Here is a 144,179-nt window from a genome sequence, read left to right as displayed (position 1 = left end):
CCCATCTGTATCCCATGAGAGTCTCTCCATATACCCACTAAATCTAATTTAACTAGCTTCCTCTTAAGTAGTCTTAATACCCTGACATGAGGTTCTCTTCTACCAAAAAAATCTATACTTTCTTGTGTCTGTAGTCATGTTAAAATCTCCGCCTATTATTTTAAGTAAATAGACACTATATTGCTGGTCCAATTATGAAAAAAAAAATGTCTCAAAGAAACTGCATCAGCTGTGTTGGATGCGTATACATTCACAATAGCTACCTCCTGCTCTTCAATTAGGCCTGTTTTGATGATCCACCTTCTGTTGTTGCCCTCATCCTGTCAGTGGATAGAATGGGCAATCCTTGTTTACCTCCCCTTGTTTATTGTCTGAATAACAGTTTGGGTGTGTTTTATTGCTCAGTTTATATGTGTCCTTAACTTTCAGTTTGTTTTCTGTAATGATATTGTATATCCATTTTTCCTAATCAACCTCTAAAAATCCTCCTTCTTTTTACTTTTTATTGAATTACAAGTTCTTCCAGTTATCTAGTAATTACTTTCAGTCTAGCTGTTGTGTTCCATATCCTAGTTTGCATTTTCTGTCCTTCCATATTCCTCATTTCTCCATCTCCAAATGTTGTTTGTTCCTTTCATCCCTCCCCCTCTCTTGTGTTGAGTTTAGGCTGTCTGACGTAAGGTGACGACATTGACCCTTGGACACTGCACTGCCTATGCTTAGGACTTGCTGAGCCAAGTGGCTAATTTAAAGCTGATGGTGTAGCACTCCTGCTCCCCCTGATGGCCAGTGTTCCTTGGATTCCTATTGTAGCTCCTTATTATTTATAACCACTTGTGACTAGTGTTATGTCTCTTACTGAATGCTCCTGACCTTTGATGTAAATACATGTACTACATTTAATGAGTTAACCTTTCTCCACCACCCATATGACACTACACGATCACCAACAGCGCTGTTCTGTGGGAGTCTTACTACTCTGTACTCATCTAGTTGGGGGTCTGTTATACAGTACAAAAGATCCATTTAGCCTGTCATATAAACCTCAGGGAGCAAAACTACATATGAAGAAGACAGTGGCATTCTTAAGATACCTATGATTTTTCATTACAGTTATTTTTGTAACTGCAGTTTCTTCTATGCAACAATATAAATATTAATTTTGGTTTCCTTCATGTATACATTGGTGTTAGATGTTACCAAGTATCTGGAGTCCAAAGAACTTCAACACAGTTATAGTTCCTGTACATGCACGTTCTCATTCAGATTTTCACATCTTATTTCAAGCCTTCCCTCCATCCATGATGTCAAACATGATCCCACTTACATTAATACAATCTATCAGCGGCATTATTTTGCAAATTCAACAAGATCCTGCAAAGGGAGAGCCAATATAAAGGGCTCTGGTTGATTATGTTTTCAGATAACTGCAATGTAGGAGCAGCCATTAAATCTCCAAATGATTTAGCATCCTGCAGGAAAGTTTGTCTTAATAAATAACTGCTGCCAAAATCATTGACTGCAACTAAATGCTAAAACAAAATGCATTATTGTATCCTTTGGGAGGTCATGTACTGCAGCAAACTACCACACTGACAATTTATTTTACCTTCTTCTTCTTCTGGTTCAATATGCATAATTCTTATTGGGAAATATGAAGTATTAGAAAAACTTTGAGCTGCCCAGTCTTTCAGTAGTAATTTTGACCAGCAGTATTCATCCTGTGAATCTGATCCCCTTCACTTCTGCTTGATTCCAACAGTTGTGTCTCCCTCCAGAATAGCCACACAGTGGTGATAAGTTCTACCTGCACCTTTGGTAGTGTGGTTGCTCTTTTTAGGGGTTCTGGGGCCTCCCTCAACATTAAAAGCAGTTTTAAATTTCATGCCTACTTTCAAGCTTGATTGTTCATCTATTGTATATCAGTCCACTGTAGCTGACTACCAGTCTGCTCTAAATTCTGGCTTCCAGTTCCATGATTTCTAGCCCACCCTAAAGGGTGGCTGAGATCTATGTTGCTGGCTTCCCTTTTCAACTTTTATATCTCCCATTCAGTTTCTTTAATGGAGATTATAAAACAAATCAATGAAATACGAAAAAACAAAAATATCTTTAATGCCCATGTGGGTGGTTAATGACAATACTCATTAAATTTTTGATGTACAGACAAGGCATCCAGAACTTTTGGGGTGAAGTATTATATTTACATAATATATATTTTTATGTATTTTTAAACATTCATTTAGTACAACCATTTGTATATATTCTTTTTCTGTATTAATATGAGATTTATATGTGATGGGGTTAGTTGTTTTGTCGTGCTGTTGTTAACACGAGAACTGTGTGTGTGTGTGTGTGTGTGTGTGTGTGTGTGTGTGTGTGTGTGTATGTGTGTGTGTGTGTGTGTGTGTGTGTGTGTGTGTGTGTGTGTGTATGTGTGGTGGGGGTTACTGTGTAGCAATACAACTGTATATTTAAATGATTTTAATTGGTGCGGACCATGTGATTACTTTTTTGTATAAAGGGAAGTTGCAATACAAAGTCTTGTTATTATCCTGAGGAAGTCAAGGTTGTATCACTGATGAAAGCGCTAAATAAATTATTGAAGTCTACACTGGCTGTGGGTCTTTTTCATTTATTTGTCTTATTAAGTTTGTCTTTTTGGTATATTTAAAGTTTGTTTCATGGAAGAAGGGACTCGGGTTGATGTTTTGACTTCGGGTTCCACACAAGAATTAGTTACTTCTATTGGGAACCTTTCAGCACTTATCAAAGTGCTGACCAAACAACTGTTTTGATTTGGAAGAAATCTGAACCCACTCCCTATGAATTTTGGAAGTACTCGTGGATCGACTTCACAACCTTCACAAGAAATGTGATTGTCTTTGATTACTCCGGGACAGAGGAGCCAAGTTCATGGGGACTACAGACAGGTAAGTTCACCGATTGGGCAAATACAGGAAGGGGAGATAACAGCACTTGCACCAGTCAGGCAGTTTCTCAGCCCTCCTTTTCACTTATGGATTGGATTCGGGAGGGTTGCTAGTGTGAATTCAGGGATTTCAATAATCACACTCAGTATGGTACCTTGGATGAACAGTTAAAAACATTGGAAAATGAAACTTAAATTTCTGAAACTTCAGGTTGAGAATTCTTATTTAAGGGGATGCCTCAGGAGAGAGCAAGTCGTAAAGGGCTTGCGTACTTGGAAGTTCCCCACCGGCCTTGAAAATGGATCTGATTTACACAATGAATTATTTATCATGTTCAACCGTCACAGATATGAACTAATGGAAGTGTTGGTAAGGGACAACAATAAGAAACTTAATGTTTTAAAAGATAAAATTGACTTACTCAATGAGCATATTAGGAATGACTTATTCTATGATTCTAAAATTAAGGAGTACAGAGCTGTGTTTGTCAATGGTGATAAAATTATAATTAACATCAGGAATAAAAGGGGTAAAAAAGTGGAAAGAGGCAGGTTGGACTATGAAGCAGGTAACGCATACCCTTTACCAAAGACTAACAACTCCAATAGACTGAATGAAGGGGTAAATCTAAGTTATGATATGGGGGATTTGGAGGCCAACGATGTTATTGTGGACCATTATAATAACAATGATGGCCAGGCTGCCCCTTTAAAAATACCCCTGAGATGATCAGAGTGAATTCAAAACCAGAGGCAACAGAATTTAAACATGGGTCAAACGTATATCAACCCTTGCTCCATTCGAGGGAGGACATTTCAGGGGCATGGGAAAGGTTCAGGATGTTGAATAAGGACACTTCTGATACATGTAATATCGTTATTAATGAATTTGGTGACTATAAAATTTACAACTTAAGTTTTGAAGTTGTTCTCAGCTGGGGTGCCTTCTGTGCGGAGTCTGCATGTCCTCCTTGGGATCGTGTGGGTTTCCTCTGGGTGCTCTGGTTTCCTCCCACATCCCAAAGACATGCAGTAGATGGATTGAATACTCTAAATTGGCCTTAGGTGAGAGTGCTTGTGTGTGTGTGCCTTCTGTGGAAGGTTGGGCGCTGGGCTGGCAACTCGACACTGTAAAACACCACTGCCAATCATGAGCAGACAGGTGATCCACTGTGGCAACCCCTAACCGGGAAAAGCCGAAAAGAAGAAGAAGAAGAAGAAGAAGTGGTAAAGTTGTTACCTCACAATGGGCTAATTTATTTCAGAAGGGCCTTAATTTTGTACCAACATGTAAAGGTAACGTTGAGAGGGCTTTGCTTGACCTTAAAGTGTATGTTAGAAAATTTAATTTTTGTTTTTACTTTGATGGAGACCAACAAGTGAACCAGGTGGTAGGATGTAAATAAGCTAGTGTGCTTAATCGACCCCTATACCCCATTTTATATCTATTTGAAACACTATGCATGAACAGAATTAAACAGATTTTTTAATAAGAAGGGTGAATGTATATCAAATTTGATGGGGGAAGAAACTAGAGTGCTATCTGAAATTGTTAACAACAAATCCATCAGGGTTATGAAACCCGATAAGAGTGGGGGGTGGACTTGTTGTTATGGACCAAAATATTACTTTCTTTATTTAGTGACACATATGAGGAGGTGTCCATTAATGAGTTAAACATTGCTTATAGACATATCGACATCATTCTAAATAACCTGTTACTTGATAATCAGATTACCATGAATTAGTTAATTTCAGTTTCTTAGGCAGGTGTGTCCTCGGATTACCACAGTTTTTGGTATACCGAAAATTCATAAAAATGTTATAGAACCCCCCCCCCCCAGACCTATCGTCGATGCTAAGGCTTCAAAAACTTTTACAATGGCAAAATGTATTGATTACCATCTTAAAACTTTCCTGATAGAATTTAAACATTTATTAAAAGATTCATGGGACTGTTTGAAGAAAATTAAGAATGAACTTTATTCAGATCGATTAATTTTTGCCACTATTGATGTTAAAGATCTTTTTATAGTGATCCCCCATGACAAAGGTATTGAAATATTTTATGATTTTCTTTGTCAAAACACCAGCTTAGATAATGCAAGAATTTTAATGTTCAGGGTATTGATGGAGTTGATCCTTAAAAATAATTTTATAACTTTTGACAACCAGTTGTTTAGGCAAAAAACGGTGTTGCAATGGGGGTAGCTTGTGCACCCCCCTTTGCAAATATTGTATTGAAGCAGTGGGAAATCACCACAGTCTTTCATTCCGAATTATTTCACATTTGTAGACTTTATGAGTGTTACCTAGAGGATATCCTGATTTTTAGGAAGGCATCAGTGAACAGCTCAATGAATTTTTTATTTTCTTAAATTCAAGTACTCAATTTCTCAAATTTACTATGGAGCTTAATCCAGATGTAGTACATTTTTTGGCTATCTCTAAATATAAAGACAGAACCAATCAGTCTTTTACTTCCTCTCTATATAGAACACCAACATATTCCAACGCATTGTTACACTTTGAGAGTTGCCACCCAATACATCAAAAAAGATCCCTAGTTAAGGGCCAGTGTGTTTGGTTGGCAAGTATGGTTAGTGATATTAATGTATTTTTAAAAGAAAGGAACATTTTGAAGGGTATGCTGGTTAGAAGAGATTATCTGGCCACTTTTATTGACCCAATATTTGAGGAAGTAACTAGAAAGAGGCATGAAGGGTATTTTCCCCTTATTGGGAACACCTGAGCAGGGGTATAGATAGGCAAACATTACAACTACTTCAGTGGACAACATGGAAAAAACATTTGTTAGTGCAATGGTGTTATCTTATAACCCCCCAGTTCTATGACATCAAGGAAATTATTAGTAAGAACTGGGTTATATTTGAGATTGATAACGACCATTTGAAGAAGATGGGGGGAAAACCCATAGTGGTTTACAAAAAAAGATCTAAGTTTTAAAAATTTTTTAGAAAGAAATATTGTAACAAATATGAAAGGTCAGATGACCATGTGTGGGCATGGCCCACAATGTCATTACATTATTGAGGATGTTTGTTTACATTAAGGGTTTTGGTAAAGTTTTTTTCAAACATAGACTTACTTAATTGTCAAAGTAAAAGTATTGTGTATGTAGTTATTTGCCAATGCTGTGGTCATTTTTATATAGGTAAGACCATTCATTGTTTTAGAAAAAAATATTTACCAACACCTTTATGACAAAACATATTCATGACTTTCCCAACCATCAGTTTAAATTTTCTGCCATAGAACATGTTGAGAACAAAGTAAGGGGTGGAACAATTGAGTTATTTCTGGAATATAGGGAACTAATGTGGCAAATGAGATGTAATGCTACCCACCAACCAGAAATGAATGACATGCTATCTATCTCCAGTTTCCTGAACTTAATGACATATTTCCATCTTTAACACCCATGTGGGCAGTTAATGACAATACTCATTAAATAATAGATGTACAGACAAGGCATCCAGAACTTATGGGTTGAAGCAGTATATTTACACAATATATATTTTTATGTATTTTTAAACATTTATTTAGTACAACCATTTGTCTATATATTTTTCTTTTTCTATAGTAATATGAGATTTATATGTGATGTGGTTAGTTGTTTTATCATGCTGTTGTTAATACAAGAAATGTGCGTGTGTGTGTGTGTGTGTGGGGGGGGGGATTTAATGTGTAGCAATACAATTGTAAATTTAAATTACTTTAATTGGTGCGGACCATGAGACTACTTTTTTGTATAAAGGGAAGTTACAATACAACGTCTTGTTATTATTCTGAGAAAGTCAAGGGTTTACCACCGACAAAAGCTCTAAATTTTGTTGAAGTCTACACTGGCCGTGGGCCTCTTTCATTTATTTGTTTTAATGGAGATTATGTTTACAAGCCATGCACCTATGCCCTCGTCACATTACTGTAACACCTTTCTCAGACCTCTATTTTTTTTTAAAGCCTCCATACTTTTCAATGCTACTGACACCAAGAAAGTAATAAGAAAGACTATAGGTGCTAAATACCCTTGTACCTAGAACTGCCTTTTTACTAATTCAAGATCTTTTCACCATCTATGACAAGCTGGCAAGAAGTCCTCCATGAATCTTTTCTGCCCATAACTCTGTTGTACTCCCTTATGTTTATGGCTGTAATTAATCAGCCATTTCTTAGAACTGCATTATTCTAATGCTATCGCTACTTGTCCTAGACCGAGGCCTGCATGGGCTGTTCACTTCCCTACTCTGTGTATGTATACTGTAGTTAGTAATTACGCTGTAGTAGGGTTAGCACTTGTTTTAAATAAATTGCTTATCCAGTTTCTGGGATCTTCCATTGGCATGGCTTCAGGTATCCTTATAATTTGCACATTTTGGCATCATGACCTGTTCTTTGAGTCATACACTTTATCCCAAAGGTACACCCAGTGCCGTTCTAAATTTTCTGTCTTATCTGTAAGTAATTTGAGCTGTTCTTGTTGCCTTTAGGCATTTTCCTTTTGTTTCAAAAGTCACTTTTCAAAGTTTGCCAGCATCACTTGCACTTACAAGACCATTTGATGAACAGCTGTTATGTCTGCAAAGAAAAATGTGAGCTTCTCAAACAAACTTCTCTTCTTGATCCACTTTAAAGAAAGTGAGCAGTGAGGTATCTAAACTATTGTTAGCAGATATTTCTCTGTTCCATTGACCATGTTTGGGACCATTAAATTACCCTCAGAAGTGACTTGGCTAAGCTACTTAGGGGATCTTCAATGCTACAAGTCCATCTTATGCTTGGGCTGGCCATACCCTCCATAACCTAGTAAACTGTAACTGCCCAAAAACAGATAAATATGTCAGAAAATAATATATGCATTATCTTATTTCATTGTTTGCTTAATGCTGGCCAACTTTCTCTTTTTTCTCAAGCAGTGGCAATTCCCTAATTAGGAAATGGGTGATACATCTCCCTACATCTGTCTTAATGTAGAAAGGGTACAGGACATACATGTTAGAATATCAATGCACAATCTACCCTACTTGAGTTTCAGGCACAATGTACACTATTTCTGTAATATAGAAATATTGGGCGGGATTCAGAAATAGGAATACTTTAGCCTCAGTGAAGAAAGATCTCATTATCACTAATGCACATTTCTCTAATTTGCTCAATGACTACTGTACTTAATGAAAGGCACCACTGATAGCCCATGCATCCATTGGTGCAGTTCCCCCATCATGCACTTCATCATAGTAGAAAAGCTCTACCAGTAGCCCAGTCATCCCATTGGCACAGCTTTGCCATCATGCACCTTGTCATAGTAATAAAAAGCGCCACTGGCTGTCCATGGTCCCCTTTGGTACACCTCCCCAATCATTACACATAAACACAATCAAACACATACATAGTCTCATGCATAGACATGTCCTCATACCATTCAACTGCCCCAGATTGACCAGACCATCCATGACATTGCCTTTTATAATTGTTACTGATGAAACCATTAAGTCTGTAGATTCAGAGGAACTCACTAGGCTGTTAATCTGTGAGGATCTTAAGAATCCTAGTCTTAAATTCCAGTGAAACTTTTAACCCTTCTACTTTGCAAATGTATAACCCAGAGGCAGGCAGAATAAGGATACATTAGGGCATTTACTTGTTTATATGAGGGACATGGGTGCTAAACAGGGGTGAATTTGCAGTTTCCAATACATTTATTCAAAATGAGTTTACATAGATGAAGAGAAGTACTTTCCTTTATGTGGAGTGGAAGTGGAGAGGAAGGTATATTCTCTGTGATACATAACCATCCCTCCAGCATGTTCTACATATGTTCCAAAACAGACTGAAATCCCTTGGGCTTGGAAATGTGCAATATGTCTTATAGGATAGGGTCTGTTAAGACACTCTACATGAGGCATAGGCCATCTCTTACCAGCTTGTGTGATACTAAGAAGAGGGATAAAGCTTTGAAGTGGTCTGCATAGTTTCTGTGATTTAGACCCTTAATTTCTTTAGTGAGAAAGCAGTGTAATCACTCCAGTTGTGACAAGTATTTGGACAGGTACATACCAAATGGACGATTACATTCAAGGAGAGCCAAGTATACTGGGATGATTACATCCCTGGACCTGGACACCATACCTTTAGATGTAAGCTGTTGGATAAAAAAAAATACACTAAGAAACTAATCCTAAGTAGGAATAAAGCCTGGGCTAAATGGCGAACCACAAAAAGCTTAACTGATAATGTCACTTTTAGACAACAGAGAATATGACAAAAAAAGCCATCATACAAGATAAAAAGAACTTCTGTACTCAGCTTCAGCAATCTTCACTTCACCATCCACATAAATTTTGGACCTCTATCAATAAACTGTTATCCCCTGGTAAAGTTGCCACACCAAACCCGTCTGGCTCTAACCCCGACTGCCCCTTACAAACAGCTAATGCCTTTAACACTTTCTTCACTTCAGCCATACTAAAGCTAGCTAATCAACAAAGCCCAGATACCTCCAAACTATTTGCCCCTAGCTCTATTCCCCCCCTCCATTTCACCTTAAACCCATACCTACTTCTCATATACTGTCCTTACTTCATAAACTAAAACCTACGACCCCCTCTGCCGACAGATTACCAGCAGAATACCTCCAACTAGGTGCAAAAGCCTTAGCATACCCCATCTCTATACTGATTAACATGACCATAGAAGAAAGTACAATTCCATCAGTCTGGAAAATTTCTTACATTATCCCTCTTTTCAAAGGAGGCAACTCTACTGAGTATTCTAACTTCCGCCCTATAGCGTTACTATCTCCTCTTGCAAAAATAATGGAGAAATGTATCCACAAACAGTTACTAAATCACCTACTAAACTATAATCTCCTAGCTAATTGCCAACATGGGTTTCGACCATACCATAGTACTAGCACAGCCTTACTATCCTTCATCGACTCAATTAACAAAAACCGCAAGAATAATACTCCTTCTTCGGCATTCTTCATAGACCTGTCCAAAGCCTTTGACATGGTCAATCACAAACTTTTCCTCCATCGTTTAAAGTCCCTCTCTCTAGATAATCCTTCCTTAAGCTGGTTCATATCCTATCTAGACAACCGAAAACAGGCAGTTATGTGGGACAACCAACTCTCTGATCTCCACCCCACCTCTATAGGTGTCCCTCAGGGCTCTATTTTAGGTCCTCTATTGTTCTCCATTTTTATAAATGAACTTCATCTAGCTACTCCACTAACAACTTGCATTCAATATGCAGACGACACTACTATCATTTGCTCAGCCTCAACGCAGACAGAACTTCACTCTCTCACACAAAAAACCTTCACAACTATAGAGCAATGGTTCTCTAATCATTGTCTTCTCCACAACCCCAAGAAAACCAAACTCTTGCTCTTTCCACCCACCCACTTGTCTTCCTCTATCCATTTTACACTTACATCCAATAATGGGGCCATTATCTCTCCTGACCAAACAACAAAACTCTTGGGTATTACTATTGACAATCAATTAAGATTTGACAACCATATTAACTTTACAATAAAATCTACCAACAGAAAACTAGGCTCTCTCTACAGAATCAAATCTTTTCTTACTCCTGAAGCCAGAACTACAATAGCTAGAACCCACTTAATCTCAACCCTACTATACGCTTCCTCCACATACACAAATCTTTCTAAGCATAATCTTAACAAACTAGCTACATCATATAATAACATTGCCAGATTTGCAACTGCCTCTCCATATAGAACTCATCATTGTTTAAATCTTAAAAAACTAAGGTGGCTGGAATTACCCCACCTTATACAATACTATCAACTCACTATTGCCCATAATGCCCTTCATCACCCCGACAACACTCCAATTCTCTCCACCCTCATAACACCCTATAACAATCAGAGGTACTTACGCTCCACTAACAAAATACTGATCCAAACTTCCCTATCTAAAAACTCAGCAGGTGACTCCACATTTTCCAACTCAATTGGCAAAATATGGAACCAGCTACCACAAGGCCTCACAAGCCTAACTTCACTGCCCCTATTTCAAACTAAACTAAAATTCTTCCTAAACAACCATTGGCTATGCTCATGCAATAACCCTGGTTAGCCATTTTTTTTTTCTATTTTATCTGATTCCTTAACTCCCTTTCTCTTTCTTCTTTACTACAAACTCCAACAGAGTATTTAATGTTCATCATCTTTACTTTTTTTTTTACCATCCTAAGACTCAGACTGTACTCAAAAGTCTATACAACCTGTCGTAGGTTTAAAGCATATGTTTTTCCTATTATTGTATATTCATGTATATCTTTATATTGCTATGTAGTATGTAGTGGAGCTTTTTTCCCCGGGCCTCCACTGAAAATGGACATGTATCCAGTTGGACTAGCCCGGTAAACAAATGTAAAATAAATAAATAAATAAAATTTGTGGATACATGGTGATCAAAGGGCATTTCATTGTTGACATAGGTTCACAGGTCCCCTGACTATGTGATCAGCTTTCAGGGGCATGCTGTAAATGTGACAGTTACAAGGGAAGCTATGTTTGACAAAGGATATGATTATAAGCTTTTTGGCATTTAGTTTTATTTCATGATTCTGACACCAGCTGTTTAACAGACAAAGGCTGTCTTGGTGGATTTCAGTTTCCTCTTGGGAGTTTAAACCATTGATATTTGGTTTGATTTCCAGGAAATAAGTGCCAACGTGGAGTAGCCCAAGGACTGAACCTTGAGATGCACTGCTAGTAACACATATTTTGAAGGATGTATTGCTACCTACCCTAATTTCCTATTCAATGAGTTACATATACATTTAGTTGATGGAGTTTACCTATGATTCCTGAGTGTGGGATGGTTTTGAATGCTTTTGCCAGGTCTAGATATGCAGTGTGCACTGATTTGACCTCATCTATTGCTTCTGTAAACTTCGCAAATAAGTCATCCAGGCTAGTAGACAGGCTCTGCCCTTGATTAATCCAAACTGCCTTGGGTCAAGAGGTTGTAGGTTATTCATGTGCTTATTTATTATTCTTTAATGATCCTTTTCATAGTGTTACAGATGTGGCTGGTCAGACTTATTGCTCTATAATTACCTGGGTACATTGATGCTGTACATTTTGTTCAAAGGGACTACTGTTGCTTCATTCACCTGGCACAAAGCTTGTTTGGAGGATGACATTGAATAACCCTGTAGGTTCTAACAAGTCATGTCTCAGACTGACCAGAAGACAGCCCATTATGTTATCTGGCCCCACAGAAGTAGTGTTCTTGGCCTTGGATAGTGCCTTGAGGATTTGTTATTCAGAGATTTGAGTGGAGGTGCAGGTATGTGATCTAGGAATATAAAAAGGGAGAATGGGGTGAAGTTTGAATAAAATTTGTCTGCTAGTGGACTGGCTATGTCCTTTGCATTTGAGTATGTGATGTCCTTTGCAATTAGCTCTCTACAGTGCTGGCCATTATTTCTGACATTTCTAACTTGCAAGAGTTTCTCAGTTATAATCCTTTAGTTGCATCTTCTTGCTGCAAAATCAGTTGTTGTAGTAATGTATCAGGTAAGTTAAAGTAATAAATAATGTGTCCTTGGTGGCTAGTGTTCCCCTCACTTTGCAACCAGTGTACACACAAATACACACACACATACACACCCTGACACTACTTTTGCAATAAACTCCCTGACACTTAGCTAGAACATGACATGCTTAATTTTTGGTCATGTTAATGAATGCAATTAGTGGTGGTAATTTATGCAGCCAAACAGTTCTGTGAATCATTTGGGTAACAAAAGGAAGACAATCATGGTAAAATTTAAGAGGTGCAGCACTCAGCAGGATAAAAGCACTCTCATCAAACTACACAAACAACTCAGAGGACAAATAAACTCTACCAAAGCCATATTTGAGTTTTTGGCCTCCCAGGCCAGGAACAACCACAAAGCATTCTTTAGCTATGTCCACAACCTCAAAGGCAATACACAATTGTGTGCAAAGCTCATTGTAACTGGAGCCACTTATACTTAGCCAGAAGATATAGCAAACCTACTGGCTGATAAATTCAGCTCCAACCTTTCTCCTCTCTCCCCCTCAACCTTCCCTCAGGAAATATCAAATATACCTCCCCCTACTATCACTAGGGAACAGGTCGTTAATGCTCACTCTAAGACAAAGAACACTACATCAGTGAGCCCAAACAATATCCTAGGATGCCTTCTAAATAGCATGAAACATGACTTATCAGGGCCTCTGGAATTACTATTTAACTGTAGCCTCCAAACAGGTTTCATGCCAAATGAATGGAGAAAGTAACAGTCATCCCTCTGCACAAAGGTGGGACATCTACAGACCCTGGAAACTACATACCCATAAGTCTCACTAGTCTTGTATGTAAAGCTATAGAAAGAATTATCATGGAGATGATCAACAGAGATATAGTAAACCTCCAGACACTGGACCCAACCCAGTTTGGTTACATCAAGGGCAGATCATGCCTACTCAGCGTAGTGGACTGCTTTGAGAAGGTCAACAAAGCAATGGAAGAGGGCAGAATTGTTAAGACTGCCTACCTTGACCTGACTATGGCATTTGACATAAAACCCCACTATGGCATTGACAAATTGAAGAGGTTAGGTACAAACCCATATGTCACCCGGTGGATAGTCAACTGGCTCACAGACAGGACCCAGGAAGTTAGAATTGGGAGACCACCTCTACAAAGGGGACAGTCAAGTATAGTCCCTTAAGGATCAGTCCTTGGACTGCTCCTTTTTGGCATTTACTTTTCAGAAGTCAAGGCCAATGTCAGTGGTCTCTGACTGACAATTTGCAGATGTTTGCAAATTAGGAGCTGTCATTGAATCTCACACTGACACAAATGTTCTCCAGGAGGGGCTGGCACAGACAGACAACTGGTGTCAGAACCATGGACTAAATCTAAATGTCAAGAAATGCATAATAGTATCCTTTGGGAAGCCATCCATCCCTGGTAACTATCATATTAACAACACATCCCTTAGAGTTGACCCAGTAGTCAGGGATTTAGGGACACACACAGATAGTAATATAGACTTTGATTATCACGTGTTTACAGTGGTGAGGAAATCATTCTTTGTTGTGCAACTTATAAACAAAGGCATGGCATCTAAGTCCAAGGAAGTCATTGTTCCACTGTATTTGGCATTCATAAGGCCTATCATTGAGTGCAGTGCCCCCTTTGGTATGTACCTAACCAAGCATATCCAACAACTGGAACGTCCACAGACGTTCCTCACTAAAAGAATACAAGGTGTAAGTAATATGTCCTGTGCAGATTGCCTCAATACCCTATCCCTGTATTCTGTCTCCTACAGGCTTTTGAGGGAAGATCTATGCCTGTCATACAGGGCATTGTCAGACCCCACTCTGAAGAACATCCTGCATATCCACAAAACAACAGCACCAGAAATACCAATTCTAAAGACTTAAGCCTTGCCTGTGATAAAAACAGAACTGCTGGAGTGGTAACTATGTATCCCAGAGACTACCCCATCCATGCAATGGGCTCCCCATCCATGTGAAGCAGAGTTCCTCCCTAACCCAATTCAAGTGCAACTTCAACTATTGGATGGGAAAAATGGAAATTCCATCCCTGGTTTGGCACCTATGTCTCTTATGCAAACAGGTAACCTGTAAATAATTAATTTCCCAGGCCCATGTTTACAATTTTCAAGGGTATCAGAACTTGTCAGAGATTTGGGATGCATGGCTAGGCTTAAAAAGGCCCTTGTGGTTGTTAGCCTAGTAAACACTTATGAACCTATGAACCTATGGCTGAGGAAATACTGTAGGCATTTCCTGGGGAAAGCATATGACTGGCTATCATATACCTCTGCCCATGAATGCCTTATTTAAATTTACAGCAGGCCAGAAAGACAGATTACCCCCCCCCCCCCACACACACACACACACATGCACTCATATACCAATACATTTTTTTTTGGAAATAATGGCATTCTTCCAAATGGTTGAACATCTACATCATTTGTACCTGGATAAATGCATGATACTTTACTAAAAGCAGCTTAATTTCTAGCTTTCATAAACAGGAAAGGGTTTAGGTCATCATACTTTTAAAAGTATGATTAAACAGAATGCACTTTAATTCTGTTAATCAAAAGATTTTAAATTGTACTTTTATGATTGTCAAACTATATGAGTGAGTTAATAATATAGGATAATTTTATTGTAGTCAGGTATCAACATATTTATGCCTCTTTCTTCATACAGCTACATTATCATGGTAATTCTTTGAAAAGAAGAACCACAACTATCATTATTAACTTTGTACTTTCATGTGGGTCACTGTACTGAAATTTACATCTTGATTGATAAGTCTTAGATTACCCATCATAAAGTATTGTTTTTGCAGGGATGAACTATCGTTATTAACTTTGTACTTTCATGTGGGTCACTGTACTGAAATTTACATCTTGATTGATAAGTCTTAGATTACCCATCATAAAGTATTCTTTCTGCAGGGATGAACGGAGAATCAATTTGCATTTCCATTAAAGGCATTACAGATGTCTGTCATAGCTTTCTCTACATATTCTAGGTCATACATTGAAAATTAAATAGTCACCATAAGGCTTGTCCTTAATCACAAACTAAGTGATTACCAGTAACTGAACAAAATATATTTTTGGGGGAATTCAGTAAAGCCTACACAGAGTGATTTTTCCATGTAGGCATAGTGGCATGGCCCCAATATGGAAACTGGCAGCTGTGCGATCCAGTAAATAGAGCAGAGGAGCGTGCATGAGCATGCAGACATGGAAGTGTCTGCATAATGCAAATCACCACAATAAGGAAGTGAATTTCATCCAAATGAGGTCAAATGAGGGTGCTGGAGTGATCCAGCAAGCAGATAGGTAGTCGTGCAGAAACCGTGTAGGTGTCTGAAGTGTACACAGAAAATAACCATGTACAAGAAATCAAAAATTGAACAGGGGCTGTAAAAGCCCTTTTAGAAGGTCAGGGATTGCATATTAGGGACAGATATGTTCAAAACTATGCCCTGTATGTGTAAAAAATAATGCAAAATAATAAAAAATATATATTTTAATAGTCATATCGCGTTTGCATGCCACGCAGCGGTGCGCAAACATGCCATTATGCAAAAAAAAAAAAAAAGAAAAAATTGTAAAATCCAAAAACAAGACGTAAGAATAATGCATTATTGAGCCCTGCAAGCAGTATGCACAGTGATAGATTCAATTGGTTGCTAACGAGGCAGGTCCTGGAATAGTGAAATATCCAGGCTGTGTGCACTGATCAGTATGCAAATGAGTTGGGGATACTGAACAGCAAAAATGAGCTACTGTGTCCACAGATAAAACTATGGCAGCCCCTGAACCATGTCGGTGTCCACAGAAGAGGTAGCTGACATTAAAATGGTGTGTGTCACATTATGTTTAAGTGGATTGGAGCACAACTGTGCCCATTTGCGTGCCACACAGCTCAGCTAAGCAAGGGGGAGTGGCTGGTATTGCTAAGCTTTGTTTAGCTTTGGGGTGTGTGTTTTAGCTGGTTTAAGCTATGCTGAGCATACCCATGCATTGGGGGTGTGTGTCCATAATGGTGATCAGTGTTTACATCAGCCCCGTGGATTTGAGCACCATGCCTCAGTGTTTAGCAGGAAAGCTATTTAAAAAAATGATAATAGCCTGGGAAAGCCAATCATATATAATGGATTGTTAAGCCCTGTTCCACAGACACTGGGCCATTCAACCCCCTTAATGATATACCTGACAGGTGGAATGCATCATAGTTAGCCAATCATACAGGGTGCATCTGTGGCACACCACTATAAAGTATGCATACATCCTACAATCTGATTTTTCCCACCTACTCTGCACCAATGGAGTACACATTTGGGAATTTTAACTGACAGAATGCTAGGGCCTGCTGCTGCTCTGGTACATCTGTATGTGCTAGAGGCTGAAGGCAGTGTTGATGGTGTTGCTGACAACAGGCCCCTAGACTGAGAAGTAGAAGAATGGTCAGGCCCAGTGTAACCTTCCAGGGGCTACATGAGCTGGAGATTGTAGAGCACTACAGGGTGGACAAGGACATACCACAAGAACTCAACAAGCTTTGCCGCCCACAACTCAGACCCAGAGCCAACAAGGGGGAACCCATCCCAGTGGAAACAAAGGTATGTGTAGCCCTTAGAATATTAGCTACAAGTGGTTTTCAAAGACCAAATTGGGACATAATAGGGGTCTTACAGGTATCTGCATCAGGGTACTCCACCAGTTCTTGGAGGCCATGCAAACACATGCCAGTGAGCACATTTATTTACCTTGCACCTCTGAGGAGAGGGCCAGCAGTATGCGTCTCTTCCACCATGAAGCGCACTATCCTGAGGTGCTGGGTACCATAAACTGCACTCATGTACACATCAAAGCACCACCCAGTGAGGAGGGTAGAGTCTATATCAACCACTAGGGGTATCACTCCATCAATTGTGAGGTTGTGTGCAATGCCCAGGGCATTATCATGCATGTGTGTGTCAGAAGTACTGGCAGCTATCACTACTCCCATATCTGGCACGATCACAACTGAACCAGATGTTTGCCAAGGGGGGACATCCCATGCGGCCATCTACTGGGGATGCTGGCTATGCACTGGAACCGTGGATGATGATACCCATCAGAAATACACACACACCTACCAACGAACACCATAATGAGGCACATACACAAACTAGGAAGATCATAGACAGTGTGTTTGGGCTGCTCAAGTCACAGTTCCAATACCCTGATACATCAGGTAGAGTCTTGCAGTACTCTCCAGCAACATGTGCACAGATGTTCACAGTATGTGCCATGCTACACAATATGATCCTGCAGAAACAGCTGTGGCAGGACCATCACAGGGAAGGGACACACAGACCCCCACCAGAGCTTAGGTCCCCAAAGGCACAGGGGGACTCAGAGGTGGAACCCCGTGAGCCTGTCCCTGTAGGCAGATGTAGGCATGCCCAGTATGCCCTGGTCTTGGCAAAGAGGCAATGCATAGCACATTCACTGACAGTGTAGGGTCCTAGGGACTGACACCTTACTCAGACTTGCATACAGAGTAAAAAGGATGCCAGCCACATGACATAACCTCTACCTTACCATGTATTTACTGTGTGCATCAGACAGAGTCAGCCCTGAAACATAGGTCTCCCAACTACTGCATCCACAAGGTAAGTCACTCTCCTTTACTACAAATGTACAGGGTACTAGACTATGGTAGCATATGTATGGACCTGCTGCATGTATGTAAGGGAATAGAGTGGGCTACTGGGCTACTAGCATTAAACTAATAGCTACTTGCTTGGGACAACAGGTACTATGTCCAATACTGGGTACCCCATAATATGCATGAGGTCACAGGGCTGGAAAACCTACAGCAATATGCAAGGGGAATGCCAAATTGTGGGGCATAGGAAAGATGCAACACTATCAATGCCAGAGTCCGCTACCCCCAAAACACCAGTGTGCTCACACAACTTTAGTAACAGTTATATGTTTGCAAGGATATATCTGCAGATCACACAATCTCAGGGTGGTCACAAAGAACCTGGCGAAATGTTCTGTTTTACACAAAACACAGGGGATACAGTAGGGCTCACACAGTGTATGTCTGTCTGTCTGCTGTTGATAGTGTGTGGAATTAAACCTCACCTTCAGGTGGCTCACTTGGCTAAATACATTAGCATGGTTAACGGTGTTGATAGTTCAAACCAGGCTGCACCTACAACATTTGCATGTGAGGTACTCCTATGGTAGGAGACCTACAAACAATCTATTCATGCCAGAAAGCTGGAAAAGGCAGAGAAAATGGGTGGCAGAGGACCAAATAAACAGACATTATACCTAGTAAGTGGCTAGTATAACAGCAGGTTGCAACAGGTCAGATTAGCAGAATGATGTAAAGGCCATCATTTAACTGTGTCAGTACTTACAACAATTCGGTGGACTGCATTTAGTAGTATATTACTGGATAAACACAACTGTATGAGGAACAGAGCAGACATATATGGGATGGAATGATGGACATTCTGCAAAAATATGTACAGTGAGAGGTGGGAAGACTGTCACCCTCTGTGTTGTGTTACATCATTTACCTCAGTCACATCATACCTCTCAACGAGTTAGAGCAGGAAATATGGACAAAGCCTTGAACAGTTGGTGGGACAAAGGCCCAAATACAAGGGGAAAGATTAATTGTTGGCCAGACAAATGTATAAAGTTCAGAGAATAACAGGCTGTGCATTAGCATGGGTTTGCTGATGGGTATGGAGTCAGTAACTCAAATGTCTGTCAGCATGTCGTAATGTCAACCTATAACAATTTGCCAATAGTGTACCAGAAATCAGCAATGCTATGTACAATGTAACATACATATGCAGAACTCCTTACATTTTGTTTACAATTGTCACACTTGATAGGTATGAGACATATATTATGTTCAGCATACAGCCAGGGAATGCCTTAGACAAAATTTCAAGAAGGTGACTGTTGAATCAGATGCAGCAGCCATTTGGCTGGAAGACACAAAATCTCAGACTGGAGTACAGGTAGGTCTGGCCTAGAGTCATCTTGCAAGTAATGACAGTCTAACTGGGCATGCTCCTACACTTGGCTAACTTGACCTCATGTCTGATGCCTCATTTGAGTGAGGAACTGATATATGAAAATATGTGTGTGCATATAGGCAGCTATGTATATGTATCTGTCTCTCCCTATCCCCCTCACATATGATTACTCAATCTATCAGTTTGTGGCACAGATATTATATATATATATATATATATATATATATATATATATATATATATATATATATATATATAAATAGAGCTACATAAAGGTGTAGAGTGATATAGACCCTCCACATATATCTATATCACACACAGCTACAGTTACATCATATATATATATATATATATATATATATATATATATATATATATATATGAATAGAGCTACATAAAGGTGTAGAGTGATATAGACCCTCCACATATATCAATATCACACACAGCTACAGTTGCATCATTTATATATATATATATATATATATATATATATATATATATATATATATATATATATATATATATATATCTGGGTTCTGGACATTTGCTCGAATGAACAAATGACTGAAACAGGAACGGCCGGGCATACTTACGCGAAAGTGCTTTTCATGGAAAAAGCACTTTCGCGTAAGTATGCCTGTTGCTGAGGCTGTACTACAATGCGGATAAGGGAATTTTCCCTTTTCCCCACTGTAGTGCAGTCTCGGAGGGTGAATATTAAAGTAGGGGGGTGTGGGGTGCACAGCCCCCCACATGGGGGGGGGTGCATGTGGGCAAAGCCCCCCTGCTAAAATGTAAATGTAGTGTTTTATTTTTTTTGTAACACACTTTAAGGAAAGCGCTTTTTTGATAAAAGCGCTTTTGTTAAAGTGTGTTCGGTTATTATGGATTCATACGTTTGCTCATTCGAGCAAATGTCCTAGATCCATACACAATCACACCCACACACACCCACACTCACACACACACACACACACACACACACACACACACACACACACACATACGGTTTACTATTGAAAAGTCGACGCTCACCTTAATGCCTATCATCTGCTTGACTTACAGACTTCCGAACGATGAAAATCTTGACAGATTTAAATTGTGAGCTTCATAATCTCGAATAATAGCTGGATTTGCACATATGAATGTCGTAGAAATTAATTCACTTTTGAAGATGATGAAATCACCTGATTTTCGCGATTACCATTGATGTTAACACATACTCACAATTAGCATGCATGGAAAATGTGCATACTGCATGAATGGCTCAGTAATAGATGTAAACACAGCATTGTACTGTATTAACAGGTGAATCAGTGGAAGACTACGTTCAGAAGTGGTCCTTTGGATGTATTAAAAAATAAAAGTAAGTTTATCACAGTCAGATGCCATTGACATTTTTATTATAGAAGAATGTATCTGTGGGAAAAAATGTCGACATATACAAAAAATAATGTGCAGTAGTATTGCTGTGAATACAGTTATTTAGGCATATGTGCGAGTGCAGTAGATAGACATGTATATGTAAAAAACGTTTATATCTGTTGAACTTGGCCCATAGAAAGTGGCAATTATGTTGTGATAGTGACATTTTTATATACTGTTATATACTGTGGATACTTGTTGCATGTATAGTTAATATTTTTATTAAATCCATTCAATTAAGTAGCAGAGATGTGACAGATGCTTGTGATGTTGTCTACATTTTGTCCTTGAAGTGATGGTATTACTTAGGTGTGTCATTGCAGTTTTACTATGTATAGTTATTGAATATTGTTATATTACAAACTATATGGTTAGCTGCCAGAAAATCTTTAATGAGCCTTCAGTATAAGATGTTTATTTTTGTAATGTTGTATATGTGGTTTAATTTTAGGTTTAATTTAATAATACGGTTTAGCAACATGCAGTGAATTCTCCTGGAGTAGTTAGCAATAGTTATTCAACTGTAATATCACAGAAGGGATGGTCAATACTGTGTATTGATGGCTACCAGTATTATTTGGAGAGAAGAAAGGAAATATTGGTGTGGTACAATGAAAAGTAAACAAAAATGTAAGGGTTGTTGCATTATAGATACAATAGATAGTGGTGAGAAATTATTGAAAAGTGTAGAACATTTTCATGCACCAGATGTTATCAGAGTAGAACAAACCAAGGTTCATGATAAAATTAAAAGGAGAGCTGAACAGATATTAGAGGACCCATGTAGAATCGTCCCTAATGTTCTAGTGAGCACATCTATCGATGTTGTAACTACTATGTCCAATACTGATGCATTGAAACAATGTATACGTAGGCTTAGAAGGAGGAATCGTACCCTACCTAAAGTGAACTTGACTACATTAAAGGATCTCAATATGGTACCTTTAAAACAGGAGGAGTTTATAATTAAACATAGTGCATTAAGGAGTCATACTTATGATGTTGTTATCATGACTATTGAAAGTAATTTAAATGTACTATGTAAATCAGTATTTATATTGATGGATGGGACTATTCCTATTAGTACTCAAGAATGTAAGCAGGTGTACTCAGTGCATTGCAATTTGGAAGGTAATGGACCCAGTAAGGTTGTGCCTGTCATTTATGGTATACTTCCTTCAAAATGTGAGGAGTGTTATGATCAGTTTTGGTCTGCATTACTGTCCATTTGTGAAGAATTTCAACAGCAGTTAAATTCTAAAATGGTACTCAGTGATTTCAAAAAAGGGGCTGTGAATAGTATAATGAAGCACCTTCCTAACAGTACATCTAAAGGTTGCTTGTTTCATCTTTGCAAGATTTCATGCAGGTAAACACAGAAGCTTAATCTTACAACAGTGTATGATAATGACACTCACTTTGCATTGCTCTGTAAACATATTCCTGCTTTGGCATTCATATGAATTGAACATGTAATGAAAACATTAACTTCAATTGAAGAGGCTTTGGGTGAAAGAGGTGCAGGTTTATGTGATTTCTTTAAGAATAACTCCATTTTAGGTCATCCTCGAAGGTATGGCATGCATGGTAATACTTCTGCGAGGCAACCCCCACTATTTGAAATGTCTTTTTGGAACCAGTCAGATACTTGTAATATGGGCTACCCTAGGAGTCAGAATCCATTGGAAGGCTGGCATTGCAGGTGAAGGAGTTTACTAGGAAAAAAAAGAATTGTATATTATGGATGTTTTATGTGCAATTTGCCTAGAACAGAATCACTTGGAAGACCTTAAACAAAGTGTTATGCTGTGTTCCTTCCTCTCCTAAAAATGTAGACTCACTGATAAAGAATAAATGCTACAGTGTGTACTAGCTAAACGTGGTGAATTTACACCACTGGGATTTGTGCAACTAAAGGCACATCATCACTCATTTTAACACTATCAGTGGAAATTCCTACTGAAATTGTTGATTAATACAGTTACGGTTTATGAGTATATGTTACTGTAATTTAAGAAAATGGGACTTAAGTGACCTCAACACAATGGATTATTATGGTTTGTTGACACATTTGTTTGATATATATTTTTTTGAAACGGTAAAATGCATTAAGTTGATCGTGCAATGATGTACTTGTTTCACTTGGATGGCACTGAAGCATGATTCACTGTGGAGAGAACAAAATGGATGGCATTTCCGAAAACTGCCGTAACATGTCGAATTTGGCATTTTTAACATCAACACATGTTTTTTGACATTTTCTAATTCTGATTATTCCATTTTTCTGCTTTCTTTTTCGATTTTAAGTTACATTTTTTTTATTTCAACTTTTCAATAGTAAACCATATATACACACATATACATGTGTATATGTCTATGGAGATGTATGAATATCCACACATACATGCAGGATGCTGTGGTTATCTGGACCTACACACACAGCAGTTGTGTAATGGTAACTGTGAAGGCTGCCAGCCCAGCTAGAAAGAATTTTGTAAATACGTTTATGTCATTGTAAATATTAATATGATCCATAGGCTTGTCCACAAATGTAAGTGACCTGTATGTTATGTGCTGAGGTTCAAAAATGTAACCACAGTACACCTTGCTGGAAAAGAACACAAATGCACTATATGCCTGTGCAAATGTATGTTTTTATAGCAAAAATGGGACATGCAGAGTTAACTTGCAAACTGTGAAAAAATAAGCAGAGTTTTATGATTGTATTTACCACAGGTAAAAAACAGAATGTTTACAGCTAGAGTTTCTTTCTGTTAATAAATACTAGGCTTAAAATGTAAAAGTGTTAATTGTTTTATGACTTCCAGTTTCAGGCAAGCTTCTAAGAGATAAGTGTCAGCTTCTAATAGATGAGTATTTTTCATAGAGACATGTTAAATTCTGTTGGTATCTGTTTAGCCTGGGAACTAAGGCAGAAGTAACAAGAATGATGTAATCTGAGATGACTAAGCAGAAATTTTTGATAGTAACTTAAGAACTATCTCAGAGAGAAACTGTGCATTTTGTATTTGTCTCAGGATCTGTACACATCCATCTTCAGCGCTTCTCATTTGCATTTGCTTTGCTCTGCAAGTAAGACTTAGATCATAGTATTTCTCTTACAGATAGATAGAAAAATAGTAAGATCAGTCTAGATGTTTTCTGTATTTATGTGAGACTGTCCTGCAATGTTGTTTTGAAGTATTTCCTGTGATTCTGAACACTGTTGTCACTGTACTGGGTTATTGAGTATTGTCTTGTTCTGTTATTATTCATTATTAAATATATTTAAACCTTTTAATTGTGGCCAGTTTGTGTAGAGACTCTTAAGCTCTGAGAGTACTTGCACGTATTTGGTAACACTGTACGGTCCTAAATAGCCTTCATGTCTTAGACACACTTACCATTTGGATAATAGTAACATTGCACAATAGAATTGGTCACCCTTTAGGAAGGGCCTTATGGTAGCTGATAAGAGTGGTTGGTGGCAGCTGGTACTACATTATTGTCTGGCAGAAGGGGGCATAGCTACTGAACCTGTGCCAGCCTTCCCCAGGAGTGTCTATATGTTTGTATATAAATCAAATCTCAAAGTGTGTGTGTGCGTCAGCTATTTGGGCAGGGTCATGAAACACTAGTTGGACAGAGAGGGTGCTGGAGGTTTTGGCTTGACCACTCAGCTCAGGCCTGAACCCTATAGCTTTGCCAGTAGGGAGTCTTATTGGGGATCTGGAAAGAGAGGGACAAACCAGCTCCAGACTGACTGTGATCTTTGTGTGTTCTTAAGAGAAATTGTACATTACTGTGTGTGTACTTGTCATCCTCCCAATGTGCATGTCCCTCACTGGTGTTAGTGGTGAGGACTGAGGCTCCTTGATTACTGGGCCAGGGCAGGGGCATCACAGTAACAGACCAAGGCCACATAATGACATTACTGCTCAAACTCAGAACCCTCTGCCTCTGGAATGGTACCCTGTAGACAGACAATTATGAGCAAGTTTTGTAATATGCAATGGCATCAATGCAAGGCTTGGACAGGCCATATTTTCAATGGCCAATTGTCCACCTAGCAAACTGCAACTAGGCAGATATGGTGGAACTGGTACCTGTACACACATAGCAGGGGTATTAACATGTACCCCACTGCTAGGACACTAGATACACTAACAGAAAAAGCAGATTCACTCTGCAGGCCACACATGCTGTGTAATACAATGCCACTTTGCATAGTCCACAAGTACTGTGGTTGCAGCCATGTGCACAACAGATTTAACCAGTGGTGTATGCAATATGTACTGCAAGATATAGTGTGTAACAGTAGGTAGGTAGGGGTTGTAATCTCACTGCAACCACCTTGTGGGTGTGGGTGGGTGTCTGTGTGTAAATATTTCCCTAACATGTACAGACATAGCCATCTGGCATTTTTCAGTGCCATGATGAATCATTTTATAGCCCTGTGAGTTATGTATTCCTGAACGTTGTCCTTCCTATCATCACCTGCTGATGTCACCCACCTTAAAATCACTGCTTGACATTGTAATAGTAGATGACATTCTAACTGATAAATAACAGATAAACTCTGTGGTACATGTGATAAGTATATAATACTGTTGTATGTACTACTAGATATGTAGGCATTGCAATCTCACAACAGGCAACTGTGTGTGTGTGTGTGTGTGTGTGTGTGTGTGTGTGTGTGTGTGTGTGTGTGTGTGTGTGTGTGTGTGTGTGTGCATGCATGTAAATATACCCTCTTGTAGCAGTGTGCCAGTCTTGCCTATGGTTAAACATTTTAAGGCCATGTGAGTACCTGCTGCCCCTAAATAGCCCACATCTACATAAGCATAAATGCTATGTGCCACCATCTACATTTGTAGGTACACAACACTCAATTGACACATATCAAGGGTGGCATGCCTTGCCATGGGGCATGCATGCAGGACTATGCTGTCCACCCCATTGGCCCTGGCAGACTGCTCTACACAGATCACCTAGGTAACCATGCATATGTAAAGCCTTATCTTGCTGATATCATATGTCTGCTTAGCTACCATGCCATCCTGAGCTGCTGTATCGCCACAAAGTCTCCACAGCTTAGTCACTCAGACCCCTGCAACAGAAACATACAAAGTTCTGAGAGACACCTGCCATTCTGTGACACCACCACCAATCTAACATTATGCAACAAAGGAACCAACACGTTAATGTGTACTCATGACAGATACCAGCAGACAGCACCTGTCATGGCATAAGAGAACCACAGTAAACAATGTAATGTAATGTACTATAGTCACAATGTGCATCAGACTCGTATTTGAATATCCCTGCATCAATGTTATGGATGGCAGGGATGGTGCACATGTATCATCACATGCACAGAGTGTGGTGTGGGGGTTCCAGAGGCCTAGGCTGTGGCAAACAGTTGACATCAAGTGTGGGGGTCAGGAAAGGGTGGTGGTCAGCTGGCCTATTGAGAGATGCTGTGTGTGTCTGTCAGTGACCTGCATATGACACTGATGTATGACTGTGTGTGTGTACACAGTCAAGCCATGTGCTAGCCCTACATGTGGGTATGTTGGGCAGCAGTGGATCGTATATGGCAGATTGGACAGTTCACCATCTCTGGACATAAACATGGGAACTGGCTCTGCCAGAGTGGCACTGGCACCACCATACCCAGGGTCAGATGTGGTACTAGTCGCTGGTGGTGACTGGTGTTTGCTGGGACAGTGTCTCTCATGGGACCGGCCAGGACCATGTGCCCATGGCCTGCCTCATCATGGTGTGGACAGTACCCCCCTTCTGTAGTGCTGAAGGTACACCACTACGGGAGCATGAGTGTGCATTGCCACATAGACTCTCAGCATGATGTTGCTGACCTACAGTCACGTGTCTGACGCTGTACTTCCACCACATGTTCTATCATAGACAATGAGTGGTCAAGGTCTGACAATGTCTCAACCCACCATCTGTCCACTACATCAGTGAAGCAATGCATGGCATCACCAATTTTGTGGATGGAGTCAAGGATGCCAGACAGTGATGCATCCATAATCCTGAGCATGCATCTGGTGTTGTGTTCAGAATGTGCCTGTGCATCTTTGATGGCCTAAAACATGCATTGAGTGACAGGTGGTGGATGGGCAATAGTCCACCTTCGAGCACCCCTGTCAATCTGCCTGTGTGGGACCTCACCAGCTGTATGGCTATGGCTACTATAGACAGTCAATGATGCCATAGTCATCACACTCGCCTGTCTGATGCCACCAAACTCTGACTGTCCAATATCTGTGGCCGCAGGGGACTGGGTATGTGTGGTCATACTGACTGTGTGTAGGGACATTTGGGGGTTGAAGTGGGATGTCAACCCACAGGACAGATTCAGACCCCCAACAACCCCACCTGTGCTTCACTATGGCCACCATCATCATCATCAAAGTCCGATGAGACACTGACATCAGGTTGTCAGGGGAAACAATCCAACCACCACGGTCACCTGTGAGGAGGAAGACAACATACCTACATTAATACCTGCACTATTTTGTCTGCTGATCCACACACACACACACACACACACACACACACACACACACACACACACACACACACACACACACACACACACAGGTGAGACCCACAACTGCCTTATACATACCATGTCTTATTTCTGAACCCATGCACAACACACAAGCAGACTACAACATACACAGACAAGACAGGCCCTTCATAACATGCACTGCAGCTATACCCAGTTAATGTTGCCAGAACTATACATCTGTGAGATAAGTGATATGTCAGTGTATGTGATGGACCTACCCCTACAACACACTGCATCCATCTTCACCATATTACTGCCCCCGGTATAGCAGACTGCATAGATCTTCACAACAATAAGTGCAAATATGTAACAGCTCCTGCAAATGCACTACTGTGATTACCAATTCAGTGCACTGCAGTGAACCCCTCCAAAACTGAACATACAAGTATTGTACTCTGGCTAAGCATAACAGTTGTGTTTATGGCAAACTGGCTGCCTTTAACATGCTTAGGGTATATGTGAGCCATAGCAAAACAGTTTCACACTCAGTGGCTACAGGATGTTGGACTCTGGCCACACTAGATGTATCTATGGAAATGTGAGGCAGAGATATTGTCAGCAAACACAAATGTGGCATTATTAGAGGATAATATGTGCATATATCAACATGTACTGTAGCAATTCTGATATGGCCCACATTGCTGACATTCTGAGTATGTGTGCACAAGTGTGCATTACAAACAACCCCCCCCCAGTGTAGATTGACCTGACATCTGTGTACTGGTATTCAGAGGCTGCCAAAGTGACTACTACAGTATTACTGTGATGAACACATGAGGCTTACCTGGACACTCTTCTGCTGTGAAAGCTGTACTTCCACTTCCACGACATATGGGGTGATGGATGCTTGCAAGCTGGTGGTTGATGCCAGGTTTGCCAAAAGCTCCTCTATGGATGAGAGTAGTTGTGTGCTGCAGGCCCTCCACCAGGGATAGCACAGTCCCTGGCCACAGCAGTGGCCCTTTACCATAAGGCATTTATCATGCCAGTCATCCAGTGTTGGACCTGCTCATAGCTTCTTTCCTGTAGCCCTACTTGGTTCACAGATTTGATGAGGTCATCCCACAGGGCAGCACATTGCTCCCAATTCTAGTGACTGTTAGAAAGCAATATGTTGTGTTGGCGTCTGAGCCCATCCATGATTATTTCATTTTTGGCATCAGAAAAAGTTTGGTGCCTCCATCTGTACATGGTTTCTGAAAGACAAGAAGAGGGGAACATGTCACAGGACCACATACATTGCTCTGCACTATGTACACACCCTGCATATCCAAAGTGTGCAGCACTATCCTCCATTAACTACCACATGATACCCCACCATCTATCAACACAGTATGTATGTGGCTATCAGCCACATAGTGACAATACATCTTGAGTTTTCCTGATCATCTTGCTCTTTCCTTCTACTTGCTGCTTGTTCTCTAAAGTGTTCAACTGCTTCTTTTCTGTTGCATTTATTATTGCTTATTTATACCCCATCTAAATTGTAAGTGTTATTGTAAGCCTCATACTTTTGGTTTAAGCACTTGGGCTTTAGCCCCACCCCTTAAGTCTCCCTGGCCTTTCTCCCTCAGATTCTGATAAATACAGATGGACAATATCCTACAGTTTCTCCAGCCAGTCTGGTTGATATGGGCATCCTGACACAGTGTAGCAACTGCCTCATGTACATGGATAACCATCTACTATCACCACCTAGGAACACAATTTGTGCAAGATGCAATTAAATTAGGAACTTAGAGTCCATGCTCTCTCTTTCTCAAGCCAGTATATCTGGCACCAAAAAGGTTGTCAACATAATCAGTAAATCTCACACACCACCCACACCTACACAACACACACCCACATATGCGGTGGTCTGCAACATAAACATCCTCAAACAAAGGACACCTCCGAGGCAAAAACACATGTGATCTCCACAGCCTTCCAAACCACATACCATGGAAAGTCCACGTCTCACAGCCGCTAAGGCTTCACCATAAACACAGCATATTAGTCATAGGAGACACCTGGGCTACAAGCTGATGGCAAAGGTTCTTGCCTCCCCCACAGTGCCATTTTTAGGAGAATTGATGAGGCTAAGACTGCCAACATAAATATGTCAACAAAACGCAACGTAAAGGTCATGCTGCTAAATGGTGGGAGTCTGAAAATGAAACTGCACTCGTTGCAAGCATTCTTAACCCTGGAAAATGACATCTGTGCAGTCACAGAAATCTGAATCACAGCTACAGAGAACACCCCAGTCTTACCGTGTTACCCATCCTATCATAGATTCAGACCTGAAACTGTGGCCAGTAAAGCTGAAGGTGATGAAGTTTCAATATACTGTATATCAAAGACATGCACACCTCCAGGCTGGTTCAAATAGTATGACGCATGGGAGATGCTCAAGGTGCAGTTAACCATTGACAAGACCCCTATTGAAATCATAGCTAGCTACTGGCCCCCAAACCTGACTCAAGATGGCCATTCCACCTATATGGACCTGTTTGATGTTATCAGAATGCAACCCTTCACCCTTATCCTGGGTGATTTTAACTACCCAAACATAGATTGGAAGAACTACTTGTGCCAGAACAGAAATGCCCAGAGATTCATAGAATTTTGTAAATGCAAACATCTTTGAACAGCTAGATGACACCCCACAAGAGGTGTATATATCTTGGACATGGTATTAACATGAGTAACCACTGCAGCATCCCTATAGTATCATCCTCCCTGGTAAGATTCAACCATAAAGTGGTCAATTTTTAACTGACCATCTCCCACAATACCCATCTAGCTAGTGTCAGACATAGCAATGTCTCCAAAGTTTATTACAGGCTCCTGAGGGATGCCATAAACAAATACAGAGCCCCCTACCCCTCTGTAGGTACTGCCATCAATATCCAAAACTGCACTAAAGCAGTATATGAACAGTTTTATATATATAGATGCAAGGGATCAGGAATACCCGACAGGACTACACCATCCTCTGCAAGGATAAGTAAACCTGCCTGGTGGACATCTGCAATAAATAAACTGTATAACAACAGGAAAATATCACTGTCCAAGAGCAGGAAGGAGCAGGTGCCCAATTGGAAGCAATGTCACCTTAGCCTGAACAAGCAAATAAGAGCAACATTGACATCCTCCAAAGCATACATCAAGTCTAAATTGGCAACATCTACTACCAACAATCATAAGTCCTTCTGCACACCTGTCCACAACCTCAAAGGAAGCACCCAGACCTGCTCAGAAGTGTTGGTTAAGGACACCACGTATACAAATGCCATAGGTATAGCACACATGTGGGCTGACAGATTTGTGGAAAATGTCACCTCTCTGCCCCATCCAACAGTAAATCAGAACATCCCCAGTACCTGCCCCCTTCACCTAATATCTAGAGAACAGATCATCACTGCTATCTCAAACGCAAAACATATAGCCTCCATGGGACCCGATAACATCCCAGGCTGCATTCTATATGAACTCAGGCAAGAACTTGCCATACCATTAGGTACTCTATTCAACCAAAAGATGAGTACTGGCTTTGTCCCAGCTGAGTGGAGGATAGCCATTGTCATCCCTTTCCACAAAGGTGGAGCCTCCACTGATCCAGAAAATTATAGACCCATCAGCCTGATCTGCAAGGCCATGGAATGATTTATCATGGACCTCATTAACAAGGACATAATCAACGTTCGCACATGGGTGGCCTAATGGTTGAGGTGTTTGCCTTACAAACACAAGGTGCAGGGTTTGAGTCTCACAAAGAATAATTGGCTTGGCTTAAAATGGCTCACAAGGGCAGTTAGCCTAGTACTAATCTATAAACCTATGATCCCACACAGTTTGGCCTTGTCAAGGGGAGAACATGTATGTTAAATTTGGTCAGTTTCTTTGAGACAGTCATCAAAGCCATGGACAAGGGGAAGACAGTGCACACCACCTACCTTGACCTGGCCAAAGCCTTAGACACTATTCCACAATTTGCCATAATAGATAAACTTTCTGAACTAGGCAGTAATCCATTGCTAGCAAACTGGTGCATTGATAGACCCCATCTAGTCCAAATAGGGGAAGCCACCTCATTCAGTAGATCCATAACAAGTGATGTACCCCAGGGTTCTATCTTGGGGCCTCTGCCATTTGGAATATACTTTTTCTGAGGTGCAGGGCAACAACAGTGGGCTACGGCTGACCAGGTTTGCAGATGACTGCATGCTGGATGCTGTCACCAAATCCACTAGTGATGTGGGCATCCTCTATGAGGGTCTTACTCAGACAAATGACTGGTGCCAGAAACTTGGCCTTAAGCTGAATACAACAGAATGCATCATCATCTCCTCTGGGGAGAGTGATGTCCCCACAAATTATCACATTAATAACAATGTCCTAGGCACCCAAGCAGTTGTGAGGGATTTGGGCACACAGGTTGATAGCAACCTGACATTTGACCACCATGTTGCCCTTGTTGTACAGAAAGTCTTCTACATGCCCCACCTCATAAGTAAGGGTATCTCATCCAGGGACAAGGAGGTCATAATTTCCCTGTATTCTTCCCTTATAAGGCCCATTATTGAGTACAATGCCCCTTTCAGCATGTACCTTGCAAAGCACATGCAGTAGCTGGAGAGACCAAAGAGGTTCCTCACCAGGTGAATCCAGTGCCTCAATCATCTACCATACAGTGATAGGCTAAAAGCCTTATCCCATTACTCAGTTTCAAACAGACTCCTCAGAGGTGATGTTTGCTTGTCATACAAGGTAATCATGGACTCCACCTTCATGGGACCGTTGCATATCTGCAAGTGAAGCCCCCACATGTTCACCCTCAACCTGGTCTGCGACATCAAAAGGACTTGTTTGCAGGACAGATTTGTGTCTCAGAGACTCCCCCATCTGTGGAATAGACTCCCTCTCCACATCAAGCAGAGTACCTCTTTGCCCCTTTTCAAATGCTACCTGGATAACTGGATGTGAAAAAGGAAATACACCCTTGCGATTCCACCAGTGTCCCTGTTGGACTGGGACATCAGGTGCTGACTTCTATAAACATGGGCTAAACACTTGGCTAGGCTTATAAGGGACTCAGGGCCAGTAGGAACGTAACCTCCTATGATACTATGAATACCAGTTAAGACCCTATGTGCTGTGATGGAGTGTGTTGTTATGTCTCAACTCCCATCAATGCCATCTACTGTGGTGTGTCTCCCATGGACAACATCCCAGTACATTGTTATGCAGCCACCATCTATCAAATAGGTGAGTGTTATTACAAGTATAAGGGGACAGTCAAGCAACATCCATGTGATGTAATGATAGACAGCACTGCAAATGTACTGTAGGTTATCTTCCCTGTAGGTGTCTGATGTCTGCAGTACACAGATGTTTGCAGAATGTGTACATGGGCCTGATATATATAGACCCTCTGCCAGAAAAAATGTAGATGTCTGGCAAACATTTGGACAATATGTAATGGTTGTTCTCAGACAGTGGGTAATCTGGCTGTCACATGTCAGAACCATCAGAAAACAGTTATGGTACTATAATATCTGCTACTGTATGAAATTGCTTACTTTGGAAGCTCAATATGTACACTCTATTACTGAGGTCAGGCCTGTGTACCACCATTACAACTGTCTATGACCTGAAGTCCTGCTGTAGGGGGTCATCAGGTATGCTAGCCACAGCTCTCAAGTGATGAAATACAGATGTTGAGTATACAGTGACCTAACCAGAGTATCTCAAGGACAGTCAGGGACACCTGTACAATGTTTGAACTATTCCTGTGTCACATTCACAGACTGAGAGGAGCTGAATGACAGTACATCATGTGATAAGCCAGCTGTGTACACCATTACTTACTGTCACTGTTGTGTAACACACAATCCAGTAACATTCATACAGCAGTCAAGCATTGTAGGAGAGACTCAGAGGACCAGAGCTGTGATCTATGTTACAGCAGGCAGAGTAGACAGGGAGGCCTGTAGGTGCTGGACAGCTGACTCTCAGCAACATGTCATTCCAAGATATGTACTACTGGCCTACTGTTGTAATCCCTATTCCCCATAACTGCATCTTCCCATCTGTGTGACATTACCTGGGGACTTTATATTATATACCTGGTAGAGTGCTGTACTCCTTTTTGTGCAGAAATCTAGAAGAGTATTGTTTGTGATATCCAGTCTGTCTGTAAAGAAAGTCACAGACCTGTTTATCATAGGTAGCTGCTTGTCTTTTGTAGGTAATGCTCATGGACAGGTGATTTTCTGTGCACCAATCTGTTTCAGACTTGCTAATTGCATCCAGAACAGCTAGGTTGCACTTTTGTTAACCAATGGCATGGCACAACAGTGCTATATTTAAGGCTTTCATGTAGGCTTTGGCCTCGTTCCTAGTCTTTGAGATGAACATTACAGAGGGGTGGAGACTATAGCATTGCACAGGGTAGGTAGAAATACTGTCCACTGTTGGATTTATGTGGTATGTCCAAAGTTTGGCATGCTATGTTTGGTCATTGTGAACAGACTTTCTGATTATGTGGCAGGTTAGTGTTAAATAATGTGGGTTGAGCTCAGTAAGGGGGAAACAAATGCAAGTATCATACCTTATAGGCATCAGAAAATGCATGCTGCTGCTGGTCTATTAGCTGTGTATGTTTGTAGGGAAAGACTGTGACACATGTACCTGTCTGTTGACCTTTGCCCCCCCACCCCTTTTTGTATGGGTGCTGAGTGGATCCATTGCTCTATGTGGTTGTGAGGTATGGTCGGTTTGTAGCAGATAGCTGAAAATACTGCCACATATGTTGTAGGCTACAGCTGCTGCATTTTGCCCAGGGGTTGTACTGAGGAGTGTGAACACATTGCAGGACAGTGAGGGAGCAGTGTCAGCTCTGTTGTTACAGCATAGCCAGGGTGAGGGTACCCATAACAGTCCAGGTGAGGGAAGTGCTTCAGGTACATATGTCATGTAACACTGCCAGTCGGACAGTGGTAGGCGACATATAGGTAGTTGATACATATTTGTGCAGTGTGTCCCTACCTACAGGCCTTTGACATGCTAAGATGGGTAGCAGTGAATGCAGTAGCAGCAACCTGTTTAAGTTAAAATTGCTGGACTCAATCATTATTTGTTGCATCCACAAGCATGTAATTGAAGTGCAACACACTGGATTTTAACCCAGGACTGTAGGTGGCAAAATGTACAGCATACTAGGAATTTAACAGAGTGAGCTACTTAGATAGCACTGCAGCAGGTGTATTTGCAAGATATATGTGCATGCATACAGTCTGTTACACAGGACTGGCATTAGCATGTGTGTTCGGATGGGTATGATGTGCAGCACTGAACTGTCTATCAAGATATCGTAACCTCACTCTGTACAGACTTGCCAGTACTTCAGCACACAGAATAGGTTTTGTGACAACTGTGCCAACAGTAGCTGGCACAACTGTAGACATTCTGTAACAGTCTATGCAGTTGTCAGCTATACCTAATATCCTAGGCCTGAGGTACATCCGTCATTATTTCTTTGGCTGTGTACTAGTTTGGTGTTGCATCACAGTCCCAAGCACACTGACAGTGTTTCCATTATATGTACAAGTAGTGTGTCATTGTCAATCAATGTATGTTTATGGAAACATGTGCTGTATTTTAGAGCTGAGTAGCCTACTGGACTAATGCCCTGTTCTGTAGTTTATAGGGTCCTGGGTTTGAGACTTAGCAGCGGTAATTTTTTGCAAATGCACCTAACGGTGTCATAAGGAGATTAAGGCAGTTTTAAGCAGGTTTACAGGGTTTGTGCAGCGAGCTGTGCCACTTTGTCCTGATTAAACCCGTGCTAATTCCAAAAAAAAAAAAAGAAAAGAAGAAAGGGTTGATAGGAAAGTGGTGAAATTGGGTCAAGCAGGTGGAAAAACACTGTGAAAGGCAGGTAGGGATGTGCAGGATGGGTGTATGAAAGGACCATAGCTCTCCATTTCTTGTACAGCAACAGCTGTGCAGGTTGTGGACAATTTGGAATCTGGAGCTTCACATTTCAGAGAGGGGGGGTGTGGGTTACATAACTGTGTTGATTAATTGAGGTAATGACTGATTGTGTGCAGAGTACATGAGGGAAAAATGGGGAGCAATGTATCGGTCAATATTTTTTTTTGTTGGACAGATGCCTTTTTTTAAGGTGAGAGTGAACTGTTGGGGAAGGGATATAGGTACATGTGGGGAGGTATGTTGGGTCAGAGAAGTTGCATTTGCAAATGGACAAGACAGCATACAGAGGCAGTATATGTTACATGAAGGAGGTAAAAACCTTGGACGGGTAGGGTGTTGTGGAATTGAAGAGCCATGTGCCCCCAGGTGGCAGTAGTGAGACTGAGGTCCCAACGCATGGGCAGTCAACACTGCTCCTTCATTGCCCCAAAGGTGGGTGTGCCAGGGGCTGGGCACCAGTGCCATCCTGCCCCTCCAGTTTGGCCAGTCTGCCCTAAATCCAGTGCAAGCAATTGTCAAACCCAGGTGCACAATCATGTGCACCATGCCTCATAGCTGTCACTGGGTGACAACTTCCTCTCCATGCCTGCTCCCAGGGTGGGCTGGGCTCTATCCCCTGAGACAATTCCACTCATAGGTGGTGCAGGACCAGCAGAGGGAGTAGCACCAGGTTGGGTCCCAGACATGCTGGGACCCTGTGCCATGGCTGGCTGAGGTAGGGTAGGCAGATTGGCAGGAACCAGCCTTCCTGGTCGACCTAAGGTGTTGAGGTTTTTCAAAGTGTATAGATTAGTAATGAACAGAACATTTAAATGTTAGTTATAACAGCATGCCAGGATGTTGTAAATAACCCAGTAACATACCATTGCATAGCATATGGAACACAACAATAACAGTCAGCATTGTAACTGCATGCTAGTAACAGTTATGGCATAAGGTCAACAACATAGGTAATTCAACAAGGCATGTTTGTATGCAACAATTGTAATATATAACAATAACAAACACAAGACCCAACATAATGTTTTGAGAACAACATATGCTAAAAGTAAACCTTAACTGATGTATAACAATTATAAATTATGATGCAGATAAGGGGTGGGAGGAGAGAGAGAAAGACATTCCATTACTACCAGTATAAGCTATATTGTTTGCAACAATACCCTTATATACTGTACAGATGTGCCCTACTTTATGTCTACATGTGCCCTATAGCTTCTGTAGCACCTACATACCTCTCAAGATATCCACATGGGACAGTAGGGGCCAATCTGTAACTCCTACAGGTACACAACAACAGGGAGCTATTACATGTCAGGGGACATACATGACTACCAAGGTGTACTGTGGACTGATGTAGTGTGACTGTGCTATTGACATAAATCAAGTGGATGTTAAATCTGTGTGCAAGGGATTTGGCACCAGTGATCACAGTCCATGACAGTGTGACACTTGAGAGACATGTATCATGCACAGTGCAGAGAATTTACATCTATCATGCTGTCTTTGGAAGGCTTGGGTTTAGACTATCAGCAGACATTCACAGACACACCAGACATACAGCCGTACCAAAATTAAACAATTTTATTTGTTTTATTAACTTGTATTTGTATTGTACTTATTGACTGTATATACAGATGTCTTATCACCTTGCTGAGCAATGCAGTTAACACTCTGGTACATCTGAACACACAAATTAGTAACCCATTGGAACAGCTACTATAGCCATTTATTTACATGTAATTCCTGTGGGGAGAACATCTGTTAACAATACATACGTTTCTATAAATATTTAGTTGTACATGTCGCTGGATTCGAACCCTGGTCTGTGTGTGGCAAAATATACATCACACCTAGGGTTTATCAAACTGAGTTACTGAGCCACTGCTGAGTATTGATTGGCTATGTGACTAGAGCTCACCTGGTAACAAACTGTGACCTGGTAATAGAGGTAGAGTGTTATAAAAATTAACCCCTAGTAGATAGAAATATGTGTGATGTATATAGACCATATAGGAGTGCTGGGTTAGCTACCTGACCCATATACAGTTGCAGATAATATATTTGCAGCCTACAGCTATTACAGTTTCATACTTGCCTGCAGCAGTGTACCTAAGATCAGGAAGGCATACAGCTGAAATGCAATGGTTAACACAAGACAATTCTGAGATACATAATATACCTTGGCCATTTCTATTATAGGTTCAAATCTTACTGCAGAACAAATATCATAATGCATTATATCTTGTAGTACAGTGCTACATCTACAGTTTAGCAAAACACTCTTTATTAGCTAACGTTCAGTCACGTAGTGGTATTATTTCCTGTTTTTACTTCACAGCAGTTGTCATACTCGATTTCATGACCAACAGCCCAAAATGCACGCACATTGCACAACACAGCTTTATTAAGCGTGACATCATGCAGTGAATGGTATATATCTAGAGTCTGTATTGATGAATAGCTGAAATAATGCAGGTTTTGCAATACAGCTGTAATTCCACAATTAATACAGTAGACACTTTTTTTTATTTCCTTAACATTATTATTGCAGTAGGACTTTATTTCCTTAACATTATTAATGCAGTAGAACTTTATTTCCTTAACATTACTACTGCAGATGAAACTTTATTTCCTTAACATTATCAGGTCTCATGCTTTCATCTTTATTGAACTGTACCTGGCATTACTCATTTATTTCAGTCCAGGTCTATGACCACAATCATTGCAGTACAATCAAAACTGAATATACCTACTGGCAGTTACTAATTTATTACTCTTGCTTGTTTATATGACTATAGATTGCAAGATATATCTGCATTCACAGCACTCATGATGAAACATGGCCAGGAGCCCTACATGGGTCTTCAGGTTGTGAGCTTTCTCCTCTGCAGCTGTGGGGAGAAAAACACATAATTATGCATACCTGTCTGTCACACATTCACAGTACATTTGGTACAGCAATGTTAACAATTCTTACAAAGTGGTGGGACATTCCCATCTCTAGAATCTTGGACCCAGGTGGCCAAGAGATCCCCCTTATGATGCTTCAGGTCATCATAATGATGACGCACCTGCTTACCTGTGAAGGGGATACCAGTTGCACTGGTAAGATCACATGTCAGCCGGTCCCAGGACTCCAATTTGTATTCTGACCCCTGGTACTGGCCTTGCAGCAGCTGGACATCATGGCATTTTACAAGGAGTCTAACCATGACCCTGGACTCCAGAATGCCCACCAGATTATGGTTGTATTCCTCCCTGTTGCAATTAAATAAGGCTGTTTTCCTGCTATTTACCAACATTGGGCCATTTTTAAAAATGTGGTGCTTCGCTTAGCACCGTGCAAACCCACTGAGCTCAGCAGAGCATTGTTTAAACTGGCAATACTTAGCAAAGCTTAGCAGTGTGCAAACCAGCTTAGTGGGCCTGAACAGTGCTTAAACAGGCTAAAAAATGCACACACCAGCTAAGCACTGCTAAACAGTCCTTGTTTAAGCCGTGTTTGGCAAGGCTTAGCTGTGCTTGGATTTGAAAAGGAAGATATTATGACTACTATAGATGTAAGGGATCTATATACTGTCATTACACATAACATAGCCATAGAATAGACTAGGGATTATTTGGAAAACAAAAACCTGGACCAGACTATAGTAAACAATGTTATAGAACGTTTGGAAATAGTTCTCACCAACAACTACATATACTTTGAGGAAGAAATTTACAAACAAAAAAGAGTGGCCATGGGCTCCCCAGTGGGGTCCTATTTGGCAAATGTAGTTATGGTGGAGTAGGAAAAGAGGCTCATGCACAACAGCGTTCATACAGACAACATTAAATTTTACCTGCATTATTTAGATGACATCTTCCTTGTATGGGGAAATAATGAGGCTACATTAAAAAAAAAAACTTTCTAGAGTATATTAATGAAAGTACAGAGTTCCTTAAGTTCACATGCCAGTACAATAAAAATGAGATGCCATTTTTGGATGCTATGCTTAGGAAGAATTATGGTTTGGGGGAATATGCAGCTAGTATATACAGGAAACCAACATATTCGAATATGTTACTCCACTTCACTAGCTGCCAACCCTTTAGACAGAAAAGGGCAGTGGCAAAGGGCCAATTGGTTAGAGCGCCAGAATGAACACCCTAGATGAAGACTACTATAAAGAAGTGGACACCCTAGTAGGGATGTTAACTAGAAGAGGTTACTCACCAGAATTATTAAATGAATTAACATTAGAAGTTACATCTAAAAGAAAAAATGGATGTTATCAACCTATTCTGACAAGGAACTTACAAAATAAGATAACCATCAGTATTACTGGAAGTTATGGTAATCATAAAAATATAATAATGCCTTTATTACCACCTTTAATAAAGCTAGTGGTAGCATAAAATGGATTTTGAATAAAAACTGGAAGGTGCTACAAGAACACCCAACCATAATCAATGACATAGGGGTAATGCCCACTATTATTTATAGAAGAGGCATTAACATAAAAGAAATATGGTTGAAGCAAAAAGGAAAGTGGCAAATGCTTTATGTAATAGGATGTCAAAATGTGGGAGATGCAGTTACTGAAACTAAATACTTGAGGGCACTCAAATTAATCTAAAGGAAAGAAAATTAAATATAAAGGGTAAATACAACTGTGACACCACAGGCATAATTTACATCGCAAAATGTCAGGGATGTGATGGATTTTATGTGGGGAAAAACAGAGTGAAAGCTCCGTAATCGTATTTATGAACATTTATACGAAATTAAAAAAGAAAGAACCATCAATGCACTTTGCACTTTGAACACTCTTTTAAATTTAGTATATTAGAAAGAGTGGAGAAAGAAAAGCACGGGGGGGGGGGGTCCTTGGACAGTAATACTGGAGCAACATGAATTAAAATGGCAAATGCAACTAGAGGCATACAGGCAAACATGACTAAATAACCATGTCAGTATTGCTCCCATCCTGAAACTAAAAGCATGGGAGAGAAAAATGTTTATAAAACAATACTTTGCTAGTATTTTTATTGTTATTTTTTATTGTTATTATTAATGGTATATTTATAAAGATTATTGTGCATGACAACCACAGGAACTAATTTTAATAGCACAACAGTTAAAACGGCATAATTAATATATATTAGGGAATGAATTAATGGCAATATGTATTTTTGGGGGGATGTGTAAAATAGGGGAATGTTGCTTTAAAATTTTAAAAGGATCACATGACCGGTGAAGTTTATTTAAATGGCTTTAGAACTTTTACAATTTGTATCTGATGAAGTTTTAAAGGGTTTAAAATGAAAGCACTTATACGCTTATTGGATTGTACTGTATTTCTTGAATTAAACCTGTGTTTTACACTTGGATTATATCACACTTCTTGAGCAACACTTGAAGTTTTACGGGTTGGTTTTAAACTGTTTGACTTCCAGCAAAACATCTTTTTTTTTAGTTTGTGGTCTTGGAACATTCTTTGTGTCATACTGTGTATTTACAAAATAATCACTGTGTGCATTTAAACCCTGCACCTACTGCATATAAGGCCATCAATCTAATCATTTGGCTATATGGCCATGTGAAATGCTGTTTCACTTTTCCATATATCTCTCCACTATGTTTAAGCACGGCTAAGTACCATGCCATGGCATTCAAACCTGCTCAGCTATGCTTAAACTTGACCTTTCCTAAAAAATTAAATGTATCCGGTTTCTATTTTTAGATGTCTGGCACATGTCCATTGCTAAGTGCTGTGCTGCACAAACACACACACAAAAGAAAAGAAAAGAAAAATTAAAATACTTTTTAAATACATTGCTATCTGGCACTTTGACAGTGCTGATTCACTAACCATGTTACATGGCTGTCCCTCAGTAATGTGCCTTCATTAACATGCAAGGCATGCTGCCGAGGGGGATCTGCATACACGGTCATGGTACCTTCCTTGTAGGTCTTCCACTATTCCTACATGAATTTTATTAAATCCCCAGGTCTGTCATTTCTGCTACTGACAGCATTTTTCTTTGCAACTTTACATGAAGCACATATACAGTCCAAGATCTGTCCTATAGTAATATCACATTATCAAAATAACTCAGTGTTGCATTATACAAAATCCAAAATTCAAGCAAATATACAGGCTTCAAAGCTGAAATGTGGACTTGAATAATTTTAGCTCTTACCTACCATGTGATTATGAATATATATGAATTAAGTTACTTGGGTTCCTATGCTTCCTCTTAATATGATTTATTTTGTTTGCAGTTTATATTTTTTGTTAATAAGGTATGACAAATAAGTATACGTGGGACCTTTTTTTTGGGTGGGGTACCAAAAGTGAGGTCTAGTTAAGCAAATTGCTTCAAGTTACACAGTATATAAATGAACATAAGAAAGTCATGCCCTAGACTGCACATTAAAATATATTAGTTGCTCATAAAAGTAAGTTGTCATAATGCCTGACCAGTAGACATGCTTCATCACTGATTTCGCTAGAAAAGGGGAGAGAGACTTGGTCATTTACTTGACAGTTCCTGTTCAGACTTTCAGTTCTGATTCTAAAGCAGATGTCTTATTCCATTAAAAACATATAACCTGCTTTAGTATACAAAATATTTAGCTTCATTTTACATCTCCATAAAACACACAGATTCTAAAAATTACCAAAAATAAAACAATTTTTTCACATTGATCATTTTTTTGTTTTCTGTTCTTTTCTCAAATAATTGCAAGGGTCTGTGTGCTATCACCCATGACCTCAGGTATTAAGTGTTCTGATTATAAGTTTGAATGTTGTATGAAGTATATATTCATAATAAAGCACTTTTTCATGTATATAGTGAATTTGCATTTGTCTTACAATGAACTTTCACTTTGTTTTCTAAACTTTTTTTGCTGAGGGCAGCTGCAGTGGTGTAGTGGTTAGTGTTGCTGCCTCACAGCAGGAGGTTCCCTGGTTCAATCCTCGGCTGGGGTGCCTTATGTGCAGTGTCTGCATGTCCTCCCTGTGGTTGTGTGGGTTTCTTCCAGGTGCTTCAATTTTCTCAAACATTCCAAAGGCATGCTGTAGGTGGATTGGACACTCTAAATTGGCCCTAGGTGTGAGTGTGTGCATGTGTGTACCTTTGGTGGAAGGTTGGGTGCCAGGCTGGCAACTCGATACCATAAAACTCCACTGCCAATCATGAGTAGACAGGTGATCTGCTGTGGCAACTCCTAACTGGGAAAAGCAGAAGTATAGCTTTTTTTGGATTGTGCTATACATTCAAAGAGCTCAGGTCAAGAATTTAATCCATCCTCATTTTAAATGTATAAATGACTTGCTACTCAGAGTAGGGGATAATATTTTACAGTAACATTTAAGTAAAGATAAGTGCTAACATGAGAACATTACAACTACAACGAGTGTTTGACTGCTCAAAATCTTATTCTTCTGATATATAAAGGCAAACATGTTGGGAATATCACTGAAAAAATATTTATATTTGTCATTCCAGTTATCTAAATAACAAATAAATAGTTTTGCTGAATTTGAATTTAAAAGTACTTGTGATTTATTTCAAGTAATACTCAACTTTGGGCAAAAATAAAAAAATTAAAATGTAGAATATTCTGACCTTAAATATGCTAGACGAAAATGCTATTAGTGTCATAATAAATTACACTGGGAACCTCTGGTATGAGTAGATGAAACATATGTACAAACTAAATGAAATAACTTATCTCTGAATATTATTCCAATCAATTTTTCTGTTGGTGTTCCAAAGAGTTCCATATTAAATACATTTAGTAGTAAATGTGAACATTCTTTACGTTAATTAAAATTAGAACTCAAAATTAGTATGTAAATGACACATGACATATTTTAATAGGCCAGTTTTAGCTGCCATCAGCCTATGAGCACAGTATTCCAATTTCTGAGTGGAGTACTATGTAGTTTATTATAATTCTGCTAAAATGGAATTTAAATGTGTTATCTGGGACAGATGGCAGACGTTTTACTGCCAAGTAACAATATATCTCTACCTCACTGCTTTAAAACTGAACATAATGGCTTACCTTTTAGAATTCTTCTTCAGTCATGAAAATATTCAAAATGTAAAGTTCATTTAAGCAGATCTATTGTATAAGTCTGAGTTATAAACAATAATACTTAAAAAGACCCTTCAAAAATTATGATGAATGTAAAAGGGCTGTCATTATGTGCTCAATATATTTGCAACACTCTTAACACTGACATCCATATACTGGACTAAGTTAATTTTAATAATATATATTTTTTTACCATGTAATACTCATTGGCCGAGTTTTGAAGAGACAGATGTCCAGTACATTACACCCCCATTACAGATTTGTCTGTGATTTTCAGATCTGGCATTGGAGCTTTCCAATATGATGAAGACAGCTTAGAATAATTCTCAGAATTCATTAAACAGTCATCTCTGCACAGTGTAACAAGATGTATTATAGCTGTTCCTGGAAAACAACATAGTGAAACAACTTATCTCAAACACACGGTAACTGCCAGATGAAAATGTGTTTTTGGCACATAGGTATATCCTACAGCCTGACATTTTGTAGTGCAATTCTAATTTCTTTTTAGGCCTTATTTGTTGTAGTAAGAAAGATTACACAATGACACATTTTCCTTGCACACACTTAACTTTCGGTGGTCTGCATTCAGGCTCAGTCACAGTTTCTATTATAGTCCATCTCAGGTATACAGATATCTGCTATTGCTGTTATTCAGAATATCAAGACCAGTACCATGTTATTCTTCCCCAGTGCCATTCTAAAAGAGATATCATAGTTGCATGTTAATGAGGGCATTTTTGAATTCACAAATATAAACAAAACGTCTCCTCATGGCAGAATTTTGATACAAAGCTCAAATGCTTCAGCCAGGTGTTTTTCAAACCTTATGCGAATGCCCTGTATCTGACATTATGTCAATTGTCAGTAAACCTACAGACAAATTGCTCTTCAACTTCACTGTAGGCTCTCATCATCACAGTCTACCTTTCTGTAGGTGAATTCACCTGTTCAAGATGGTGGTGTCCACAGTCACTGTTGCCCTTATCTTGTCAGTGTGCCAAATATTAAGTGATATCAATGTCTGTATCTTTCACATAAAATGCAACAAGATAAGTTTGTAAAAATATTCCTAGAAAACCCTTTCTATAGCATCTTGTTGTATCTCAAAGGTAAAGTGAATGTAGCTCATTAAAGAATCTGTGCATTATGTGTGCATCATATTGATTAGTATAGGCATTGTTTCTTTTTTATAGTTACACTCAAGTTTGGTTTGATTATATGAAGTCTCACTGCATTCCCTGCTCAAGTCTCACTCTGATATAGCAAATGATTGTGTCTTCAGTCATAACCAGCTAGGAGAGCAGGGAATGCAGTGATTACTCTCCAATATTTGGAAAATATGAATCAATTAAGTGCTAGAGTGGCATGAGCTCCAATCTTAACAAGTGTTAAGCTCCCCTTGCTTACATTGTTAAAACTGGGTCTTGACAGCAGCAGAATAAAAGATTAGTTCTGCCTGCTGTCCATACTGATAACATGTCCCTGACTTCCTGCTATAAACTTATAAAGTTAATACAATGACAGAATGTGTGGTCTTATGCATTTTCTGAAGGGTTTGAAGTATAAAACTTAAATGTATGCAATTATTTTATTAATTCAATCCTCAGCAATTTGTCCAAAACTCACTGACTTTATGAGGAGCAGAGCAAACATATGAGTGCAAAAATCTGGGCATTCTACAAAAATTTGTAAAGCTGAGAAGCTTGGAAGGTAATTGTAAACAAAAGAGATTGTGTTACACTGCTTCTCTGACAGCACCCACCAAGTGCTTTACACCTTTAAAAGCTGGTGAAATGCTTTGGGCCTAATTTCAAAATATTATATATAGATATATAAGTGAAGCTATTGTTGTATCATTTTTTATTGAATAATTATGATAGGAAATGTAGATTTAAGCTGTGTTGTTTTATATAGTTAATTTTTGGATTGTCTAGGCTTTCATCTTGAATTAATTATTGTTAGAGGAAATGATGTCATTATTTGAATTACATAAAAGAATGTAATTAAATGATTGTCTTAATGGCTGGAAGAAGCTTCAGTGGTGAAAGCGCTTGCCGTCTACAATAAAGCTTTATCTTTTACGCAAAGTTCAATTTCTTCCAGTTTTGGATACTGTATGTTCAGAGACGAGTTTTATTTTATACAAGACTTGTGAGCTTATTGTTCTGCCGTATCACCCAGTTTGTTTTATCTACTTTATTTTGACAGCAGCTATTTTTTTGCTTGTATTACTGATTTTTTGCTGCATCTTGATTATGGCAGAACTAGCGCAAGACATTGTGGAACTACCATATAAACCCGAGAAGACTGTTAATCAAATGCAGAGGTTTGAATCTTATATCATTGGGGATGAAAATCCGCTTTTGGCGTATGACATCACTAACAAACAGATGGAAGAAGGGTTCAAACACGACAGCTATACTGGACTTACCACGCTCTTGGAAACCATGGAGTTGGATTTTATTAAGTTAAAACGCTTACAGCTTCAATGGCAACATTTTGAACTTTGTATTTCAAGAAGAATAGTTCCAAGAGGTCTACGCATTTTTAAAATGCCGACCACAGGTACATTATATCCCGACTTATTATATAAATGGCAACTGATTAACATTGATACAAGTATGCGTTACATGCAATTGTTGATTGATTATTTCACTATTGAAGAGACTATGTTGAGAGATAAGGTGAAACAACAACAGAAACATATATTTGAGATCTATCCAAGTCATGCCTTGGAAAAATGTTTCAGTAAACTGTTGGACAATGTTTTCTTTTTCGAGAAAAAGCTGCTGGAACAAAAACGTAATACGATACGAAGAGACACTTTAGATTTTCAAAGTGGCCACATTTTTACTTGGCCTAGGCATGATAGATCTAATGATAAAAAAGACAGCAGTTTTGATAACGCTAGCATTAGAAACAAAAAGGGAAACAGTAAAAATGATAATTCAAATGGTAAAATGAATGACATTTTAAATAAGTTAGATGTAAATTTGCATGGAAATAATGTTGGTGTTACAGAACTGACTGACTGTGGTGTTGACAAAGTTTGTAGAAGACACAATTTATTGGTTGTTACAGCTGATGTGCATAAAGATTGTGATACCAATCATACTAATCTGTCAGATAGTCAAAACCAGTTATGTAGTGAAGCTGATATAGGAGACCAAGAAACTAATGCTCGGTTAGATACATCTAATCTAGCAGTAGAAGATGCAGTAGTTAGAAAGAAAATTAGTAGCCAAGCTAATTTAAGTACAAAACGCAATGAGGCGGTCCCTTTACCTATACAAGAATTTCGGAAGGTGGGAAGGGATCGTTCTATGAGTCGAGGGAGACAGAGAACACTCCAGCAGCGGAAGAACAGAAGATAGGACCCACACTCAAAAATGTGGGAGAGAACGATCAATCACTAATTTGGAACATCTCTGATAAAGAATTGTCTAGTGATGAAATATATATATTGGAGGAAGGTCTCTCTTTTATTCCATCCACTACTAGTGACATCACAGAATCAGTCATAGACTTGAAAATGTTCACACGCAATTTACAATTGAAATTAAACTACGGGAAATCTAACCAACACACAACTGCTATAAATTTAAAAAAAAAACAGCAGTTATGTTCCTGTTCTCCATCCATTAGTTGAAGCTTTCTCTAAAATGGTAGAACAGGAGTTGCATGTTAAGACAGAAAGTAATCGTGTTAAAAAATGGGTAGGGAATATTAATTCCAAAGAGCGTGTAGCATTAAGTAATCTCAAACGAGATAACAAGATAGTCATTAGACCAGCGGATAAAGGCGGACCTATAGTCATTATGAATACCAATGACTATGTTGCTAGTATGTTACAGCATTTAAAAGATACTAACTATTATCGGCCCATTCATTATGAGTATTTATGTAGAATCATTAATAATTTGTCTAATTCTTTACTGTATATGCTTCAAAGCACAAGAATTAGTGAAGAATTATATAATTATTTTAGTATACCAGATCCAATGATACCATATATACAGGGCGTACCCAAGATACACAAGGACCCTTTAAAACCTCCCATGAGACCAATTGTCTCTGGGAGAGGATGGGTAACTGAACCTATCTCCATTTACTTGGAAAGTAAGTTGAGGCCAATAGTTAGTCAATATAGACATATTTTAAAAGATACTCAGCAATTTCTGATGATGTTATATGAGAATATGAAAGATATTACACCAGAAAAGCAATATATACTAGTAACAATGGACGTTCAGTCTTTATTTACTTGTATACCTAATACAGAAGGATTAACTTGCATACGTAGAGTTTTGGAGAAACAAAGATCTTACACTGACATACAAATTGAAACACTGTTTGATTTAATGCGAATGGTTCTTACAAATAATGTATTTTTCTTTTCTGAACAGCTATACTTACAATGAGATGGCGTAGCTATGGGCACTTCATGTGCTAATAGCTACGCCAATCTCGTAATGGCTGATTGGGAGTACAATAGCTTGTTTAAACTAGATTATTTTAAAATGTATGTCAAATTTTACATACGTTTTGTGGACGACCTTTTTTTCATCTGGGTTTCAGATGAATTTAAACTACATCAATAATTTTTCACGAAATGAATGGGTTAACTAGTTATCTGAATTTTACCATGGAGATGTCTAGATATAAAATATCTTTTTTGGATGTATACATAGAACTAACTAACATGGGACTAATTAACACAGGTGCATATAGAAAAAAATGTTACAGGAATGCTATATTGCATAGATCCAGCATGCATCCAAATTTTATAGTTAAGAATATCATATGAGGATAAGCTATGAGGCTGTCTCGCTTGCATTCCCTTGAGAGAGGTTTTAAAAATGAACTCTTAGAATTTAAACATAAACTTGAACAAAGATTGTACACACCTGTGGAAATGGAAAATAGTCTTATGGATCTAGATAGTTATCTATCTATCTAGATGTTTAGATCGAGTGCAACCTTATTTTACAGCTTCTAATGACCAAGATGAGTTTACAAAATTTAGATCAAATATTACAAGTGAAGATGAACTTAGAGTATGTATATATTATACACAAGATGTTGGCCAAGTAAAAAATATTTATAGAAAGTATTGGGACATTTTGACAGTGAATCCACAGATACATCACATTATAGGTGATTTTCCTAACTTCACCTATAAAAATAAAATGAATTTGTATAGGATGCTATGTGGTCCGAATAGAATCACAAGAACATATAACACAGTTGGTGAGATGTATGGTACTAAGCCCTGTAAGAAATGTAACTATTGCAAGTAAATTAATAGCACAAATATATTTGTACACCCTAGAACAAAAAGGGAATTTGTTTTTAAAGTGGAAGGTAATTGTAATACTGAACATCTCATTTATTTAGCTACATGCACGATGTGCTTTGCATATTATGTGGGCAAGACAGACCGAAGGCTGAGAGACAGAATTAGAGAGCATATTTATGATATCAATACCAAATCAGTCAGAAGTGCACTGTCTAAACATGTCTTCCGTAATAATATGTCTAAACATACTTTTAATTTCCAGGTGATTCAGATAAATGTTCCAAGTATTAGAAGAGGTGATATTAGGAATAGAACGGAAGAAATATAGAGTAAATGGATTATTAGGTTAAGGTCTGACTGTTACCCTGGTCTTAATGATAGAGTATCGATAAAACCAGTACTTAAGAACAGGCCTTTTAGGAAATGAATTATATTATAATACAATATTCAACTCTTATTATGTTGGCTACTATGTAACTAATTTTTTATATATTTTTATGTGCAAATAGATGAGCATATTTTATGCACATACATATATATATATATATATATATATATATATATATATATTTATTTTTATTTTTATACTTCGTTTTTATTAATTCTTAATAGATATTGTATAAATTGAGGGTTGCCAGTATAACAACCTACACTTTTATATATAGATATATAAGCGAAGCTATTGTTGTATCATTTTTTATTGAATAATTATGATATGAAATGTAGATTTAAACTGTGTTTTATATAGTTAATTTTTGGATTGTCTAGGCTTTCATCTTGAATTATTTATTGTTAGAGGAAATTATGTCATTATTTGAATTACATAAAAGAATGTAATTAAATGATTGTCTTAATGGCCGGAAGAAGCCTCAGTGGTGAAAGCGCTTGCCATCTACAATAAAGCTTTATCTTTTACACAAAGTTCGATTTCTTCCAGGTTTGGATACTGTATGTTCAGAGACGAGTTTTATTTTATACAAGACTTGTGAGCTTATTGTTCTGCCGTATCACCCAGTTTGTTTTATCTACTTTATTTCGACAGCAGATATTTTTTTACTTGTATTACTAATTTCAAAAGACTCTTGGTGTAAGTACCCACATACACCAAATGTAGGCTGAAAGCAAGTGTTTTGAATTGTGGTGCCCTGTGCAAGCCTGTTTATAGATAGGTCTTAAACTGAAATAAGTCAGCTATGCTGAGAGCAAGTCTTTCGGAATCAAAGTAGGCTTGCACTGAAAGCATCTCTTTTGGAATCTGTCTCATATTTATTTATTTATTTATTTATTTATTTATTTATTTCTCCAGTTACTAGCTCTATGCACTACAAAAAGTTACAATCGGATCACTGATCCTAACCTACTATTATGTGTTCTCAACATGGATGCCAAGATTCCCCTCTCAAGCTTTGCTCTCAAGGTGAATTTCTTGGTATCCATGTCTGGAATACATAATAAGTCAGTTAGGATCACTGCCTTACTCATAATCCTCTATATTATGTGTCTAAGACATGAATGTCAAGAAATTCAGCTTGAGAGTGGAGTGAAACAAATCTCATGAAGCAAATCTGCGCATCCAGGTTTAGAACACAAAGTAAGAGCTATGATGGGAGAGACACCATCATAATTCTTTGTATGGAGCTTTATATGTTCCATATATTACCAGTTACAGAAGAAAAAAGTGTAGGAGTAGGAGGTGTTTTACATCCTTGAAAGCAGCGAAACACTTACAGCTGCTAGACAGACAGCAGGCAGAAGAAAAGTGTCCCTATGACCAATTAATGGCTGTAAATGCTGTTAGACATGGCTGTACCACACCATTTGTTCAATAGTGTGGCACAGGAAAGTAACAGTTTTTAAAGCTATTTTAACTTCTACTGCTATTTCATGGTGGCTGACATTGACCAAATTCCTTGCAGTGCAAGACTAGAGCTTCACAGTGCTTAGAGTTGTTCAACAAAAGCTTGTTATGTACACTTTTTATGTCAGAAAATTGATTAACAAACCTTTTTTCCAGTTTCAGAAGGTAATCATGGCACTTTATGCACTAGAAGTCTTTTAAGAAATAACATTGCAGTTGACTGACCTGCTGTACAATACAAAGTAGTTCTGTACTGGAGCAGAAATAATGAAACTATATCTTTCTTACCTAATAGCTTATCAGATCATTTCTTCACCCCAACTTTAAACATCTGAACAAACCCTCCCTTTAGGCCACTGCCAGTAAAATGCACTAGTGCTGGACTTCAGAATTCTTTAAAGAAATAATGATTTTTTTTCTGACGTCCACTGAGTATCATTATCTATGACTAAATGCTACAGTAATCCATACTTGGCAGACAGTTATCTCAGTCTAGTTAGTGTAAAGTGCAATGCCATTTCAGACAAACTAAACATTATAATCACTTTACATATGTAATTATCATAACCATAGACATACTAGTCAAGAAAAGATCTGCAAAGTCAACATGCATTCTTTTCCAATGTCCATGGGTGCAATGGGTCCTGTCCAGGTATGAGTTCTTTCATTTGACTAGACTTATTTATGCATGCTCTTAGTGTCATTTTCTCATGTTTGGCTACCATACATACCTGGACACTAAAGTCTTTATTTCTTTAACAGTACCAGTATGTCCATCAAACATCAACATATCCAATATACAATCCTTCTTTTACTGCTTTTCTCAGTTTCCACAGAATAATGACTCTGATTACATGAAAAATATAATGTTTCTGTGAAGAGAGTTCAAATGTTTTCTTTTGAAACATTTTAAATTTCTCATCACCTTAATGATGCTAACATTTATTTATGTAGTATAATATACATCATTGTTTGCCATTTCTTTTCCTGTGTGCTAAAATTTTAATATTTGGAATTTCTTGAAGGTGATTTTTCTGTTAAAGCATTTATACATTCTCTCACACCTTCAGTTACATTATCAGTCATGCCTGGTAAGGGAATCCTGTGGCCCACAATCATCTTTATATTCAGTCAAAGTCCACACTGATAAGATTATTGTCCACCTCTGGAAACCTGCTACAGCCATAGTGGGCAACTCATTATGTTTAGTAAACAATGTTCGTAACTTTATATCATTTAATAAAGAGAAGTAGACAATAGTTTCTTATACCAGAATTCAAACTTAGGACCTATTGTTCTATTTATGAGCACTTTTTCCGTTCTTGGGGAAAAAATTCAAGAAGTGTCGAAAGCTAGTCTTAACAAGGCTGAAGGCACTCATTGCTGAGTCACAATTCTGATTATCATACAGAAACATCATATCACATGGTAAGCATAATGTGCCAACACTTTGTCAACAATGTTAACAATGCTTTACGAATTTTAGATGTATGACTTTCCTGGCATTTTTCATTGACATGGAATCTGTTCCTTGATACACATTAGCTATCTAAACAAGGGCATCAGGTTCAGGATTCAGATTTGCAACAAACTTTCCAGAGTAGTAATTTAGCTGAGAAGTACTTGTAACTGTTTTTCACATGTGTCTGTATTTGTCTGTATGAGTGTGTTTGTAAATATCTGTGTGAGTGTGTGTGTGTGTGTGTGTGTGTGTGTGTGTGTGTGTGTGTGTGTGTGTGTGTGTGTGTGTGTGTGTGTGTGTGTGTGTGTGTGTGTGTATAAAGGAACATCTTGATCTGCGTTCACCTTCTCTACGGAAGGACTATTTTTATCCAAAACATGCTGTAAAGTATCATATTTAACTGAGCTACAGTTCGATCCAACTGCAACTTAATGGAAAAAATACATTTAAAACTCACTGGACATCTATATCACACTAAGAAAGCAAGCACTACCATGGATCCTGCAAAGGGGGGGGGGGGGGGCTTTATGCTCCTTTTTTTGATTTAGTGAATTGCATTCAATGGTTTCAGTTGTATGAGTTATAGGTTTTATGAAATATAGATCAGTAAAATCTGTGCTTCCTTCCTAAATGCTTAGCATGTACATTTTGTCACTCACATTTCTATTTTTAACTCTCCCACCATATTCTTGCCATGCCTATAATAAAGCTTCATGGTATTTGTGAAAGCTGCCAACCCAGCCAGATAGAACTTTGTAGATAATTCTATGTCATTGTAAATATTAATATAATCCACAGTGTGTTTTTACAAATGTAAGAAAACTAAATGCAAGAAAACTGTGTTATATGTTCTGAGCTTCAAAAATGTAACCACAGTGCACCGTGCTGGAAGAAAGCTGATAAGTAAAACATTTTTGTGACTGTTTGATCTCAAGCTCGGAGATACGATGTCTGGACTAAGAAATTCTTTCTATTGTCTTAGGACAAGAGCTAATTACTATGTTTTATATGTAAAGTGTCCTTTATTGCTGTGGTTTCCTGGCAGGTGCAAGATTACAAACAATGTTAAATTTTGAGTTTTGTGAGCCTGGGAAACTTCAACAGAGGTATCAAAATTATGTAATGTGAAATGACTCAGCAGTAATGTGTATATCAATTTAAGACTATCTCAGAGAGAAAGATTTGAGCATTTTGGATTTTGTCTGAAGCTGACACCAACTTACCAGTACATTACCTTGTATGTAAAGTAGTATTTAGAATTTTGTATTTCTCTTAGAGATAGATAGAATATGGCCAGGTTAGTCTAGATGTTTTCTAGATTTATGTCAGGCTATCCTACAGTATTGGTTTAAAACATTTTCTTGAGGTTGAGATCAAACTGCCACAAAAATGCTTCACTTATCAGCTTTTTTCCAGCAGGGTGCACTGTGGTTACATTTTTGAAGCTCCAAACATATAACACAGTTTTCTTACATTTAGTTTTCTTACATTTGTAAAAACACACCCGTGGATTATATTAATATTTACAATCACGGAGAATTATCTATAAAATTCTATCTGGCTGGGTTGGCAGCCTTCACATATCTAACCCCCCGTTCCCCCGGATAACTCAAGTTAGTTTTTCAAGTGACCCTTGAGAAATGTTGCTTGAGAGGGTTAGGTCTATCTGAGTATACCTTATCCCATTCCCTGACTTGAGACCCCATCTGCGTTGGCATTGCTAATTCCACTGCGGTACTGCACTGACATATCATATGCTTGCAACCCTAGGCTCCATCTTAACAACTGGGCATTTTGCTGGCTGGCTTGGTGTAACCATGTTAGGGGGTTGTGATCTGTAGCTACGGTGAATTTCCTTCCATACAGGTAAGGCTGAAGTCTCTGCAGTGCCCACACTATGGCTAGACATTCCTTTTCCACAGCTGTATAGCATTCCTTCCTGGGTTGGAGCATATGACTGAGACAAACCACTAGGTGCTCTTCTCCCTCTGAAGAAATCTGGCTAATTACAGCCCCCACCCCATGGTTCAAAGCATCTACCTGCACAACAAATTCTTTGCTGTATTCTGGACTGGTTAACACAGGAGGTCCTCCCAAAACTTCCTTAAGCTTCTGCAATGCCTACAGTGCCCTAACCTTTTTTAACCACATTCCCATCTCCTATGACTATCATTAATGCCCTCATTTTGTTCCCATTTCACACAATCAAAAGCATTTTGTATTCTCATAAGAACTCATCTCACGTCACCTTTCTTTAAGTTCAAACCTCCAAAAGCCAGAAATCTGAAAACAATAGAACCAAGGCAACCACAGCATGATGAACAACCAATCTGAATGTTATTGTCCACATAAACAACGTTAAGGGCTTTCTTCCCTCAAAGATCACAAGGACTTCATCAGAACAAATTTACAAAAAAATACCCAGCCTTTTATATACACACTAATAAAATAATAAGTACCATTTAAACAATAATTGAGCTACTAACTGGTATTGCTCACTGATATCCCATTAAAATGCTTACATATATTAAATACATAAAGAAATTTTTTTTTAAAAAATGCATGTTTAAATCCAGGTTAAAATCCCATTCACAGGTTTTTTAAGATTAATGTATACTTAATACACATACTATAAATTAATGTTGTTAATAAATATCAAAACATACTTTTAACAGAAAAGGTTCTTCCAAGTCAACCTAAAATATTTTTTTAACTTTAAAATGCTTGAAATACTAATTGCTTCATTAATGCCCAGATATTCTGTTGCGTTACATCGCAACTGCCATCTCAGCTCACAAATATCCAAATGAATATAAAGACATCTCCCTGTGGGTCCTTTACCAGTTGCTGAATAACTAGAAATTTAAAGTTATGATCAATACATTCTATAAGGTGCCTAGCTAGTGCATTTGACAACCTACCATATTTGATATCAAGTAAATGTTCACCAATCCTGTTTTTAAAGTGTCTGTTGGTCTTTCCTATATAAAATATAGGAAATGTTTGACACTTTCCATATATACAACATTTTGAGTATTACAATCATAGTGTCCATTTATATTGATGGTTCTACCATTTAAAAGAAACCTTTCATTTGTTTCAAGAATACATGCACAATACCTACCCTATTACACTTAAAATGACCTTTAATTCTATTGGTATGACCCACATTCAGGTGTTTGCTCATTTCAAGTATATGTTTGAAAGATATATCTTTCCTATAAATAATTGTTGGTAATTCACCTACCTTTTTGAACACATTATGGTCAAATTTTAATATGTCCCAATTGCTTCAAATTATATTTACAACTTCTTGTGCATCCTAGTTAACGGTAGTTATAAAACTTATACAAAATTTGTCTTCCCTTTTGTGTTGGCCTAGATCAAGTATCACATCATTCATAGCATTTGCCATAATGAGTTTGTATATACCCTTACTGCACTTTAAGATAACTTTGTCTTTTATTCCATCCAATAATTCCTGTGGGTAGTGTCTGGTTCTAAACATATTCAAAATAAATTGAATTTCTTCCACAAATTTTTTCTTGGTGCTTACCATTTTGGCAGCCCTAACCATTTGACCCTTTACAAATGACCTTTTTTGGAAGTTGGGGTGCCCACTTGAGAATTTGTATACTCATAAGTCTCATCTCACCTTACTTTTCTTTAAGTTCACCCAATAAAATTTTCCAACACTATCTAATGGTCAGCAGATTCCTTCAACTAAGCCTATCTTTGCTCTGCTTTTAGAATCCTCACAAAATAACTTGGCATATGTACTGCAAAAATGTGTTGGTTTTGTCTATTTTTTGTTTTACATTTATCTCTCTTCTGATGATATAAACAATCATTACTACAACCTTCTCCAGTGTCATAGGGATTTGCATGTTATCTGCTGTTTCATTGCATGTTCTTGGTAATACATTTCCATTGTGTTCACCCACCATCTTATTAAAACCTGTAAATAGCCCATTGGGTCCCCCTATCCCCAATTTTAATTGTTGTATCACCTCAATAATGTCACATCTCCCCCAATTCCTACTGATTATGTTCCCCTTGGTCTCTTGCAAGGTCCTTGTTACCCACATCCCTGAATACCCCTCTATATGCTCCATCTTTGTATACAATAAAGTTAATATACTTCATGTAATCCTCCCTGATCTCCCTGTTTTATAGCCATATTTATTTGTTTGTTTTTTTTATAGTTTGATAACTGGGGGGGGGGCTGGTCCAAAGACCATTTTAGCTAAGACACAGGCACACAGGCATACAGTAAGAACAGTATCACTAAATCACACTGTTTACAATGTAAACACAAAAGCAAACAGATACAGATTTATGTAGAGATGCAAGTCAGAATAAGAATCCAGTGAATTAATTATCCAAAATATGAAGGCAAAAACATAAGAGATATAGGTGCTACAACATAAAAGATCTAATATAAAGAGAATTAATGATAGGTTTAAGCTACAATAACACATGGGGATTCTTACAGACAATGAATGACTAAGGTACATATCATTGTAAGCTGCATTTAAAATACTGTTAGGGCATTATATACACAATTAAAATGCACAAAGACACAACATTGTGGTTGAGAGGCTCCAGGTAGAAAAGATTCTAGGGGGTATTCTCATAGTAAAGATCTTATAACAATTTATGAGTGCTAGAGAGGCTTGTAGACCATAGTGGACTATGTACATATTTACACCCAGTGGTAATCTACTGCTTTACATCTAAAGAATGAAAATCTCCTCCCATCTGGCTCGAATCGTTCATTTATACCCACCAGCCTCAATCTGTCCATACGATTCCTCATTGCTTTTTGGCATTCCCTGTGAAATTCCACTGCCCCATATAGTACATCCTTCTCTGGATGCAGGATAATATTCAATTCTTCCCCAATAATTATACAACCTTTCTTTTCCAAATGTGCCCATTTGTTCCCCCTAACATCTGCAAAACCTCTGGCTTATAGATAAGCTCAACAGCTTAAAAGTAAACCCTTATGTCACTAGATGGGTTGCAAACTGGCTAAAGGACAGAACCCATAAAGTTAAAATCGCTGGAGCAATGTCAGACTCAAAGCCAGTCACAAGTGGTGTCCCACAGGGATCTGTCCTGGGACCCCTCTTGTTTGGCATTTATTTCTCAGATGTTAAAGCAAACATGGGAGGGCTGTGGCTGACAAAGTTCGCAGATGACTGTAAACTAGGCGCCATAGTCAATACACCAGCAGACACACACATCCTACAAAAAGGTCTCACAGAAACGGACAACTGGTGCCGGAGTCACGGCCTTAAACTAAATGCCAAAAAATGTATAGTCATCCCCTTTGGGGAAAACAAAGTACCCACAAATTATCACATAGACAGCAACCCACTGAGTATGGAAAAAGTAATCAGAGACCTAGGGACCCAAATCGACAGCGACCTCTCATTTGACACCCACTTTGCCAAAGTGGTTAGAAAAACATTCTACCTTGCACACCTCATCATGAAGGGATTCACATCCAGATCCAAGGATGTCATTGTACCCCTATATTCCTCCCTCATCAGACCCATGATTGAGTACAATGCCTCATTTGGTATGTATCTCACCCGGCATTTGCAACAGCTGGAGAGGCCACAAAAGTACGTCACCAAGAGGATCAAGGGTCTCCAACATATGTCTTATTCTGCCAGACTAAAGAAACTTCAGCTCTATTCAGTAGCATACCGCCTGCTTAGAGGTGATCTCTGCCTGACGTACAAGGCCATGTCCAATCAGGATCTGATGGACATGCTCCACCTCAAAAAATCCAAATCCATCAGGACCACGAGAGCTAAAGACTTAAACCTCGGCGCAAGTATGAATAGGACATGCTGGAGGGATAGATTCATAACCCAGAGGCTTCCCATGCTTTGGAACAAGATCCCAGTTCGTATTAGGCAGAGCCCCTCACTGACTCTCTTCAAGAGAAATCTTGATGAGTGGATGGGAGATCATAAGTTTACCCCAGGGGTCACATCTGTGTCACTGCTAGACAGGGGCACAGTAAACTAATTCTATTATATAAGGGGACCTTCATTGTGTCACTACTAGACAGAGGCACAGTATTCTAAATTTCTTCTGTACATTTTTTGTACCATTTCATGGGATGGCAAAAGCCACATCACTATGGCTAGGCTTACAAATGCCCCAGGGTAGATAGCCTAGTACTATACTATGAAACTACTATGAAACTATCCTCATTTGGCACATAGAAAGCTTTTAAAATCACTTGCTAGTCTCTCTCTAAACCATCTGTGAATTACCCATCTCCTTCACTATCACCTTCTTATTCTCTATAGTTTGCGAAATGTACATTTTTACATTCCCTTCTCAATGCAACATCTCTACAACTTCAAACTAGCTTTGCTGTACATCGACCCTTCCCCTACAAACAATCTCCACCATAGAGAAATAAACTGTCATATAAAATCTGTTTCTGCCCCACAGAATGTAAAAGTATTCCTACTTGCTAGACATTTGAATCACTTGAAATATTTCAACTATTTCAAGCCAAAATGTTTTCTGTCTACAAAACTGGAATATAGCAAGCAGAAGGGAAAAACTGTTATACAAAAGCACAAAAAATATAACTGATATTTTTGTAGGACTGTAGATATTTATAGAACTGATAACTGAGCTCTCTAGTATTATTATGCTCTACATATCCATGTATTTAAATAGCACATTCCTACTATTTTTTATAACTTTATGCATATTTGATTATTGCAATCCTGTTCATGTATTTCTCCCAATACTGAAGACCAGTGCAATATAAGCTTGTATTGTAAGGACATGTCTGTTTCACAGCCCTCCATTTTGCTTGTCCACTTCCAAATTAATTCATGAAAAAACAGTTAAAAACAAAAATATTTTGCATGTATCTTCTCATGGTGAGACAATCCAGTAAAAGAAAATCTCACTCATAGTGACTTCGACAATTGTCTTCAGAATTTTCCATTTAATCCTCAATTCACTGTTACTAGATTGTGCCTCCAAATGAGAGCCAAATTCCTCCTGTGTCTCATGTATTCCTTCATAAGCCCTCTGCTATTCTACAAATCAGTACCTTCTTCTTTCTCAGGCAACTTCATCAAATTCTTCTTCCACCATCTCAGAATAATTTCTCAAGTGAGGGACATACAATGCAAAGAAAAAGACAGAATAAAGAAGCGGAAAAAATATATTAATATATATAGTGCAGCATGTTTCAGAGAAAGAACATCAACTTCTTATCATGCAAACTGCTTTTTTACTTTTATTTGCTCAAATGCTGTTACCTTCTATTATCATCCCAAAATAGGGATCACCTGACCATCTGCTGCCTTGCTACCTTCTGTCATACCTGTTGCCTGTTGTGTTGGGTTTGTCATCCTCCTTGTATCTTGGCATACTACTGCTCCTGGTGTTTTCCATTTCTTCCTCAAATACTTCCAACAAATCCAGGTCAGCCCAATCAAATGGCATAGACATCTTCCACCTATAGCTTCCAATCTGTCTCCGCATATTTACCCCCTTTTTCAGCCCTTCTGGCCTCATCTCTGGGTCCTATCCCCAAGATAACTACAATAGGACCCTCAGGTACTGATACTTGACTCACACTTTCTGGCTCAACCTGATTCACTGGCCTGTTTCCTCCCTTCCCACACTCTATTGACTACCTTCCTTTACCTCTCCATTGAATATTACTCTGCATCTCCATAGCCATTGCAGGGCTTCCCCTCCCCCAACATTAGTTGGCATATTTTGTTTCTTCCCCGACCACCACTTGTCTCTGAAATGCAGCTCATCCACATATAAATATACATATGGTTTCACTTCATAATCTCGAAATGCTGAAATCTCAAATTTCAGCATTCCAAGACCATGAAGTTGAAAATGCAGAATGCCAAAAGTGCATAAGAGTGAATTCGAATCCACGCTTATGCATTTCTGGTATGTTGCGTGAAGTATTTCACTGGTATAGTGTCTGAAATTGAAGGCGAGTGAGTGTTTGTGTGTGTTTTTGTATGTTGCATGTGAGGGTAAGGGTAGGGAGGTGTAAGTATGAGTGTGAGTGTTGGATTTGTTGGTGTTTGTGTATGTGTGATGTGTATTTGTGTGCAAGCAAGTATAGAATGCCATGGTGTGAGTATTTTTTTTTTGTTTTACGTTATGTGCAATCTCAGAGTTGGTATATATAAGTAGGGGAAATGTGGGGGGCATAGCCCCCCACATGGGTGCAGGGGGGCTTGCCCCCCTGCTTATATGTAGTGTAGGGTTATGTGGTTTCTGTACTGTGGTTGGAATGGTGTGTGTGCTATGTGGTGTATGGTGCATGTATGTTCGTGACTGTGTGATTCGTGATTGTGGGTTTCAGGATTGTGAATGGTTCGGCGTCATAGTTTCGAAATGCTGAAATTCGAGATTTCAGCATTTTTTGAATATGAGTGAAACCATGTATATATATATATATATATATATATATATATATATATATATATATATATTATATACGGGTCCCTTTTCTTTTATTTAATGCACCTTTAACTTACAGAATTTACTTTGGCGTTTCTATAAAACTGCAATCTACCGAACACACAGACTGCAGAAATCCTTTCCCTGTGAAAGGAACCACTTGGCCCCCTTGGGAGTAAACCTAAACATAGCAAAAGTAAACTCAACAAAGAGGGAGGCTTCACCCCCACATCCCCCTACTTAAATATACCAACTCTGAGATTGCACTACACTGAAGAGAGGGCAAAGTTCACCATAATGGCCGAGTGGTTCCTTTCGACAGCCTGTACATTCAGTGGAATGCAGCTTCATAGAAATGGGATTGGGTGAGTAAAATTCAGTTAAAGGTAATTTTGTTGAAAGACAGTAGACATATATAGCTATATATATATATATATATATATATATATATATGTATATATATATATATATATATATATATATATATGTATATATATATATAGTTCCCCCTTCTATCTAAAACTCATAACATCGAAAATCAAAACATCGAGACCATAACATCTAAAACCCATAACATCTAAAATCCATAACATCGAATTTCATAACATCTAAAATGTATCATATGTAATAGTGTATCATCAAACGTGTAAATGTTATGGTTTAATCTGTTAATCTTGTGGTATCACTATGAGATGTTATAGTTTTTATTTCTATAGTTATTCATATAGTGTAGGAATTTATACTATTTATATAGTATTTATTTTGCTACTCTATATGTGTTTTTTAGGCCATACAGGTAAGTGATATAGACATTCTGTGTACATTCTTTATGGTGATCGTGATACAGTGAGGTTAGGAAACTTTTTCCCACTGTAGTGCGATCTTGGATTTGGTATATTTAATTTATGGGGTGGGGTGCGGGGCAGAGCCCCCCCCCCCACATGGGGGTGTGCAAGGGGGCTTGGCTCCTTCAGAAACATAGTAAAAAATTTGTTTTTTTAGTTTGTTGTTGTTATATGTGGAGCGGATGTTATTTTAATGTGAGTTGTAGTGTTCGATGTTGTGATGCACATTTTAGATGTTATGAAATTCGATGTTATGGGTTTTAGATGTTATGGTTTCAATATTATGATTTTAGATGTTATGGGTTTTAGATGTTTTGAAGGGGGACCATAGATATATATATATATATATATATATATATATATATATATATATATATATATATATATACATATATAAAAAACTTTTTCTTCACAAAATCTGGTCTTTCTGCAGGACTATATCACATGAACCATTTCCTTTGTTTGCCTAATGCGCCAACTCACTGGAAACAATTTTTTCTTCTGCATATAGATCAGTGGGACAAAATCATCTAAAGTCTGTATCTTTAACTTCATCATATTGAATCCACTTCTGAGTTAATTAACTACTCTTTGAGATGACAATTATGGCACTTAACAATTACATGTCTAGACAGATCCTCCACAACTGGCAACCAGCCTACTCTGTGGGCTCTGTCAGCTTGCATGTGAATCCAGTTGATCCCAGCAGTAGTCTGATAAATCTACACCCTCCAGTAGTCTGATAAATCTGTACATCCCAACTCTCCAAACCCTCTCTGAGACCAATAATTTCAATGTTTTCTAACTATGATCTATAGTTTATATTGATATGTTTTTCCATCACCCCATCTACATAATTACACTGGCAAGTTAATTCTTCCTCCTGATGCCTCATCACCCTTCCATGTTCATCTATTACTTTATAGAAATCAGTATTTTCTACCTCCAGTTGCAAAACAACCATCTTACATGCAAAAATAAGATACAGTTTTGATCCATTTTTACCTGTAACTCATCTGCTTACCTGTTACCACCATCAGTATCTTTTATAACCTTTAAAATTGCTTTCAGAACCCAAAATAATCAATTTCAAAGTATTACTTTAACACTTATGGCCATGGCAGCCATTCCGGTCACACAGCTATCATGCTTTATGGCACACATGACCCCCCCCAACACACATTTTTTAATGCAGTGCAATAGTTTTTTTCCTTGCATATTACATATTCTGGTTAAGACACTAAATAAAGATCAGTCTCTTGGCGATTTGTAGGAATTAGAAGATGTTAATTCTGAACTGAAATAGGAGCTGGGACTAGTATAGTTAGTTAAGAGGAACATAAATCAATGCTTCCCTGAAATACTTGACTCAGACAGCTTCTTTTATACAACAAACTGCAGTTTGAGAAATGTTTTCCCACCCTTTCCCCATTTTTCCTATTTCTTAAATCACTGATTCTCTCATTCTCCTCCTTTATGCCAATTTGGCCACAAAATTCCTTCCCACTCATCATTCATTAGCTATCATTTCTAAGCGCAGAAGTATATATTTGCAAAGGTACTCTTAAACTAAATACATTTGTTTACTTCCCATTGTATTCCATGTACTTAGAATACGGAGAACTCAGAGATAACTACGGGCATAAACAAGTCTCCTCAGACAAAACCTCACTCAGAAATGAACTGATACAATATCGTAACTAAACTAGTTATGCATTGCGTGCCCTTAGCCATCATTGGTTTGCATTTATTTTAGACCTATTCTATGTGTAAGATAACAATCTGTGCTATTTACAGGCATCGAAAATACCTAATCATTTGTCCATCATGTCTCTGCAGTAGTTCAGAAAGCCTTCTATAATCCTCTTCGAATTTCCAAATGCATCTCATTCAGATCCAGAGAAGTCTTAATTTGTCTTTACTTGTATCTCATCAGGCCCATAAACAAATATAATGAATGCTTTAGGTATGCATTTGTGTAAACATATCACTTAACTTGAGAGACCTCAGATATCCATTGCTAAAAAGATCAGTAGCTTCAAATATGTAGTTATCAGGAAGGTCTCTGTACTCAGTCTCTTATAGACATCTCCGTAAAGATCTGTGCCTAGCCTTTTGTGCCAATATTAGGTGATATGGCTGAGCTGCTTGATGGACAGCTTGACCATAAGCTTGGAATAATTGATGAACCTTTAAGCAACACTTGTAGAAAAGCTACTAACAATCAGTTCCTGGGGATATAGTTTGGACAGGGATCAAGTGAATTCCTCTACTCTTTTGAAAAGGTGCTTTGGGATTTTTTACATTCACCTGAGCAAGCACTGACTCAAGCATAGGGGGCCTTGCTTTAGCATCTCATCCAAAGGATGACATACTCAGGAGTGCAGCATGCCACTTATGCTTTACTGCAGTGTTGGCATTTGATCTACCTGGTATGGGAATATAACCTGTAGCCTTCTGCACCAAAGGTGAATGTGCTGCCTGCTGTACCAATGATACTGTCTCATTATTATTGGGATGATAGATGCAGGTTGTTTTCTGAGTATAATTGGACTGACAATATTTTCTTTTTCTTATTTCAATAGCACTTTATCAGTTGTCTTTTAAATTTCAGATGGCAAGGGTCAATGTTAACAGAACTTCAACAAAACATTTTGGATTCACCAGTATAGTAGCTCTTACATTGCACAGTGTGTCCACTTCCTCATAAAGCACTTCATTTTTTATTGACTTTAACTCATTTGATATAGTTTCTTGACTTACAAATATATGGTTCCAGTTTAACAAAAGCTTCTGTAACTGATTCATCCCATACAAAGCAGGACCATCTCCTTTAAGCACAACTAATGTCAACTGTTTCTTTTGCTCCCGTTGGTATACTGAGATAATAAACAAACTCAGTAGTCACAAACTTTAACCAGATTTTAATCTTAGCTGTTGTAACTTTGAATGTGTTCTTTGACATCACTGAATCAAACATTTTCTCAGATACGTTTATCAAACTTGCCCTGTAACATTGTCCATGCCAATGTCTATTTTGTCATTCATTAGATCTGTAAATATAAATTACTCTTTTTCTTATCATTTAGCACTAAAAGTGTTGGCAATGCCTTCTTCATCTTTAGAAACATATAGGGTCATTAGAAATACAAGGCAACTAAATCTTGTGGCCATTTACCCTTTGACCTTACCCACCTTTGGATAGTACTTCCATTTACAAGGAAGGCTAGGTCAGTCAATCCAGAGATGAACCTATGAATAATCAGCCAATCATCAAGTTCCTATATGAAGAAAGTGTATCAAGCTGCATAACTTGAAACAGGAGTCTAGTCCACAGGTGGGGAAGGTATATAATGAACTCTCTCTCGTCCCTGTCTTATGTATTATTTATTTATTTATTGATGAAATTTTAGTTTCCTGGTTCTGGTATTTGTGGAATGATTTGATTTGTGGAGATACAACAAATCCCGTACTACTGGGCACCTAATGGCATGATTGTCAAGGTATACATCTTCTAATCAGAGTCTATAAGATACTAAATAAAAGGACAGTGTTTCCAGTGTTTTCTGGTTGCTTAGAGGTTTTATGTCATTTATCTTCTTAAGTTAGGATCTTTTGGGATCTTTCTAGCTGGTTGTTATGTCTAGTGAGGTGCATCTCAAAGAGGCATTGCATTCAATATTTGACCTGATCAATGCTGTATATAAGGGGCCAATGACTGCTTTAGATCTGGATGCTATTGTTTTGGAAATTAGCTGCACTACATGGAGTTACTTTCTAACTACTATTGTTACATGATGATGATCAAAGGAGAGGGAATTATCAACCCAAGTTCCAATGCCATTAACAACATTCTCATTTCTGGAGTATAGTGTTGTCTATATTGAATGCTGGAAGGAAGGTCTGTCAATAAAATGTGACACTATTGCACCTTTAACATATAATGAGTCCATTTTTAGTATACCTGGGATTTACATGTCTAAATTCTTGCTGAAGGGCTTAGACATCTGAGGGGGACATGACTGTGAATCTTGGTTTACAGTCATCTGCAGACTTGGTAAGCCAAAGATCTTTTTTATGGTATAAAGATCAGATAAAGCAAATGCTGACCAAATGAAGTCCTGGTAATCTCTGATGAAATACCTGTTACCTAAGCCATGTGCATTTTACAGAATTTTCTATCCATCTAACTACACATGGAATGATTTTAATGTATTAATTTTACTAACTAAGGTAGCATGAAGGATGGTGTCAAATGCTTTGTCCAAGTCACAGTACACCATGTGGACAGCAGGCCCAATGTCAATAGCCTGTATTACCCTTTGAAGAAGCTAACCAGATTTATTAGACAGGATCTAACTTTGACAAAGCCAAACTCCCGTGGGTGTAGCCTGATGAGATTTTTAAAAAATAGTTTATTATGTCAGTTATACTATGTTCCCTGGTTTTGCAAGAAAGACTCATCAGACTGATGAGAGTAGTGGTGCCACCCTTATGGTGTGGCATCATTACTGATGTGCTGAACCTCAGGAACAAAGCCAGTAGCTAAATTCATGTTAAACAGTTGAAAGAGTGTCTCAGCCAGGTTTGCGTAGTACTTTCTATAACACAGCCAGATATATTGTCAGGTCCCATGAAGGAAGTATTTTAGTCTTCGTGTGCACCTTTGGTACTTGTTTTTAATGCTGTTGGGGTGTCAGAGATTTGAGGACAACTGAGCTGTGGATAGACATCACTGGAGTAAATCTCACACTGCATTTGTTTGCTAGCATGTTGGCAAATACTACTGGATCATAGTAGCAGAAACCATTATGAATACGTTCAGATCAATATTGGATGTTATTTATCCTAAGGGCTCACTTGGGCATTAATGCAGCAGCCATTGCCAGTGCAGTAAGTCAAGCTGTCTCTCTCCCACAAGAATGGGAGAACTGGTATCAGCCTTTCACTCCCATGCTTCCTCATTCAGACCCTCCAGTGTTCATGCCACTAGTGAAACACACTCTGGGGTGCAGTCAAGACGTTATCCTTCTATGTTATAGGGCTGGAAAACTACTATACTTCTTATAACCATCAGTGACATGTATGTAGTAGTTTGTTATAGTACAGCACATTAGCTATGACCACTAACACAGTTAAATAGGTATCAGTGGAAGAGCTTTGCCACAGTTTGTATAAGTTTTAGTGGAACAGCTCTGCCACAGTTGCATACCATTCAACCGTTCAGATTTCTGCAGAATGCCCAGATTTGGCCTCATATTTTTGATGTGTTCCTCATAAAATTTGTGTTTTTCTGGCCAATCAATGAGGACTGAATTTACTAAATTATGAGTAAGCAATTGACAGGAATTTGATATTCAGATTTCACATAATTCAGTAAATGTGTGGTAACACAAAACATTTTAGTCTAGTAACGTTTTTAAGTTTATAAGAGCAATATTTAAAGTCTGTCCCTGTTTTTAGGTCTCTGTCCCCCATTATTTTGCCTTTGTTCAGATTTCTTGTGCTAAGAGAATGAGAAGCATGGGCAGTTGTTTGCCCAGTAGGACATCCCCTGTACATATATACTGCATTGCATATCCACATGCAAAATACATATGTTAATGGCATGCATGCTTTAGTTATTTTTGCTTAGATTACCAGCTCTTTGTCTTCCTGCATCCCATACCCAGTCTCTCCCAGAAAATATATGTCATGCAGGGTGATTGCTCCATCACTGAGCTGTGCACACATGCTTATTGAGGGTATACATGGGACATTAGGGGGTGATGGGTTCAGGATCTGGGAGTGGGGTGGGGGTAGGGTAAGGTGGTGTGTGGATCTGCTGAGAAGACCAAGGACATCCATGATGGTGGTGGGACTAGGTTGAGCAGTCATATGGGGGTTGTTAATTTAGGGTCTGTGGTGGGTCCTCAGGTTGGAATCCTTTGGGGTGTAGTGGCCATACATAACTCTGACATGCTCCAGTGTTGTTTACCTTCATTAGCATACTCCTGTCTTTTTTGCTGCAGTCTTTTTATGCTGATGGCCTTGTCTGCTGAATACAGTTGTTTCTATGCTTGTGGTATGCCACAGTACGTTTACAGGGATGTTGGGTTGCATATGTATTACTACTCTGCAAGTTTACATATTATGCCTTTAAACATACCCCTTCTTGTATGTCTATGGGGCCACTACCCCACACTGTTCCATGACGTCTCACATCCTACATATCTGTCCCACCCCAGTAGCCTCCACGCTGCCATACATAATGTTGGCAATGGGCAGAATGACAGTGGACACCTGTCTGCTCATCATACAATAGGAACTTAGGGGTTTATTAACCTTGTTAGAAGTATCCAAAATTGCGCTGTAGCATATGAAGTGTGGAGTGTAGTTATTGTGGTGATTGACTTATCTCTGGGTCATCCCAGACATCATGGTAATATGAGTGGGAAACCCACCTTTTCTCCATCATGGTGGTCCCAATCCTTGTGTGTCACCTCCCTCCTCTGTCTGTTGTGTAGTCATCCCTGTCACCAAGTCCCTCCCTCTCTGTATAATTCCATTATCAAACTCCTCCCTTGGTGCCAGCACCTCCCTTGTTTGTCCTTGTGTTTTATGTTTGTTTGTATGTCCCTTCTTCTCTACCTCCACCCACTTTACATTACATGCCCTCTGTCCACATCCTATCCCATCTACCCTTCTTACAAAAAAGAAATGTACCCTCCTTCTCCAGTCATTTCTTACCTGTGTCCTTGAGTATGTTCCTTTGGTTACTTTCTTATACACCCATTATGCCCCCATTTAAATGAATAAATCCATAAAACTATTTGCAAGAAGACAAGTAATGTGGCTTCCAGCCATTCCCATAGTGTTGTAATGTAGTGTGTGTGCATGCTCTTAGGTGATTATATGCTACTTGCTCACTACTTGTCATCATGACATTCCTGTCTGCACTCATGGGAACAACTCTCTTACCACCAAGCATGTCACTTCCATGGATGAGTTTCCTAAGCAGTAGCAGTGTTAGCCATAAATTTCCTGCTAGTTAACAGCTAATTGCCTTTGAGTTGTATAGTGCACCTTAGGATCTCCACAGTAGTATTAGAGGGATTGAAGAAGGCATGTTTCTAAATCTCTGCCCTTGCTGTAAAGCATTCAGTCAAATAACATTTTAAACATATGTTAATAATTAATCCCTTGAAGTACAATGGCAAAAAAACCCAATGTGTTTCTTTAACCACAGGATCACTAGCATCGTTATCAGTTAAAACAATGCAGTGGACTGCTGCTTTCTATACAATTCACATTATGCTTTTGTTTTTGAGCTCCTAGAGTCCACTCATCTTTTAGCTAGGTAATCATGACAGTTTCCCAAGGAGAAATTCAGAAACACTAAAATGGAAAGATGGGTTGGCATTTGGCACTTCCTGCAGACAATGGGTAATTAAAGTTACTACTTTCTTTGAACCTTTCTAGGTTTTTCCATATAGACAACACCCATGGCTTGTTGTAAGTTTGTGACAATTTCTGATTGCATTATGCCACTGCCTAATAATAATAATAATAATAATAATAATAATAATATTATATCATGATTATAAATTAAACAATAACTTAATGCTGATATAGTCAAAATGAGAAGACACTATATGATGCAGATTATGTTGTCAACAACACAGATATTCTACATCCTTAAAGTGCAGACCAGAACATAATTGCAACAAGGATCCATATACCAAAGTAAGAAAAAGAAAATAAGAAAAAAGAAAATGTGAATAAATGGCAGATCTAACCAATACTCTCAGAAAGATTGCCATTTTCATAGTCCTCTCACTCTAAGGACATAGAAGGGTAAACCTTTCGTTTGAGACATGGCAGTGTAAGTTCCAAAACAATGAAGAATTAGGTTTGATCAGGGTGAACTATATAATATGTCAGAAATTGATATCTTGGAGAATTCTAGCTAGTACAAGGTGCAACAATCGTTGACTTAGTATGTATAAATGTATATATGTGTGTGTGTGTGTGTGAGTGTGTGTGTGTGTGTGTGTGTGTGTGTGTGTGTGTGTGTGTGTGTGTGTGTGTGTGTGTGTGTGTATATATATATATATATATATATATATATATGTGTGTGTGTGTGTGTGTGTGTGTGTGTGTGTGTGTGTGTGTGTCTGTGTGTGTGTGTGTGTGTGTGTGTGTGAGTGTGTGTGTGTGTGTGTGTGTGTGTGTGTGTGTGTGTATATATATATATATATATATATATATATATATATGTGTGTGTGTGTGTGTGTGTGTGTGTGTGTGTGTGTGTGTGTGTGTGTGTGTGTGTGTGTGTGTGTGTATATATATATATATATATATATATGTGTGTGTGTGTGTGTGTGTGTGTGTGTGTGAGTGTGTGTGTGAGTGTATGTATATGTAGTACAGTGTGTATGGGGACAGTTAATGTGTAACAGTGAACTTCTTATTTCACTGCTTTACCCATAGGATCACTATTAATTTATCAGAGTGTCAGGGATCACTGCTGAGTGTCAAATTTCTGATATGGCATCCTCACACAGCATGCAATTAAATAGACTGAGTATCACTAGGACTAGACTTAGAAAGTTATAATTTTGTATCTGACTCATTCCTTTCTAAAACCTGCTGTGCCAAATGCAAATATTTAAATGTCATGTCACATGTAGCTGAGTTTATGAGTACAGTTGTCTAAGTAAGCTCAATGCTGTAACCAATCAGATAAGGTTGCAGCATGCTTGCTGCAGTGAACCCCATACTCATTTCTTTTTCAGACTGGTACACCTCACTGCCCAGCTGCTTTACATAATGACACTACTTTACCTTAAGTAGGTAGGTAGCAACAGTCATAACAGCCTGTATATTAATGGGTGAACAGAAATATTTGTTAGCTGTTGTAAGAAACAGCCCAGTGTCCATTGATTACGTACTTTTTTTTTTTAGTTTTTATGCATGCTCAGAGTATAATGTACTAAACTACAGATTTAGCTATTGAGCTGCACAGTTAATAATTTATAATTAGACTTGGAATCAGATGAAAAAAATGTTAAACATTTGAATGGAAAGTTTATTTTCTTACCAGAGTTACATGAACTATGGCCTGACAGCTTATAGAAACAATTGTCCAGCAATCATCTATTTTGTTCAAAAGAGAAAAACAGAGCAACTGGACAAAGAAAGAACCAGAATAACCCATTAACCCATGTCTGACCATCAGAACCCAGAGTACTGCACATATCCAATGCCTGACCACCAGAACCCAGAGCTGGAAGCCAGAGAGCTTAGCAGTAGGTCAATGTGCTGCTAGTTTTGCAGCTGTATTTCTGTTATACACACACACACACACACACACACACACACACACACACACACACACACACACACACACACACACACACACACACACACACACACACACACACACACACCATGTATCTTCATGTTACTTCCAGCTGTGGTTTCTGTCATTGCCCACTACACAACAAATATCACATCCTAGTTAGCATGAATTTAAACGTGAAATCCGCATACATAAGAAATGTTAAAGCAAGTACTTTGTATCCGCATTAAATTTAAACTTTCCACTTCTATGAACCTCATCTAATCTGACTTTTTGTACCACAAAGGTGCACATTTCTTAATAGCAGTAAAAAATAAATGAACCATCAGTCTATTATTTACTGTCATATGCTGTCCTAATCTAGCCACCCTTTTAAATGGTGCAGCAGTAATTAGTCTGAGCAAAAAAGAAAAAAAAACTAAGTGGCATTTTATGTCAAGCGCTCTGGTCAATGAACAATTACTGTACTTCACTGTGCTAAACATTTCTGTGTTCAGGCATCAGTCTCTTAATTGCTGCTTCTTATCTGTGTCTATAAATGTTTTATGTCTGTAGTTGAATGAGTTTTAGCAAAAAACTTCTAGCTGATATGTACTGTTTTACTTCTGCTGATAAAACTCAACCATAAAAGATTTGAAATATATACTTCAATTCTTGCAAAAGAATTTTGGACATTCTTCCACTCCCCTCACCCACCCCTTTATATACTCAGATCTCTACCTGCTTACATGCCTTGAATTTTCCACACTCTCCAGTCACCTTATCACTCTTTTTCCTTTACGCTTTTGCACAGATAACTGCCCAGTTCATCTCTGACTATACTCCATGGTCTTGCAGCCTTTCTGTGCTTCTTCCTCACCCACTTGTACATTTTTCTTCTAAGTTCAATGTATAAACACTTAGAGGAAACTGCAGATATATGTTGCAGGTTCTTGAATGCAGTACCATTTAATTAAGTTTATCACTGTGATTAAAAAGCAGTGTCCAAAGGTAGGCCTCTGCTATTGCCAAGACATTATTGCATTCTCAAGAAAAACAAAGCAGTGATTGTGAGGCTCATATTGATTAATGTCAATCCAGTGCCAAACATACACTTCAATTATTTGCCCTGACAGATTGGAAAATCAAAGTTAAGATAATTATGCTTTTGCTTCAATGCCACTCTTCTAGGATTATGCTAAGGAATATGCTAAACAGCAATGATTGCTTCACATAGTAAAAAATATTGATACTTTGCTCTGGATTGATGCAAGTGGTTTCATTGCTGACTGGCTAAATAAGAACAATTTGCACTCACTGACTTCCATGAATAGCATTTACCCTCCCGTCCAGCCCCTATTTATAATCCAAGTAGCCCTTGCATGACAGTAACAAAGAGTGGATCTTTTGCTCTTAACTTACACTAAGATATTTAATTACTGGGATGAGCACACACATTTTTCTTGATTGTAGCACATACTTATTGTTAATAACTGATATTATAACTGTCCTAATGAATCACCATAGTGACTTGCATTATTCTCCAGAGAGCTGATTAGCTTTAATTCAATGCAACATATACCAGATGGTGCTGTTAGCAGCCAACACTGTCCCATCCACTGCTCCTGGCATGATATATATTCTGCTCTTATCATGATAGTTTGCATCTTGAGCTCTCTGTCAGATCAATATCTGCCATATTATCTGATTTGAGAAGAAATTCCTCCAACGTATCTTAAGTACAATTTATGTGAGCTCTTCTAAATCTGAAATAGCTCAAATGGTATGTTTCATATTTTAAACAAAATACCTGAGGAGATAAAGAATACTGACACAGTTAAATCAAATCTTTCGGAATGAAGCTTTGGTCAGATTTTATTAAACTAAACAAATGTTTGTGTTTCAGAGATGTGGCTTATGGCTGAAAAGAGTCTCTGGACCAACTTACATGGTTAGCGATAAGAAAGAAAAAAGAAAGAAAGAAAGAAAGAAAGACAAACGGAAGTAAGGAAAGTTACTAAGGAAGAGTCAGTAATACCTAATGTTTTGATCACCACTTCCTATAATGTCAATGCCAGACAGTTAAATCAGATAGGGAGGAGGACAGACAAAGTACAGCTCTCTGGCTCATCTTGGTACTGGTGACCAAGATGGAAAACATTGTCAGTGTCAAAACCTGGGTCCAGCTTTTTCAGCCAGATATTTGTGTCCTGACAGAGACAAATTTTATATCTCATATGCCTGAGTTCTGTGATGTGTAATGCAATTTCTGCAACCTTAAAACTAAAATACTGGTCAGATGGTCGGAGTATTTATGTTCAGGTGGGTTTTATGGACTGTTGTCTAGCTCAAAGAAAAAATAAAGAAAAAAAAATGAAATGTAGGAAGACACTTACTAAAGAAGTCTTAGTCCATCTAGCTACTACCCTCCTACACCATAACCATGGTCCCAACATCACTCTTTTATCAACTGTCTGATCTGCAGGCAATCATAGCCTATATTGTACTTTAAAGTACTGACTGACTTAGCTATCCATTAGCCATCATTTCCCCACTGTGTGTGCATGGAGAGAAGACTGCCCACAGCCATGCCTTCTAACATTATCTTATATAGAAGTCTCAATGATAAATGAACAGTTGTTTTTAAATGATTGTATTAAATTATATAATATTTTATTGTAGGTGTTGTACCACTTATGCTTGCAAACAATCAAGTCTCTTTGAATAGATTAGCTATTCATTTCCTTTTGCATCTCAGCCATTTGCATCCCACATCACCACGTGGGTGAATACCTCTTTTGTGTGAAAGTTTGCCTCACAGCAACCTACATGGGATGGCTGGTTGCTGGATAAAGAGATATTGACATTATACAGTGTTACTCAAGCAGCCATAAAATGTAGGGTGGATCCTCTTCTCTAGCCTCAAATATCATGCTTTCTACTCCATCTTTTGCCTTATTGCTAGTAGCATGGAGGTTTGTGTTTGTTTCCTTCAGACAAGAGTATCTGTATTTAAAGAAGGACATCAGCTACCACAGGCTAGAGGAGCCCTTTAATTGTCATAAAATGGTACAATGGTGAGGGGAAGGATTTTCTAATTATCCTAAACCCACCACAGCTCTCAAGATGTACATTTATGTCACTATAAGGTTCTACAGTGCTTTTCCCTGTGCGTATTCACTCCCATCCATATGCTAATTTAGATTTCCATGAATTGACTGTTCATATATTTAACCTCATGACTAGAGAATCATGCACAAGTCCCCTGAAAATCAGGATCATTTGACTGAAATCAGAGAGAGCAATTAAACAGAAACTATACATATTTAAAGACAAGGTAGTTAAGGTGCAGATACAAGCAGGACACAATTAAGTTACTTCATTATATTATAGCATCTTAAATGTAAACATATAATAGTATAAAAATTAATACCTGAAGTAAAACCTTTCCCTTACAACACAGACAGAAAAATCACAATGCACTTCCAGAAAATGCTTTATATCTAAAAATATTCTACACAGAAAGTGATTTAATTTTATTTATAATGGACGTGGTTGTAGGAAACCAACCTAGGAAGAAATGATGCATTTGTTTTATTAGCTTGTCACAAAGTTACAAGTCAAATCAAAACAGGTCATTTGCTATTTTACTATTCAACAGTTGTGTGTGCCACAATGTAAATTTCATTTTTATGTATTTTATTTCTCTTTTGATAAATGGGAAAGTCCAATTGATCCAATGGCCCATTTTTAACAGAGGCCCAGGGAGAAAACCTCTACAACAGATTCAAAAACATTTTACAATAGCTGACAAGTAGTTATATACTAGGAGAGAAAAATCTCCACGACAGATAAAACACAACAGAATGAAATACATTTATATAATATTACTAGGATAAATAGTGATCAGGGATACAATATGTACTGCACATAACAATTCACTTTGCAGAAGTGGATAGCCTATGTTAAGAAAATGGGTCTATATTAGTTTGCCGAAATTTCATTTCAGCGAATACGTATTCATCGACCCCTATTCAGTAAAAACCACGTCCACTATTTGCTGAATATATCAAGGGCAAAGACGTAGTTGGCCAGCTACACAACACTGCTCTTTCTGCACTGTAGTGCGATCTCTGAGTTGGTATATATAGTTAAGGGGGGTGGGGATCATGTGGGGGGGGCCAAGCTTCCCACTTGGATGGGTTCAGTTTAGATAGATGTGGGTCCATTGTGCTGCAGGACAAGTATTTATTTGCCCTTGGATTATTCAGTGAATTGCAGAAGTAATTTTTGCTGAAAAGGGGTTGACAAATATGTTTTCACTGATAAGAAAATTCGGCAAAGTAATACAGACCCTAAGAAAACTGACATATTGTTATTCAAAATATTGGGGGGAAGTTAATAAAGCCTACACAGTCTTGTTTTCTGTGTAGGCATTGTGCCACACTATATACATGAAAGTAAGCAGGTTTTAGATTCAGTAAACACAGCTGGGTGGCCCGCATGCACGCTCTGACACAGAAATATCCCTGGCACACAAATCACCTCATAAGCAGCTGAATTCCATGCAAATGAGTCAGGTAAAGCTATCCAGCAAGCAGATAGGCAGCTCTACAGACCCCATGTCAGTGTTCATAGTATACATAGAAAAAGTACATGTACAGGAATGTAGACAGTCCAAAAGGGCTGTAAAAGTGCAAGTAGATGGACAGAAATGGCATAGCACATACAGATATGAGCGAAACTATCCACCGTGTGTCTGAAAAAAATAAAAGAAATACATTTTTTTACTAATCTGTGCATGTTTGCATGCCACCCAGCAGTGCACCAGCAGCCTCATTAAAAAAAAAAAAAAAAATTGGAAAAACTAAAGTAATATTATTTGACAGGACTGTATTATAGAACCCTGCATGGAGTATCTGCAATGGTGCATTGGTACTGTTGCTAACATGGTAGGGCTTTGAACCATGTTGTTTCCAGGGTCTGAGCACAGAGCCCTATGCAAATGAATAGCACAAATGGATATTCATGTCTGCATATTCCCTCTATGTAGGCACAGAACCATGTTGGTGTCCAGACAAGAGGTAGCTGACATCAAGGGAGGGTGTGTCCAATAACTTCTAAGCTGATTTGAGCTTAGATATGCCTGACTGCATGTCGCACTGCCATGCTGAGTGTGGAAGTCTTGGGGTGTGTGTACGCTAACTGCTAAGCTTTGTTTACCTACCAGGCATAAGTTTACACGTGTTTCCATGGTGCACCACTGTGATGAGCCTGAAAGTATGAGGGGGTGTACACCAGTTGCTAAGCTCTGTTTACCTATGGGGTGCATGTTTGCGTGGCATGCCATGGTGCTGAGTGTATCTAAAAGGAAATGACATATTAATTAGGTTTGACCCCTGTTTAACTTAAACCAGGGCCATTAAATGATGTTAATGATAACTAGGCAGGTGGAACGCATCATAAGTAGCCAATCACACAGTCAGCAACTACAGCAGAGCATGATAATGTATGCATATATCCTACAATCTGATTTTACCCCCATACTCTGCACCATTGGAGTATAGACTTGGGAATTTTAACTGAAAGAATGCTAGAGGCTGCTGCAGGTCTGCTACATCTGTATGTGCTAGATGCTGAAGTCAATGCTGCTTCTGCCAACAACAGGCCTAGGCAGAGAAGGAGAAGAATGTTCAGACTCAGGGTAACCTTCCATGTGCTACATGAGCTGGAGATTGTAGAGTGCAACAGGGACATACCATAAATACTCACTGAGGTCTGCAACCCTCATCTCTGACCAAGAGCCAACAGAGGGGAACCCATCCCAGTGGAAACAAAGGCATGTGTAGCTGTTAATCTAATAGCCACAGGTACCTTCCAAAGACCAAACAGGGACATGATGGGGGTTTCTCAGGCATCAGCATACATGATATTTCACCATTTCCTGCATGCCATACTACCACATGCCAGTAACACATTTTTTCCCCTCACCCCTGAGGTGAGGGCCAACAATATGCAACACTTCTACCATGTAGCACATTATCCTGAGGTACTGGGTGCCATAGATTGCACTGATGTACACATCAAGGCACCAACTAAAAATACAATACAGAGCATACAGGTGGATCAATAAAACAACAATAAGACAACACTCCACCTTGGTCAGACTCACCACAGCCCAAAAAGTTAGAAAATCCACATCCTGATGTTGTGAAAACACAGTTTTAATCCACAGAAATAGTTGCATAGAATGTCAGTAAAAGCACTTTCGTCCACATAAGTCGTGGACTTTATCAATCCGAGGTGTGTCATCATTGTAGCTGTTTAAATACCACACCCAGTTTCCCTATTCAATTAAAAACAACAAATGAATAATTAGCCCATCAGTTAATACAAAATTTAACCCTTTTATTGAACACATAAAAAATGGACATGGTGTCATCTGAAATGTTTTAAAACATTTTACAAACATTCCTACAACATATTACAACATAATTTGTAGTTTATAGTGTCAATGCTTTATCTTTTAAAATTGGTGCCAAAGAAAAATGTTCATTAATATACCTGGTGAGTACATAGCTCCTAGTTTTAACTGCCATCTGATTTTACTATTACAAACCCTGTTACCCCAATCCCCTCCCCTAGGGTCCTTCAAAATAATTTCTAAAATTCCAAATTTGAACCTAGCTTGTCCTGTACAAGTCAGTGCATGGTTACAGAGGGAATTTTGGGGGGGTTTAGTTTCTATGGCATATAAATGTTCATAAATGAGCTTACAAAACACTCTCTGTTTTACCCAGATAAAATCCTTGACACCCAAAACATATACTCAAACCAGACCCCTACTGCTACAATTGCCATTAACCAAATGGACCCTGATCTGAAACTCCACCACCATTATTGGTGTGTCCTCTAAAATGTATGGACAGTACTTGCATGCACCATATTTCTGAGTCCCTTTGTCTCTGTCCTTTAGAGACAAAGGGTGTTCCAAATAATGTTTCATACTGGGCCCTACTTTGTACACTCAAAGTGGTGAGGTTCCTAAACTACTGTACACCTGACCATTACTCTCCAAGATAACCCAGTTTTTCGACATAATATTTCTTACTGTTTGCCCAAAGGTGCCATAGTGTATAACCATGGCTTTAAAAAAAATTACCATTCTGATTTTGCCTCAACTCCTTGGGGATCCTGTCACTACCTAGTATGGGGTGAATGCCCCCCCCTCATTCATGCAAGACTTCCTCCCCCAGGGAGTAAACAAGTTCCTCAGGGTAACCCCTATCTAAAAACATTTGTATGAGGTTACCCAATTCACATTTAAAATCTGCCAAAGTTGAACACATTCTGCCCCTTGAATCATCTGCCCCCTCACCAAGTTTTTCTTAATATAAAAAGGGTGTCTACTGTCAAAGGCCAAGAAACTGTTAGAATAATTGAGTTTTTGGTAAACCTTAGATGTAAAAATTCTCATTACCCTGTTAATCAAAATGGTGACATCTAGGTAGTCAATATTATCAGAAGAAAAACTGTGCGTGAACTTGAAGTACGGACAAATCTGACTGATGCATACATAAAAGTTATTCGCCACCATTTCCCCACCTTTCCAAAGAATAAAAACATCATCCAGGTAATGGAGGTACAAAATCCATTCCTTGTCAAACCCTGAGTTGAGAATAAATTTCTTCTCCCAGGTCGCCATTACTAAATTGGCAAAAATGGGGGCACTGCTAGACCCCATTGTCACCCCTTGTTTAGAATCACCTCCATAACATCCACCACAAAATTGGTGAGCACTGCATCCGGGTTGGTGTAATCCTATAGGGCTTCCCAAAAAAACTCTATTCCTAATCCGTGGGGTATAGAATCAAACAGGTCTACTACAAAAATAATAGAAAAACCTGTGTAGTCACCAAAAAATGCTTGTTTAATTCTTGTTAAAAAGTCCCACGAGTCAATTAATACATGTGGAATTGGACACATTGTGTTCCTCAATAACCAGTCAACAAAGATACCCAAAGAGTAGATGGGCTGCCACTATCAGTCTATATGTCTCACATTTTTGGTGAACTTTGGGGATACCAAAGACAGTGGGGGATGTATGGATGTTCATTATGCAAGAATTTGTACAGTTCTTCATTGATTACCCCCTGTAAAAGACTGTCCTCTATAAATAGCTGTATCCTCCTGTGGGCAATGTTAATCTGATTGAGGGAAACAGTTTCGTATTTGTCAGTATCATTTAACATATTTGCTATGTCATTAGTATAATCATTCTTATCCACTATTACTATCCCTCCCCCTTTATCAGGCTTCATGATTCTCAGATTTTCAGTTCTCAGAACTCTTAATAATCCTTCCTCATCTTTATCAAGATTAAAATATCTATCTTTCTGAAAATAATAAGCCTGTTAAATTTCTCTGGTACACACCTTTTCAAAACTCCCAAGTGTCGAATGTAGGGGGTGGGGGTGGTTAAGCACACTTTTCTTTTTAAATAAACCATGTTTGCCCTTAGTGTTACTAAGTCTAAATCAAAGTTCAGTTTTCCTCAAATAAAGTTTAAACTCAGTAAGCACTTCTGAGATATCAGTGTTTCTACTGAGGACAAACTTCAAACCTCTTTTAAAGAGGGAAAAATGTGTTTGAGTGATTAATTCATCCATGTAGTTAAAAATGTTAAACCCCAAATAGCTTAACATCTTTCCCCCGAAAGATGAAATAATAGATGGACCCTGTTTCTCTTGACTTAATATCTGTTCCCCCTGTTGTTCCTCTAGTAATTCGTCTGTCCTCTCTGTCTCTGCCCCTTTGGCGTACCCTGCTGGCCTAAAAAATTAGGACAATTTTGGTTCCTATTGAATACCCTTTCTGACCGTCTTTGGGTTAAAAATTCTGTTCAAACACTTCTTCCTCCTTATTAAAATAAAGTGTTGTATACCATTGTCATCCCTAACCCCCATTCATAATTCACAGAAACCGTCCCTAAATCAAACCCACAGAAACCGTCCCTAAATCAAACCCACCTTCTTGTGCTGTGTTAATGGGGGGGTTCAAGTTCATTCCTTTTCAGTTTCCTCTGCTTTCTAGCTATAGTCTCCTTTGCCTGCTCTATTTTCTCATAAGCATTGTCATAATTTGCTTCATATCTAACAAAATTGTCATCAATTACAATGTCATCATTTAAAGAATTAATTTCATCAAACAGTTGATTAATCCCATTAGTATTGATTTTAATAATAAAATGCAATGGTTCCATTCCGTGTAGGTCAAACATAGCTGAAAGTTCCTCTAGTTCAGGCTGGCCAACTGACATCCCATTAGGGAATTTACATGTTCTAAGGCCTTTTGCTACTCTTTGTAGTCTAGTACATTTGGAAAGGTACGCATATCATTTTGCAAATTACGTACCTTTCCCATTTTCTGTTCAAAGTCCTGTAATTTGTTGTGTAGCTCCTTAGGTTTAGTCGACCTGTCCTGGTTGTTGAAAGATAAATCATTTGCAAGCCAACATTTGAACCATGTGTCCCTGTTGACAATCTCCGGAGATTTCACTGTAATTTGCCCACAGTGAATGCTATTAGATCCAGAAGTAGATGGTAAGCCCAGGATCCCTGGAAGTCCGATTTTACTGCACATTAAGGATGGAGGTGGAGCCTGTGAGTCATTCGTCATCGAGTGGGTCAGACCCTGTAATCTATCCAGCATAGTTTGCAATTGCTGGTACTGTAATGACATGATTTTAATGAGCTGCGTCAAATTCCCATCTTCACCATCTGTGGACCATTAGTATTATTCATGGCAAGAAAAGTCACAGTTAATTCCACAATAGGAATAAAACCAATGTCAGATCCCAAGGTAATGGGCTGTAAGGCTGTTAGACCATGCTCCTCACAACCAACTAAAAATACAATACAGAGTGTACAGGCACCAGCTGGTGAGGGGGGTAGAATCTACATCAACCACAAGGGGTATCACTCCATCACTCCAACTGCCAGGTTGTGTGCAATGCCCAGGGCATTATCATGGATGTGTGTGCTGGCAGCCCTGGCAGTTATCATGACTCCCATATCTGGCATGCATCACAATGGTATCAGATGTTTGCTAGGGGGACATCCCACACAGCCATTTACTGGAGGATGCTGGCTATGCACTGGAATCATGGATGATGATACCCATCAGAAATGCACACACATTCATGGAAGAATGCCAAAATGAGGCACATGCACAAACTAGGAACATCATAGTGTGTGTGTTTGGGCTTCTGAAGTCATGCTTCTGGTGCCTCAATATATCTGGTGGAGCCCTGCAGTAGTGTCCAGCCACATGTGCACAGATATTCATAGTATATGTCATGTTACACAATATGATCCTGCAAAAACAGCTGGAGCAGGATCAGCAAAGGGAAGGGATACACAGCCCCCTACCAGTGCCTAGGTCACCACAGCCACACTCACAGGAGGACTCCCCTAATAATAATCCTGTAGGCAGATGTAGGTGTGCCCAGTATGCCCTGACTTTGGCTAAGAGACAATGCATAGTACATGCACTGACAACCTAAGGCCCTAGGGACTGACACCTTACTCCAACTCACATAAATATATTAAAAATTATTCCAGGCAATCCACACAATCTGTACCTAATCATGTATTGGCTGTGTACTGCATGCATCAGACAGAGTAAGCCCAGAACTACAGTTCTGTCAACTGCTGCATTCACAAGGTACGTCACTCACCTAAACCCCACTTGTAAGGAGTACTATAATATGGTATTGTATGTATGGACCTGCTGCATGTATGCAAGGGAATATAGTGGGCTATTTGGAGAGATGTAACATCCACATGGGACTACAGATACCCAGTCCAATAGTATGTGTTCCATAATATTCACTAGGCCTCATGGTTGGAATATTCACTACAGCAGTCAAGGGAGATGTTAAACAGTGGGGTCTCATGATATTTGCACTGCTGTCTATGCCAGCAGATCATATACTGTTCTTCCACCACCACAAACACATCAGTGTTCCCATACAAATGCTGTAACAGTAAGTCAGTAATGGTATATCAGCAGACCAGGCATTCACAGGGCTATGACATAGAACCCAATCACACAGTGTATGTCTCACATAATGCAGGGATAACAATGTACATATGTATGCTGTTGATTGTGTGATAAAGACACGTGTCTGTGTGGCGACTTGTGTGGCTCAGTGGGCTAGGGATGTCAGTATGGGTAATGGTGTTGATGGTTCGAATCTGGAAGTATGCACAGGTTTTGCATGTGAGGTATTAGTATGCTGGTGTTTCCACAGACTGTCATACCTCTCAATCTGTTAGTGCAAGAAATCTGCACCAAGCCAAAAGGATTGGTGGGACAAAGGCCCCAAAATAGAGACAGACAGTACAGATTGTGCTGATTAACCTAGACAGTTGCTACTATGAAATTGAGTTGCATTATTACAGAATATCTGAAGGATATAAAGTCTGACACTCAAATGTTTGTCTGTAGTTAGTTTTATTCAGTGACTTCAATGTACATTAATTTACCAGAACACCACAAATGTATGAGGAACAGACCAGAAATATAAGGTAAAATTCTGAACATTCTGTGAAAAACTGTAAAGTCAAGAGGTATGCAGACTGTTAGTCTGTGTGGGGAGTGACAGTATAACCTCAGTCACATATTAAATACAGCAGACAGCTGGGGAATGCCGTGGACAATTTGAGAGAAGTGCAGTACTGCAGAAACAGGTGCAGCTTAATGTCTGCAACACACAAAATCCTGGACTGCAGTACAGGTAGGCCTGGCCTGGAGTCACCTTTAAGCACTGAAAGTCCCACTGGGCATGCTCCTACACTTAGCTAAAATTAGTGTACTTCTGTTGCCTCGTCATCAAAATGACCTGGAATCTGTAAATACATCTGTACATACAAACATATATGCATACATATCCATCTGTCCCTATCTCCGTCTCACATGATTAGTACATCTGTCGCTATGTACTATCAAAAAGATATATACCAATATACATATATCTATATATATTACAATGATACATAAACTCTCCAGATATATCTACATAATACATATACACAAACAGCTACATTTATAGAGACAGCCCTGTTATAGACAGCTATATGTGTGGATGTATGTATTGTCTCACATAACCCATTAATGGTGAGTAAATCTGCACTCACACAACCATACAGTTGCTTAAAGAAACCAAACTAAAGGTGCAAAAGTAAATACTACACACACCTACAGACCCCTGTGCCTGCTGGATGTCATCATGTAGACAGACAAAGGTGAGCAGGTGGTGTAATGTATAATGTTGTCAACAAATGCATGGACAGGACACAGTGTCCCTGGCCACAGGTTTGCCTAACTGTAATCAGCCAGATATGGCCATACTAGTAGATGTACACACATACCAAGGATAATAACTGTTATCTCACTGCTAGGACAGTAGATGCAGAGGACAGTACAAATCAATATCACTCTGAAAGCCACACATGGTGTGCAACACAAGCCTAGTTTGTGTAATCAACAAGTACTGTACCTACAATCACATATACAACAGATGTAACCTGTGGAACATGCGATAAGTACTGTGAGCTGTAGTGTATAAGACTAGATAGGTAGGTGTTCTAATCTCACTCCAGCCAATTTTGTGTGTGTGCATTTGTTTATCCCCCTGCAACACAACAAACATGACCTCATGGGCTATCAGTCTATAATGGTTATGCACCTTTTGGCCCTGTAACTAGCTGCCAACTTCCAAACTTCCCCTCTATAAGACCTGATGATGTCAAGCACCTTAAGACCACCAGCTGACAGTTTAACACCAGACAAAAGTTGTGGCACATGCAATAAGTACTGTGAGTTATAGTGTATAAGACTAGATAGATAGGGTTTCCAATCTTACTGCAGCCAACTTGGTTTGTGTGTATATCCATATGACAAACATATGATAACCTTTGTAACTTAGACATAGGTAAGGTTTAGTGTTATTTGTAGTAGGTGATGTGGCCCCCAAATGACTGACCAAAACAAGGGCTGCTGATATCAACAAGCATTATATGTTCTAAGCTGATGGTACTAGCAGACATGAGGTGTGTTGCGTGCATTGGGTACTGTGATCTGTAATGTGTACCAATACATAGGTAAGCGTTCTAATTGACATACAGCTAATGTGCACTACATGTGTCCTTTGGTGTGTCCTGTATGTAGTGAGTGGAAGTGGAGCTAGCCTGAATGTGGCCATGTTTGTGTGAGAGGCTGTTACAGCATTTTACAACATGTTATGGAGCCATAGGACATGTGTACTTAACTAGCATAATGGCAATACAGTACTCACAATTAGAGACATCTGTATACCCCTTCAGTACAGGATCAGCACATATTGCTCCAGTCCAATAGGGACTTGGGCAGTTGCCCTGTGTTGAGATGATGGTCGCCCAGTCAATCATACAGATGGCATGTGCTGAAGTGCTCTGTGTACCATTAGGCAGGGTCTGTTTCATGGGTGTGTTTAAGTCTGTAGACAAATGTCTCCCACAAGCATGTAGTACTAATGTCACATAACATGTTAATGTCCTTCCAGTGAGACATCCATCTACTATGCTCCCTACAGATATGCAGCATGTAAACTTCAGCAGGGTCACACCTTACCCTGTATGCAAGGCACAGATTACCTCTGAGTAGTCTATATGCCACAGGTGACAATGACACTCATTGCAGATGCTCAGCAGTGAGCACATACTGAAGATGTGAAGTGACCTTGTGAAGGGCCATACTTTTGTGTGCAAGTGCCAGCACATCTTGAAAAGGTACATCAACAAATGGCCATTGCACTCAGATATTGCAAGCTGATGGAAAAGTATGCAAAGGTTATGAGTATGTCACCTGCTGGTGACGTGGCCTCAACTATGACGTATGATTCCTGCCAAACTACTGTAGAGACATGGTGATCTGAGGCATATTAGGTGTAAACCTGTGTGGCCAGGTTTGTGTGCCCACTTTTCACCCCTTAGTATGTACATCACATGTTGGGACTGATATACTACTAACCGGGGACAATATTTTAGTGTCTGCTCATTGCACACACTTGAGCCATTACACATGAAGGTATGGACACAAAACTGTACCTTTGATGGTCACTGTTTATTAGGATGTGGGGATGCATTCACTGTTGTAGACGTATACCAACAGGTTTTGGGTGTAAATCTCAGACTGTCACTGCTATACTGAATGTGGCTGGCAGCACAGCTATCATTGTGTGCAATGGCACCACACAGCCATATTGTCCAACTGTAACAGCCACACAAGTCCATGGTAAACCAATACACAGTGTAGATAACATGTCCTATGGAGTCCGTGTCATGACTGTACAAATGTAGTCCATCTCTTAAATGCTTTGAAGGGGATGTGTATGTCCTCATACATGGAGGTGTCAGATCCCACTGTGTATCTCCCGCATTGCCATGACAGGAGTAACACATGTCTCATGTTCTACACACCTACAACATCAACGTGGCATACATAGTACATACTGGGGAGTCTGTTATAGGTTCATAGGTTCATGGGTTAGTACTAGGCTATCGGCCCTAGGGCCTATACAAGCCTAGCCATAACAATTCCCTGGCTATTTTCTTCCCACGATATTTACTTCCCTGGACCCCTGTCTAGCAGGACGACTGACATGATCCCCAGGGTGAATTTCCTATCTCTCATCCAATTGACAAGGTTCCTTTTGAAGAGGGCCAAAAACACACTCTGCTTGACATGTATGGGCAGTCTATTCCAGAGTCTGGGGAGTCTCTGGATCAGGAACGTATCCCTCCAGCATGTTTTGTTCATTATGATGACAAGGTTTAGATCCCTGGAGTATGTAGCTTTGAGGGATTGGGCTTCTTTAAGTGTAGCATGTCCAACAGTTCTGCATTTGACATGGCTTTGTGTGTTAAGCAGAGATCGCCTCTGAGTAGACAATATGTGACAGAATATAGCTGGAGTTTTTTTAGATGGTCAGCACAGGGCATCTGCTTTAGGCCTTTGATTCTTTTACTGAGGTATTTCTGTGGACTTTCCAGTTGTTGGAGATGTCTTGAGAGGTACATACCAAATGGGATGTTATGTTCTATAATGGGTCTAATGGGGGATGAGTACAGTGGGACAATGACCTCCTTTTTTCTGGATAAAAAGCCCTTAGTGATGAGGTGTGCCACATAGAAGGATTTCCTGACTGTTGTAGCGATGTGGTTATCAAAGGTGAGACCACTGTCCACCTGTGCCGTTAGGTCTCTTATCACACTTTCGGTGTTTAGTGTACTGCCACCTATGTGGTAATTCACGGGTACATGTTTTTTCCCAAAGGGGATAACTATACATTTATTGGCAATGAGCTTGAGCCCATGGCTCTGGCATCAAGCATCTATTTCTGTAAGGCCCTTTTGTAGAATATCCACATCATTTGGGGATTCAATAATGGATCCAGTTTGCAGTCATCTGGGAACTTTGTTAGCCAGAGTCCCTTAGTGTTGGCCTGTACTTCAGAGAAGTAGATGCCAAACAAGAGCGGTCCCAGGACTGAACCCTGATACACTCCACTTGTCATTTGTCTGGAGCTGGCTTTGGAGTCAGCTACTTTGACAACCCATCGAGTGACATAGGGATTAATGCCCAATGTAGTAAGTTTATCTATGATTCCAGAGTGGGGGATGGGGTTGAAAACCTTGGTGAGGTCCAGATAGGCTGTGTGGACCACCTTACTCTCATCCACAGCTCTGGAGACTGATTTGAGGAAGTCAGTCAGGTTCAGGAGACAAGATCGGCCCTTCACAAACCCAAACTGGGTGGGGTCCAGTATTTGAAGGTTGCCAATGTCTTTGTTTATAAGTTCCAGTATATGCTCCATGGCCTTGCAGATCAGGCTCATCAGACTGATGGGGCGGTAGTTCCCAGCATCCATGGTGGATCCACCCTTGTGGAGTGGGATAACTGTAGCTGTGCTCCACTCAGTGAGCACGAAGCCTCAGGTGAAGCTATGATTAAACACGACACTTAGGTGAGGTGCCAATACATTTTGTAGTTCATGTAGTACACAGCCCAGGATGTCGTCTGGTCCCATAGATGCTGTATTCTTAGCTTTGGAGATTACGGTTTTTATCTGTATGGCAATTATTACCAGAATTTGGCAATTTTTCGGTATTGAGATGGACCCTTTATGGGTTGAGAGGGGGTGAAGTTGGCACTGAATTAATCTGCCAGGATATTGGCAATATACTTGGGATCATTATATTTAATGCTATTCTGTTGTAGCTCATAGCAGATCTGAGCATTGCCATTTAGTTTCTTGACATAGCTATAGAATGTCTTGTGGTTGTCTTTGGAATCTTTGGCAATTTCTTTTTGGAGGAGAGCATCTTGGTTCTATTTGTGATGGCACAATTTATGGACGAGTGGATGTGCTCATACGGTGCCTTGGTGTAGGATTCAGCAGTCGGACTTTCAGTTCCCATCTGCATGGGTGTCGTGAAGTTTGCCACTTCTGACTTGAGTAGCATGAAGTTGGCTTTGGAGAATTTTTTTAATGAGATTTCCTTACTGGGGAGTGGGGGAGGGTTGTGGATGTGAAGGCTGATTAGCTTATGGTCAGACTTGACCAACAAGAGGGTGACGACTGGTGTGGAGCATCGATTTCCCATGTTGGTAATGACCAGGTCTAGGATATTGGAGCCCCTGGTGGGACTATGGATTAGTTGATCCAGGTCATTGGAATTTATGAATTCCAAGAACCATTGGGCAAAGGTGTTGGTACACAAATAATTTTCCCAGTTAATGACAGGATAGCTAAAATAACCCAGTATTAGGGTGTTTGGTTGTATCTTAATATTTTCCAGTATGTTTGGAAAGGTGTAGTGAGAATCTTGGGACAAGGTGGGGGATCTGTAGCAAGCTACAGTTTGGATTGCAGTCTTACTTAGTGTTAGTTGCACCTGGAGAATTTCAGATGCATTGTGTTGGGCAACTTGCCTGGTGGTGTGAATATCCTTGGTGAATATGGACACTCCTCCACCTTTAGTGTTCCGGTGCTGGTTTGGTGACAGAAAAGTGTGGTAAGAGTTGTAGCCTGGTATTGCAGGGGTGCTCTCTGGAGCCTTGAACCAGGTCTCAGTTACTGCACAAATATCGATGTTCTCCATTTTTAGGAGTGCCTCAAGACAGATTGCATTTTGAGGTTTAGACTTCTAGCATTGAGTAACATTACCTTCAGATTTTGCTTGCTTGTACCTGTTACGGTGGTGGTTTTGTCCTTTGAACTTTGCCTAAAAAAGGCACTATAGGGGTGGCAAGAGCCTTAGCCAGTAACCTGAATCCAAGGGGTGACCATTGCAGACCATCTCTGGCAAAGCATCATGATCTGTTGATCATCTCATCCCAGGCAGACAGATACCGGATCCCCTTTGAATGACACCAGAAGCTTAGCCAATTGTTGAAGTTAATCATTTTGTCCTTATACTGTGGTATCATTCTGGGCAAAGGCAGGATGCTACTCAGGGCCAGGGTCATAACTGCCTGGGCCACATGATCCAATAGCTCTTCCATGTCTCTTTTCATGTAGTCCAGGGAGGTACGTCTCAAGTTATTCACTCCAACATGGACAATGACAAAGTCATATTTGTACTTATTGTGGAGTGACTTGAGTGCATGCGTTATGTGGCGGATCCTGGCACCCGACAGGCAGCTGACTGTAATTTTCTCCTTGTTCAGCCTGGGGAGTGGGACATCAGTGTGCCCGACCATAGAGTCACCTATGCCCCTAGGGACTGTTGTTGGGTGGCAACTGGTGTTGTGAGCTACGTGACACTTTGGTTGTGATTGGTGTTTGTGTTTCTGCTTCAGAGGTCCTTGTTGCTTGGGCAGGTTACTGTTAAGGGCCTCCACATATGAGGGTTTAGCTTTGCTATGTGAGGGTGTTGGTGGTGTGGGTTTAGAAGGGCTATGTGTTGCTTGAGGAGCAGTGCGGGTGTTAACCTTCTCCTCTTGACTATCTACCACAATCTTGGGTGGAGAGAGCTTTGCTTCCAGTTTGGCTATGTAAGTGCATCTCTCGCAGGTTGTAGTGTTGGGTGGCAGGAAGAGAGGGTTGTCTATGTACTTGAGGCAATTGCTGCATTGCCCCAGTATGCCCAGATTGACCAGATAGACAGGAGAGATCACCGGAAGCTGACCGTTGGACATGCCTGGTTTGGTGCTTTTTTTTTGTAAAGTACAAGAGATGTTTTCCCTTAACTTAGCAAGGTGCTTTGCAATTATAGGCTGTTTAGTGCCTACGATTAATTTCTCCTTATTAACAAGGAGAGTTGAGTGCTTGTATCAATTTAAGGCTTCCTAGCTTTCCAGCAGGTTTTAGAGCAAGTGCTAGTCACAGGGATGCTTAAAGGTAAGATGAAAAAAATATTTTTTTTTTCCTAAATACTGCAATGTGATCTAGAGGAGTTAGATGTGAAAGTAGGTAACTTAAGTTTTACCTGTTTAAAAAGTTAAGTTTTATGGAGAGTCACTATTTTTAAAACAGCAAGATAGATTGAAAGGGGGTAGTCACTTTTGTATTCTGGTACACAGATAGTGCAACCTACATGAAACAAGCCCCCCATGCATGTAAAGCATATGTGTAGGTTACACATTAGGATGCAGAACACAAGCATAACAAGCCAACTGTCTGAAGCAGACATAGGATATTTGTAGATACGTCAACTCCAACATCACAGCTTGTAGATGTGTAAGTTCTGAACACCAAGGTGACACGTATCAAGGGTAGCAGACCTTATCACAAATTATGAATGCATGAGTACACTGACTGCTGTCATTGTCCTTGCTAGACTGTTATACTCATATGAACTTATGGAGCCAGGCATGTATACTGCTGTACCTTGCTGAAATCATATTTCTGCTGTGCTGCCATGCTATCCTGTGCCACTCTATTGCCACCGTGTGTCCATAGGTTATCACCTCAGACTCCTGGAACACAAACATACACAAGTCCATGACACACCTGTCATTGTGTAGCAATACTGCCAATACATCATCATACAACATAAGTTACACAAAAGTATGTTGCATACTCATGATACATGCCAGCATGTATGGGTTGGTGACCACTGCAAGTGCCATGGCAAAACAATAATGCATTGCACAAGTACATGTCAAGTAATATAGTCACCCTGTGCATTAGGCACATAGCATCATTTCTCTGCATCGATGGGGAAGATGACAGCGGTGTGGCACAGGTATCATCACTTGCACACTGTGTTGCGTGGGGGTGTTGGAGGCCTAGGCTGGCTGAGACAGTTGACAGCATGTGTGTGAATTAGGATGGGAAGAGGGATAGATAGACCATGGAGAGGTGCCACGTGTGTCTGCAGGTGACCTGCATGTGACAGTGATGTGTGTGTGCATGTACACAGTCAAGCTGAGTGCTATCCCTACATGTGTGTAGGTTGGATAGCTGTGGACTGTACATGGTAGAGTTGACAGTTCACCTTATCTACCCCTGAACAAGGGAATTGGCTATGCCAGGAGTTGCACTGGCACCACCATGCCCAAGGTCAGATACGGTGCTAGTACCTAAGGGTGACTGCTGTCTTCTGGGACTGTGTCCCCCACAGGACCACCCAGGACGACAAGCCCATGGCCTGCCATGTGGTGGTGTGGACAGCACACTCCCCTATGTAGTGCTGGATGTACTTCCACTATGGGAACGTGACTGTGCACAGCCACGTGGAGTCTAAGGAGATGGTGTTGCTGACCTATGTCCACGGGCCCGACGTCCAACTCCAAGCAGATGTTCCAGCATAGGCAACGTGTGGTCCAAGACAGACACTGTCTCAACCCACCATATTTCCACTGCATCAGTGAACTGATCCAGGGTTTCCCCAATGTGGTGGAGGCAGTCACAGATGTCAGACTGTGCTACATCCATAACCATAAGCATACATCTGGTGTTCCATTCAGAACATACCTGTGCCTCCATGATGGCCAGAAACATGCACCGATTGACCTGTGATGTGACACCTGCAACAGATGGTGGATGGACAGCAGGCCTCCTACAAGCACCCCTGTCAATCCACCTGTGTGGGACCTCACCAGCTCTCTGGCCATGGCCACTGTCTAACCTCACTTGAGCCATAGTTGCCACTTTGTCCTGTGCAATGTCTCCACCCTCTGACTGTCCAATATCTGTGGCCTATGGGAACTGGGTATGTGTGGGCATACTGACTGTGTGTTGTGACAATGGGGGCAGAAGAGGGATTCCAACCACTGGGACAGATTCAGCCCCTGACAACCCCACCTGTGTCTCACTGTAGCCACCATCATCATCAGATTATAAAGAGACACTGACATTAGGTTGTGTGGGAGAGAGACTCCAACCTCCGCGGTCACATGTGAAAATAAAGACAAAAGCAATACATTACTACCTGCACTATTATGTATGGAAAATCCACCAACAGTCATAATAATGAGGATAAACAGCTGCAGCTGCATTACCACAGTCACATCTTCTCATCTCTGCTTTCATGCACAACAGACTTCCTCAAAACAAAATGTACATTCAACTCAAGGTCTGTATAAAAAGGACATCAGGTAAATCAAGTGAAACTTGACCAGCACAATTTACCTTTTAGTTAGTCAGTATGAAACTATACTTGATAAACCAACACATAAAACCCAGTACACCTATCTTAACAAAATCAAAAGGAAGAAACTGTTGTCTGAAGGCAAAAAGGAACAAATTCCAGTTTGGGTAAACTCCCTCCTTACCCTCAAAATCAAAGTAGATCACTAGTGAAACCTCCAAAGCCAATTATGAATCAAAACTAGCCTCCAAAACAAAGTGAAACCACAGAGCCTTTTCAGTTACATCAGAAACCTCCATGGCAAAGCTCAGATTTGTTCTGAATTAGTACTTAACAGTATCACCTACACTGATCCTGTTGACTTAGCCAAACTACTAGCAGATAAGATCAGCATAAGCTTCACCCTATGTCCCCCAAAAGGCCCCTATACTTGTCCTACAGATAACATCTCTGGAGATCAAGTGTTAAAGACCCTATCCAAGAACTGCTTCAGCACTTGAGCACCCTATTCAACCACAGCCTAATTACACGCTTTTTCCCTGCAGAGTGGAGAACTGCCATTGTCATCTCCTTGCACAAAGATGGTGTCTCTACTGACCCTGGAAACTATTACCCCATTAGCTTAAGTCTTATCTGTAAAGCCATGGAGCATATTGTTATGGATCTCATAAACTAGGACATAGGCAATCTCCAAGCACTTGACCATATCCAGTTCGTATTCATCAAGGGCAGAAATTACCTGTTGAACCTGATTGACTTCTTTGAGACTGTCACCAAGGCCCTGGATGAAGGAAAGTCAGTGCATACAGCTTACCTTGTCTTGACCAAGGTCTTTGACACAATTCCCCACTCTTGCATAATCATAAAGCTAACACAACTTGGCGTAAATCCCTATCTCATGAGGTGGGTGGCCAACTGGCTCACTGATAGGACCCTCAAGGTCAAAATAGGTGCCTCCACCTCTGATAGCAGACCTGTCAGTTGTGGGCTTCCCCAGGGATCTGTTCTGGGACCCCTACTGTTTGTCATCTACTTTTCAGAGGTCTGGGCAAACCGAAAAGGCCTGTGACTGACCAGGTTTGCAGATGACTGTAAGTTGGGTGCCATCATTGACTCCTCAAATGATGTTAACATACTGCAAGAGGGTCTCACAGCAACTAATGACTGGTTCCAAAGTCATTGCCTTAGCTAAAAGCAAAAAAAATGTATCATCACACCATTCGGCAAAACCATGGCCCCTATTAATTACCACATCAATGGCAACTCCCTAAACACACAACCTGTGGTGAAAGACCTGGGTACTCAGGTTGATAACAATCTCACATTTGACTATCATGTAGTGGCAGTGGTCAGAAAAGCCTTTAACATGGTTCATCTCATAAGTAAAGAGATTGCATCCAGAAAAAAGGAGGTTATCACCTCTCTCTATTCCTCCCTTATTAGACCAATAATTGAGTATAATGCCCCATTTGGTATGTACCTCTTCAGACATCTGCACCAACTGGAAAAGCCACAGAAATACATCACAAAGAAAATCCATGGCCTCCAACACCTGTCCTATGCTGACAGGCTCAAATCACTATCACTCATCTTGGTATCATATAGGTTGCTCAGCAATCTCAGACCATGTCCTACTAGACATGCTCCATATCCGTAAGTCTAACTCCTCACATATTACCTGCTCAAAAGGCTTGAATCTAATATGTGACATCAACAGTTTGTCTCCCAGAGGCTGCCCAATCTCTGCAATAGACGTCATATACCCATTAGAGTTCCTCGCTTACCCTCTTTAATCACAACCTTGATGAGTGGATGGGAAGCCACAAATTTGTCCCAGGGTTTCCACCTGTGTCCCTCATTGACAGGGGCAACAGGTGCTTACAGAGGTTTCTTTTTGGGGATAAACCCTTGGGTAGTCTTGTAAGGGCTCCAGAGCTATTAGCCTAGTAACCTCCTATGATCCTATGGTCCTACATATACAAATACAGGTTGCAAGGTATATACCATCAACATTTGGGTTTTTAAATGGCATGCTGGATTAATTGCCTCATGCAAACCAGGAGGCATATTTCCTCTTAACTATAACTGCAAAAGTCTTTCTGTTTATTCAACTACACTCCTGTGATTACCCACTCTAAGAACCTTAGGTAAATGTTCCAGAATGGAACATACAAACATTCTATTCTGGTTACACACAAACTTAAGTGTACATAGGGCATTACTCTGGCCCTTAACTTTAATAGCATATATATGTTCCATAACAAAACAGTATCAAGCTTACCAGGAGCAGGACCATGGGCGTGAACAACACCTGATGGACCTGTAAAAAACTGAGGGTGAGGTACTGTCAGAAAAACAAGGTAAGACATGCATATATCTCACTTTTACAGTAGCTACTGTGTTACTTTTTTTTCAAAACAGGTTTATTGTTTTAACATATAAGAGAAATATCATAACAATTTTATACAAGTAATTAAAAATAGGTATTATTATAATATTCAACAAAACAACTAAAGTATTTACAAAGACATCCACTACAATCAGATCAATTAATTAAACTAAAATACCATGCTATTGAAATTAACATTTTTTTAACAAATTTTGTAAATTATCCCATAAAATAAAATAAGATGTTTTTCTGTTTGTTCTAGTCCTAATTGTGTTTATTTCCATATGGCACACTATATTCATAACATTTTAAATTCATTGAACGAAGGGGGTGTATCTGAAATCCAATTTCTAGTTATTATTTTCCTAGCCACTGCTAGAATAGACCATAACAAGGGAAGCTTAACCTTTTTAACACTTTGAGGTACAGGTGTGTTGAATAATATAAGAGATTTAGAAATAATGAAATTATCTGTAAAAAGAGCCTGCAAAAATTCATTAATTGACTTCCAGTAATCTTTCAATTTTATACAGTCATAAAACATATGAGCCCAGTCAGCATTAATTTCTACATTACATCTCTTACATAGATTATCTTTATTATTTATTTTATTCATCATCAAAGGTGTATAAAAAGATCTATGTAAAAATTTCCATGTATAAAGTCTCCAGACAATGGAAGACGTAGTTCTATAAGCAGATTCCAATATATATTGTTTATCTTGTTGATTTGGTGGGTCCCCATTAATAGAAGTGAAATAATTCCAGTATGAATCTACACTGTAAAAGTTTCTTGTCTGATAACTTTATGTATGTATGAAAGTTTACCTTTATCAGAAACTTTATGTTGTAAATTTAATATCAAGTAATCAATCAGTGTTGGAATAGATTCTTTAACAGTTATAGACATTAAATCTATTTTATTAATGAGATGTTGTCTAAAGGTCTGAACCTCTAACCAGCAAGTTTCTCTTAGATCAAATTCTTGTTTTAAGAAATCTAGATTTTTAACTTTATTATCAGATATCAACTGATACCAGTACTTTAGATCATTATCTATAGCTAAATGAGTTTCTTCAGAAGTAGATGACAAAAGCATACCCTGAGTATACATTATAGGAAATACAATAAAATTCCATTCCCTATACTTAGGGTGCATGAATATAAAGTTACGATAACTAATAATAATATGTAATGGGTAACAAACCATATGTTTAGGTGTAATAGGTGAAGTACAAAATTCCTTTAGTAACCATAACATGGAGTTATTTACAATCATATTTTTATGTGTTAAGGAGATTTTCATGAAGTGTATACTAATTAGCTCCCAATAATCTTTCCATTTTGTGACATATGACTGATCTATTAATAAAGTAGTAACTTTTACAATAGAAGAGATAGTATATAAATTAAAGTCTGGAAAAGAAATACCCCTTGAGACCAGCTATTAGTATGTTTCTTTAATGCAATCCTAGGTCTATTAGGTGCCCATAAGAAATTTAACATTAGTGTGTTCAGTTTCTTGATAATTATTTTTGTAGGTGGAAGTATTATTGATTGTATTAAGTATAAAATCTTGGGGAATATTATCATTTTAATAATTGTAAGTCTCTCCTCCATAGTAAAAACATATTATTCCAGGTATTAAAAGATTTTGTATATTAAGAAAACAGGTATTATAATTATTATATATAATAGATTTAATATCTTTAGATAGTATTATACCTAAATAAGTTATCTGACCTGAATTGGGTACATATTTAGTAAAATCACTAATGAGAATATTTTTTCGTGTATATATAGGTAGTATTTTAGTTTTTCTTCATTGAATATTAAACCAGAAATACTTTTAAAATTCATCATGTTATCAAATAGAGACTGTATAGAAGAATTAGATCCTGCTGATGTAATTAGAACATCATCTGCAAAAGTTGAATTTTGGATGTTGTATTTTCATCTATTTCAAAACCCTCTATGTCAGTACTGTTTCTGATCAAATTAGCCCAAGGCTCCATTACTAAAGTGAATAATAGTGGAGAAAGTGGACATCCTTGTTTTGTACCTTTAAGAATGGGTATTTTTGTGAAACATATGTTCCTACCTTAATATAAGCCAACGTTCCTTTGTATAAATGTTCAATTAGATTTACAAATGCATCCGAGAAGTTTGTGCACTTCATTAAGGTAAACAGATAGTCCCAACTTACTGAATCAAATGCTGAACTTATATCAAGACTAATAAGTGTTAAATCTTTCTTTTCCTATTTGCAAAATCTATTAATGTTAAAGTTCTTCTTATATTATCAAAAGTATTTCTATTTACAATGAAGCCTGTCTGATCTATATCTATAATGCCGGGAATGATTGTCTTCAATCTATCAGCAAAGATATTCATAAACATTTTATAATCAACATTAAGTAATGAGATGGGCCGATATGAAGAACATCTAGTTGGATCTTTATTAGGTTTTAAAATTGGCGAAATAAATGTATATTACCAAGATGGGGGGGTTATTAACTCAGTTTGGGCCAAAATAAAAACCTTATGTATTAATGAATATGTATTTTTAGAAATGATTTTATATATCTCTGGTATAATACCATCATTACCCGGTGCTTTGTTTGTTTTAAGCTTATTTATTTGTGTAATAACTTCTGTATATGAAATACTCTTGTCCAATAGCTTAATCTGTTGTTTATTAAGCTTTTTATTCATATTTGTGGTTATAAACTCCTTTATTTTATCTTTAGGTTCCATGTTAATATTATTATGGTTAATTTTGTGAAAGTGATTTCTAATTTCTGGTATACTAGAAACATTCTTCTTTTTCCTTAGAGAAAAGATTTCTTTGATATGGTTTTGTTTATTCAACCTTTTTGTTTTATTTTAAGTCTATGTAAGTATTTGGGGCTTATTGAATAAGACAAAAACTTGTATTTCTCTAAAGTTATTTTAACTTTATGAGTTAAAATTTCTTTGTATTTCTCATTTAGTTTGTTTATTTCTTCAATAACTTTCTTGTCCATAATATTTTCTTTATTATTATGTTTATAAGAGTCTAATTTACTTTGAATATCTAACAATTCCTTATCCCAAGATTTCCTTTTATTATTATACCATCTGATACTTTGTCCATATAGATATGATTTTAAGGCATCCCAAACATAAACAATGGAGACTTCAGGAGTGTTATTTATGTCTAAAAATGTTTTACTTCTGAAAGTATATATTCTTTATAGTCTTTTAGTTGAGTTAAGTATGCTGGTATCCTTTTGATCTGAACATTATGAGTATTTTTATCATGAATTCAAAACAATTGAATTATGATCAGATATAGGACATGAAATGATTTTGGAATTAATTAAATCTGTTACCATCTGGTTAGAAATAAAGACCCTATCTATTTTTGAATAAGTTTTGTATCTGTTAGAAAAAAGGTGTATGGTAATGATTTTGAATCTATCTGATTATTAATATCATTCAAATGATAAGAATTAGCAAAATCCTTTAAATGTTTTGCATTAGATGTAATTCTTCTCTTTCCTATAGTGGTAGTATCACTTTCATGTAGTATACAATTAAAGTCACCAGCTAAAATAATATCTCCTATAGAGAATGATATGATCTTATCAAGATGATGTTTCACTGTATTAATACCAATTCCAGGTATCCAATATACATTAATTAAAGTGTAAGTCTTCCCATTAATTTGTATTGTAACCATACAAAACATTCCTTTGTCATCCTGATAAGACTTAATGGTTTTAGGAATGGGCATACTTTTATTCCATAAAATAGCCACTCCTCTTTTTTCTGAGTGTGCTCTGAACTAACCAATACTGTATATTTGTTTGTGGCTAGTTTATCAATATCTTTTTCAAGAGATGGGTTTCTTGTAGGAAGACTAAGTTGGCCTTATGTAAATTAATGTATCTTATTAGGCTTGCCCTTTTACATGGATTATTCAATCCATTAATGTTTAAAGAAATTCCTTTTAAAGATGTCATTTGGCATTTTTAAAACTTAAGAATCTTATGATCAAAATAACAAATAACAAGATAAGTAATGTTACATCTCCTCCTTTAGGTGTACCATTAAATATAGCTGTATTTATTGAATCTCTTATGGGATTTCGTATAGGATTCAATTTTGTTTGTAGTGACAATGAATGTACAAAATATATTGTGGATGTCAAAACTATATACAAATAACAATGAACAAGTGAAAATAATGTAAGGATTAAACCTTGCATCCAGCCTGGAGTTGTAAACTCCAAGTTAGAGTAGTATTTACCACTCAAGTTAACCCCCTACCCTAAGCAGCAGTACGTCAGCTACCACCTTATCAATTTAATACTAGTTATATTTAACTGAAGTTAACAGTTTTCAATTCAATTATCCAGCAAGACAAGACTACACATTTGGTAAAACAGCATCATATAAACTAAAATAAACCTTTTTTTTTTTTTTAAAAACTGTTCATACTACTATATACATCCATGTAATATAAAACACTTGTATGCAAATAGCATTCAAATAATCTTGATGTTAGAAATCAAGAGGAGAGAAAAATAAGTTCTAACATTCATTTAAATCAAAAACTTTGGCTAATATGATTCAGACATTACATATATTAGGATGCATCTATATTATATATATATATACATACATACACACATACACACACATATACACATATACATATATATATATATATATATATATATATATATATATATATATATATGTATATATATATACACATGCATACACACACACACATACACACACACACACACACACACACACACACACACACACACACACACACACACACACATACACACACATACACACACACACACACACACACACACATACACACAAACACACACACACACATACACACACACACATACACACACACACACACACATACATATATATATATATATATATCTGATCTCACTGAGTTGTATCTTTACTGAGCACCATGTTACATTGCTGTACCTACAATAAATGTGTCTGCATTATACAAAATAATGCACAGCATACACATTTTAGTAACTAGATTTTACAAACATGCTATACTACTGCTTTAAAATATATCACATGACAATTTCTTCCAGTATAGAGTTATAAAATTATTTATGCTTGTCAATCAGATGAATTAAATGAGTTATAGTAATGTATATGTTTGGGACATAGGTTTTTAACACATATTATTAATCTGCTATTCCTGTATCTGTGATGTGTCAGTGTGATATCTAGGTCAAAGGTGAGACTAGCTGCTTTCAGCTTCTCTGTGAGGATTCTGAGAGTTGAAGCTTTTAAAGTGGCTCATGGACACTGTGCATGAGACAGCCCACATCCCAGATTGTCTCTCTTAACATTTTGGCGGGAAACTTATTAAAAACTAGTGACAAACATTCATTTAGCAGTGTAAATGCATCTAAACATGACAAAACCTTCACAATGCATTCTACAGGTTATTACAGACTCTATGTAAGTGAAATCAAGCCTGAAATTATTAATAAGTAACAAAACTCAACATTTTTGTCCCAACTCAACTCCTATGCGAATCTTATTATTTACTGTGTCTATATGATCAAAAGTATTTCTATATATTAATAAAGAAAAGAAAAAGAGAGTAGAAAGTAAAAGGGTGTAAGGCAGAAATAAAAAAAATGTAAGAGAAAGCTATAAGAAGTGTATACAATAGAATATTACTTACTGTTTATATTAAGAGAGTTAAAAATAAAACATATTATTTACTATTATTTAGTTCTAATTATTATTAGTTAAAGCATGACAGATTATTTACAAACAAGCATAAGCAGTGTAATCAAGAAAGTATAATTAGGTAGTGTCATTCCTGTATCTGTGATGTGTCAGTGTGATATCTAGGTCAAAGGTGAGACTAGCTGCTTTCAGCTTCTCTGTGAGAATTCTGAGAGTTGAAGCTTTTGAAGTAGCTCATGGACACTGTGCATGAGACAGCCCACATCCCAGATTGTCTCTCTTAACATTTTAAGGGAAACTTATTAAAACTAGTGACAAACATTCATTTAGCAGTGTAAATGCATCTAAACATGACAAAACCTTCACAATGCATTCTAAGGGTTATTACAGACTCTATGTAAGTGAAATCAAGCCCAAAATTAATAATAAGTAACAAAACTCAACATTTTTGTCCCAACTCAACTCCTATGCAAATCTTATTATTTACTGTGTCTATATGATCAAAAGCATTTCTATATATTAATAAAGAAAAGAAAAGAGAGTAGAAAGTAAAAGGGTGTAAGGCAGAAATAAAAAAAATGTAAGAGAAAGTTATAAGAAGTATATACAATAGAATGTTACTTACTGTTTATATTAATAGAGTTAAAAATAAAACATATTATTTACTATTATTTAGTTCTAATTATTATTGGTTAAAGCATGACAGATTATTTACAAACAAGCATAAGCAGTGTAATCAAGAAAGTATAATTAGGAATAGCATTTGAAGAACATATAAACTTTTAAAGGAAAAAAATGTATCAAATTACTGACCTTATTTTTCCTCTTCAGAAAGAGAAACAAGTTAAATCACAGCTTGTCATTAAATCTCCAGATATTTTGACTAGCTATGAAACAAAACATTTCTTTGCACACAGAGAATAACTTTGATTAAATCTTTTTCAAAATATTTGTTGCTTCTTGGAAATGCAGGAACTATATTTAAAAGATTAATAATAAAATAAAATGATGAGAAAAAAAACATAGTACAAATCATTTGTTTTTTAGTCTCTTCTTCTTCTCTGAAGTCTTCCATGAAGTTTCAGTTGCCAGTCTCTTTAACGAAGTACTAGCCCATTCCATTTCTTCTATTTTTCCAAAATCTTATTTTTTTGATAAACAGTAAAGCAGAGTCTAAGTCATCGAAAATTTTAGGACCATCAGGAAGGAAGATTTTAAGCTTGGCAGGAAACAGAAGGTATGTTTTAAACTGTGCTTTTTTAAGCTCCCTTATTAGTGGCAGAAAAACTTTTCTTTTAGCTAATACCATGGAAGAATAGTCATTGTCAAAACGCACAGTTGTTTCATTAATCTTAACAGGAGCTTTAGCCCAAGCAGATTTAAGAACCATCTCTTTATCAAAAGATGATAGAAATCTAATTATAACTGATCTAGGATAGTTTTTGTTAGAGTTAGTATTAGCTATAGATCTATGTGCTCTTTCGATACCAAAAGAGAATGCTTCTGGTAAATCTAAAGTTTTAGGGAGCCATGTTGTTAAAAAGAAGTAATATTGTTACCTTCAATATTTTCTGGCAGTCCAAAAATCCTAATGTTATTGCCTAGATCTATTTTCCAGGTCATCCAGCTTTGTTTGTAAATGTGTATTTTGTTTCAGCAGAAACGCAATGTTGATTTCCTCTTCTTGTATTCTATTTTCCATGTCATTCACAGCTTCTTCTATGCCTGTCATCTGGATCTTCTGTTGTTGCAGGTCCATATGTAACAAGTCTATTTGTTTTGTAGTTTTTTCTATGAAAGTGTCTATTTTAGTATCCATTTTATCCATCTTAGCAGTAAGTTGCTGGACTATAATTATCAGAGACTGAAGTTCTTTCTTGATGCTGGAGTCTTGAGAATTTGTCTTACTGTAACTCATTTCAGACTGATAAACTGACAGGAAAATGCCCAAAGTGATTTCTGACAGGAATATTATTAAGATTTCCTTTCTTTTTTAGATATAGTTCAAGAACTATATAAAACAAACATATTTAGAAAGAAAATTACTTCAAGAATTAATTTTTTAAGTAATTAATTCCTGTCAATGTAATGAAATTGGTGGAGCTGAAGAAATCTGCTGCTATCCTGTGTTCATCCTTGGCCACGCCCCAGCTACTGTGTTACTTGATGTATTGGTGATATTCTGTGTATGAGTGTAGAACTGAGCTTAACACCCCACCCCCCGCCAAAGCAGATAGATGTGGCACTCATGTAAAAGTATTGATAGCCTGACACAAGGACTACTACAGTATTACAGTGGTGATCACAGTAAGCTTATCTGCATGTTCCTCTGCTGTGGACACTGTGGCACCAATCTCCACAATGTATGATGTGGTGGATGCCTGGGAGAAGTCGTGTTTTCCTAGGATTGCCTGGAATTCCTCAGTGGCCTAGAGTGGTTTATCTGCTGCAGGCCCTCCACAGGTGACAGCATGATCCCTGGCTACATCAGCTGCCCATGTCTGTCACCTGGTATCAAACCTGCTCATATGTCCTGTCCTGGTGGCCATTGGCATTCACATCCCAGACAAGGTCTGGCCACAATGCAGCCCACTGTTCTCTGTTATGCCTCCACCTGGACATCAGGATGTGATGATGCTGCCTTAGTCCTTCAAGTATTATTTCATTCTTTATATCTGAGAAGGGTGCATGGTGTATACGGTACATTATTCCTGAAAGACAATAGAATGGGAACACATTTCAGGATCAGATAGGTGGACGTCCACTATGTACAGATACAGCAAGGACAAAATGGCCGGCACTATCCAGTACCTGCTCACACATGTCATACTACGTGTATGGATACAGCCGAGATAGTATCAATACTGACATATTTCCCTGTAGGCCATGAGAGATTCTGCTGTATGATCATACACCCAGTACTATCCAGTACTTGCTCACACATGTCATACTACGTGTCTGGATGCAGCAGAGATAGTATCAATACTGACGTATTTCCCTGTGGGCCATGAGAGATTCTGCTGTATGATCATACACCCAACATTCCAGTCTACTGTGGTGTGCCCCCTAAGGCCAACCACCCAATATGTCATAAGACCAGTGCCTGACAAATAGCAGTGCACTATAACAACCTCTATAAAGGGACAGTTCAACAACACCAGTGTTCGACAATGACAAAAGACAATGCAACCTTGAAGTATTGTATGTCCCCTGTAGGTGTACGACAGCAGGATATCAATGACATGTCATTAACACAGGTATAAGACAAGCTTACTGCTATAATCCTTATTCCCCATACCTCTATCCTCCCATCTGCAGCCTGTTATATACAAAAAACATTTACATACTTGGTGGAGTGCACTACTCCTTTTTTGAAATGTGCTACTAGTAATGTTTTGCAAAGGCATGCGCTGTGTGAGGAAAGTCTCATACAGAATGTTTCCCCAAGCCAGCTGCTTGCATTTTTAACATGCTTCTCATTAGCAGGTAATTGCCTCTAAACCAGTATGTGGCTCTGATGTGCTAATTGCTGCCAAAACAGCTGAATTGTACTATCATTAGCCAATGACATGCAACCACTGTGCAATATATAAGATCTTCATGTAGACCAAGGCCCCTTTCTTAGCTATTGAGATGAATATTACTGGGGTTAGGAGACTACATCATCGCAGAGGGTAGGTCTGTAGCAGAAACCTTTACATAGAGCTGTGTGTACCACAGGCTGCAGCTGCTGCTCCAGGTAATAGATATAGCCGGAGAGTATGAACACTTTGGAGGACAACAAGCTGTAGCTGTATCTGTGTCAGCTGTGTCAGCATTGTTGTAGAGGCAGAGCAAGGATGAGGGTACCCTTTACACCCAATTCAGGCATGTATTTAAGGTAAATATGTTAGACAACTGTGTCAATAACAGAGTACTAGGCAACATATAGTAATGCTATACAGATATATGAAGTGTGTCCCTACCTGCAGGCCTCTGAATTCCAGCACTGAAAATCAGTTATTTAATTTGCAATGCCTTGTGTGGATAAAGAGTGCATGAGCCATTCATTAATTGCTGTCTTCACAATAATGTAATTGAAATGCAACACAACACTGAATTTGAATGTACACGTGTATGAAATGTATGGGACAATTTTTTTTTGGGGACAGGTGCCCATTGTTTTAAGGTGAGACTGCATGTGGCAAGATGTACTGTATGCAAGGCATTTAACAGACTGATCTGCTGAGTCAATGCCATAGCAGGTGTATTTGCAAGATATATGTGCACACATACAGGCTGTGACATCTTCTATATCCATCAGTATGTGCATGGCTTTATATGAATGTTTTTCTGCTCCATAGTCCCAGTTGAACATGTATTTTGCCATTAATGCCTTAGCAGGTGACTTTCTACATGTTGCTGATAAAAGGGCACATTTATCTGTGATCACAGGCCTCAGTTACATCCATTATCATGTCTTTGTCTAGTTGTGTACTATTGCACCAGAATCCAAGGTACACTCCCAAGTTTTCATTACTTTCTATTCCAGTTTGTGCGATGCGGTGCACTACAGCATGCAGCTCTGCTGAAACACACCTAATGACTGTAATTGAAAATTACTATGTTTTGTTTAAACCACCTGTTTTTAGTAAGAGTTGCATGGTGTGGCGGATTAATGCAGTGTGCTGCAAGTGTGATGGGCTCGAGTTCGAAACATGGCAGAGGTGTTTATTTTGTACATGTGTCTTACAATGTTATAAACACATAGTCATATAGTTCTATTTAGCTGAGCTTAGTGAAGCCACACTAAAAAATATGAAGAAAAGAAAAACGGGGAGATAGGAAAGTTGTGAAATGAGGCCAAGCAGGGGGAAAGCATAGTGAAAGGCAGGGAGGGATGTGCAGGAAAGAGCCATAGCTATCCATTTCTTGTACAGCAACAACTGTGTACCTTGACAGAATTTGTAGATGAATTCGGACCCCCAAACCCCAGAGAGAGGCATGAGGACAACATAACTGCATTGTCAACCCAATTGGACCAAATTACATGTGTCCAGTGGACACGTGTGCAAAATGGAGAGCTATGTATGGGACAATATTTTTTGGGGACAAGTGTCCATTTTTTTTTTAAGGTGAGAGTGTAATGTTGGGGAAGGGACATAGGTATGTGTAGAAGAGGTAAGTTGGGTAGGAGAGGATGCAGCAGACAGGGTCAGTGTGTTACTCATGAGGGGGTTGAACACCTTGGATAGAGAGAGTGTTGTGGAATTCAAGTCCCATGTGCCTCCAGATGAGAGCAGTGATGCTCACATCCCCACCCATTGGACTGTCAGCACTGCACCTTCACTGCCTCAGGGATGGCAGTGCTAGAGGCTGGGTACTGGGGTGAGGGTGCCCCACCAGGTTGGCCAGCATGTCTGGTGCAGGCAGTGATCACAGCCATGGTGGACTATCCTGTGCACCAAGACTGGCAGTTCAGCCTGGGTGACAACTCCCCCTTCACCACCATTGCCATAGGAGGGCCCATCCCTTCTCATGGGGTGGTACTACTCAATGCCTCAGGTAGTGCAGGGGTAGCAGAGGGAGCTCTACTGGTCTGGGTCCCAGACCTGCTGGAACCCAGTGCTATGGCCAGTTGAGGCAAGGTAGAGGGATCAGCCGGAAATGGCCTACCTTGATGTGCTGTTGTAATTAAGGTATAGCCATAAGCTGAGGTTACTTATGAACAAATCATTGTTAGTACTAACAGCAAGAAAAATATTAATTAACCCAAATGCAAAGCAATGTATATTATGTATGACACAACATGAAATAACAGAACAGTTAGTATGTTAATAGCATGCCAGTAACAGTTAAAGCCTAAGGGCAGCTACACTGTTAATTTAACAAGACATGTTAATATGAAAGCCTGATAACACATAACAATAATAAACTGCATAAGACCAACAAAACAGTTAATTTAAATAGATATGTCAATATGAAAGCCTAATGACAATAAACAATAATAAACTAGATTTCCCACAAAATAGTTATTTATTTTAATAATGTATATTAATAGAAAGTCATAATAATACATAACAATATTAAATACGTTCCTATAAGGGGTGGGGGGAGAGAGAAAAGCAATCCATTAGTGATATTGCAGATTATATCCCTGAAAACAGTGGTAATCTTAACTCTACGGGTGTGTTGTGTACAGTGACTACAAGTCTTCTATAGATGATGTAGCACGTACATGCCTCCCAAGCTGTTTCATGGGACAGTATGGGCCAAACAATAACAAATGCAGGTACACAACTAGACAGAACAATTGCACATCATGCGGACTAATATAACTACCAAGGTGTTCTGTAAGCAGATTTGGTAATACTTTGCATTCTAGGTAATCATTTTTGTGGTAATCCTGTGACAGATGGATTATGCAATATTAATTACAGTACGATATACTGTGACACTTGAGAGGCATGTTTGTGTACAGTTCACAAACTAGACAGCTATTATGTCTTAGTTGCCAGGCATGGAATAGAACCCAATAGCTATGACTGCAGGGGACATCTGTAAATATTGTAATAATTCACTGCAACAACTTAGTACAGACATGCAAGGAATACAGCCATACTGGAAGTAAACAGATTTATTTATGAATCAACAATGCTGGTGAACACATTACTCTTATTGATTTTAAAACTCTGTGAAATCTAAATACAATATCTACTCATAACATGGGCTAACTTACTCATACACCTTTTGTTCCTTTTTCGTCAAATTTCTTTTTATTAATTATTTTTTCACAAAATATGCAGAAGACAATAAACAAGACATTAACGTGGTAAAGTTGATGTTACAGAATGCATAGTATAAGCAAGTAATAATAGTTATTGTACACTTAACATTCAAATTAAGTAGAATTACAATTTTGTGTTACTACGAGGATATGTTTCTATTATGATTTAGTCCAAGATCTTTTATCATATAGCAGTTCTATTGTACATTATTTTACAACTGTGAAATATGCTAGAGGTATAACATCAACCTATAGAATGATAACAATTTAATCTACTATACCTTTGTGAAGACTGGTAGAAATGTGAATGCTGCCTGCCTAGCCAAATAGTATTTTATACATAATTCTGTCATTTGTAAATATGAATGTTGAATTACAGGTTTGTTTTCTTAATTGAAAGAATATGCTGTGAAATGTTGAACTCAAAACAATGTAGCAACATTGCCCTTGCTGTAAAGAAAGCTAAGTCAAGCTTTTCTTGTCTGTCCTTTGAAATTGAAATTATTTCATGACTGTTTTTGCTGTTTACAATTTGGCTCCTGCCGGGCTAGATGAAGGCTTCCTGTCTATTGTTTTAAGGCTAAAGTTAATGACCAGAATTTACATGTGGAATGTCCTTTATTGCTCTGGTTTATGCCTAGGTGTAAAAGAATATAAACACAGTTTCTGTTAGCCTGGGAACACTAGGAAAGTGTAAAAAATTATGTAATTGGAAACAGGACTGCAATAACAATTTAAACAGAGACAATCAGAAGGCATTAAGCATTTTTGTATTGATCATCCAACTCACAAAACTCTCTTCCTCATATGTAAGTTATCTTAGACTTGTGTTTTCTTTTAGAAATAGCTAGGAACTAGAAATTAACTAAGTGTTTTCTGTGATGTCAGAGCTGTACTACTGAATTATTTTAAGTATTTCTGTGTGATCTGTGAACTCTTCACTAGCACTGTGTAGTAAGAAGTATTATCTTGTGCTTTTATGTATTATTAAATATTTTAAAACCTTTCAACTGTGGCTGTTTTGTGTAGAGATAATTTAAACTCTTAAGAGTACTTGCATGCCTTTGGTAAAATTGTACAAAGCCACTCTAATAGCTTTAGCCCTGGGCTATACTACCAATTGGATAATAATATTGCACAGTAATAACGGGACACTCTTTCATAAGGGCCTTTGAGTAGCTGATAAATACTAGTTGGTGGTGGCAGCTGGTACTAACATATAGTGTGGGAAAAAGGGGTACAGCTGGAGAACCTGTGCCAGCCTTCCCTATGAGTGTCTGTCTGGTTGTATAAACTATTCTCAAAGTACATGTATATGTGTGTGTCAGCTACTTGGGCAGGGACACAAAGCACTGGTTGGATAGAGAGGGTGCTAGAGGATTTAGCTTGCCCACTAAGCTGAGATCTGGGCCCTATAGCTGTGCGAGTGGGGAGACTTATTGGGGACCTGGAGAGCAAGGGAGCGACCAGCTCTGGACTGACTATGATCTCTATGTGCTCTTAAGGGAAATTGCACTTTACTGTGTGTATTTATTATCCTTTCCTCATATATGAGATGCTCTCTCTGGTGTTAGTGGTGAGGATTGAGGCTCCTTGATTACTGGGCCAGGGCATGGGTGCCACAACCTTATATACATATATACAAATATGTCACCTTAATTATTGTGGTTACTAATCTCAACTAAGTGATGTGTTTACTATCCTTATATAATTAGCATTTAACTTACTGTTTATGACAGAATATCAATTAATGTTTTGCAGTACCCCTGATAGTAGGTTTGGCTCTTCTGACTTTTTGTATACAGCTTCTTGGCCAATGTATGTTTTTTTTGCCATGCTTTTATATTCTGACCAGGTTAGTATTGATCTGTCTATCCAGTTTTTTGCTATGTAAGCTTTAATAGGGTGCATAGTGTTATTATAATGTGTTTAGAGAAATTATTTTTATTGCATTTGAATATATGCAGTATAGCTGTCTCCCATGACAACGTGAATTTTGAATAGCCTGATTTCTCTAAAAGGAATCTTAGTAAGCACAATAGTTTATAAACTGTTTTGCAGCTCTAAAAATGTGAAGGATATCTGCCTCTTTATTAGGACAAAAGGAGTAATAGGGTGAATTGGATGGGTTGAATTTGTTAAGGTGAACAGGTGTATGGTAGGCATTAACTTTTTATATGATATCAGTTTCATAGTATTTCTAATAGCTAATTCCTTTTGATTTTCTGTTCTGGTGTTATCTTTTCTTTCCCAAAATTTTGAAAAAAGAATTGTACTTTGATATTTAATATTTGCTATTAATTTATATGTATTTGACATCATTTTCTTTTTACTTAAAAGCAATGTTAGAACTTAGGTTCATAGGTTCATAGGTTCATAGGTTCATACTAGGCTATCTGCCCAAGGGCATTTATAAGCTTAGCCCAGAGTTTTTGTGGCTTTCGCCACCCCTTTAGTTTGAAGAAAACTATGCCCATTGTTTTGCTGTGCCTCTGTCAAGCAGAGACACTGAGGTAATCCCTGGGGTATATCTGCGATCTCTTTGGTCAAGATTTCTCTTGAACATGGCCAGCGAGGTGCTCTGCCTCACATGTACCGGGATTTTGTTCCACAGCATAGGGAGTCTTTGGGTGATGAATCTGTCCCTCCAGCATGTCCTATTAATGACCGTGTCAAGGTTTAAGTCTCCCACCCTTGTAGTTCTGAGGGATCTAGATTTTTTGAGGTGAAGCATGTTCATCAAATCTGGGTTTGACATGGCCTTGTATGTCAGGCACAGGTCACCTCTGAGCAGGCTGAATACAGCTGAAGTTCTTTCAGTCGGGCAGCATAAGACATATTTTTGAGACCCTTTATCCTTTTGGTGAGGAACTTTTGGGGCCTTTCCAGCTGCTGCAGGTGTCGGGTCAGATACATTCCGAATGGAGCATTGTACTCAATCATTGGTCTGATGAGTGATGAGTACAGGGGGACGATGACCTCCCTTGATCTAGATGTGAATCCCTTCATGATCAGGTGGGCAATGTAGAAGGTCTTCCTAACTACTTTAGCAACGTGGGTGTCAAACGATAGGTTACTGTCAACCTGAGTCCCAAGATCTCTGATAACTTCTTCTGTGCTCAGTGGATTGCCACCTATATGGTAGCTAGGGGTAACCTTGTTTTTCCCGAAGGGTATGACTATGCATTTCTTGGTGTTTAACTTTAGGCCATGGCTCTGGCACCAGTTATCTGTTTCTGTGAGACCCTTCTGAAGGATATCTGTGTCAGATGTGTTTTCGACTATGGCGCCCAGTTTGCAGTCATCTGCAAACTTTGTCAGCCATAACCCTCCTGTGTTTGCTTGTACTTCAGAAAAGTAGATGCCAAACAAGAGTGGGCCTAGGACTGAGCCCTGTGGGACCCCACTTGTGACAGGCTTTGAGTCTGACATGGCGCCAGCAACTCTTACCCTGTGGGTTCTGTCACTTAGCCAGTTTGCAACCCATCTTGTGATGTATGGGTTTACATTTAAGCTGATGAGTTTTTTGACGATACCTGAGTGGGGTATTGTGTCAAAAGCCTTTGCCAGGTCGAGATAGGCTGTATGGACTGCCTTTCCCTCATCAATGGCCTTGGTGACTGTTTCGAAAAAGTCGACCAAGTTTAAAAGGCATGATCTGCCTTTGACAAAGCCAAACTGGGTTGGATCCAAAGTCTGCAAGTTCCCTATGTCTTTATTTATGAGTTCCATTATGATCCTCTCCATGGCTTTGCAGATCAGGCTTGTCAAGCTGATGGGACGGTAATTTCCAGGGTCGGTGGAGGCACCGCCTTTGTGAAGTGGGACCACAGTTGCAGTGCGCCACTCCTTGGGTACATATCCTGAGGTGAGGCCAAGATTAAACAACTGTCCTAACTGCGGGTTTAATTCCTCGTTGAGTTAGTGGAGCACACAGCCGGGGACACCATCCGGTCCCATGGATGCTGTGTTTTTCGCCTTAGAGAGAGCAGTTCTCACCTGGGCGTTAGAGATGTTTGGGGGGCTACAATCCTCTGGTATAGATATCTCTCCTTTGGGGAGGGGAGAAGTTTGCACTGAACCTGTCAGCCAGTATATTGGCAATGTCTGTAGGTTCAGTAATTTTCACATCATTTTGAACTAATTCTGAGCATATCTGGGAGTTTCCTCCCAGGTTTCTAACATAGCTGAAGAAGGCCTTATGATTGTCTTTTGAGTCCTTAGCGATTTTTCTCTCAAAATTTGCCTTGGATGCTTTTATGAGAGCTCTTAGTTTTTTACTTATAGTGATCAAAGGTGTCTTACCTTTTAAGGATTTTGCTCTATCTTGTAGTAGCTTCCTCCTTTTGTTGTAGAGCTTGTTTATGGCTGGGGTCCACCAGACTGGACGCTTGCCTTTGGTACAAAGAGTCTTTGTTTTGTTTGGGATTGCCTGATCCATTCAATCCTGTAGGTGCTGGTAGAGGGCGTTTGTAAGTGATTCAGCAGCTTGGGTAATGTTTACCACCGGCTCGGGGGCCTTAAAGGAGACCACACTAGTCTTTAGAAGTGTGAAGTCGGCTTTTGAGAAGTTCTTCACTGTGGTCTTTTTTATCTCAGGTGGGGGCGGGATGAGGACCTCCACTGAGATTAGTTTATGATCTGATCTCACCAGTGAGGGGTATACTTCTGGTGTTGAACATTGTGATCCCATGTTCGTGATGATGAGGTCAAGTATGTTTTCACCTCTTGTGAGGATGGTGACTAGTTGTTCCATGGCATTTGAGTTTATGAACTCCAGGAATCTTTGGGCTAGAGTGTTTGGGCTTGAGTAGTGATCCCAGTCTATATTAGGGTAGTTGAAGTCACCTAGTATGATGGTGTCTGGAGATACATTTATCCCCTCCAGTGTTTTCAGGAAGGCTATGTGAGTTTCCTGAGTTTGAGAGGGTGGCCTGTAACATGCTACAAATTGCAGAGCAGTTTTGCCTATGGTTAATTGCACCTGGATGGTCTCCGATGCATCCTGCGTTGCCACCAACCTTGAGGTATGGGTGTCCTTGATGAATATGGACACCCCCCCTCCTTTCTTGGTGTTGTCCGGATTTTGGGGCCGGAACGCATGGTATGAGGTAAAACCTGATAGTGCTGGGGTGCTCTCAGGAGCCTTGAACCAGGTTTCAGTCACAGCACAGACATCGATGTTCTCCATACTGAGAAGGGCCTCGAGTGCGTGCATCTTGAGGTTGAGACGTCTGGCATTGAGCAGCATTACCCTTAGTTTTTTTTCCTTTTTTGTGTTCTAGGGTGGTAGGTTTAGAATTTGAGCCTTGCCTAAAAAAGGCACTATAGGGGTGGCAAAAGCCTTTGCCAATATCCGGAAGCCCAGGGGTGACAGGTGCAAGCCGTCCCTTGCGAAGCAGCGTGGCTTGTCCAGCATGTCATCCCAGGCAGACAGACATTGGATCCCCTTTGAATGACACCAGAGTTTAAGCCAATTATTAAAGCTGATAATCTTATCTTCGTATTGTGGCATCATTCTTGGTGAATTTAGGATACTGCTCAAGGTCAGGGTCATACCTGCCTGGGCTACATAATCAGAGAGCTCCTCAATGTCTCTTTTCATGTAGTCCAAGGAGGTACATCTCAGGTAATTTACACCAGCATGGACAATGACTGAGTCGTACTTGTACCTGCTGTTGAGAGACCTGAGTGCTTGCGTTATGTGGCGGATTCTAGTGCCCGACAGGCAGCTTACTGTGACCTTTTCCTTACTCAATCTGGTGAGCGGGACATCAGTGTGTCTGACTATGGAGTCACCAATGACGAGTGTGTCTGGCATTGTGTTTGGCCTTAAGGGCTGTGACTGTTTAGCACACTGACTGTGTGGTCTATGTGTTGCATGTGTTGTGTCTTGAGGTGGTGGTTGTTTGGGTGTCTGCTTTGGTGGCCTCTGCTGTTTTGGTAGATTTTTGATCAGAGCCTCCGAGTATGTCTTTGTGTGTTTATGTGTAAGATTTGAGGTTTTGATAGTACTATGAGAGACTGGGTGTGTGGTGTGTGTGTGGTACCCTTCTCCTCCTGTCTGGTTTTGCCAGTCTTATGTTGAGAGAGCTCGGCCTCCAGTTTGGCTGTATAGTTGCATCTCTCGTATGTATTTGTGTTTTGTGGGAGAAGAAGAGGGTTGTCTGTGTACATGAGGCAATTGTAACATTGCCTCAATATTCCCAGGTTCACCAGCTGAGCAGGAGAGGACACTAGCAACTGATCCCTCGACATGCTAGAAGGAATAGATAAAAAACTTACAAAAGACTCCGGGGGATGTGGGTTCAAGGCTGGTGGAGTACTATCTATAATACGAGTGCTTTATCAAGGTGAAAGTACTGTAGGAGCAAGTGCTAGGCTTTACAGATAGAGAATAGTCTACTTGGGAATCAAGTAGAGATGAACTTTTTAGTTATAGGATACGCTGGTTAGATCAGCAGTAAAGTTCGAGGAAGTTAGTTTTAAGGGAAAAATTGAAGAGTGGAATTTAGGTAGCCCGAATAGTTTAACCTTGTTTAACCGCCACTGCTCTTGTGTGCAACAGTGGCAACTTCGCGCTAAAGCACGCTAACGTGTGCTTTATAGCAGGGGGCTGGAAAAAACAGGAAATGACCCAAAATGGCCAACGAATTACTAGTTGCTGTCTTTAACCACTCCTCTGAGGACAAACAAGCAGCTCAGTACTCCCCACTCCCACTGGTGAGTAAAGAAACTACCTCTGGCCACACAAGAAAATGGAGGAACACAGGAACCAAATACAAAGCCCAGGGATCAGCAAAATCTGATCACTGGAACAACTAACTAGGAAAGTTTAGGAAAGCAGAAGTATTTTTTTGTTTGTTTTGTTTTTTTTTTGCACAAAGACAGAAAAAATACAGTAAATGCTTTGTTTTCGACTAAATTGCTATCAAAGGCTGGTACACTTGAGTGTATTAGCCTGTTTGTTACTTTTAAGCAAAACTTTAGCCAATAAGTGCAATCAACAGTTTAAGCACAGAAAATTCAGGAAAATAAGGTAATAAAACAGTAATATAGGCACAAACAGTAGTCGAAAAGCGCAAAAGATCGAAAAATGCAAAATGAAAAGTTTAAAAGATACTTATAATCAAGAAAGTCGCTTTTTCTGCTCTCTGCTGGCTTAGGAACTCTGTAGGGGACCACGAGGAGCTATGCCAAGTTCTCTAATGCCAGAAAAGCCCGCCAAAGTGTGCTTTATAGCAGGGGGCTGGAAAAAACAGGAAATGACCCAAAATGGCCAACGAATTACTAGTTGCTGTCTCTAACCACTCCTCTGAGGACAAACAAGCAGCTCAGTACTCCCCACTCCCACTGGTGAGTAAAGAAACTACCTCTGGCCACACAAGAAAATGGAGGAACACAGGAACTAAATAAAAAGCCCAGGGATCAGCAAAATCTGATCACTGGAACAACTAACTAGGAAAGTTTAGGAAAGCAGAAGTATTTTTTTTGTTTTTTTGTTTTTTTTTTTGCACACAGACAGAAGAAATACAGTAAATGTTTTGTTTTCGACTAAATTGCTATCAAAGGCTGGTACACTTGAGTGTATTAGCCTGTTTGTTACTTTTAAGCAAAACTTTAGCCAGCAACAACATTTTTACTTGTGCTAAATTGACATCTTGCTCAACTACATTGATATTTTTGGTTATAGTACTTACTAGGTATAAGACTTGTTTAATTATCAGTTTATATTTATTGCTTGCTTTAAGTAGTTTCATGATATTTTCCATTGAAAGGTTATTTAATTGGTAAAATCCCATACTGTATAATTTTGTATTAAAGGCTATTTATCTAGGTTTACTATAGTGTTTGCTAGTTTTATATCTGAGTTATTATGTATTGGTTGCAGAAGAATAATCATGTCTTTAAATTTGTTGATATCAATAGCTTCTTGAAAGTTTCATAGTTTATTAAGACTGGGAGAATGTTTGTTGTCTTAAGAGTTTCTTATTTTAAGAAGGGAATAGTTTTTGGATTAACTTTATATGTTATAATATTCTGATTAAATAATTTAATCCATAATGGATACCATTCATTACCTATTGGGTCATGATTTCCTATCTGCATGATGCGACTTGCATTAATAATTTCATAGTACAATTGAAAATCAGGAAGGCTTAAGCCTCCTTTTTCTTTTGAGGGTATTAGCTTATTATAGCTAATTCATGTACTTTTTGGGTACCATATGAATTTTGCCAGTCAAACATTTATCTTGTTGAAGAAGGTAACTGGAATTTTCATGAAAGTGGCATTCAGATGGTATACAATCTTAGGCAATATGTTCATTTTTACAATTGAAGCTTTTGATAAGGTAGATAGTTTAAGCTTTTCCCATTCATTAATGTTAACGACTATATTTGACTAAGTTTTTACTGAATTATTATTGAACATATCTGATTGTGTATGGCTAAAATTTATACCTAAATATTTCAAAGTATATTGCACTTTAACATTAGTCTCAGAAAAGTAAAATTCCTTATGAACCAGATAAATAATTGATGACTTAGGATTAATTTCATAGTTGGATACTAGGGAAACCTTATCTGTGGATGACAGGATTTTATTTAAATCAGTATTGAGATATTGAAAGTAAATATTGAGATAGTTTGCAAAAGCTATGTATTTTATTTGAGTTTTTGATACTGAAATAAGATGATGGTATGTTATCTGGGTAATTAGCAGTAGTAATGTTTCTATATAAAAATTAAACAGGTTTGGTGAGAGTGGGCATCCCTGTCTGGTTCCTTTAACTATTTGTATTGGGTTACAAGTTTTCTTATTAATATAAAGAGTTGTAGTTGCTTTAGTATATAACATTTTAGTCATTTTTATGTATTCTTTTGGGAATCCAAATTGATAAAGTACAAAGAGGAGGAATTTTTGATTGACACTGTAAAAGGCTTTTGTTGCATCTACTGATAAAGCGTATTTAGGGGATTTGTCCTTGGCACATAAGTGGGTTAGGGCATCGATGGTTAATGTGTTGTCTTTTACTTGTCTCTGACTCATAAAGCCTAGCTGTTCAGGTGCAATTATAACTGGGGCTACTTTCTGTATCCTTTGTGCTAAAATTGTTGAAAATATCTTAATACCCATATTTATCAGAGAGATGGGTCTATAGTTCGGATTTGTGGGCTCTGTATTTGCTTTTGTGATAAGTACGGTTTTGGAGTTGTTCAGATAAAGGTGTGCTATCCCAACTTTTATTATATAGTTGTATAATTTTAAAAGTACTGGTGTTATTTGTTGCTTAAAATATTTTTAAAATTCTGCTACATACCCATCAGGACCAGGATCCTTCCCAGGTTTTAATTTATCAGTAGCCTTATTTACTTCCTCTTCTGTTAGTGGACTTTTGAAATTATTAGATTCAAAGTCATTAATCTGAGGAAATTGTAAATTATCCACAAAGGTTGGGAATAGGTTGTCATTAATATGAACTTGTGGACTGTAATTGATTTGAAATATTTCTTCAAAAACCCTATTATTTCAATATCAGAGTTATAAATTTTGTCTTTATATTTTATTTCTTATATTTTACATGTGAGGTTCTTTACATTGATAAGTCTTGATAACATTTTCGAAGGGGTTTGAGCCCACTCCACATATTTGTTTAGCATTCTAAGTTCTGTAAATGTATATGGTTGCGTTATGATTTCATTTAACTGTTTCTGCAGACTTGCTCTTTGTTTCTCAATAGTAGGAGTGTAGTTTCTTTGTAGTTCCAGTTCGAATTGTCTTAGCTTGCTTTCTATTTTACTTATATTTTCCCTTCTTTGCTTTTTGTAATATGATGCTTTTTCGATGGGGGTACACCTAGCCGTAACTTTAAAGACTGCCCATTGAATATCCAAAGGGATATCACTGTTTGCAAAGTTTTCATTTAGTTGAATAAGAGAGTTTATAATCTCTTATTCCACTTCTTTAATTTTCAACAGGTTCGAGTTTAATGTCCAGTTTGATGTAATGTGGGTAGTAAAACAAGTTTCATTTTGTGTTATTGTTAGATTTATTTTTGAATGGTCTGATAATGATCTAGGTTCTGAGTTATACTGTACTTCCTAATGAGCAAAGCTTTGAGAAATTAGAAATATGTCAATTCTAGACCAGGATTTGTGATATGGGGAAAATATGTGTATCTGCTACCTAGACTGTCTGTGTTAAGTTCAAAGGGATCTGTTAGGTTGAAATCTTCAATTAGTTCTGACAAAAATGTTGTGACTTGTGGAGATTGAGTATAATTTTTATTTGATCTGTCTTTGAATGGATTAATTGTTATATTCCAATCTCCACTAATTATAATCAGATGATCTGGTTGCTTATTAGTAAGTTATACATTTCAATTAAGAAATCAAGCTAATAGTTACAAGGACCATAAACATTACAAAGTAATACAGGATTTTTGTATGCTGAAAGCAAACATGTGAAATAGCACCATCTCCCTTTAGTATCATAACTATGTTTAATGATGTTTCCTATAAAATATTTTTTAATTATTATAGCTGTTCCTTTTGATGAGGTACTGCCCCCAGTTGCTATTATTTGCTGAATCCACTTAGTGTTTTTTTCTGTTCCCTTGTCCCATTGTTCCATAGTCATATGAGTTTCCTGCAAAAAGGTTATATCTGACTTCGACTTGTATATGAGGTGCATAACTAGCTTTTTCTTCTTAATGTCCTGTAAGCCATTTACATTCCAAGAGGCTATGTTAATCATCTTATGTGAGTATTATTTTGAATAATCCTGTACCTGAATTAACTATGTGTGTTATGGGGGGGTATTTGTCAAAGCATTGTGAGTAATGATTACTGTGTGCTGAGAAATAATAGCATGAGAGGAAAAGGTGACGTAACTCTCTTTCAGAATTTCCTTAGTGCCTGACCACTTACCACTTACCACTATCCTCTGAAAGAGAAAGTTTCATCCAGTAAACAAGCAACATATACATCATTCTAGAATTGAAAAAACTAAACATATATACAATTTTAACTATCTTACAGTACAATTTCGCATTCCAAAAACATCACAACACTGCTAGGATAAACACCACACAGCCAGCAACTTAAATAAGATAACAAATAGAAATGTTATTAACCCAATTAGGCAGTAGGGTTAAGTTGTGGCTTATAATGCATATTTCAATACAAAAAATATAATCTTATAGATGTAACCATATGGCTAGATATAATCTTTTTATCACAAACCCTTCTTTTGAGTGCTATATATTTCAGACATTTGAACTTGTTTTAGTAGAAGAACAGACTCTGTTACTACATAGTGTATTATACAGATATATTATGAGCATATGTTATAAGTACCCTTCTTGGGTTCTGCCTATAAGCATATAGAAAATCAACATAAGATATATCTCCACTATATGCTTCATATTAAAATGCATCTAGTACACTAAATTGTTACTTGACCTTCTCTAGTATTCCATCTAATACTAGTCCAATGAGAGAAAAAAAAACTGTTGAATGAGCTTAAAGTCCTTTCATTTTCAGCCAAGTCCAAGTTTGTAGTTCATCATTTCTTCATAAGCCATCTTATTCTGGAGAGATCACTTTAACCTTAGCTTTCTCATTCAGTTCTTGTTTAAAACGTGCTTTCATCCTTTACATCATCTAGATTGCCAATAATTACATAAGTATTCTTCTTTAATAACTGCCTTTAAAAAACTTAGTTAGTGAATTAAGGAAGTTTTGCAGTACCTGTCTGATTTTTGAGCCATGAATTGTTCTTTTTCATTAAGTGTAGATGCCTCTCGATTTTCAGCCTTGTAATACTGCAGTTTACTTCCTGAATAACAATCTGGTCAAGCTATATGCTGTCTTAATGCACTCACATGGTTCTTGCTTCTTTTTGGGACTTCTTAGCTGCCATAGACTGGAACTGGCTCTGATATCACTGAATGAGATAATTAACATGTGCAGCACAATGTCAAAGGTCACGGTACATCTGATGTGTCTTGGCTTCCTGGAAAAATGGCTTTAGAATGCTGCAACAGAAAAGAAAGCCCATGGAGACTTTTTCTTGCAATATAAAGATAAAAAATCTTCAAAAACTTCAAAATAATGCATAAAAATACTAGTGACTCCTGTATTTCATCAGATTTAAGGTTGTTTACAGTTTAAATGCATTAAAAATGTTGATAAGAACAGTATAAATGTTACTTACATTTCACTGGTTATTTTGGAGGGATTTTATTAAATGCTTTTAAGAAAGCTGAATTTGCTTTTTCTTTACCATTTCTTGATATATAGACCCCTTGTATTGGGATTGTAGAGAAGCAGGATACTTCATTTGGAACTTTAGTTTTTTATTAAGTGTGCACAGAAAGGTGCTAGAGTTGGTCTCTGTTGCTTGATAGTTAGGGGTAAGTCCTGTGCAATTGCTATTGTATTGCCTTTCCAAATGATTTGTTTTTTAGTTTTGCCAGCTTGTAAAATCATGTTAGCATGAGCTGTATTCTGTAATCTCACGTAGACTTGCCTTGGGGCATTAAGAGTTTGAGATTTTCTTAATGCTCTATTATTACAAAGTTTTGTACAGCAGCATTTTCATCCAATAGTATTTGAAAGATTTCTTCTTGATCTTACTTCTAAATCTATTATTTTTTGTTGTAACTCAGGCATGGTTTTCCTGTGGCATTAGTGCTTGTTCTATCTTAGTTTAAATTTTTACAGTTTTCTCTTCATTTTTCTCTAGTCTAGATAATATTTGATCTAAAGTACTTCCAAAAGCATTTAGTTTTGTAGAAAAGGAGTGTATTTCTTCTTGCAAGGGTGTTAGAGCTGCTTTGAGTTTTACATAAAAAGGGGTTGTTCTGTCTTCATTTTGTCAGTCTGCTTCTGTAGGATCAGTTCGCTGTTTTGCAGTTTTGTGTCTCTTTGTACAGACTTCTTTCTCTTGTGAAGTTAATTGTGAAAGTCTGTTTTTTGATGTTTGAGCTTCCATTGAGTCCATGTTTCTGTATTTATCAAAGTTTTTTATTTTCTGTGTAACTTCCTGTAGTTTATCAGTGAGCCCTGAAATGCTTGCAGAAATTTCCCTGTCAGCACATGTGGTTTTGCAGATAAGTGTATAAATTTTGTATATTTTACAAAATCTTCTGAAAAGATGCTTTAGTATCCAGTATAGTACAGTATTTCTTGATTTTTGATGAGTTAGTAGAGGTGCTGGAGCCCAGACTTGGTTAGATTATAACTTTTTGTCAGGAGCTGACTGAGAAGTGTGCTTCCTAGCTGGTGGCCATCTTGGAATCTGATATACCTTTTGTTCTTGGGGAGAGAGAAAATGTGAGCATTTTGTTACTGATAGTGTGCAGCAGATAACCTTGAACCATACTATGAGTTAAGCAATGCAAGTTACAGGACATTCTTTTTGCTTTCTAGAACTGCTACAGTGTTTTAATTGACTGCACTGATAGTAGAACACACATTCATGGAATACAACCATACTACATATATTAAAACAGCTTTATTTTAGTATCAATAATGATGGTGAACATTTTGTATTGTTATTGCTTTGCAATATCTGTGAAGCATACACACAATATCTGCTCATAGAGTGGGATGCCTCTCCCATATACCTTTAGTTACTGAAGTAGAAGGAACAGAGAGCATTATGTGATCAATACTGGACAGGAGATATCCTTGGACAGTACTATGGGTTAAGCAATACAGTTTGCAGGCCATTACTTTTACATTCTACAGTTATTACAGTGTTACACTTGACTGCAGCAACCTTACCATAGACGAGCAATGCATGCAGCTCTTCTGCAATGGTTATGACAACACAGTCCTGCTGTAAACCATTTTGCTTACTGTTATTGGTATTGTTTATTGAACTTCAGTTATTATTGTTCATTTATTGCACTACAGCTCTAATTGCCCATTTATTGCACTACTGTTCTACTTGGCCATTTATTGTACTACAGTTTTATTGTGTATACTTTATTGCAGTAAACACTTTAGTCTTTCTTGCTTATTGCACTACAGTTAGCTTACAAAATCCATACTTACCATGCTCATGGTGCAACCTGGCCAGGTGCCTGGCATGGGATTCAACACTGTAAGCCCTCTTAGCTGTAGCTTTTGGGAGAGAAGCACACCATTATGCATACCAGTTTTGCAGACATTCAGCTTGCATATTGGTAAAACAGAGGTAAAATATCTTACATATTTGTGGGGTATTCTCTGCTCTTGCCTCTTGGGCCCAAGTGTCCAAGGTTCCCTTCTTTCTCCTTTTCAGTTCTTCATAATGGTGATGACATTACTCACCTGTGTATGGGATACCAATATCACTAGTGAGTTCCTTTACCAAATAGTCCCAGGCCTCTGCCTTACACACTGAGCCCTGGAATCCACCCTGCATCAGCCAGGGTTCATGGTTTTTAACCAAGGAGCCCAACCATGACCCTGGACTCCTGAATACCCCACCTCTCCACCCAAAAGTGCACACCTTCACCAACACCACCATCCATACCAACAGCTGATTGAACTCCAATGAATGATGCAGAATTCGTATCTATTGGGCTTAATATATTACCAAGATAACACTGCCCAAGATGCAGAATCCTTTACAATTGCACTCTATGAGCACCTACAAGGATGCATGGATAGTGCCATCCCTAGCAAGACCAAGACTCACTCCCCTAAGAGAAGGAAATCAGTCTGGTGGACCCCTGCCATAAACAGGTTATACAACAGAAGGAGGAAACTAGTTCAGAAAAAAAACTAAATCCCAAGAAGGAAAGACATCCCTGATCAGTATCAGTAAGAAATTAAGGTCCCCCATAAAATCATCCAAGGCTAACTTCGAAAGAAACATATCCAAGGATTCAAAAGATAACCACAAAGCCTTCTTTAGCAATGTCAAGAATCTAAGTGGCAACTCACAGATATGCTCTGAGCTAGTGCAAAATAGCACAAAATATACTGAACCTACTGATATTGCCAACATCCTGGCAGATAGATTCAGTGCAAACTTCACCTCCCTCTCACCTTCAAAAGGGCCCACAACAATACCAGAAAAGTGTAGTGTCCTGGAAATCACAGAAGCACAGATGAAAACAGCCCTTTCAAAAGCCAAAAACACAGCATCAATGGGACCAGATGGTGTCCCAGGCTGGTCTTGCATGAACTACAGTTTTTTTTTTTTTTTTAGACTGAGCAGAAGCTGGGAGTTATTTACCCAGCTTTCAACTGATGATAATTTGTGGGTGATGTTCTATAGAGTAACTGGGATATGAGCAAAACAGATTAATGTGGAGTTGTCTACATATTGTATGAGGGATGCTTGATATTTGGCAGAGTGTAGGTTGTTGGGAAATACATTGAAAAGCAGTGGCCTCGGTATGAAACCTTGTATAACACTTGATGTTAAGTTGTCCATCTTGCCTTCGTTCTTGCTGTTTGGGTTCAGAGCCATTCCTCGGCTCCGATGAGGCCATCTTCTATAGCTCGAGAGCTGTTTACTGGCTTGACGCTACCCCTTATCCCAGAATGCCCAGCGTCAACTACCCAGATCCCGTTTGCCACTTCAGCTGCGAGGTTGCTTCATTACTGGCTCAGGTTTAGTATAGTTTTTCTATTGTTATAATTGTTGTTTATTCTTAAAAATTTATCAAGTTTTTGTCTAGATTTATTAATTTATCCCTTATCACTTTCTTGCGTGTTGTAGCTTTGTTGGCCATCACTCCATAATTCGCATGCCTTCTGTTTCCCCTTAACTCGTTTAAATTAGATAGTTCAACCTTGCCCCCCCTAGGACAGCCATTTAAATTAGAGGGTCTCCTTTCTGTTCCTTAACTGTAAAAAAAAAAAAAAAAGACTGTTTGTTTCTTAGTTTAGTAGTATAACATTTTCTTATTGTTATTGTGGTTGTTGTTAGGAAAATGTCTAAAGATACCAAGGTATCTGGCTTCAAAAAGTGTGACTCATGCTGTCAGAAAATGTCTCTGACGGATGGGCACACTAGTTGTGTATATTGTTTGGGCGCTGTTCACCTGCAGGACTCCTGTTCTGTATGTCACGTTTTTAGTCCAAGGGTCCTGCAGGAGCGCAAAAACAAATTAATCCTTCGGGGATTATTGAAGCTTCAGGATTCTCCAGCTAAAAGTACTCAGCCAGTGAAATCCCCTAAGTCTGTCAAGCCGTCGGCTCCACCTTCGGAGCTGACTCCTTTACTTGACCAACCAAGTATGTCGGTGCCAGATGGCATCGACAATGCATCTCCTCCGTCGGCTCCATCTGCTGTCTTAGTCATCTCAGAGCCATACGACACTGAGGTCTCCGTCCTTGGAGCTCACCCACTCGGCACCTCAGTCACCATTGTTACAGAGTGAACGTAGCCATCATTCTTCCCACTCCTCTCAATCCTCTAGGTTATTGGATCATGATGTGGAGAAAGTAGTAAGTAGGTTGCTTAAGTCACAGGCACTGGCAAAATTACTGTCCAGCCCACCTCAACAGGTATCGGTTCCAACCGCCTCTATTTCCATTCCTCCTCTGACTATATTTAGCTTGGAGCTGGAGACCATGGATCTGCAGATAGTAGAACCATCGGCGCTTATCATCATCTCCTCTCCTTCAGTTTCGTCAGCTCCGATTACCTCACTTGTAGCTTCTATCGAGGGATCTGGGTGCCGGGGGTCTCTCGTTGGCTCCAAGGCGGGGTGGCATCGGACCCTTGTCCGACCCTGTTCTCCCCCTCGGAGCTTCAGTGCAGGTGAGCTCAGCTCCAGCTTTGGCCTCAGACCTGTCACCCTCGATGTGGAGAAGGACTCCTGTTTCTTCGGAGCCGGAGCTTTCTCTGCCTAGAGGTCGGGATGCCTTCAAGGTCTTGTGGAGTGTGCTGTCCCCGAAATAGCTCTACTGCCAGCTCCATCAGCTCCTCCCCCATGGTGTCTGTTCCAACCTCTACTCCTCCTGCAGACCCCAAGCGTAGGGAACCTATGCCCCAGGACACCACATTGGGTGATCCCTCTTCTTCCCAAGCCTCCCCTGATCACTTAGAAGAGCCTCCCCAGAAGAAGTGCAAGAGGAAGCACATAGACTCCCCTGAGTCTGCCACCTTAGATACAGACATGGATGAATCGGAAGGGTCCCCAAGGTCCCCCTCTGAAGATGTTTCCTTTTTGGACATCCTGGAAATGCTTAGACAGAGGAGGGACTGGGCTTCCCTAGCCCCTACCGAGGATGAGTCTGTACACCTGGCCACATTCGGTTCCCTTACCTTCCACCTCCTGGGTATCTCCCCCTTTTGATCCACTCATGTCTGTAGTGGCTCAAAAGGCTTGGTCAGCTCCATATTCTGTGGAACCTACTCCGAGGAGACCAAACAAATTTATTACAGCCCCCCAGGGCAAACAATTTCGCTCCAAAGGTGTGCCCATTGATGCCGTGGTGTTAGCAGCAGCCACCAAGAAAGAGTTAGCAGAAACCTCTTCATCTGTTCATCCTCCAAACAAAGAGTCTCGGACGATGGACAGATATGGAAAGCGAATGTTTGCTTCAGCAACTATTTCAATGGGGTCCCTGAACTATCTATGCCATTTTACACATCTTCAAAGGGATCTCCTGAAAGAGCTTGGAGATACCCTTCAAGATCCTACAGCTGAGGGAGTACCAGCCAAATTAGCTTCTCAGCTTGCGACTCTTAATTCCATAGTCAACTCCTCCATGAGGCTGATTTCCTATGCAGCCAATGGAGTGAGCAGAGCCACAGGGACAGGTGTGGCTCTTAGGAAACATGCTTGGATACGGCTGTGTCAGTTTGCGGAACCCTTTCGAGCGTCCTTCACCAATACTCCCTTTGATGGCTCCTTTCTCTTTGGGCCTGAGGTGAAAGACACATTGACCAGATGTGAGCAGGAAGGCAAGACTCTCTCTGCTGTGGGAGTCCATTTTTCCACCCCTTCCAGACCTTATCCCAAGGATCAGAAGAGCGGAAAGATGTGGTTCCAAAAATCCCGGGGACCCTTGCCTGACACAAGTGGTGATTTTTTCCCCCAGGGGCAGAGGGGGAAACAACAATAACAGATGCTGCCCTCATGGCAGAGTGGGACCACAAAACCAGGGTGACAGAGAAACCTTCTCTGCCAAGCCCTTCCAGCATCCCTGAAGGGTTGCCCGACTGCTCACCTCTGGAGGCAGTCGGGGAAGACTTTCGCTGTACCCAAAAGCCTGGCAAAATATAACAAGAGACAGATGGGTACTATCCATTATATGCGGAAGTTACAAAATTCCCTTCCATCAATCCCCCATAGAATCAAAAAAGTCCATCCCAGATGTCCCACCCAATCTAAGGGATCAAGCAGTCACAGAAGTTTCAAGACTGCTAGAAAAAAGAGACATTCAAGAAGTCCCCGCAGACCAACTAGGATCCGGAACTTACTCAAGATTCTTTTTTAGTACCAAAAAAGAAAGGGGACTGGAGACCAATACTGGATCTCAGCAGATTGAACAAATCTGTACAAAAAGAGAAGTTCCAGATGGTGACACTGCAGTCCATTTTCCCTTTTCTGGGTCAGGACAATTGGATGTGCTCGACAGATCTTCAGGATGTGTACTATCATATCAAGATGGACAGATGCTCCAGGAGATTTCTTCACTTCCTGTAGGGGCCAGTCATTACCAGTTCAGGGCTCTGCCCTTTGGTCTCACCTCAGCCCCCAGGGTGTTCACCAAGTGTATGGCAGTAGTCATGGCTCACCTGAGTTTCCCTATCTAGACGACTGGCTCCTGACTGCTACCATCAGGCATCAACTCTTAGAGGCACAGGATTATACAATCACATTATGCACTCAACTAGGCATTACAATAAATTTTGAAAAATCTGCCTTGTTGCCCTGTTAGTCTGTCACATACATAGGAGCAGAATTAAAAACAAAAGAAATGTTTGCAAGATTACCACAGGAGAGAGTTTCCACTATTCATCAACAAGCGTTAATTCTAATGCAGAGCAAAAGGATTCAAGTCAGATATGTCCTCCAAGCTCTAGGCTCCATGGCAGCTGCCATTCTTCTTGTTCCATTAGCGCATTTCCACATGGGAATCCTTCAGTGGCTTCTTTTCACGCAGTGGTCTTTCCAGGAGCTACCCATGTCTCACATGATCCTGATCACAGAAACATGCAAAAGGCACCTTTCTTGGTGGATGGTCTCCCCACTAGTAATTCAGGGCAGACCTTTCATACAACCCCCTCCAGTAGCCACAGTGACCACGGATGCCTCCCTGATAGGGTGGGGGGCATTATCTAGGCAGGACAGTCCAAGGCACTTGGCAACCTCACGAGTACCATCTGCATATCAATGTCCTAGAAATAAGAGCAGTGCTCCTAGTGTTGCAAGCCCTTCAAGACTCTCTTCCTTCTGGGACCATTACAATCCAAATGGACAACATGTCAGTGGTGTGGTAAATCAACAAACAGGGTGGGACCAGGTCTTACCCCTTGTGTCGAGAAGCACTCAGACTGTGGCAATGGGGGATTTCCTCCCAACGTTTTCTGATAGCAATGCACATCCCTGAGAAATTCAATGTCATAGTGGACAGGCTCAGCAGAGCTATCATCATGCCTCACGAGTGGTCTCTGAATCAGGAAGTTGCGGATCTTATCTTCCGCAAATGGGGACAGCCTTGCTGCAATCTATTTGCCACTCCTCTCAACAACAAATGCACCAGCTACTTCTCCCTACTTCCTTTTCCAGGTCATATACCCATAGATGCTCTAGTCCACGATTGGCCTCAGGGACTCCTTTACGCTTTTCCCCCTTTTCCCCTAATACCAAGACTCATACAGAAAGCAAAATTGTTGGGTTGCAAAATGATCCTCATTGCCCCATATTGGCCTCGACAGATATGGTTCCCATTCCTGCACCTCCACCTTCTGGATCATTCGTGGATTCTGGACCCGGTTCCAGATCTTCTGATTCATCAATCAGGTGGGTTGCACCAATCCCTTCAAACTCTCCAGCTCACAGCTTGGTTACTCCACTTACAACCTTAGCCAGGCTTTCCAGTATCTCCCCAGCAGTCCGTGATATTATTGTTTCCTCACATAAGTCTACTACGAGGAAAACGTATGCTAGTAAATGGAAACAGATTTCTTACTGGGCAGAATCTAGAAATTTGGATCCTTTCTCAGCCCCAGTCCATGTAATTCTTGAATTTCTAGCACAACCGTTTCAGTCTGGGGCGGCTTCCGCTACCATTAGAGTACAGCTAGCTGCCATTTCTAATTTTCATATCGTTATGTTTAATTCTAGCATAATGTCTCATAACCTCTCCAAGGCCTTTATGAGAGGAACATCTCTTCTTAGACCCCCAGTTAGAGATCCTCCTCCTCCTTGGGATCTCAATTTAGTTTTAGCTTCCTTAATTTTGCCTCTCTTTGAACTGGCAGCATCATGTTCCTTAAAATTTCTTTCTTGGAAGACACTTTTTCTGGTTGCTATCACTTCAGCTAGATGTGTCTCAGAACTTCAAGCACTATGTGTTTGTCGTCCTTACCTGGTGTTTCACAAGGACAGAGTTTCTCTGAGGACCAATCCATCCTTTATTCCTAAAGTGTGCTCAGAGAACAATTTAAATCGATCCGTAGATCTCCTAGTTTTCTTTCCCAATCACAGCAACAAGGCAGAATACAAGCTCCACCAACTGGATGTGCACAGACAATTGCATTTTTACCTCCTTAGAACTAAGGAACTAAGAAAGTCAGATCAGTTATTTCTTTCTTATGCTTTCAACAAACAAGGTCTTCCAGTTTCTAAGGTGACCTTATCCAGGTGGTTATCTGATACTATTGCCTTTATTTATCAGTTACGAAATAAAGAGCTACCAGCTAAACCAAAAGGTCATTCTACTAGAGCATTAGCCACCTCTGTAGCCTTTCAGTCTAGGTTGCCCATAGACTCAATCTGTGCAGCTGCCACTTGGGCAAACCCTCATACTTTTATCTCTCATTACAAGGTGGATATGGTCTCCGGGAGCAGAGCTTCCTTTAGTTCTACTGTTCTGAAGAGTCTGTTCCAATGAGCCACCCAGGATTTTAGGTGCTAGGGGCGCTGTCCCAAACAGCAAGAATGAAGACGAGATGGACAACTTAACATAAAGAAGTTATGTACCTACCATACCATTCCATGTTAGTTGTCTTCATCTCGCCTTCCTTCTTGCGTCCCTCCCTCCTTCCCCCTTCCTAGAGGATTGAGAGGAGTTCCTTTTGTTTTCACTGGCTGAGTATCTTTTATTACTTCACATGCCAGGTAATTTATAACTCTTTCCTTGTTTATGTGTATTGGACAACCAGTTTTTAGGTAACTGGTTACTCTACTTATGTCTAGTGTGCGCTATCACAAATGAGATCTGAGTAGCTGACGCTGGGTATTCTGGGATAAGGGATAACCTTGAGCCAGTAAACAGCTCTCCAGCTATAGAAGATGGCCGAGTCAGAGCCGAGGATCAGCTCCAAACCCAAACAGCAAGAAGGAAGGCAAGATGAAGACAACTAACATGGAATGTCATGGTAGGTACATAACTTCTTTTTTTCATGAGTAGGAAGAATGGGTAGGAATTAATTTATTTAACATCCTGGACTCTATTGGAAAGGTAGCTTGAGAACCAGTTGGAGGAGATGATTGACAGGCCACATGAAAAGGCTTGTTTTAGAAATAATTTAAGTAAGCTATGAGAAACAGTACTGAAGGTCTTGGCAGATCTAGTAACATCATAGAAATCAGTTTGCCTTTGTCTTTGGTTAGGTTAACGGTATTGGTAAAGCTTAGAAGAGCTGTGGAAGCGTCATGCTCTGCTTGGAAACCATGCATAGTGGAGGCAAGGAGGTCATCTCTAAATGAGACATTAACTGTTTATGAATGTATTTTTCAAGGATTTTTTAAAAGAGGAAGAGAATGGCAATAGGTATAAAGATGAATATATCAGAGTAACCTTCCTTGTGAGGTCGGATGATGTGAGATTTTTTCCATATGGCTGGGATATGTGACTCCTGGAAAGACCTATACCAGAATGGATACTGGAAAATAAATTGAGCCGGCTGCTATTTTTAGGAAATCATTAAGGATTCCATCTGGAGCTAGTGTACTCAGTTTAATTAGTTTGAGGAAGTTCTTGATTGCTATGGTGAATACTGGTTGAAAGGAGAAAGTGAGGAAATCAAAGTAGGGGAAGTCACCTCTAGAAAGTCACTAGTGGAGTCGCCCAAAGTTCTGTGCTGGGACCTCTCCTATCTGGCATCTACTTTTCTGAAGTAAAAGCCAATGCTAAAGGCTCCGGATGAATACGTTTGCAAATGACTGTAAGCGAAGAGCAGTCAAAGAATAACTAAATGACTTAGTCATCTGGCAGGAAGGTTTATCCCAAATAAATAACTGACGCCAAAATCATGGACTGAAACTAAATGCCAGTAATGCATTATTGTATCATTTTGGAAGTCATCTACCCCAGGGAGTTGTTGTATTGACAGTATACCTCTAAGAATTGACAAATTGTTCAGGATTTGGCAATTTATGTGGACAGTTTCTTAACATTTGACCAACATGTGTCCATTGTTTTAAGAAGGTCCTGTATTGCACAGCTTATAAACAAAGGGATTGTGTCTAGATCTAGGGCTGTCATTGTCCCATTTATTCAGCCTTCAATTAGGTCATTCATTGAATATAATGCACCCTTTGGTATGTGTCTGTCCAGGCACATACAGCAAGTGGAATGCCCACATGCATACTCTTAATAAAAGGATACAAAGCCTAAACAACATGCCATACATGGATCGACTCAAAGCCCGTTCACTATACTCTGTATCTTACACAAACTGCTAAGAGATGTGTGGCTGTGTCTGGTATAACAAGCATCCCCTGACCCAAACCTGATGGATATACTGCACATCACCATGTCACATGACATCAGAAATACAAGGTCTAAGGATCAAAACCTCTTCTGCAACATTAAAAGAATGGTTTGGAGGGATAGGCATATCGCACAAAGGACATTGCTGTTCTGGAGCAAACTCCCCATCCACATAAAACAAAGTTCATCTCTATGCACATTCAATGCAATGTGGATCTATGCGTGGGAAACAGAAAATTTACCCCAAGACTGACTCCTGTACTACTAATGGACAGAAGCAGTTCCAAAATGCTTTATCTCATGCAAATTATCTATGGCATGATAACAGCTATTCACATTAAGGACAAAGTATGCTTATTGACCATGGGATGGCTATGGCCAATCTCTAACCAAATGGCTAGATTAACTTGACCACAAAAAGGGTTACTGGCTAGATTAAAATGGCCAGAGGAGCAGTTAGCCTAGTACTTACCCATAAGCCTATGAGTGAGTATGAATAGAATTGGGAAGTGATACTGAGTGAGATGTGGTCAGATTATTAGAGGAGGTAATTTGTTTTGAATTTGGCTGTAAAGAAGTTTAGCAATACTAGAGATAAAGTAATCACTGAAAGGGCTAGCTATTTCTTCCATTGATCAGGGGTGGGAGTGGTTTTCCATTTGAGCCAGGATGTAGTATTTTAGATATAGTGGCACAGAATTGTCTAGAGCTTTTGTAGCATCTGTTCTGCTAATTGGAATGGTAAAGTTTCTAGTCAAGTGTGATCTGGCATTTGGCTTTATCTCGTATGTATTAATATTGTTCCTGATTGTTATTTTCTGTTTTCTTATTATTGATCCATGCCTTCCAGGCTTTATCTCTATTCCCTGTTAATTTCCTGGTGGTAGGAGTGAGCCAAGGAGCAGGGTCATTTTGTACTCTTAAGTATAAAGGGGTCATACTGTTTAGTAGTTACATAAATATCTTATTAGAAGACAAAACAGCATCTTCCGACAAGATTTTTAAGATGTTCCAGTTGTAAGATTATAGTGATGTGTTAATCAGTTTTTGGTCAGAGTTGCTCATGCTGTGAGAGGATGTGTATGTGTGTTCCCTGGGAGAAGTATGGTGTTCTCTTGTGGCATATATAGGCAGTTAGTTACCAAGTGTGCAGCTTATATTATTAGGGTGATTTGCTAATAATCAATCCAGGGTAGTAGTTTTTATCACTTTTCAGGTTGATTCTGGAAGGATCAGTCATTATTTGGGAGAAATTGTATAGGCTGATACTAGAAGTCATTATCTCAGAGGTGAGACTTAACCAGTCGATGTTGACATTGAATATATTGTCTCTGTGTATACATTGTGGGATAGCCAGGATAAGTTCCCCTTCAATGTGCCTATTTATATTTATATATAAAAATACGTTATCAATCACAAAAGGAAAGTCCAGCTCAGCAAAAATGTTTTTAGTGCTTTTGTTCTGTTTTTAATGATTAGAACTTCTTCAGAAATACATTAGCAAATATCACCGTTTTTTATCATTTCCATATAATCGCAAATTTAAACTCTTAACCAATCATTATATCATAATTAACTCACTCTTCTAGAAAAAAAACCTTCATATAATTATCTGGCTAAAATCACATGAAAAAACTAAATTACTGTTTCTATATGCTGGGAACTTAATAAACATGTATGGTCTCATTTAAACTGGGCATTTTATCTACAAATAAAATAATCAACCATTTGACGTCCCTACACTCCAATTCAGATATTACATTTTTTGCAAAAGCTTTAAGAACGGCATGGTCCAATACAATAAAGTAAAATGTTTTGAAAGGATTGCAACATTCAACATGTTTAGCAGATTCATTATTAGACTTTTTTCTTTATTGCTAATAGATGTTAATAAATACTGTTAGGCAGTTTCCTTGTAGTCTTACCTGCACAGAACTTTTTGGAGGGATCACAGAAAGCTAAATAAATTACCTTGCATGTGCTACAAGTATATATACTTTTAGACCATAAATGTCTCTCATTATGTTTTAGCACTGCATTCGACGTTTACCAAATGTGCCTACAATATTTGTAGTGTTGGCATTGATATGTTCCAAAAAGGCTGTCCCACATGCATTTACTAAAATCCGGTCTCACTAACATGCTTCTGATGTCTTGAATCATCAGTAAAGGCACAGAATTTCAAGTAGAGACAGAAATTTAAAAAAATATATGTTTTTTGATAGAGGTTACAAAGAATAACAATTAGTCTCAATTATGGAAGAAGTCAAAGAAAAAAAGAATAGAAAAAAAAATCCTCTATATTATTAAAAGGTTTTTTTTTGGAGAACACTGACAACATTGATAATAGTTTTACTTTCCTATTGCCTATTAGTATCAACAATAAAGAAATCAAAAATATTTTAATCAATAATTGTAAAATCATATTTTGTATCAAAGACTTGGCCAAAGTTGTTGGAAAGAAGCCTTGCTTTACTTACAAAAGAACTCCTGTTGAGTCTTCCTGGCTACAGAGAACTGAAAAAAAGCGACTGCTTTCCTGATTAAGTATCCTGCTGTTTTTTATATTTGTTTTACCTTCTACTGCTTACCTAGAGCAAGCTTTAACTGTTTTCATAGTTATTTACTGCATTTTTTATTATCTGCACTTAAAAGTACATTTTAGTCGAAATTAGTCTAATTCAAGTTGAAAAGTGTTTGTTTGCTTTTTAATTTAATTGTTTGGCTGCCCCCTAAAGTGTGCTAGCCTGTACTACTGACTTATTGCCTTTTCTGCATTTAGCGCAGAGTTGCCACTAGATCACCATCGGGCAGCGCTGGTTAAACAAGGTTAAACTATTTCTGGCTCCGTAAAGTCTGCTCTTCATTTTTTCCCTTAGAACTGCTCTACTTGTAATCTAAACAGTCTATTCTCTATCTGTAAAGCTCAGCACTTGTTCCTAAAGCATTTTTTAGTCAGGAAAAGCACTTCTATATTATACAAAGTACTTCACTAGCTTAAAACCCCCTTGAGTACCCACTTCCCTATAGGTCCTTTCTGACTCAGTTACACAGCAAACTTTTTCATTTCTTCTAGCATGTCAAAGAGTCAGTTGATAGCGTCCTCTCCTGCTCAGCTGGTGAATCTGGGAATATTGAGGCAATGTTACAATTGCCTCATGTACACGGACAACCCTCTCCTCCTCCCACAAAACACAAATACATGCGAGAGATGCAACTATATAGCCAAACTGGAGGCTGAGCTCTCTCACCTTAGGACTGGCAAAACCAGACAGGAGGAGAAGGTAACCACACACACCATAAACCCAGTCTCACATAGAACTATCACAACTACAAATCAAACACATAAACACACAAAGACATACTCGGAGGCACTGATCAAAAATCTACCAAAACAGCCGAGGCCTCTAAAGCAGACACCCAAACAACTGCCACCTCATGACATAACACAAGCAACACATAGATCACAAAGTCAGTGTGCAAATCAGTCACAGCCCTTAAGGCCAAACACAATGCCAGACACACTTGTCATAGGTGACTCCATAGTCAGACACACTGACATCCCACTCACCAGACTGAACAAGGAGAGGGTCACAGTAAGCTGCCTGTCGGGCGCTAGAATCCGCCACATAACACAAGCACTCAGGTCACTCCACAGCAAGTGCAAGTATGACTCAGTCATTGTCCATTCCGGTGTGAATGACCTGAGACGTACCTCCCTGGACTACATGAAAAGAGACATAAAGGAGCTCTCAGATTATGTAGCCCAGGCTGGTATGACCCTGACCCTGAGCAGTATCCTACCTTCACCAAGAATGATGCCACAATACAGAGACAAAATGATCAGTTTTAATAATTGGCTTAATTTCTGGTGTCATTCTAAGGGGATCCAATGTCTGTCTGCCTGGAATGACATGCTTGACAAGCCACGCTGCTTTGCAAGGGACGGCTTGCACCTGTCACCCCTGGGTTTCCGGATATTGGCAAAGGCTCTTGCCACCCCCATAGTGCCTTTTTTAGACAAGGCTCAAATTCTAAACCCACCCTAGAAAACAATAATGGAAAAAAACTAAGGGTAATGCTGCTCAATGCCAGAAGTCTAAATCTCAAGATGCACGCCCTCGAAGCCCTCCTCAGTATGGAGAACATCGATGTCTGTGCTGTGACTGAAACCTGGTTCAAGGCTCCTGAGAGCACACCGGCACTATCAGGTTTTACCTCATATCATGCGTTCCGGCCCCAAAACCTGGACCGTACCACAAAAGGAATGGGTGTATACATATTCATCAAGGATACCCACACCTCCAGGCTGGTGGCAACTCACGAAGCATCAGAGACCATTCAGGTGCAATTAACCATAGGCAAAACTGCTCTACAGTTTGTAGCATGTTACAGGCCACCCTCTCAAACTCAGGAACCCCACACAGCCTTCCTGAAGACACTGGAGAGTATAAATGTATCTCCAAACACCATCATATTGGGTGACTTCAACTACCCAAACATAGACTGGGAACATTACTCAAGCCCCAATACCCTAGCCCAAAGGTTCCTGGAGTTCATAAACTCAAATGCTATGGAACAACTTGTCATCATTCCCACAAGAGGTGAAAATATACTAGACTTGATCATCACAAACATGGGGACAAAATGCTCCACACCGGAAGTATATCCCTCATTGGTGAGATCAGACCATAAACTAATCTCACTGGAGATCCACATCCCGCCCCACCCCAACAAAAGACCACAGTGAAGAACTTCTCAAAAGCCAACTTCACACTTCTTAAGACTGGTGTGGTATCCTTCAAGGCCCCTGAGCCATTGGAAACCACAATCCACACTGCTGAATCCCTTACAAATGCTTTCTACGAGCACCTCCAGGATTGCATGGATCAAGCAATCCCAAATAAAATCAAGGCCCTTTCCACCAAAGGCAAGCACCCGATCTGGTGGTCCCCAGCCATAAACAAACTTTACAACAAGAGGAGAAAGCTACTACAAGATAGAGCAAAATCCCTAAAAGGGAAGACATCTCTGATCAATACTAGTAAAAAACTATGATCACTCATAAAATAATCCAAGGCCAACTTTGAGAGAAAAATCGCCAAGGACTCAAAAGACAATCATAAGGCCTTCTTTAGCTATGTTAGAAATCTGGGTGGAAACTCCCAGATATGCTCAGAATTAGTCCAAAATTATACAAAAATCACTGAACCCACAGACATTGCAAACATACTGGCAGACAGGTTCAGTGAAAATTTCTCCCTCCCCCACAAAAGGAGAAATATCTATCCCTGCAGAGTGTAGCCTCCCAATCATCTCAAATGCCCAGGTGACAGCTGCTCTCTCTAAAGCTAAAAACACAGCATCAATGGGACTGGATAGTGTCCCCAGCTGTGTGCTACACGAACTCAATGAGGAACTAAACCCACACATAAGGCTGCTGTTTAATCTTAGCCTTACCACAGGATACATACCCAAAGAGTAGTGTATGGCAACTGTGGTCCCACTCCACAAAGGCGGTGCTTCTATGGACCCTGGTAATTACCGCCCCATAAGCTTAACAAGCCTGGTCTGCAAAGCTATGGAGAGGATCATAATGGAACTCATAAATAAAGACATAGGGGACCTACAGACATTGGATCCTACCCAATTTGGCTTTGTCAAGGGCAGATCATGCCTCTTGAACTTGGTCGACTTTTTTGAAACAGTCACCAAGGCCATTGATGAGGGTAAGGCAGTTCACTCAGCCTACCTTGACCTTGCAAAAGCTTTCAACACAATACCCCACTTGGGTATCATAGAAAAGCTCACCAGCTTAAATGTAAACCCATATGTCACAAGATGGGTTGCAAACTGGCTCAAGGACAGAACCCACAGGGTTAGAGTTGCTGGTGCCATGTCAGACTCCAAGCTGGTCACAAGCGGTGTCCCACAGGGCTCAGTCCTGGGCCCCCTCTTGTTCGGCATCTACTTTTCAGAAGTGCAGGCAAACATAGGAGGATTGTGGCTGACAAAGTTTGCAGATGACTGCAAACTGGGTGCCATAGTTGAAAATCCATCAGACACAGATATCCTTCAGAGAGGTCTCATAGAAACGGATAACTGGTGCCAGAGCCATGGCCTTAAGCTGAACACCAAAAAATGTATAGTCATACCCTTTGGTAAAAACAAGGTAACCCCAAGTTACCACATAGGTGGCAATCCATTAAGCACAGACGAGGTTATCAGGGACCTGGGGACCCAAGTTGACAGTAACCTTTCTTTTGACACTCACATTGCCAAAGTGGTTAGGAGGACCTTCTACATTGCCCACTTGATTATGAAGGGATTCACATCCAGATCAAGGGAGGTCATTGTTCCCCTGTACTCTTCACTTATCAGACCAATGATTGAGTACAATGCCCCATTCAGAATGTATCTTACCCGACACCTGCAGCAATTGGAAAGACCCCAAAAGTTCCTCACCAAAAGGATAAAAGGCTCAAAAATATGCCATATGCTGCCCGACTGAAGAAACTCCAGCTCTATTCAGTCACATACCGTCTGCTCAGAGGTGACCTGTGCCTGACATACAAGGCCATGTCCAACCCAGAATTAAGGGACATGCTCCACCTCAAAAAATCCAAATCCACCAGAGCCACAAGAGCAAGAGACTTAAACTTCAACACGGATATAAATAGGACGTGCTGGAGGGACAGATTCATCACCCAGAGACTCCCTATGCTGTGGAACAGAATCCCGATCCATGTGAGACAGAGCACCTCGCTGGCTCTGTTCAAGAGGAATCTTGACCAGTGGATGGGAGATCATAGGTTTACCCCGGGGATCATCTCTGTATCACTGCTGGACAGAGGCACGGCAAACTAATGGGTATAGTATTCTTCAACCTAAGGGGTGGTGAAAGCCACACAACTCTGGCTAGGCTTATAAATGCCATAGGGCAGATAGCCTAGTATGAACCTATGAACCTATAAATCAAAAGCTCTAGAAGTAAGGTCTTACTTTATTATGGTCTGGGCAAGATCTTGTAGATGTTGCCTCAATCCATTTCTGTTTGTTAACTTTTAGTTCTGAACACTCACCAGCAGAATCTTCAGGTTAGATTTCTAAAAGTGGTCTCCTTGGACATTTTATCTTTATTTATCAGTAAGTGGGATGTTAACCTGTGTTGGTTGAAATATGTATTCCCCTGTTGCTTTACGCTGTTCTTGTTTTTACTATATGTAAGCTTTAAATTTGAGAGAAATACAGTTTTATATTTTTTGAGCTGAGGATTTTTGCTGCCTACTGCCAGGAAAAAAGTTTAAAAAGAAGTTTTGATAAGCAAAGCTAGCTCTATCTGGGAATTTCACATTTCATATGTTTTTTTGGATACTTTTGAAAATTATTTTAAAATAATACATTTGTAGACTCATAGGAAACATTGATAGCAATTAGACAACATAAGTAATTTAGAAACAAAGCCAGAATGATAATTGCATTTAAAGCTGTTTTTGAAATTCTGTTAAGAGAACATGGGGAAACTGAGAAGTTCTATGAATGAAGATTTTTTTTTAAATTTTGGATGTTGTATGGTACAAAGGCAAAAGGCAGCTGATAATAGGATTAAACATGTTGGATGACAATATGGCTAAAATGGATATAGAACAATAAGTACTGATTTTCAAAGGAACAGAGGTACAGTTTTACAGGTCAGATACTAATCGTTATATGCATCTTATTATTTGTATAACCCTGTACATTCCAATTTGAATGATATCAGGTGTGGCTGATCATGGAATTCCTCATACTCTTTTCTTGGAGTCTTATAACAGATGACAAACCGGTTTGTAATGATAATTTTGAATATTATAACATTCAAATTTGTGAAATTACTAAAACAATGCACTCAAAATGTACTTATTAGGGGGCGTGGCCAAGGATGAACACAGGATAGCAGCAGATTTCTTCAGCTCCACCAATTTCATTACATTGACAGGAATTAATTACTTAAAAAATTAATTTTTGAAGTAATTTTCTTTCTAAATATGTTTGTTTTATATTGTTCTTGAACTATATCTAAAAAAGAAAGGAAATCTTAATAATATTCCTGTCAGAAATTACTTTGGAAATTTTCCTGTCAGTTTATCAGTCTGAAATGAGTTCCAGTAAGACAAATTCTCAAGACTCCAGCATCAAGAAAGAACTTCAGTCTCTGATAATTATAGTCCAGCAACTTACTGCTAAGATGGATAAAATGGATACTAAAATAGACACTTTCATAGAAAAACTACAAAACAAATAGACTTGTTACATATGGACCTGCAACAACAGAAGATCCAGATGACAGGCATAGAAGAAGCTGTGAATGACATGGAAAATAGAATACAAGAAGAGGAAATCAACATTGAGTTTCTGCTGAAACAAAATACACATTTACAAACAAAGCTGGATGACCTGGAAAATAGATCTAGGCGCAATAACATTAGGATTTTTGGACTGCCAGAAAATATTGAAGGTAACAATATTACTTCTTTTTAACAACATGGCTCCCTAAAACTTTAGATTTACCAGAAGCATTCTCTTTTGGTATCGAAAGAGCACATAGATCTATAGCTAATACTAACTCTATCAAAAACTATCCTAGATCAGTTATAGTTAGATTTCTATCATCTTTTGATAAAGAGATGGTTCTTAAATCTGCTTGGGCTAAAGCTCCTGTTAAGATTAATGAAACAACTGTGCGTTTTGACAATGACTATTCTTCCATGGTATTAGCTAAAAGAAAAGTTTTTCTGCCACTAATAAGGGAGCGTAAAAAAAGCACAGTTTAAAACATACCTTCTGTTTCCTGCCAAGCTTAAAATCTTTTCGATGACTTAGACTCTGCTTTACTGTTTATCAAAAAAAATAAGATTTTGGAAAAAATAAAAGAAATGGAATGGGCTAGTCCTTCGTTAAAGAGACTGGCAACTGAAACTTCGTGGAAGACTTCAGAGAAGAAGAAGAGACTAAAAAACAAATGATTTGCACTATGTTTTTTTTTCTCTCTCATCATTTTATTTTATTATTAATCTTTTTAAATATAGTTCCTGCATTTCCAAGAAGCAACAAATATTTTGAAAAAGATTTAATCAAAGTTATTCTCTGTGTGCAAAGAAATGTTTTGTTTCATAACTAGTCAAAATATCTGGAGATTTAATGGCAAGCTGTGATTTAACTTGTTTCTCTTTCTGAAGAGGAAAAATAAGGTCAGTAATTTGATACATTTTTTTTCCTTTAAAAGTTTATATGTTCTTCAAATGCTATTCCTAATTATACTTTCTTGATTACACTGCTTATGCTTGTTTGTAAATAATCTGTCATGCTTTAACTAATAATAATTAGAACTAAATAATAGTAAATAATATGTTTTATTTTAACTCTATTAATATAAACAGTAAGTAACATTCTATGGTATATACTTCTTATAGCTTTCTCTTACATTTTTTTATTTCTGCCTTACACCCTTTTACTTTTTACTCTCTTTTCTTTTCTTTATTAATATATAGAAATGCTTTTGATCATATAGACACAGTAAATAATAAGATTTGCATAGGAGTTGAGTTGGGACAAAAATGTTGAGTTTTGTTACTTATTAATAATTTTGGGCTTGATTTCACTTACATAGAGTCTGTAATAACCTGTAGAATGCATTGTGAAGGTTTTGTCATGTTTAGATGCATTTACACTGCTAAATGAATGTTTGTCACTAGTTTTTAATAAGTTTCCCGCCAAAATGTTGAGAGAGACAATCTGGGAAGTGGGCTGTCTCATGCACAGTGTCCATGAGCCACTTTAAAAGCTTCAACTCTCAGAATTCTCACAGAGAAGCTGAAAGCAGCTAGTCTCACCTTTGACCTAGATATCACACTGACACATCACAGATACAGGAATAGCAGATTAATAATATGTGTTAAAAACCTATGTCCCAAACATATACATTACTATAACTCATTTAATTCATCTGATTGACAAGCATAAATAATTTTATAACTCTATACTGGAAGAAATTGTCATGTGATATATTTTAAAGCAGTAGTATAGCATGTTTGTAAAATCTGGTTACTAAAATGTGTTTGCTGTGCATTATTTTGTATAAAACAGACAGATTTATTGAAGGGACAGCAATGTAAGATGGTGCTCAGTAAAGATACAACTCAGTGAGATCAGATATATATATATATATATATGTATGTGTGTGTGTGTGTGTATGTATGTGTGTGTATGTGTGTGTGTGTGTGTTTGTGTGTATGTGTGTGTGTGTGTGTGTGTGTGTGTGTGTGTGTGTGTGTGTGTGTGTGTGTGTGTGTGTTTGTGTGTGTGTGTGTGTATGTGTGTGTGTGTGTATGTGTGTGTATGTATATATATATATATATATATATATATATATATATATATATATATATATGTGTGTATATGTGTGTGTATGTGTGTATGTATGTATATGAAGTATGATTTATAACAATTTCTATGAATACAATATTTTATTCTATTGGCAATAATGAGTTTGAGTAAATGCTCATATACAAGCAATTCAAGGTTTTTTTGGAAGCTGTTAACTGTATTTACATGACAGAAAATAGATGCATCCTAATATATGTAATGTCTGAATCATATTAGCCAAAGTTTTTGATTTAAATGAATGTTAGAACTTATTTTCTCTCCTCTTGATTTCTAACATCAAGATTATTTGAATGCTATTTGAATACAAGTGTTTTATATTACATGGATGTATATAGTAGTATGAACAGTTTAAAAAAAAAAAAAAAAAAAAAAAAAAAGGTTTATTTTAGTTTATATGATGCTGTTTTACCAAATGTGTAGTCTTGTCTTGCTAGATAATTGAATTGAAAACTGTTAACTTCAGTTAAATATAACTAGTATTAAATTGATAAGGTGGTAGCTGACGTACTGCTGCTTAGGGTAGGGGTTAACTTGAGTGGTAAATACTACTGTAAGTTGGAGTTTACAACTCAGGCTGGATGCAAGGTTTAATCCTTACATTATTTTCACTTGTTCGTTGTTATTTGTATATAGTTTTGACATCCACAATATATTTTGTACATTCATTGTCACTACAAACAAAATTGAATCCTATACGAAATCCCATAAGAGATTCAATAAATACAGCTATATTTAAAGGTACACCTAAAGGAGGAGATGTAACATTACTTATCTTGTTATTTGTTATTTTGATCATAAGATTCTTAAGTTTTAAAAATGCCAAATGACATCTTTAAAAGGAATTTCTTTAAACATTAATGGATTTAATAATCCATGTAAAAGGGCAAGCCTAATAAGATACATTAATTTACATAAGGCCAACTTAGTCTTCCTACAAGAAACTCATCTCTTGAAAAAAGATATTGATAAACTACCACAAACAAATATACAGTATTGGTTAGTTCAGAGCACACTCAGAAAAAAAGAGGAGTGGCTATTTTATGGAATAAAAGTATGCCCATTCCTAAAACCATTAAGTCTTATCAGGATGACAAAGGAATGTTTTGTATGGTTACAATACAAATTAATGGGAAGACTTACACTTTAATTAATGTATATTGGATACCTGGACTTGGTATTAATACAGTAAAACATCATCTTGATAAGATCATATCATTCTCTATAGGAGATATTATTTTATTTTTACTACCACTATAGGAAAGAGAAGAATTACATCTAATGCAAAACATTTAAAGGATTTTGCTAATTCTTAGCATTTGAATGATATTAATAATCAGATAGATTCAAAATCATTACCATACACCTTTTTTTCTAAAAGATACAAAACTTATTCAAAAATAGATAGGGTCTTTATTTCTAACCAGATGGTAACAGATTTAATTAATTCCAAAATCATTTCATGTCCTATATCTGATCATAATTCAATTGTTTTTGAATTCATGATAAAAAATACTCATAATGTTCAGATCAAAAGGATACCAGCATACTTAACTCAACTAAAAGACTATAAAGAATATATACTTTCAGAAGTAAAACATATTTTAGACATAAATAACACTCCTGAAGTCTCCATTGTTTATGTTTGGGATGCCTTAAAATCATATCTATATGGACAAAGTATCAGATGGTATAATAATAAAAGGAAATCTTGGGATAAGGAATTGTTAGATATTCAAAGTAAATTAGACTCTTATAAACATAATAACAAGGAAAATTATTGAAGAAATAAACAAACTAAATGAGAAATACAAAGAAATTTTAACTCATAAAGTTAAAATAACTTTAGAGAAATACAAGTTTTTGTCTTATTCAATAAGCCCCAAATACTTACATAGACTTAAAAATAAAACAAAAAGGTTGAATAAACAAAACCATATCAAAGAAATCTTTTCTCTAAGAAAAAAGAAGAATGTTTCTAGTATACAAGAAATACTAGATGAATTTAGAAATCACTTTCACAAAATTAACCATAATAACATTAACATGGAACCTAAAGATAAAATAAAGGAGTTTATAACCACAAATATGAATAAAAAGCTTAATAAACAACAGATTAAACTATTGGACAAGGGTATTTCATATACAGAAGTTATTACACAAATAAATAAGCTTAAATCAAACAAAGCACCGGGTAATGATGGTATTATACCAGAGATATATAAAATCCTTTCTAAAAATACATATTCATTAATACATAAGGTTTTATTTTGGCCCAAACTGAGTTAATAACCCCCATCTTGGCAATATACATTTATTTCGCCAATTTTAAAACCTAATAAAGATCCAACTAGATGTTCTTCATATCGGCCCATCTCATTACTTAATGTTGATTATAAATTGTTTATGAATATCTTTGCTGATAGATTGAAGACAATCATTCCCGGCATTATAGATATAGATCAGACAGGCTTCATTGTAAATAGACATACTTTTGATAATATAAGAAGAACTTTAATATTAATAGATTTTGCAAATAGGAAAAAGAAAGATTTAACACTTATTAGTCTTGATATAAGTTCAGCATTTGATTCAGTAAGTTGGGACTATCTGTTTACCTTAATGAAGTGCACAAACTTCTCGGATGCATTTGTAAATCTAATTGAACATTTATACAAAGGAACGTTGGCTTATACTAAGGTAGGAACATATGTTTCACAAAAAATACCCATTCTTAAAGGTACAAAACAAGGATGTCCACTTTCTCCACTATTATTCACTTTAGTAATGGAGCCTTGGGCTAATTTGATCAGAAACAGTACTGACATAGAGGGTTTTGAAATAGATGAAAATACAACATCCAAAATTCAACTTTTGCAGATGATGTTCTAATTACATCAGCAGGATCTAATTCTTCTATACAGTCTCTATTTGATAACATGATGAATTTTAAAAGTATTTCTGGTTTAATATTCAATGAAGAAAAAACTAAAATACTACCTATATATACACAAAAAAATATTCTCATTAGTGATTTTACTAAATATGTACCCAGTTCAGGTCAGATAACTTATTTAGGTATAATGCTATCTAAAGATATTAAATCTATTATATATAATAATTATAATACCTGTTTTCTTAATATACAAAATCTTTTTAATACCTGGAATAATATGTTTTTTACTATGGAGGAGAGACTTACAATTATTAAAATGATAATATTCCCCAAGATTTTATACTTAATACAATCAATAATACTTCCACCTACAAAAATAATTATCAAGAAACTGAACACACTAATGTTAAATTTCTTATGGGCACCTAATAGACCTAGGATTGCATTAAAGAAACATACTAATAGCTGGTCTCAAGGGGTATTCCTTTTCCAGACTTTAATTTATATACTATCTCTTCTATTGTAAAAGTTATTACTTTATTAATAGATCAGTCATATGTCACAAAATGGAAAGATTATTGGGAGCTAATTAGTATACACTTCATGAAAATCTCCTTAACACATAAAAATATGATTGTAAATAACTCCATGTTATGGTTACTAAAGGAATTTTGTACTTCACCTATTACACCTAAACATATGGTTTGTTACCCATTAAATATTATTATTAGTTATCGTAACTTTATATTCATGCACCCTAAGTATAGGGAATGGAATTTTATTGTATTTCCTATAATGTATACTCAGGGTATGCTTTTGTCATCTACATCTGAAGGAACTCATTTAGCTATAGATAATGATCTAAAGTACTGGTATCAGTTGATATCTGATAATAAAGTTAAAAATCTAGATTTCTTAAAACAAGAATTTGATCTAAGAGAAACTTGCTGGTTAGAGGTTCAGACCTTTAGACAACATCTCATTAATAAAATAGATTTAATGTCTATAACTGTTAAAGAATCTATTCCAACACTGATTGATTACTTGATATTAAATTTACAACATAAAGTTTCTGATAAAGGTAAACTTTCATACATACATAAAGTTATCAGACAAGAAACTTTTTACAGTGTAGATTTATACTGGAATTATTTCACTTCTATTAATGGGGACCCACCAAATCAACAAGATAAACAATATATATTGGAATCTGCTTATAGAACTACGTCTTCCATTGTCTGGAGACTTTATACATGGAAATTTTTACATAGATCTTTTATACACCTTTGATGATGAATAAAATAAATAATAAAGATAATCTATGTAAGAGATGTAATGTAGAAATTAATGCTGACTGGGCTCATATGTTTTATGACTGTATAAAATTGAAAGAATACTGGAAGTCAATTAATGAATTTTTGCAGCCTCTTTTTACAGATAATTTCATTATTTCTAAATC

Source organism: Protopterus annectens, chromosome 17.part0, assembly GCF_019279795.1.
Source record: "Protopterus annectens isolate FY-2018-M chromosome 17.part0, PAN1.0, whole genome shotgun sequence".
NCBI classification, from domain to species: domain Eukaryota; kingdom Metazoa; phylum Chordata; order Ceratodontiformes; family Protopteridae; genus Protopterus; species Protopterus annectens.
Note: the sequence above shows the minus strand (reverse complement) of the source record.